This window comes from Haliotis rufescens, unplaced genomic scaffold (genome assembly GCF_023055435.1).
Source record: "Haliotis rufescens isolate VD_foot unplaced genomic scaffold, xgHalRufe1.0.p SCAF_5, whole genome shotgun sequence".
Lineage (NCBI taxonomy): Eukaryota > Metazoa > Mollusca > Gastropoda > Lepetellida > Haliotidae > Haliotis > Haliotis rufescens.
Genome location: NW_025964223.1, coordinates 21374483 through 21518661, shown reverse-complemented (window position 1 = coordinate 21518661; position 144179 = coordinate 21374483). Strand labels below are relative to the sequence as shown.

Sequence of the window (144179 nt, the reverse complement as noted above, 5' to 3'; positions counted from 1 at the left end):
ATGATATCTCAGTGTGCTAGCACTATAAATCGGCATCAGTCCGGACTAGTACAAGCAGCCACACACACACATACACGTGCATGCACGTCGCTATATAAGCGCAATAATCTTGGACGCGACGTTAAACCCAATTTCACCTCAAGACTCAATTATTCATAAGCCGCCATGATAGAGCTGGAATATTGTGGACACGGCCTGAAACAACATTCACTCACTTACACCACAGGAGTTCGTAACTAGACACAAAACATCAATGTTCATAACCCATGTATCCTACAAAGGCAATGGACCCGTGAAGATCTGGAGTAGAATAGGTCTTCAGCAACCCATGCTTGCAGTAAAAGGCAACTATGCTTGTCGTAAGAGGCGACTAATGGGATGGGTGGTCCGGCTCTCTGACTTGGTTGATGCATGTCATCGATCCCAATTGCGTGGATCGATGGTCATGATGTCAATCACTGGATTATCTAATCCAGACTCGATTATTTACAGACTGCTGTCATATAGCAGGAATATTGCTTAGTGCGGCGTTAAACAACAAACAAAACAAAAATACAAAGGCAACGAAAGGTCTCGCTCGCAAGAACATGCAGATACAGAAATATTCACGCACGCCCAATTACTCAACTTTCAACTGCGGTATCATATTCCAGTCACCCCTGACCTAGGGAATATCAATCCTGGAATAGGACAGACCTCTTGAACATCATACTTTCAGATGTCGTTGTTCTGACAAGTCAACATCACACAGGCGCTCATGTTTACTTGGCTTCGGTGTAACAACGTTACCCGACTCTCCGACTCTCAATTGGACCAGTAGGTTTGTCAACAGAACTCAGAATGTCGCGAATAACTCACATGAAATACCCCCACTAACAGCTGTTCGATAATTTGTTGTACATGACACCACGTGTTGGCCAAGACACAACGGGGACGAGTTGCAACACGAGTGTCAACAGTTTCACTGTTTAGACGACAAACCAGGCGCTAAATTCCATTTTCATAGTTGATCGCCGTTTTGTTAAAGTTAAGTACATGTAACATCTAAACATAGAATACTACCACTACCACTACCACTACCACTACTGCTACACCAGAGGCGCAACCAGGATTTTGAAAACAACGGTGTGTGTGTGCGTGTGTGCGTGTGTGCGTGTGTGCGTGTGTCCTTGTGTGTGCGTGTGTGCTTGTGTGTGCACGCGCACATAATACCCAAGTCGCCAGTTAACACGTGAAGTGTGCACGGATGCACACCTACTACTATTACTACTGCTCCTGCTACCACCAGTCGTCTGAGGCGCCACGATTCGCTGTGCAGAGTTCCGTCCCTTGGGCATGCCAGAAACCTATGATTGTGGGTTCGAATCCCGGTTCGCACCGATTATGTTTCTAGGTTTGCCAGCACCATACCCATGCTCATGGGTTTAACCGAAGTGGTAAATGTCTGAGACCTGCATCACTTCGGGCTTTCCTCCCACATTAAGCTCACACGTTTGTGGTATAACTGGAATAGGCCTACTGTTAAAGCGGGGTTAAACCCAACTCACTACTACTACTACTACTACTACTACTACTACTACTACTACTACTACTAGAAGTCATAATCGGAAATAGAATTGAATTGGTCTTCAGCACTCCATGCGACTAGCGGGACAAACGGGTTCCGGTATCCCAATTGCGTAGATCGATGCTCATGATGTCAACCACTGGATTGTCTGGTCTGGGCAACGTCCCATGCTGTCGGTAAACGATTACACGCAATCAACCCATGCCGTCGGTAAACGATTACACTCAATCAACCCACGCCGTCGGTAAACGATTACACGCAATCAACCCACGCCGTCGGTAAACGATTACACGCAATCAACCCATGCCGTCGGTAAACGATTACACGCAATCAACCAAGTCACCGAGTCTGACCACGATCCATTCTGTCTCCTCTCACTAGGGCTTCGAAGAGTACTCGAGTACTCTGGCACGGCCGAGTTTAGTTGTTGTTGTTGCATTAAGTGTTTAAGAGGTCGCCTTCTGCCTAGGCAATTTCGGCTGACCTGTCCCTCTTTGGGACTCCTGTGTGTGAGAAGGGTACACATATCTATTGTGAGTTCGGTGTTCACATAATTTCTGTTTTTGCATTGATATGATTTCTATCTTCTTATATTGATATGATTTCATTTTTATCCTTGGCTGCTCTGTTTATATACGTTCGAGCAGCTGTCCATCTCTCAGAAATAGAGTTAGTTTGGCCTTCGCTATTGCATCTCTTGGCTTTAGGAGATCTATGACAGATAGCGGATCTAACTGCAATTCTTGTTTTAACATAGCCCGGGCTGGGGCATGGTCTTGACATTCTAGTAACAGGTGGTCAATGGTTTCAGCCTGGTTGCAAGATGAACAAACCTTGTCATAGTGCTTTTTGTGACCAAGTCTGAGGCGTGAGCTAGCAGTTTCAATTTTCCTTTCATTTGAGTATGAGTTTGGCTTTTGTTGGACCTTGGGTTGAATTTTGTATAGCCATCTGCCGATCTTACTTGCGTCCCATTGGGCTTGCCATCTTTTTGCTATGGAGGCTTTGATTTTGCTTTTTATCTCTAGTTTACTAAAGGGAATAGGCTGTATATCCGCTTTGTCTAGAACTAGCTTCGCCAGGTGTTTAGTGGGACTCGAGTCCAATTTGAAGGACTCGAGTACTCGACCAAGGGAGATAACTCCAATTTGGTCGACTTGCAATAAGTTAATAAAAACGTGTCTTTATGTAACTTTCTTTTTCGTGAGTATTCAATTAAATCAAATAAAAGTGTCAATAGCTTTTCATTTAGTTATTTTTCGAAACAATACACTTATTTACAACCATTTCATAAGGATATTTCCTGGTTACTTTATTTCTGCTTTAAAAGGGATGTTTTACGAAACTATTAAACTGTCGCAAGCATGACCCTATTCATTCTGAATAAGCGTCGTAACGTTAATCATTATTTATTCAATATTTTATAGTAAGATATTTATAACTTGACATCACTTTATTGAATTTTAACATTGTGTTATTGTATCTCATTTTTATTATATCTTCAAATGTCTGGAAAACGTCTAATAAAAGTTAACTATAATTTACAAGCCTAGTAAACTTTCAATGTTTTGTTTTCAATTAAGAAAAAGGTAAATACTGACTTGTGAATTTGTGATCACATTGAAAATGTTGCTTTTAACTTATTATCTATATTTTGTCATATATTGACAATTTCCTTCGGCGCTGGCATCAAATGATCTTATTTATCATATAAGGTATACCTAAAAGCCAGCCCGCCAAAATCCAGCCAAGCACCAATGGCAACATACATCACATAACGATCACGTGTGCAATATTTTTTTCACCCTGAACATGGCGTGTGTTACCTTGAGTACGCGATCACATTGGTTTTCTTAGTAATCTACGATGTCATTGTGACTCTTTCATTTTGTATACGATAGGATAATTGCCAATTTCAATTGAACAGATGTATAATTGCGGGTACTCGAGCACGAGCGGAGTCTTACCTCGGGTACCCGAGTCCATATGTTTGGACCCGTTGAAGCCCTACCTCTCACGACCAGCACAGGTTGCTTGGGCCGTTTCCCCAACAAGCAAAGTCACTGAAGTACTGCTCCATACTTTGATATTGTATACCAACACTCCACAACTTCCTACAACGGCCATCGCACCATGGAAAATAGAGACAACACATGATGATCTAACCTCGTTAATGTCTCTGTGGGGGCGGTCGGGTAGCCTAGTGGTTAAAGCGTTCGCTCGTCACGCCGAAGACCCGGGTTCGATTCCCGACATGGGTACAATGTGTGAAGCCCATTTCTGGTGTCCCCCGCCGTGATATTGCTGGAATATTGCTAAAAGCTGCGTAAAACCATACTCACTCACTAATGTCTCTGTGAACGAAGAATGAGAATGTGCAGTCAAACACAAACAAAACAGACGCTTCAACTGTGATCTGATTTACTGAAGTGGTCGTAAAATCCCTTTTACTGCAAACAGGAAGAACGTCAGCGAGAGATGGTTGACATTTTGAAAAAGTATTTCAGTAATATCACGGGAGTCAGCGTGATGCGGGGGCAAGGCCCAAAGTGATGCACGTCTTTGACACCTACCGCTGTGCTGACATCCATTAGCATGGCTTATGTGCTGACAAACCAAGAATTCTTATCTGGAATTCGAATTCTGAATTTGCAGAACCTTAGACGCCTGGGTCACCTGTGCCCCTAATGAGTGAGTGAGTATTGTTTTACGCCGCTTTTAGCAATATTCCAGCAATATCACGGGGACACCAGAAATGGACTTCACACATTGTACCCATCGAACCCGGGTCTTCGGCGTGACGAGCGAACGCTTTAACCACTAGGCTACCCGACCGCCCCGTGAACGAACATAAGGCTATAATCAGTATATTTAATTTCTTATTTTCAACAAGACTTGTCTTGTATTTCAGCAATGTTCATGGAATCCTGAACGACACCAGATTGTTTATACCGCTGGGGCGCGGATGGCCCATTCGTGTTAGGCGCCCTGGAGCGTAGCTGCGTCTGGGCACAATAGGCCATGCCTACACTTACATTTTCTAACAAAAAATTAAAAATATGTTTATATTTTTAAAAATATGTTTCTGTGGCTGGAGATCAGTGTACTTGTGAGAATGATCGTATGTGTGTACTGTGAAATTCCGTTGAGCATTGAGAGAGTTTGGTTTAAAAAAGAAATGTCTTGACTTCATTTGAGATGAAGATAGACAATGGGGCATTGTCATATGTCATGAAATGATCTTGATCTGGGTCGCGACTGATGACACGCCAGGAACCTCTTCTAGCACACTGTCCTTCCACATCTTCCATGTACCCATATGATCAGGCACCACACTTACCTTGAGTATAATGAAAGTTATTCCTAATTCTAGAAAGTTTGTTTCTGAACACCTGCATTAACACAAATGAAAGAGATGCAGAAAACAGCTATTATGGTGCTGCTGTGATTGAACATTATTAAATTACATGTAAGCTAACTGCCAACTACAATAAATATACAGTAAACTACGGTTATAACGAACTCAAAGGGACCACTAACTTTAGTTTGTTATAACCGTAGTTCGTTATAAGCATAGCATATATACAGCATAACTATAGCAAATAGTCTGAACCAAAAATCGGTTCGTTATATCCGTCAGTTCGTTATAAGCGTGTTCGTTATAAACGTACTTTACTGTACAATGAAAAAATGAATTTTACAGCCGGTTCGTTTGGTTATATTTTTTACAAGATGTCTCAATAAATAGTAAATTGCATATCCTGCAATGTATAATTGCCCTAAAATTTCCTAAGGGTGGGATGGGGGAAGGGATTTTCCGAATATATTTTATGGAATGTCCGAACATTGATGCAGAAATATCATACAAATCGAACTTTTAGTTTCAATTTCAGTTTCATCCCAGCATCCATATCCCTGTGTTGTCCAATGGATATTATTTGCGTCCATTCATAATTGTTATGCGTACAGGGCGCAATATTTTTCCGCCTGGTAAAACCCTGGTGTCTGATCCGATTCTAAACATCGTTGCCATGTAAACCATACAGAACATGACATTATTTACTATTACTTCATTAAGATTTTTTATTACTTATTTTTTAATGCATCATCATGACCTCAGAGTTTTGACGGTTTCTCTGGAATGTGCATGTTGTTTTGCTGTATTGAAACTTCTGTTAATAGGTTTGGCATTTTCGTGGTAATATTGTTTAAAAATAGTTTTATTATTTTGAAAATATTCCAGAAACAACAGGTGAGCTACAGAACTTTGTGCATGTCGCAGTATATTTACATATATCATTATAAAACTGATTATTAATCCTATCTCCTTTCCATAACTCCAGCTGGTTTCCCCTTTTCGCCATATCTGTGAGTTTGGTTTTACGCCGCTTTTAAGCAATATTCAAGCAATATCACGGCACCCGACAGCAGAAATGGGATTCACACATTATATCCATGTGGGTTTGTTTGTTTGTTTGTTTGTTTGTTTGTTGTTTAACGCTGTACTCAGCAATATTCAGGTCGACTAACTGACAACATTATATATGTCAGTTAAGTGATGGAGTTGGTTTTAACGCCGCTTGAACAGTATTACGGTTATATCCCAGCGTGTCAGCTTAGTCTAAAATTTACCATTTATTATCACAAAATCATTTGCGAAATTTGGAACAAATTCCAAGCCATATTACGGAGAGGGGCGTCAAAATCGGCTCTACATGGTGTACCCATGGGGTGAATTGGTGTGGCGAGTCAACGCTTTAACCTCGCTGGACAAACCTCACCGCCAATGGCTTTGTCGGTTAAGATTATTTATACAAACAAATGTCAAATCAGGTTAAAAGTGTTGTATATTTCATGCAGGTGTTCACCAGAATAGTCACGTGATGTCATGGTTACGAGTTTAGCCAATCGGGAAACACTTCCGTCGCACGAGTTTTTCCTGCGCGTAATCCAGACTCTTTGGATCGAAGCAGACGACGCTTACTTTTATCAAATGCACCGGTGCATGTTAAATTAATTTCAACAAGCTGTTTAGAATTCATTTAAAATCGAGATTACAGTGGGCTTAGACCCCTCTTTCTCATGTTTATATTATTCACGCGCTACTTGGAACGCTACGTTTACAACTTTGGTATGTATTATGAAGACTTTTCACGAAGAAACATTTTTCAGCTTGATTTCCTGCCCTGCCGTATGTCTTCACTCTGGAGAGGACGTTGAACAAAACGACATGGTAAGTGCAGCAATATGCAATTAAATAATCTGTTGGTGAACATATAATTATGTAAACGAATAATCGCTGTGGCTGTAACGATTTGCAGATGATAGGATGTAATGTACGATACAAAACAGCACCAGGCCGGTAAAAACGTTTCTCTGTCACTCTGTTGATGTGTGCGATTGTGTGTGTGTGTGCGTGTGCGTGTGTGTGCGTGCGTGCGTGCGTGTGCGCGTGCGTGTGTGCGTGTGTGGAGGGGTGGGGGAAGAATGTCCCATGTCGTCAATGAATGAAGCATATTATTTAATGTACGAATACAGCATGTAGCTAAAACATATTGATTCTACATTCTGTTTATGTTCTTACACCTATGTCGTTGGTGTTTTCAACTTAACCAATTACACAATTATAATTATATTTCAACCGCATTATGACGGGAAGACCAAGGATGGGTTTTACAAATTTTACCCAATTTTGGTACAAGACCCGGGTTTTCGTCACAGGAGCGAACGTTTTAACATGGTTTCTCCATACAACACCAGTGATGTAAACAAGAGAAAACAGTTTCGTTGCCATCATAACGGCTTCCTCAACACAATTATGTAGTGTTAATATACCATTTCTAAACTCCACCCGTACGAACAAGTGGTGTATCATTTATCAGTTTTTTTAGATAATGAACGAATAAATGAATGAGTATGTTTTTTTCATCGCTTTTGGCAATATTCCAGCAATATCACGGCGGGGGACACAAGAAATAGGCTTCACACATTGTACCAATGTCGGAATCGAACCCGCGCGTGCACACTATTCGCACACCGAATTTTTTTTTTTCTTTCAATAAATGTTCATAAGGAGAGTTTTGTCCAACGCCTCCACACATTGGCCAACAACATATCCATACATACAGAGTATTTGCTGCGAAATGACCGTTTTAACCATTCATTGCATCTCTAGCTTGTCCAGCTCCGCTGTGAAAGGTGTAGTAACATCAATACATGCTGTTTTCTTTGTGACACCTGCAAACTGTTGGTTTAATATCAATAAAACTTAGTATTAATTGCAATAAAAACGAGTTTACTACCGTCGATTCTCGTCGAGGGTAGTTGTTTTAACTGCTGTATGTAACCGCAAACTTAGTACCAGTGTCTAAATAGGGAGTGGTGAGGTTAGATGTCACTTTTTCCTTCGGTATTTTTATCAACCAATCTTCACAAGGTGAGACTTTGCTAAACCCCTGCACCCATTGATCGACATCTACATGCATACAAAGATTTTTTTTTAAACGAATTTAGATTCAATATATATGGCAATTGGTTTGTTTCGAATTTTGTTTTGTCAAAGATTAATCTTAAATATTTGCTGTATATAATAATGAAATTTGAAATTGCCGAGAATACTGTCGATGCATTAAATGGTCTGAAGAGAAAAGCTAGATTGTTTTTATATTTTATTTTTTATATATATAGAGCTTTAACAGAAGTTTGTTACTGATCGTGATATAAAGATCAGTTGTCAAGGTCATCGGTTGTTTTGTAGTTTGTACATTGATCACTGTGGTGTTCAGTTGCAGAGTTTAGATCTGCAATGGCTCTGTGAATTCTTCAACTTATTTTTTCTAAATGGGTCGAGTAAGAAAATAATGTGCCATTTAGTAATACTTTTAGTGTGAAGGGATTTATGTCCATATAGATTAACAATTAAGAATATAAATTTTGAATTTTTGCAATTAGGTGCTATTTTATATTAATGTTTTGATCCTCTTGCTAAGTTAAAGAGTTTTAGATTTGGTTTGGTTTGGTTGTTCTTTAACGCCGCGCTCAGCAATATTCCAGCTATATGACGGAGGTCTGTAAATAATCGAGTCTGGACCAGACAATCCAGTGATTGATATCATGACCATCGATCCACCCAATTGAGATTGATAACATTCATCAACCAAGTCAGCGAGCCTGACCACCGGATGCCGTTAGTCGCCATGCGTTGCTGAAGACCTATTCTACCCCGGATCTTCACGGGGCTTAAGAGTTTTAGAGTTGGCGGGGGTAGATAATAGGTCAGATAATATAAGTAATGAGTTAAGGGAGGTTCCAGTTCTTGTCCTCAGGGCTATCTTTAAACATTACTTAAGAATGGACTTTCACTTTGTGTGAGTTCATTGAAGTATGAACCTTCATAGAGTGTGGTCCAAACTGAATGAACGTCGGGGCTCGACTGGTGCCAGCAATGGCGGCGGGTATGGTGGCTGCATGGGGTATGTTCCCGTGCTGTTTCAGGTGAACAATTAACTTGCCTTTACATGTGTTTGTGACGGGTGCCACCGGCGGTGCAGGATACGCTGACCTTTTCGCGAACACCTCGTATCATCACTATTCTCGAGTGATTCATAAACACATGCTCATGACATAGTCGGAATCGTACAATCGACTCTGCTTTTAGCAGAGATTTCTATTGAATGTGGTAAGAAGGGTATTGTCGCTTTTATTTATTTGAAGAGGAATGGGGCCAGGACTTTGTTGGATTGTGGTAGGGTCGGAGGCTTTAGATGGAGACTTTACAGGTGGAGGTTGGCGAGTCGGGCGTTGTGATGATGTTGATGCCGGGATGTTGCTGTCGCTGATAGTAGTTGCTACGGCCGATTATACCATGAAATAATGTGAATGAATGAACCATAATGAGTGCTTTGTATGTTTTGGCTCCAGCTCAGATGCGTGAAACCCTATCATGATCAGTTCGTCTCGTATGTTTTAGCTTCAGTTGTGACATCCCACTTCCTACAATAACGAGTTAGTCTTTTAATGTTTTAGCTCAAGTTGAGATCGATCTAGATCTCTTAGACGATGCAGATACAGACATTATCGTTTTCAATTTTATGGTTATTTATATGAATTGGTCTTATAATGTGTCAGTATCAGTTGAGGCGCCCCATTTTTTTTATTAAGATGGGTGTATCTTCTTTAGCTTCAGCTAAGACGCATTACTTCTTTAATAATGAGAGAGTTTTTTTGCGAAACCATCTTAGCCCTAAAATTATCGTAAAGTTATCGTAAGGAAATCGTAGGCTATCGTAGCCTATTTTCGAAATTATCGTAGCCCTAAGATATCGCAAGATTGTCATTAATCTAAGATAGCCCCATACCTGTCGTAAGTTTATGTTATCTTCATCCACGATGGCAGCATACTTTGCCATAGATATTTTTCGAACAAATAATCTGCTTTACGTTCAAAGATTGACATTTCATTTTGTTACACTGAGTGATTCAAATTGACACTTCGAAAAAACACGAAGATATCATGTTAGAAATGTTCTTAATCGCAACAGCGATCCACATAACTATGGAGTCGATAGCGTACAATATATTTCTATCCGAGTCCATGCTGAAGAACATTTGTCACCACTCGCCCCTTTCCGTCACGAATGTCTGAAGAAGTGTGTAACAACATTCAGTTTCGATAATTTGGGAAGGATTAAACCGGAAGGTGTCGGCAGGCTCTATATTAAAGACCGTGACCTAACTGATAACTCAAGGGCAGATTATCTTAATGATTTAACAAGGAAATACATGTGATCAAATATGCGTATAGTATATCTGTATAAAGAGTATATTTAATGTTTTCATAGCAAAAGTAATTGTGTTTGGTTTCATTTTCAAAACAACACGTAGGTTATCAATATTACTCAAAGACAAATATTTGACAAGTGATTAAATATTGTCTATTGACTAATTGCATTATTTAAAACAGGTGATTAACGACATAGATGTATTCCATTAAACATAGAAATTGATTGATATTTTGAGAGCAAAAGTTAAACACATATTACTTATCGTATATTCGAGAATGGCGATTTGAAAAATCAAGAAAAAATTGGTTCTCATGCTCATTTGGGTTTAAAATGTTGTCAAGAAGTAACATATTTTGAACATTGTCCAAACTTTACTTTCCAATATACTTTCGCAGAAAATGTTTATTGAATGAAATTTACTTATAAATATAAAATAGACATTTTCACCACAATATTCTTTGAATTTTGCATTCAATTGACCGATTTTAAAATAATAATTGATGTTGGTCGTTTTGAAATTTAAGTGTACATTTACCCGTTTTATATTCACAAAATATGGATACTTGAGACCATTCAAACAATTATATCATTGTAAAGGATAACGTCACCGGACAAATACTATAAATTGACCCTTAGCAATGCTGTCGGACAATCCAAGCGTCATCGAACTACTTTCTGGAATAGATTTTACACACTGACAATGTAGATATTTCGCTTCTCAGCCAGATTTAAATCAAATTACACAAATCAGTTTATTAGCTCTAATAAATTTAACGGGATAGAAAAGGACTACATTATATGTACGTATACGTTAACTTGTGACGGGTTCCGTGAGCCATGTACATAACTTGACAATTCCTAAATCATCTCCGATTGTGAACGAAAGTGTCACTTTCGAATTTTGATAAGAATTGTGGATCTAGATAGGTTTATAAAAATTACAAAATCTAAATACAAATAGCTTGATAGCTTTGTTTATTCGTGAAATATATTGGATATGTAAATAACAAAAGAAACTAACATTGTCATTGTAACTCGCTCGTGGGTGCGCTGCTTCCTGAATTTTTTTTGTTTTGAATGTTTCCAGGTATAATGTAAGATATTTCTCTATAAACTTGACTTTTGACATAAACACAAAAACAAGCAATATTGTGAAACTGACCCCGCATACATCACGTAACATCAGACCTGAATGCTGAACGCTGAACGCTGAACGCCTGCTATTCGATCATAGGTCTCGTCATTGTCATTTATAATAACGTCCCTTAATTACTTTCGCCCTTGACTTTGTACGCGATGTGTTTACATAAAGCTCTGCTCTTCTAAGGAGAGGATCATTAGAAGGGAAAATAGTGAAGTATCTTTTTGCACATTATTTCAGTTCTAATAACTATAATGTGGTAACACTACACTTATTGATTATAACATTTATTGGGTTAGCGTTCGCTCGTCAGGCCGAAGACCCGGGTTCGATTCCCGACACGGGTACAATGTGTGAAGCCCATTTCTGGTGTCCCCCCGCCGTGATATTGCTCGAATATTGCTAAAAGCGGCGTAAAACCATACTCACTCATTCACTTTGCATGGCACACGAATGCTATTTGTGTTCGGGTAGTCATGGTATCATTTATCATAAGAACAAAACGTCTACATATTGAAACAGTGTGACCAGACAATGTGATTATGAATTCCGTGCCACTTGTTGTTATTGTCAGCAGCTGGGACATACCCGTGACATCAATGGAAAACACCCCGCGTTTTAAATCTCTAACACAAATGAGTTCTCTGATAGGGATCGTAACTTTATACGATCTGCGACATATTTAAGATAGTTTCGAAAATGTATCTGATCTTAAACTTGAACTTATCTTTGAACGTAAGTTGTTAATGTTTCTAATGTGACGCGCCAATTCATATAATGAGATAGTTTCTAATGTTTCAGCTCCTGTTGTGACGCCTGACTTCATATAATGAGTTGGTCTCTAATGTTTCAGCCCCAGTTGTGACGCGCCAATTCATATAATGAGATAGTTTCTAATGTTTCAGCTCCTGTTGTGACGCCTGACTTCATATAATGAGTTGGTCTCTAACGTTTCAGCTCAAACAAACAAACAAACACTTCATATTATGAGTTGGTCTCAAATGTTTCAGGTCCGGCTGTGAGCACCACTTCATATAATGAGTTGGTCTCGAATGTTTCAGGTCCAGTTGTGAGCACCGCTTCATGTAATGAGTTGGTCTCCAATGTTTCATCTCCAGTTGTGAGCATCACTTTATATAATGAGTTGGTCTCTAATGTTTCAGGTCCAGTTGTGAGCACCACTTCATATTAGTTGGTCTCTAAATGTTTCAGGTCCAGTTGTGAGCACCACTTCATATTAGTTGGTCTCTAATGTTTCAGGTCCAGTTGTGAGCACCACTTCATATAATGAGTTGTTCTCATATGTTTCAGATCCAGTTGTGACGCGCCACCTCTTGCTGGTATGAGCTGTTTTTTATGATGTATGTCCAGTTGAGACGCATCACATAGACGAAGCAGATTATTTTTCCAGAAACAATCATTTTTTCAATATTATGGTGTAAACTAGGTGCTACTTTAACTCCAAATAGTTTCTATTTACTTGGTGACTTTGACTGAATGTAAACATGTCCTTCTACAATTGTACGTTATACCTAGACGACCAAGGTGCTTGGACATGGGTTACACATTGCAACTGTCCGTGGTCATGTGGGCTCCATTCTGAGAAAGCCATGCTATGCTGGACTTTCTCTGTGAAGAATGTGGTCAGTAGATATAGGGGTGTATTTTGCTGGTCCGAATGTTCCGAGTAGTAGGGAAAGTATAACCTTCCGCATTCATGGTGAAGTGTAAGAATGAGTTGCGGGTGCTGTCCACACCTAATGATACCCCAGTTACCGTAGAAAGGCAGTTGTAGTGTCAGCTGAGGTCGTCTGGAAGTCTTATCCCTAGAGCACATATACTGATAGATATTAAAAAGCTCTAAGCTTCAGGTTAAAATGAAGAGATACGCTGTCTCCATTTGACCATTAATTTAGCACAATAGTCAGCGCAAAGATTTGGAGCTATGGGCCTCTGTGGTGTGTACCCGTTCCGGCAAGTAACTTTTGTAGAGGTTTATAACGATTTGCGTATCACTACCAAAGGATCATTGTGAAAACCAAATCAAGACTCCATGGTCTATATTGAAATGTACAGCCTCCAGTAACGATGATTTAGTCATGTTTATGACTTTTAATGTTTTAAATCAGGTTCAGAGGTGCAAAATCCTATTTTAATGAGTTGGTCTTTCAGTGTTTCAGATCATTTTGAGAAGCGCCACTTCCTGGAAAATGAGTTGGTCTCTTATGTTTCAGCTCCAGTTGTGACACACCACTTCATATAATGACTTGTTCTCATATGTTTCATCTCCGGTTGTGACGTGCCACTTCATATAACGATTTGGTCTCAAGTGTTCAGCTGCAGATGTGCTGCACTAGTTCATTTAATTAGTTGCTCTCTAATGTTTCATCATCCAGTTGTGACGCACCACTTCATAACACCCGTGAAGATCCGAGGTAGAATAGGTCTTCAGCAACCCATACTTGCCATAAAAGGCGACTATTCTTGTCGTAAGAGGCGGCTAACGGGATCGACTGGTCAGGATCGCTGACTTGGTTGATAAATGTCATCGATCCCAATTGCGTGGATCGATGGTCATGATGTCAATCACTGGATTGTCTGGTACAGACTCAATTATTTACAGACCGCCGTCATATAGCTGGAATATTGCTGAGTGTGGCGTTAAACAAAAAACGAACAAACAAACAAACTATTCATATTATGAGTTGGTCTCCAATGTTTCAGGTCCAGTTGTGAGCACTCCTTCATATTAGTTTCTCTCTAATGTTTCAGGTCCAGTTGTAAGCACCACTTCATATTATGAGTTGTTCTCCAATGTTTCAGGTCCAGTTGTGAGCACTCCTTCATATTAGTTGGTCTCTAATGTTTCAGGTCAAGTTGTGAGCACCACTTCACATTATGAGTTGGTCTCCACTGTTTCAGGTCTAGTTGTGAGCACTCCTTTATATTAGTTGGTCTCTAATGTTTCAGCCCCAGCTGTCAGCACCACTTCATATTAGTTGGTCTCCAATGTTTCATCTCCAGTTGTGAGCACCAATTCATATTAGTTGCTCTCTAATGTTTCAGGTCTAGTTGTGAGCACTCCTTCATATTAATGGTCTCTAATGTTTCAGGTCCAGTTGTGAGCACCAATTCATATGAGTTGGTCTCCAATGTTTCATCTCCAGTTGTGAGCACCAATTCATATTAGTTGCTCTCTAATGTTTCAGGTCCAGTTGTGAGCAACAAATTCATATTAATAAGTCTCTAATGTTTCAGGTCCAGTTGTGAGCACCACTTCACATTATGAGTTGGTCTCCACTGTTTCAGGTCTAGTTGTGAGCACTCCTTTATATTAGTTGGTCTCTAATGTTTCAGCCCCAGCTGTCAGCACCACTTCATATTAGTTGGTCTCCGATGTTTCATCTCCAGTTGTGAGCACCAATTCATATGAGTTGTTCTCCAATGTTTCATCTCCAGTTGTGAGCACCAATTCATATTAGTTGCTCTCTAATGTTTCAGGTCTAGCTGTGAGCACTCCTTCATATTAGTTGGTCTCTAATGTTTCAGGTCCAGTTGTGAGCACCAATTCATATGAGTTGGTCTCCAATGTTTCATCTCCAGTTGTGAGCACCAATTCATATTAGTTGCTCTCTAATGTTTCAGGTCCAGTTGTGAGCAACAAATTCATATTAATAAGTCTCTAATGTTTCAGGTCCAGTTGTGAGCACCACTTCATATAATGAGTTGGCCTGTAATGTTTCATCTCCAGTTGTGAGCAACACTTCTAATAATGAGTTGGTCTCCAATGTTTCAGGCCCAGTTGTGAGCATCAATTCATATTAATTGGTCTCTAATGTTTCGTCTCCAGTTGTGAGCACCACTTCATGTAATGAGTTGGTCTCTAATGTTTCAGCTCCAGTAGTGAGCACCACTTCATGTAATGAGTTGGTCTCTAATATTTCAGCTCCAGTAGTGAGCACCACTTCATATAATTAGTTGTTCTCAGATCCAGTTGTGACTCGCCACCTCCTACTGGTATGAGCTGGTTTTTTTTTAATGATTTATGTCCAATTGATACGCATCACATAGACGAAGCAGATTATTTTTCCAGAAACAATCATTTTTTTAAAATATTATGGTGTAAACTAGGTGCTACTTTAACTGCAAATAGTTTCTGTTTACTCCATGTCTTTGACTGAATGTAAACATGTCCTTCTACAATTGTACGTTATACCTAGACGACCAAGGTGCTTGGACATGGGTTACACATTGCAACTGTCCGTGGTCATGTGGGCTCCATTCTGAGAAAGCCATGCTATGCTGGACTTTCTCTGTGAAGAATGTGGTCAGTAGATATAGGGGTGTATTTTGCTGGTCCGAATGTTCCGAGTAGTAGGGAAAGTATAACCTTCCGCATTCATGGTGAAGTGTAAGAATGAGTTGCGGGTGCTGTCCACACCCAATGATACCCCAGTTACCGTAGAAAGGCAGTTGCAGTGTCAGCTGAGGTCGTCTGGACGTCTGATCCCTAGAGCACATATACTGATAGATATTAAAAAGCTCTAAGCTTCAGGTTAAAATGAAGTGATACGCTGTCTCCTTTTGACCATTAATTTAGCACAATAGTCAGCGCAAAGATTTGGAGCTATGGGCCTCTGTGGTGTGTACCCGTTCCGGCAAGTAACTTGGATCATTGTGAAAACCAACTCAAGACTCCATAGTCTATATTGAAATGTACAACCTCCAGTAACGATGATTTAGTCATGTTTATGTCTTTTAATGTTTAAGATCAAGTTCAGACGCGCAAAATCCTATTTTAATGAGTTGGACTTTCAATGTTTCATCTCAATTTGAGAAGCGCCACTTCCTGGTAAAATGAGTTGATCTCTAATGTTTCTTCTCCAGTTGTGACGCACCACTTCATAACATCCGTGAAGATCCGGGGTAGAATAGGTGTTCAGCAACCCATACTTGCAATAAAAGGCGACTATGCTTGTCGTAAGAGGCGGCTAACGGCATCAACTGGTCAGGCTCGATGACCTGGTTGATGAATGTCATCGATCCCAATTGCGTGGATCGATAGTCATGATGTCAGTCACTGGATTGTCTGGTCCAGACTCGATTATTTACAGACCGCCGTCATATAGCTGGAATATTGCTGAGTTAAACAACAAACAAACAAACAAACACTTCATATTATGAGTTGGTCTCCAATGTTTCATCATCCAGTTGTAAGCACCAATTCATATAATAAGTTGGTCTCTAATGTTTCAGGTCCAGTTGTGAGCAACAAATTCATATTAATTAGTCTCTAATGTTTCAGGTCCAGTTGTGAGTACCACTTCTTATTATTTGGTCTCTAATGTTTCAGGTCCAGTTGTGAGCACCACTGCATATTAGTTGGTCTCTAATGTTTCAGGTCCAGTTGTGAGCACCACTTGATATAATGAGCTGGTCTCTAATGTTTCAGCTACAGTTGTGGCGCGCCACGTCATATAATGGGTTGGTTTCATGTTTCAGCTCCCGTTGTGGCGCGCCACTTCATATAATGAGTTGGTTTCATGTTTCAGTTCCTGTTGTGATGCGCCGCTTCATATAATGATTTGCTCTCTAATAAGGATAGAATTGCTATACATCCATGGGCTTATCATTCTGTACAGCCTTTATATTTAAGGGGGATATTCTCTACAACTTGGTACACCCAAGAAGTCCCAGTAAAAACAAAAGAAAGTGCCAGTCGGCGTGAACCCAGGGGGCAGATGGGTTACATAGACTGGCGGCAAGTCTCATATGGCTAGAAAACTGCTGAGTGCGGTGTTAAACAACAAACATATATTTATTATTGATCACCATTTGTCACCATGCATTTGGTGTCGTCGCTAGCTCGTCTAGCGTAAGGGCCAGCGCAGAACCACTAACTGGGATGCTGAGAACACCACAACCCATGTGCAAAAAGCTTTGAAATTCCTCCAACATTTGAGAGAATTACCCTGTCACATCCGCATCACGCTTTTAATGCAAGGGGCTTTTGACATTCAATGTGTACTATGTAGTACAGTGGAATATCTGCTTTGGACTACATTGCGTCATTGCTTTGACATCCAGGCGAAATATACGTTTTACTTGTTGTGGGGCCGAAAGTGAGTCTGAGTTTTACAGAGGCCTGTATTAGGAATAAAATAACAGAGGGTAACAAATGTAAATAGAAACAAGATTCAAAGAAGTATTATTGTGAATCATAGTATATTCGGCACAATTGATATCGCCTTGTATTACAAATGCTGATTAGTCAAAGTCCTGTCTCGACAGATTATTTTATGGTGACGGAAATATGTCCATAAAAGCAGTAAGGTAGCCAAGTGCACGTCACGCCGAAACGGTCAAGTTCGATTCCTTACATCTGGCTAATATTTCGTATGAAGCCCATTCCTACAGTCCTCCGCCGCGAAGCGTATAACACCATACCCATGCATTTAGAGCACACAGAGAACTCAAACTATGGGGTACATAATAACAAAAACATTTATTTGATAACAGAATAATAAACACATTATAATATATCCATTGTAATTAAAAAGGTGTTTTGGGTACACTTGCTTCAAGTAGCCACGGCACCAGCAAATATTAACACCGAGTCTGACCACCCAATACAAGTAAGTCGCCTCTTACGACAAGCACAGGTTACTGGAGGCAACGCCTAATTCGGACTCCCCATAGGGTGACATCAATATTTAAGGCCACTGAAACATTTTTGTTTGTTTTTCAACGCCCCACTCAGCAATATTCCAGCTTAATGACCACGGGTCTGTAAATAATCGAGTCTGCACCAGAAAATTCTGTGATTGACATCGTGAGCATCGATCACGTAAATGGGATACATTCAAATGACACTCATGAGTAAAAGAAATTCTGTGATGATGGTACTGATAAGAGAGTTAGAGAGATGTGGTGAGGAAGATCCTTGGAGCCATTATTTATTGTTTTTAAAATTTTGTGTGTTGTTTAACGCCGTACTCAGCAATATTCCAGCTATATGAAGATAGTCTGTAAATAATCGACTCTTGACGAGACAATCCAGTGATTTACATCATGAGCGTTGATCTACGCAATTTGGATACGATGACCTGCATCAACCAAGTCAGCGAACCATTTTAGGGGGCACGGGTGGCCCAGTAGTCTGAGGCTCGGCATCCCTTGGGCACGCCAGAAACCTATGTTTGTGGGTTTGAATCCCGGTTCGCCCCAATTATGTTTCTAGATTTGTCAGCACCATACCCGTGCTCGTGGGTTTCATCGAAGTGGTAAACGTTTGAGACCTGCATCATTTCGGGCTTTACTCCCACATTAAGCTGACACGCCGCAATATAACTGGAATACTGTTAAAAGCGGCGTTAAACACAACTCACTCACTCACTTTTAGGGGTCCCAGACACGAACCATTGTCCACTGACATACTTGACGTCAACAGTCGAGCAACATGTGTACAGTGGACTTCCAAGAGTTTCAATGTCTTAGCACGGCACAGGCTCTGAATCCCCAGACGTTGGGGTTTCTTTGTTTGAAGAAAATGTTGTATTTATATTAGCAGAGAAACGTCTGTTATGTGTAACATACATGTTATAATTGAATCAGTTTTATTGATTCTGAAGGTCATAGTTTGTTTTTTTTATCCTGAGGAACACAATGTGAATCTTTTTTGAGTTCATTGTAATCTTTACGAGCAAAGGATGCAATATTTTATATTAAAACTATGGAACAGAAATATGATCTCAGGGTACTGGAAATGCATGCTATGTAATATAATTGTTATGACTAATATCAAAGAAACAACTGTAACAATTTCTCTGGAAGGTTATCAAGGCGTTGGTGAAGTGAAATTATGTTTAATGTCACATTCAATATTTTTACCTGCATGTGTTTGTGTGTGTAGGCTGGACTAATGCCTCATTTACAGTGCTAACCCACAGACATATCATTAACAGGAATACCCCTGCCCAACCAGTTCTTGTTATATCACCTTATGCCAAGTGCCATGCAGGGTAACAACAAGTACCATCTTTTAACATGTTTATATATGATGCGGCCAGGGTTTGAACCACCAACCTTCCGCTCTCCAAGCAGATACTCTATCTACTAGGTCATGGAGGTGGTTTGGAAAGTCCTCAAATTTAAAAGATTCACAAAGCGTTTGTTATAGAAATATCACATTTCATTTCATCAAAAGTATTTTATATTTTGTCCTGCAAAGACATACATATTTATGCAATATTTCAGAATATCACGGTGGGTGACACCATAAATGGGCTTTATACACTCATTGTAACCACTAGGCTACCCCACCACCCCCTACTAAAAAGGAGAGTGCATAGTTGGAAAAAGACATGTAAGTGATTCAGAGATTGTGAAACCATTTATTGACAATGATACCAATGTGAATATTGTTGGTTTTCATACTGGAATACACCACATTTAGGACAGAATACTGAAATGTTAGTGCATTAAAAATCAGAGTCCCATGAAACTTACTGAACTTTTGATGCAAGTGCAACAAGCACATCAGTCACTATAAGCGTGCAAGAGGTCTCATGTTTTATCACATACTCAAGGTGCAGTGAACGTTGCAAGTCATGCCTGGACTTAATTGCTAAGGCTCAACAGAACATTGCCATTGGTCATTTGGAGGCTCTCAGTCAGCCATGGTGTGAACGTGAATGTTTCACAGAGCACCATAGGACGCCTTGGCACCATCACCCGGTACAAGGAACAACACGTAACCTGCCCCATTCTGGAACCAAGGGTGGGCACACCTTCCCAGGACCTGTCCACTTTGGTGACCTGCCAAACTGCTCCTCAGTCCAATCTGCCACTAAAGCAAGTCTGTGCAGAATGTCTGACCGCACCATCAGGTATTATTTGAGAGAAGGAGCTCACAGACCATTACATGTTGTTCTGGCATTTCACCGACGTCAACTTTTACTTCAGGATGGCCTCGACAGTGGAGGAGGACTGATGTTTTCAGTGATAAATCAAGATTTCTCCCATGACGTCCAGAGCATGGGTATACAGGCCACGTATGATTGTTTGGCGCCAAGCTGTGTTCAACAGGTGGACAGATTTGATGGTGACAGCGTCATGACGTGGGCCATCAGACATCCCCTGTCCACGTCCCAGGCAGTTAACAACTGTTTGTTACCGCAACAAGATCATTCAGCCATATGTCCTTCCATTCATGAACATCATGTTTCAACAGGACAAGGTTCGACCACTGTTGATTCACAACTGATTTCCTAGCACAGAACAACATTCCTGTTCCGTGGCCATGCAGATCACCAGGTCTGAACCCAAATGAACATGTGGCTGACAAAATTGATAGGCGTGTGTGATGACATAGCACTGAGCCTCAAACATTGTAGGTCAAACAAACATTGTTGGGCTTGCAACCAGAGTGGAATAACATCCCCAGACAACTCATGCGGACTCATGATTCCATGGGTTGGTGGTATCAGGCTGTCACTGATTCCAGCCGAGTTCATACACGATATGACCGCCTCCATGGTCTAGTGGTAGAGCGTGCATCCGGAGAGCGGTAGGTACAGGGTTCGATCCCCGGACACATCATACCAAAAGATGTTAAAAGATGGTACTTTTTACCCTGTCTGGCGCTCCACATTAAGGGGCTAAAACAAGGACTGGTAAGCTTGGAGTCAGTATACTGTGATTGAGTGGGATATTCATGTTAAACTGCGGCATGGTATCTCAGTGAGTTAGCACTATAAATTGGCATCAGTCTGGTCTAGTACAAGCAGCCACACAAACACACACACGTACATGCATGTTGCTATATAAGTGTAATTATCTTGGACGCGACGTTAAACCCCATTTCACCACCTGATACACGATATTGAAGTGCTGTGTCTTGACTGCTGTTACCCAGTGACACTGCACACTTTGTAATACTAAATGAAGTCTTCAAACAATGACAATCAACACATTGATACATCATTGTAACCAAATGAGTAGCTCTTTATATAAAACTATTGTTGAATTCAAATATGCTCTGTTTTTGAGTAGAATATATGACATGGTTGCTGTATATTAACATTGTATAAACTATTTACACAAGAACAATATTCGAATGGTGCTCATTCTTAACCAATAAAACCCCTTAATCATAAAAATGTAGATAGTATTAATAAATAAATCAGCACTCATTTCATTGCTGTGAACAATAATATAAATAACATGATACCACTAAATTTACAAATCCTACATAAACAAGACAATGAAAGAGATGACATTAATCAACACATGCAACCAGTGAGTATGTTTCTTCAGGAGGAGATCGAGCTTTTGATTCCACTTGTCAACTTGTTTTCCAACAAGGGACAAAATACCTTAATAGAAACATAATTTTCAAAGTTAATCTGTGTAGAGAAAACATTTGTAGCAGATGGTGTCCACGCACGTGATTCAGTCGGCATCGAAGCGAAACAATCTCAGATGGAGGGGGACTCCTGTGCAAGTCACATCGGAATTTTCTCAGTACCATTAGTTTTCTTGGAGGAATGTCTTCAATAAGGCCAGTCCTGCCTTTACTATGTATTGCACAAATACCTGTATGGGAGAAAGTGGGGAAGACATCTTTGCTTCTGTGACATTAGTTGACATCTGGGAGGAATTTTATTAGAAGATGGTACTGCTTCTGAGACAACAGCTGAGGTAAGGGAAGGAGGTTACAGGAGACTATGTTGCTATGACAACAGTTCTATGCTGATGTCAAGCAGGTAACAGGAGGAGACTATGTTGCTATGACGACACTTCTATGTTCATGTCAGACAGCAGGTCACAGGAGGAGATTATGTTGCTATGACGACAGTTCTATGCTGATGTCAGGCAGATAACAGGAGGAGACTGTTGCTATGACGACATTTCTATGTTGATGTCAGGCAGCAGGTCACAGGAGATTATGCTGCTATGATGACAGTTTCATGTTGATGTCAGGCAGGTAACAGGAGGATATTATGTTGCTATGACGACAGTTCTATGTTGATGTCAGGCAGCAGGTAACAGGAGGAAATTATGTTGCTATGACGACAGTTCTATGTTGATGTCAGGCAGCAGGTCACAGGAGGAAATTATGTTGCTATGACGACAGTTCTATGTTGATGTCAGGTAGAAGGTTACAGGAGGAGATAATGTTGATCTTGTCTTCCAAGCGGAACAGGTCATTGGTCATCAGCCTCATGTTGTGAGACACATCCTATACAGAAAAACAGACAACACAATACTCTGCATGATGTGGGGGACAATTAAAGCCAGTCTTGCATTACACTAAGTATGGTGAACTTTTCATAACTCTTCCTGGGAAGTCCACTGTGGTCTATGGCCTAGTGAAAGGGATTACAAGCATTGTCAAACTACTCAAAATGGTGTATCATTTGGTTTAAAATAAATTGTTTTGTATACATCAGAGACTCTTTGTAAAACATAACAAGTGTATTTTTTAAGTGAGTGAGTGAGTGAATATGGTTTTACGCCGCTTTTAGCAATATATCACAGCGGGGGACACCAGAAATGGGCTTCACACATTGTACCCATGTCGGGAATCAAACCCAGGTCTTCGGTGTGACGAGCGAACGCTTTAACCACTAGGCTACCCAACTGCCCCGTATTTTTTAAGATGCCTGTAATTCTAGCATTAATATTAGACATTTGGTTTCTATAATGAGAGGGTGACATCTTATGTGGCTAGAAGCCTGGCGCTAAGATCGGCGTACAAAGCAGAATCTAACACAATATCAGGTCAACTCAAGGGCCTAGCACACACTTGGCTGCAAATATTTTCATAGAATATATTTTGCATTTGAACACAATGCTTACCATAACAACAGATAACTTTAATTTTGATCCCATATGACTGCCTCACATCAAGTTTTTTTTTGTTACTATGGCAATAGTACTGCTCTAGTCAGATTAGGTGATAAACATGCGTTTTCAGATTTGTAGGTTTTAAACAGAGGTTTCAAATAGTTACATGTCCGGGCACCAAATACTCAATAAACTTGATAAACCCTCAAAACAGGACTGTGTGCTGCAATATGTTTGGTTGAAAAATGTTGTTGAATTGAATTAAAATCCTTGAATCGTTTGGACTTTTCTTGATAAATATATATATACATTCTTCTGTCCCAAATTTGAAAAACATGTCATTCGGCTTGGCATGGATTTCACGTTGCCCTGTGATTTAATTACAACTTTAATCAATATATATCAAAACAACGTTTTAGTTTTTTTCCCACAATCTGCATACCAGGCGTGGTCCGTTATCATCATCAATTGTAGCATGACATCATAGCATTCAAGTCATGTCTGCCTCACACAGAGAGCGAGTGCTTCAGAAAATGACTTTTGTTTTTTTCATGTCAATGACCATTATGTGTGTTCAATGTATTTTACAATATAAATTTCCATTTTCTGACATGATATCAACCAGGGTATGAAACTCCCCAAAATTTCAGCCAGACCACAGGACTGGCTAGCTGAAATGCTTGCCAGCCCTGACCAAAACCTGCTTGCCCACTATAATCATGTTTCTCAGGATAAGCTAACAGGGTTTCTTTTTGGTTACATTTTATCATTCATCTTTACATGTGAATTAATGCTTATCATCGGGAAATATTTAGAATATTTTCACATATGAAATATAACCTGACCGTCGGGCAGGGGGATTTGAAAATCTGGCAGCCCGAGTTGAAATCAACCCGTCTCGGACTGTCGGGCAGGCAGGTATTTCAAACACTGTATCAACTGAATGTGTCTGTCAAGTTCTGGATCCTGCAGATGGCTCTGATCATACCACAACATAAATTCAAAATCGTTTCCTATCAACCCTAGTCTCTTCAAACAAATTGTATTTGGAATCAAAATGTATAAAAAGTTCACAATATTTTGTTACTTCTATTGATAATGAAGGTTATGTTTCTTCTATCTAATAACCTTAAGGGCAACAGACTTCCACACCCCCCTCACCTGTATAGCAACATGGGACTTGAGCAGCTGCTGAGTGGTGTTGTTGATGTGCTTGGCGGCGGACAGGTAGGCGTGGCTCCCAAGACTCACCAGGTGGCCATGGAACTGAAGATTTCTCTCTCCTACAAACACCATGGAGTGAGTGAGTGTGAGTGAGTGAGTGAGTGAGTGAGCGAGTGAGTGCAGCATTAGAAATTGGCACTAGTCCTGTAGTCCTTACCAAACTGCCCAATAGTAAAGGTATCCTAAGGAATAGTACATATTGGCCCATTTTAAGGGTTTTGCTATATGTTATCATTATAAGGACTAGTGGACAAAAGCTGTAAGTTGCTAACCCTGGAGTGAGTGAGTGAGTGAGTGAGTGAGTGAGTGAGTGAGTGAGTGAATTTTATTGTAAATTTTCAACAGTGTTCTAGTTATATCACAGCGTGTCATCTTGATGTGGGAGGAAAGCCTGAAGTGATGCAAGTCTCAGATGTTTACCACGGGTGAAACCCATAGGCAAGGGTATGGTCCTGACAACCTAGAAACAAATTTTGGGCGAACCAGCATTCGAGCCCATGATCACAGGTTTCTGTTGTGTCCAAGGGATGCAACTCTGACAGTTAATAGACGAGTGGGCCACCATGCCCCAACATACTATACGGACCATGTTTATACCGTAAATTGCAATGAAAATGAAAGATTGTCTGTATTTCTTGTGTGTGTTCCTCATGATTGTAGTCTCATGCTAGTTGCTTCTAGTCCGGTTTGAATGACACAGCCCCCAAAATAATATTCCTTCATGATTGTAACAAGTTTCAATATCACAAATGCTTGACTCCCATCATTGTGTAAAGTCTGAAATACAACTGTCATTGTATGGTTTTGCCATCGTTTTCACAGACAGGATGGCCAAATACCTGGCACACTAACAAACTACTGTTGGCAGTGTCAAGTATTGTGCAATGGATGGAAATATGTATGTTTTCGGTTCTCATTTTCACTTGTAATTAGTGTTTGGTGTAACATTTATTAAAGAATACATTTAATTGAGTGAGTGAGTTGAGTTTAACGCCGCTTTTAACATTATTCCAGTTGTATCATGGCGTGTCAGCTTAATGTGGGAGGAAAGCCCGAAGTGATGCAGGTCTCAGACATTAACCACTTCGGTGAAACTCACGAGCACGGGTATGGTGCTGACAAACCTAGAAACATAATCGGGGCGAACCAGGATTCGAACCCACAATCATAGGTTTCTGGCGTGCCCAAGGGACGCAACTCTGCACAGCGAATCGCGGCGCCTTAGAAGACTGGGCCACCCGTGCCCCCGAATACATTTAAGGTTAGAATCGATACTTTTTACTTAGTGCGCGATTGTGATCGATACTTGTATTGAGAAGAAACATTCATGATCCACAGATGCATCAGTGTATTGTCACCCGACTTATAAACGACCGGGCTCAAAAATGTCCTAACGTCCAACTTACTGAGCTTCCTGTGCAGCAGCCTGAAACAACAACATAAATATCATGTCAACTAAATAAAGAAAACACCTCCATATCTGATCCACAAATACAACATAAAGGTTTGTTGGTTGGTTTGGTTTATTTTGCAGTGAGCAACATTCCAGCCATATCACCATGGCTTAAAAATAAATTGTATTTGGGCTTGGCAAACAATTGGCTAATTGATCAGTGTCCAATACAATCAGGGTACAATGACAGGTACGGTTCTGACAAACCTATAGACCTAGAAATTAATCAAGCATCCCCTGACAAAATAATGAACAGTGATATACCCGTTTAAAAAAACAAGTTTCATGATACTCATTCATAGAATGGCTGTTGATCTCGAGTATAGTCATGACAATAACTGACTGTGTCACCCAAACAAAAAGACATGTGAACGTGAAGCATGATACCCTTGAGTTTTGAGAAAAGCACTTTGATATTGATGCAAGTAAGGGTATATAAAGTGGCAATTAAATTGACTGCTTAGTCATCACATGTGACCATGGCACGCAGGAAGGCTGTCACAGGCACTCCGTTGGCAGATTGTTGGCATGAATGACACAGGTATGTCATACAGAGTCATTGGACGTCAACTTGGCAATAACCATACTGACATCAGCAGACTCGTAAGAAAACACCGACAGACACTAAAGTACAGGACTGTGACCAGGGCCACCCTGAAAGCCAACAGTACGGGAAGACAGGCCAGTGCTGTAGCCAGCAGGGGGGGGGCCTCTAGTGCGTCTTGTGGGGCAAAAACCCTTTGCTATGAGGAAAGCTCTGAAAGCACAATGGCTTCCCTGCAGGCATGTCAACCAGAACTGTCTGAAACCAGCTAAAATCATTTGGGTTGAAGTCACGAAGAGTCATCACACGTTCCTTGTTTAACTGCTCATATCAGAAACTTTGATTGGCTCGGTGTATGGCTCGACGTCATTGGAATCTGAGGACGTGTTGGATCCATTGGTCTGATGAAAGCAGATTCTTGCTGCACGTCACAAATGGGTGAATGCGGGTTTGGAGACACAGAAACACTGTGCATTGTACCAACAGTCCCGTATGGCGGAGGCTGTGTCATGGTGTAGAGAGCAATATCTCACGACCTTAAACTGGCCATGGTAACAGTACGAGGCAATCTCAAGGGCGATCGTTACATCCAGGACATCATCAATCCTGCTGCCACATTCTGACAATCATGCACTTGCCACTCGACCTGTGTTTATGGACAACAATGATAGACCCACTGTTTTCGTGCTGTGACTACATTTATGCAAGGACACGCTATTGACACTTTGCTTTGCCTTGGTCTGCTGTGAGTCCAGATTCGAATCCATTGTAACATGCTTGGGATATTCTTGGATGTCTGCTGCTGGCAATGGATCCACCAGTACAGAATGTGGCAGCCCTAGAGGCTGCTTTGCATTGAGAGGGCAGCAGGTACCTCTTGGCCATTTCAGAAGACCCAATCGAAGAATGAGGAGAAGGTTAGAATCTGTCATCCAAACACAGCGCTATTACACTCACTACTGATTTTCAATATTGTGATTATCTTTGTAAGAAAACAAAGGACATTTTTGGACAGTTATGGTCGCTCATACCTGATCATGGAACTTCCCAGATCCATTGTTTTCGTGGTTATCAATTATTCTCAGTAACAGTACTATCACAACTGTGTTCTTACTGCAAATGAAATATTGAACATTTGCATCATTCATTGTGTTTTCATTCATCAAAGGTCTCATTTTTTAAAATTGTCCACCACAGCTTAGATGTGACATGAATGATGCCTTGTTGTTGTACAGATATGGTCTCAAAACCAGGGTGTGTGTAATTAATTTCTAGGTGTATAGAAACATAATCGGAACCAACCTGGATTCAAACCCACAATCACAGGTTTCTAGCGTGTTCAAGGGATGCAACTCTGCACACAAAAATGTGCCTTAGACGACTGCGCTTATTCTGACCCGATATCCCCATGGGGCACTAAATACACAATTAACTAATAGCAGCTCAAGCAAGTCCATGTGTCTTACGTGTCATATTTTGGTTTGCTTGTCACCATGCGGGTTGTGGTGAGGATCGGAAGCTGGGTTGGGTCACTGCCTTGGAGGTCCTCCCCTCGATTTCTGTCAACTGATAAATGAAATCTGTTTCATAGTCTGGCTGGTAGTGGAACCACTTGTCACCTTGCAGACTTAAATTGAACATGTATGTAACCGTGGTTACCACTACCAAAACAAGAGTCATCAAGGAGATGACATATTCCCCGGATCTGGTGCATTTGGGAAATGGAGTGTGGCTACTTCAGTGAAGTGAAGTAAAAAATAATGTCGTTCGGGATTTTTCAGTATTATAAATCATCAAAAGGTACCATTAGACTGATCTGCATAGCAAGTTTCAGAAGAAATATTTAACTGTTTAGGAGCTCGTTGGGAGATAAAAAGGTACATGTACATACCGAAAGTTATTTCAAATAAATTAATTTGGACCAGCTAAACAACTGCCATTAACCATGAGAAACAATCCAAGTCATCAGAATAACACCCAATCAGCCAAGGCTGACCATGTGACCACCTTTTTAAGTTGGCTCCCCTGATAAATATGATTCAGGGCTGTGGATACTGTGGGCCTACAGTCTGACCTGGAATCCACACAGGGCATTGGATGGATGCTCTTATAACAAGCATGGGATACTGTGGGCCTACAGTCTCACCTGGAATCCACACAGGGTTGTGGACGGATGCTCTTATAGCAAGCATGGGATACTGTGGGCCTACAGTCTGACCTGGAATCCACACAGGGCAGTGGACGGATGCTCTTATAGCGAGCATGGGATACTGTGGACCTACAGTCTCACCTGGAATCCACACAGGGCAGTGGACGGATGCTCTTATAGCAAGCATGGGATACTGTGGGCCTACAGTCTCACCTGGAATCCACACAGGGTTGTGGACAGATGACCTTATAACAAGCATGGGATACTGTGGACCTAGTCTGACCTGGAATCCACACAGGGTTGTGGACGGATGCTCTTATAGCAAGCATGGGATACTGTGGACCTAGTCGGACCTGGAATCCACACAGGGCTGTGGACGGATGACCTTATAGCAAGCATGGGATACTGTGGACCTAGTCTGACCTGGAATCCGAAAAGGGCTGTGGACTGATGCTCTTATAGCAAGCATGGGATACTGTGGACCTAGTCGGACCTGGAATCCACACAGGGCTGTGGACGGATGACCTTATAGCAAGCATGGGATACTGTGGACCTAGTCTGACCTGGAATCCACACAGGGCTGTGGACGGATGACCTTATAGCAAGCATGGGATACTGTGGACCTAGTCTGACATGGAATCCACACAGGGCTGTGGACTGATGCTCTTATAGCAAGCATGGGATACTGTGGACCTAGTCTGACCTGGAATCCACACAGGGCTGTGGACTGATGCTCTTATAGCAAGCATGGGATACTGTGGACCTACATTTTGACCCTCATCAGGAAAAGGAAGTGTGTTTATACACAATAAATATGTTTCTGCTCCCATCAGTGGTTGAAATCCATATTGCAGCTTGTTTAGTGCACAACCCAGCTGCAGCCATAAACATTATGTGACCATCATTTTTATCATCATATGCTTTTTTTGTTGTTGTTGTATTTGATTAATGCTGCATTCAGCAATATTCCAACTATATGACCGCGGCCTGTAAATAATCAAGTCTGGACCAGACAATCCAGTGATTGAAATCATGAGCTTCGATCTACACAATTTGGATACGATGACATGCATCAACCAAGTCAGGGAGCCTGACCAGCCCGATCATGTTAGTCACCTCTTACAACAAGCATAGTTGCCTCTTACAGCAAGTATGGTTTGCTGGAGACCTACTCTAACCCGGATCTTCACAGCTCCTACCATATGCAACGGGACATGGCATTACATGGTTTACAGTGAATTCACAGTATATCACTTCCCCGTTGCTGCCCGAGCTCACAGTAACCACTTCGCTATTGCTGCGGGAGATATTATTTATCAGAATTAGCTGAGTGGACCAGAGTGCTACATTTCAAGGCAGGTAACTCCTGACTCACCTTTCAAGGCAGGTAACTCCTGACTCACCTTTCAAGGCAGGTAACTCCTGACTCCCCTGAAGACTGGTGTCCACCTCTTCCTCTGATTCTGATGCCTCCCCAGATATAACTGTTCCCTGGGGAATGGCATCTGGCATCTAGAACAAAACACCAGCAGGGGACACTGAGCAATAAACATGAAAACATAATAACATGCACACATAAAAGTCAGAACAAACGAGTGCATAGTCAAAAAGAAATGCGAACATTAGTAACTTGCACTGTAACCATGGACTTATAGTGAATTGTTGTCATTATACAATACATCACGTGAGGAACCAAGGGGCTGGGTTATCATGAGGGTACCCGGTTCCTATCTACTCAGTACCCACCTGACCCAAGTACCCAAGTTACCCATCCCAGCCCTATCGTGTACATAGCCAGGGGTACCTGTGCCAAGAACCTAAACACCAGGAATTTCACATGCAATGCTGATTCGGCCTACCTTTAGAATACAGTACCACAAACTTATCAAATATATGACAATACCCTATGACGTAATTTGTAGTATTTTGTTGCCAGTCACACCGCTGAAACAATGCCCTGTGATGTCAGGGAGTCATTGAGTGTGCATAAGCTTCTCCCAGTGATCTATCATCTCTATGTGCAATTTCATTGAATATGCCCAGCGATGTTGAGAGTTTTGAATATTTGTTTACTAAATATTGCTTGCTGCGGCGCATTTTATAGCAAGCGCTAGTTTACGAAAGCACTTTTTTTTCAATATATTTTTAATTTTGTTTTTTCGTCATTCAAGTGGCTAAAATGATGATAAATGGGAACTGATATACATATATTATTCTTAACAATTCATTAATTTTTATAATTATGCACAGGAATGCAGTTTATTAGGTAATATTATATTGGCTCTGAACACATCCAAATGTCACCAGTGTTAGGGAAGGTTACCCCAAACTCTATCCTTAGCCCTTGGATCCTCATTACGATCATTAGGGTTAGGTACCGGTTCAGAGGCTATTATTGATTCTATAGCTGCTCCTAATATTCTTCACACAAAACGTCGCGAAAAAAAAGGATGAAATGATTTAGTGTCGAATATATTGGCTACTGGAAACTGTCCTGGAGCATTCACACAAGCCACTTTTACACGCGACATTTATTCAGTACTGATTCAAAGCGAACTCACCCTTGTGTCGTCACTAGCCATGCTTATAATGCCCTTGTACCTTACAATTATCCATACAATCCTTACAGTGTTCCCTAACACGCTTTTCTGTCACAAAAATCACAGACGAATGATTAAATTCCATGTCATTCATGCGTACCCACGAGTTCGACATCTGTTCTCACCATATCGGTTCATTCCTACCATGCCTATTCAGGACCCACCCGACCCAAGTACCCGAGTTACCCATCTCAGCACTATCGCGTACATAGCCAGAGGTACCTCAAGGCTGTAGTTAACTTAATTTGACAGGGGGGCAAATATTTGAACAAGTATCTCTTGTCCCCAACTTGATTAAAATAAAACTGTTTTCCATAAAAAAAATCTAGGGGGGGGTGGGGGGGGGGAGTAGCTGGCTACGGCACTGTACCTGTACCAAGAACCTGAACACCCGGAATTTTCCAAGCGATGCTGATTCTAATTGCTGGATAAGATGTAAAGAGACAATTTAAAGGTATGAAGTATATATAAACATTCATTTCCTATGAAATGCGTGGATTGCGTGGATCAAAGCCTATGATGTCAATCACTGGATCGTCTTGTCCAGACTCGATTATTTACATACCGCCGTCATATTGCTGAGTGCGGCGTTAAACAACAAACAAACACACAAATAAACAAAACGTGAGTTTCCACTTTAGAAAGAATATCCTGTAACTATCAGGTAACTTCTCATCTGTCAAGTAATCATTGTTTGAATAAAGTACATTTCTAGCATATATTTAAGTACCATGTCTTCATCGTCAGACTCGGATGCCTCTCCCTGAACGACTGTTTTATAATGTCCCTTCTCCATCATGTGCTTAGATCTGTTCTGGTGCCCCGCCTCTTACACTGAGTTGTGTCCCTTTGTTTCATTCATAATTCGTTTTAGGTATTTTCAAATAATGGGGACTCGTGTAATATTTTCATACATATATGTATACGCGCAGGTTTATTTGGTGTTATGTTGTATATAGTAACGAGTAGACACAGTGCTGTTGAATACTTTCTAAAGTGGGAGAATTTTGAAATATTTTGAATCATATTTCGTTTTTTCTTAACATCCTTCCCCGATAGATGGCGTAGGAATGTCACATCCGGTTTCAAAACAAGTGCTTCAGAAATTTGCGATATTTAAACGTTTGGTGTGTCTCTTGTCATGTCTGATAGTTCATCTGAAGACGAAAGGGTTGAATATGAACGAAGAAAAAGAAAGAAACATAGGTCAAGATCGCAAAGTCCCCGTGAAAACCGAGTAAGACAATTAATTATGTCTTTACCATTTGTTTACTTGTATGAAACAATGTTGACACTAAAAATGTAAAATTAGGATCAATATTTGATTAAACTTAGTGAAATTGGCCAAAGGTTTTATGGGTATTAATTAGGGCTGGGACGAGGTACTAACGGATACTCGACACACTGTTAGTGTTACCTGACCCTACGCGGGTACCCGATGTAGATCTGTGTCAACATTGGGAGTTGTTTTACTTGATGTTTGTTTGTTGTTTACCCCGTAGTCAGCTATATTCCAGCTGTATGACGGCCATCTGTAAATAATATATCGAGTCTGGACCAGACAATTCAGTGATTGACATCATGAGCATAGATCTACACATTAAAAATACGATGACATACATCAATTAAGTCAGTGAGGCTTACGACCCGATCTTGTTAGTCACCTCTTAGGACAAACATAGTCACCTCATACAGCAAGCATGGTTTGCTGAACATGCTGAAGACCTATTCTAACCCAGATAGTCATCGGTCTGTTTTGCTGGACCCTTGCGAAAATTATGTTTAGATAAGTGTATAAAAAACAATATATCACATGATTAACCACGGGTCTACTTAGTCCTATGGCAACCTGTGCCCTATTCTGTACCCACCCAACCCATGTTACCTGTCCCAGCCCTAGTATTAATGTTATCAATATGGCTTTAATCTATTTCAATTTCTAAAAGATTTCAGGCCTCATGTAAAATGAACAAAAAATGATTAAGTTGTTCAAAGATCACTGTCAATAGTACAAAAGAATTAGACTTTGTGACATAATTTATTCCTGAAAAAATGCTTCAAGTAATAGTAGTGTAGGTCTATATCTGTGAAAAAGTGTATTTAGTTGTGGTTTTGATTGTGATAGCAGGAGTATGTTAGTCATCTGTTACAGCAGTAAACGAGCACTAGTTATTCCATATTTTGCCCATGGCAAGGTATTGGTTTATTAGATTAACTGATTAGCCTAGCTAAGCTTCAAGAAGGCAAAGCATGTTAGATCCTCTGCGTAACCCTAATTGATATCTGAAGTGTGCCTGGGGAATCCAGTTCTCCTGTTACAGCTACATATAGTAATATTTCATCTCAATGTCGACAAGCAGTGGAGACAGTGCAATATAAATCAATACTATCCTGTAATCTGATGTCATATATGTTATGCAGTCAACAGCTTGCATTGCACATGCCTTAACAAATATCTAATGTTGGAAATATTAAAGAGTCTGAGCCATGAATGCATGTGTCAAATATATTGTTAATAGGCCTATATATATTTGGATACCAGTGAAAATGTAGCAGGCCCAAAGTGGACCATCTGAATTGGTCAAAGCAGACAACTGTTAGTCTTTATGGACCTGGGAAATAGCCTATTGAAAACAAAGACTAAGAGTATATGGAAAGAACATGTCTGTTCATTCGTAGGTGACCCATGAAGATCCGGATAGAGAATATGTCTTCAGCAAACCATAGCTTTTGCTTGTCATAAGAGCGACAAACGGGTTTGGGTGGTCTGGCTCGGTGACTTGGTTGATGCGTATCATCGTTATCTAGCTGCGTGGATCGATGCTCAAGATGTCGGGTCCAGACTTGATTATTTACAGACCGCCATCATAAAGCTGGAATATTGGAGTGCAGCCTTAAACAAACAAACAAACATTTGTCAGAGCTTAGATCTCTTATGGACTTATCAACATGATCAAAACCTTTCAGGAAAAAAAATCATGATTATGGAGATTAAGCCTTTACTACTTTGATTATCGAAATGACTTTCAATTAATCGCTTCATATTAGCATGATAATTAGCAAGAATTATAGTTTTGGCCAAAAAGCAAAAGTGATAACCAGACACCCTAATTTATGTTGCTGACCATAATTCACCCTTTTCAGTCAGGGTCAAATGTTGAATATGTTGTTCAATGCAGTTGATTCATATTTATGTGTATGTTTCTTTCTGTTTCAGGGGAAACACAAGAAACACAAAAAGCACAAGCGTCATAGTGACAGTGATGAAGATGATAGGCGAGATGCAAGAAATGAACGTGACAGAAATGACCACAGAAGACACCGGCCTGATAAGTATGATCCACATAAGAAAATCAAACAGGAGCCAGATGATGACTTAAGAAATCAGAGACGAGAGCGCGAACGGAATGACGATCGCAGACGAAAAGCACGAAGACAACGGGAAAGAGAAAATAATGACGATGATCAGTTTCAGTTTGGACAAGGTCGCAATCTTGGACCAGAGCCACCTGTGAAGACGGAGCCCAAGGAAAAGGAGAAACCCAACTTTGAAGTGTCTGGAAAGTTGGCTGAAGATACAAACACATACAGGGGTGTTGTAATAAAATATAATGAACCACCCGAGGCCAGGAAGCCTCGTCGAAAATGGAGATTGTACCCCTTTAAAGGAGACCAAGCCCTTCCCATGTTGCATCTCCACAGACAAAGTGCTTTCCTACTAGGAAGAGACAGACGAGTGGCGGATATACCAGTCGACCACCCCTCATGTTCAAAACAACATGCAGCTCTTCAGTTCCGACTTGTTGAAGGTCGGCGTGACAACGGAGCCATGTGCAGACAGGTGAAGCCATATGTGATAGATCTGGGCTCTGCCAATGGTACTTTTGTCAACAATAAACAAATAGAGGCACAAAGATATGTAGAACTTTTGGAGAAGGATGTGCTGAAATTTGGTTTCAGCACAAGGGAGTATGTTCTCCTTCATGAGAAAGCCGATACCTCTGAGCTACATGATGAGGATGAGGAAGATAGTTCATAGAAACATGTGTCAGTGTTCGAAATTAACATGAACGTCAAGGGGTCCTTGTCATAACCATTGGGTCCCTAGATTCAAATACCACAGGGAAAGACCTCTAGGACCCCAGGACCTCACTTAATTTCAAACACTGCGTCATGATAGCCAGGCTATCTTGTATGCCTTCATTTCATTGGTATCAAAGTGTATAGTGTATATGATTTTCATTTCTCATGGAATCCATTAGTTTGGACAAATTATATATATATGTGGAGATGAATTGTTGATGCAGTGTACAATTGCCAGGTGTAGGGAAAGATAAATTCCTCGTCAGTTTTGTACATGAAATACATGGAATGGGAACAAATAAAACTGCAGTTGAGCAGATTCTAGTACCTGGATACCTGCAGTATATAAATGTATAAGCCTTGATAGTATTTGTAGGACAGAAACTACCAGTGTAACCATGGTAACCAATTGCCAGGTGTAGGGAAAGATAAATTCCTCGTCAGTTTTGTACATGGAATGGGAACAAATAAAACTGCAGTTGAGCAGATTCTAGTACCTGGATACCTGCAGTATATAAATGTATAAGCCTGGATAGTATTTGTAGGACAGAAACTACCAGTGTAACCATGGTTACTACTGTTAGCACCAGCCAGAACATACTTGCCTGGTGTTAACAGTTGGATCTAGTCCCCAGGACTATGATTTCCAGACTTTGGTGTGATGATTAGTGTCAAATGTTATTTTTCAGGCTAGTGCTCAGTATTAATAGACCTTCAAGGTTAATTCCTGTCTCCATTTCTGTAAGGGACGGTGAGGTAGCCTAGTGGTTATAGCGTTCCCTCGTCACACTGAAGACCCGGGTTTGATTCTTCACATGGGCACAGTGCGAAGCCCTTTTCTGAACCCCCGCTGCGATATTGCTGGAATATTGCTAAAAGCGGCTTAAAACCATACTCACTCTTTCCCTCCCTTTTCTGTATACAACAAATGACATGTTGCGATATAAAATGTTCTGGTTATGGTACTTTCTTAAAACGCATGCTGGTAATGAGTATTGTTCTGGTAACCATAGTGACAGTAACACTTGGCAACTGTATAAATCATTTAATGTTCAGGGTATGAGGAATTAGATTGTTACATTTTGAAAAGACAGTAAGTCAATGGCCCAGAGAATGGACAGATATCTGAAACCCTGTGGACGGAAGGGAAGAACTTAAATGAAAAAGATTCAGAGTTTTGTTTTTGTTCAAGAAGTTATCTGATGATATTGCATGCGTGCAGTGTTAGTTTAGCTTTTGTAACCATGGTAAACTATTTGTGTATGGTGAATGTTTTCATTCAGCAGGATAAGAATACATGTTCTGTGCTTTTTGGATTTCTTTAACCATTTCTTAATTTTAGGGTCAACACAGCAAACAATAACTTCTTGCCTTTCAGCAATTTTTCTTTGTTATACAAACTTGATTTTGAAGAAATTGTTTTCTTGTGGTCCAACATCAACGTGTCCGAGAAGGGTGCATACATGTTGGTCTCCTTTCTAGGCTATGTCAAGTTGGTATAAGACTTAAAAGGGTGATGTGGTTCCAATTACCCAACTGACCCTAATTTAAGGTACTGACTCTTTTTCAATGGTATTCCCTGTTTCCGATCAAACCAATCTCTTTAAAATCATATCTTTGTTCTCGCTACCGCATTACACGTCGTGTCAGAACGACCTTTTTCGAACTTGGACCAACCAATGATATGACTAACAAGTAGTCGACATACGCCAGTCAGAAAGCAGTTTTCTCAAGCTATATGGCAATCATTTCAAACTGGCGACTTCCACTCAAGACCACACTTTGAAAAATATATTGACAAAGTTCTCGATGAAACTGAACTATGGAACCTTCTGGAATGTCTAAGAGATCGCCTAGATTGTATGACAGTACTTCCATGGGCTATGCAACGTCTCTTCCGTTCAAATGTTTATCCCAGTTAGCAAGAGACAATGATTTTGACGGAATCAGTTGTACACACCGAAACTGTTGTTCGGAGTACCCATGTTAACCTTTTTGAAGTTGCCTGATCAGAAAACACATTCCGACTGTCACTTTCCTGAGCTGGTAAGCGACACTCTGACTGGTCGGACGAAAGGTAGTTCTGCATGACTTGTAATGGGATGATCTCTGATCTTAGCGAGTAGCGAGTAAGATCTTATATCAAACAACATGGTGAACAGAGAACACTCATGGAAATGTATTCCAAACACTGCTAAACTTTACAAAATGTAAGAAACAGAAGTGAAAAAAGCCTGCCTACCCTTTTTATAAATTTTGTGTAATCAGAATGGTATTTTTTATTAGACCTCAGATACAGGTTCTCCTGAACAGATGACCCGTGTGGAAAATGTTGTATATATAAGATCATCAGATATTTATCATACATTTTTCATGTTTTCATGCTTTGTATACATTATCCATGATCAAGCCTACTTTTGTCATCATGTATTTCATATTTATGTAACCATGTGTCTTGTTAAATGAAGATTAATATGTCCCTTCATATTATCGTTATAGAAGAAATATGCCAAAGATTTCAGGATTATGAAGAAGGCTGATATGTATTTTGATTAAGAACTTGAAGAATAAAACAACATTTTCTGAACTCTGTTCAAACCAGAAATTACTTATATTTGGGTAAAAAAGGAAATAATTTTTGGAGCTGTTCCAAACCTTTGTTTCAACATGCCAACACTTAATGTGATGTTGCTATGACCACAGGAGTTCCACCAATCTGGAGAGCCATGCTTCATGGTACTGGCGATATACCTGTGATTTTCTGTTATTGCACTTACTATGTACATTTCAAGGTTAGAAATTGCTGCTTGTCTGAAAATTATTCAGTTTTGTTATCCTATTTGGCATATTTTTATGTAGCTAGCCAAAGTGTGAATTTAATCATCGTGACTAATTTTGAATATTTTACATGTCCTGAAATGAGAATGCGTAATTCAGCTTCTACTCAAAATCAGAAAAGATTTTTTTGTGTGCTCATGTCCTTCTCTAAACACATCAAATGAGATTTGAACCCCTACAATGACATAGTTGTGTTTGCTTATCTCTACCTAAATATCCAGGACTAAATTTGATTTTTGTAGCCGTATTGCTAAATATTACAAAAAATCGAATATGCATTTTCAAAGTGCCTCAGTTTAGATAACAGCTTATCTGGAGCACCGACTCATAAGAAACATAACAGTAAAGTTTTCATCTCGTTATGCAATGACATGGGAGTTTTACGTTGCCAGTGGAGGCTGGTTAGCCCAATAATTTGAGGCGCCATGATTTTCTGTGCAGAGTTGCATCCCTTGGGCATACCAGAAACCTGTGATCATAGGTTCAAATCCCGGTTCACCCTGATAATTTTTCTAGGTTTCCCACTGCCATTCCCATTTTCATGGGTTTCACCAAAGTGGTAAAGGTCTGAGACCTGCATCGCTTCAGGCTTTCCTCCCACATTAAGCCGCCACACTGTGATATAACTGGAATACTGTTCAAAGCGGCATTAAACCTAACTTACTCAATCCCTGAAGTTTTCAGTCCTGAAATCTACAGAGAAATCTTTTATCTATCAGTAATCAGGATAATACCACATTCCTAAGTTAGAAGCTTGTGTCATGATTTTGTGGAGTATCTTGGTGGGTCTGGATACAATAAATTAGAGGATAATATGAACAATTTAGGATTTCTGTTTCATATGTTTGTGTCAGTGGTGGTGTACATACCGTTCCAAATAGGTCCACACACTCCCAGGGAAACCGCAACAACAAACCTCATATGGCTCTTGTACTGGTCATCATTTCAAACTACACAGCTTACAGCAGTAGCTCCTGGTCGTCCTGGGACAAAGGACTCGAATCCCAGTACTTCACGCTTGTTGTTACAGATGAGTAGACTGGGTGGTCAGACGGTTACTTAGTGCTACCTCAATGACATTGATCATTTGCTCACACTTTCAATCACTAGTTTGCCTGGTCCATATTGTTGATATTGTCATGTTGTTGTTATTTAGCTGTAATATTGACTGGCGATAAACAGCATTCACTCACTCACTCTTGTCTAATACCATGACCATCATTTTCAGGAGCTGCTGCACAATATCCATGACACAGCTAAGACTTGAGATTTATGTAGAAGAATATTGATGGAGTATTGTAGTACACTTTGTCATGACAGGGATGGGATAGGTACTCCCTTTATTTCAGCACGGGTGGCCCAGTCGTCTAAGGCGCCGCCATTCGCTGTGCAGAGTTGCATCCCTTGGACACGCCAGAAACCAATGATATTGGGTTTGAATCCCGGTTCGCCCCGATTATGTTTCTAGGTTTGTCAGCACCATACACGTGCTCGTGGGTTTCACCGAAGTGGTAAACGTCTGAGACCTGCATCACATCAGGCTTTCCTCCCACATTAAGCTGACATGCCGCAATATAACTGGAATACTGTTAAAAGCGGCGTTAAACCCAACTCGCCCACTCACTCACTCAGAAACCTGTGTCAACCAGTGTAGCCTAGTGGTTTAAGCATTTTCTCCTCACGCGGAAGGAGAAAGCCCAGGTTCAATTTCCCACATCGATACAAAGTGTGAAGTCCATTTCTAGTGTCCTGTGTGATATTGCTGTAATACAGTAATATTGCTAAAAGTGGTGTGAAACTCACCCACTCATAGCTGCAAATCAGGTCTGATATGATGGACCAAGCTTTGTTAAAGTTCACAAAGTGCATTAACATGATAAAGGACTTGTTTCTCGAGGATTATGATGTAATGATGAAACTGGATAGCCATTGTGCTAGTCACAAATCATGGGAAAATTATACATCCAATCAACAGAGCAGTTTGATCCAACATAAATGACTGTCATGTGTGATGTTCAGCTGTTGAAAGTTTGTGATTATTGTTTCATTTTGAGATGAACCTGTGACTTAATTTATAGAGTATTTTTATTCAGTAAATTTCGTGACAGTTGTGACTGTGCAGCATTGTCTCTGGTGAAATAAAGCAAGAGATGCTGATACAGATGTCTGTCTTCATCTTTGTAAGTTGAACTTTCATGTATATATGACCGCCTCCGTGGTCTAGTGGTAGAGCGGAAGGTCCAGGGTTCAATCCCCGGCCGCGTCATACCAAAAGACGTCAAAAGATGGTACTTGTTGTTACCCTGTCTGGCGTCGTCATTAAGGGGCTAAAACAAGGACTGGTCGGCTCGGAGTCAGTATACTGTGTCTGAGTGGGGTATTCATGTTAAACTGCGGCATGGTATATCAGTGAGCTAGCACTATAAATCGGCATCAGTCCGGACTAGTACAAGCAGCCACACAAACACACACACGTACATGCACGTCGCTATATCAGTGCAATAATCTTGGACGCAACGTTAAACCCCATTTCACCTCAACTTCATGTATATATGCAGGTCTTTGTTTAAAGAGAGGGTCAGCGGTGGCCCAGTCTAAAGTGGCGCGAGTTGCTGTGCAGAGTTGCATCCCTTGGGTGTGCCTGAAAACTGCCCGTGGGTTCGAATTACAGTACGCCCTGATAATGTTTCTTGGTTTTCAAACACCATGCCTATGCTCAGTTGTTTCACTAAAGTGGTAAAGGTCTGGGACCTGCATCACTTCTGGCTCTCCTCCCACATCAAGCCGACATCGATATGACTGAAATAATGTTCAAAGAACCATTAAACCTAACTAACCAATGGAGACTCTAACCCCAGGTCACTGAGAAAGTTTGATTTATGTTATTCAAAACACACTTTTGTCTGCTTTTAAGCTCAAATTGTATGATGTATGGCAATCTTGTCAATAGATTCTGATGGAAACTTAGTTTTAGACACAGTAAAATAATATGCTGTCATGGGTTCCCAGCCTTGTCTCAACATATAATTCTGACGTGTTTGAATGCTCGCTATTGACAGTAAAGCCTATTTCACGATAATTTTTGTCTATCCCTCATTCGTTTCCATCAGTATAATTCCATTTCACAGATTTGTTTACGGCAGACTGTTTTACATTCAAGTGTTGCCCCAGGAAGATGTAACCCATGTATTGACAGCTGTTTGGAGGATGAAGACGTTTTCCATATACAAACGGATACGACTGCTGACACTAATGTTGTTTGCTGTTTACGACTATTACTCCAAATATTGGTTTGGGTTATGAACACAGGGGTGTAATGAACAAACACCCAACTCAAAGTTCTCCGAAGATAAAACTTGTTTGTTTTTCATTCACTAATAGTTCATTTTGAAGTTAATTTTCTTTTCAACAATTTCGACGAACTGCATTGAATTTTGGACAAAACAGTTTGTACACCAAGTTATGGCGGTTACGTTGGACTGAAAGATGCCCTTTTTTGGCTGGTCTGATCTATCACTGCAACAACAATAAACATTGTCACTATTCTACAGATCTATAGGCATCAATGTCAAGTGATTTCACTATTTAGTGGTCATGGAAGGAGGAAGATGGTACGGGGTCTGGTCAAAAGGTTTTAAGCCTAATAAACAAAACCAACAATTATTTTTATTTTATTTTTCAACATAATTTCCCTGCTTTTCAATACACTAGTATAGTGAAGCTTTTCAATTCCAGTGAGAAAGTTTTCTGAAGCCACCCAGAAAAAAAAAATCACGGCAGCATTGAGGTCATCGGTGTCGTTATTGCGCTTTCCACGAAGATGTTCTTTCAGTTAGGAAACAGGTGGGGAAAAATCACTTGGTGCCAGGTCTGGCGAGTATGGAGGGTGAGGAAGCTCTTAGAACCCACAATGTCGCACAGCAAGTCGAGAGGTATGAGAAAAGGCATTGTGATTAAGTAGTAGAACTCAAGCAGTCAGCATTCCTCGCCACTTTTCTTTCTTAAGCGATGATGAAAATCAGCATATAGTTGGCACCGGTAATCGTCTTTGGACTTTCTAAGTAATCAACAAGGATCACACCCTTTGCATCCCAGAATACAGTAGCCAAAACTTTCTTCACTGATCTTGAAGACTTGAATTTCTTTTGTCCCGGGGAAGTGGAATGGTGCCATTCCAAGGATTGACGTTTTGACTCGGGGTCATAGTGGTAGACCAATGTTTCATCACCCATTATAATCTCTGTTTGAGTTTGACGAAATCCTCCTCAATTAGTTCTACATTTTCTCTGGCAATGTCACTTCTTGTTTCCGTAAGATCAGAATTTAGAAACTTTGGCACCAAATACACTTGAACTATGAACTACACAAACAAAGTACTGCATTGACTAGTTTACTTAGTAACCATAGTTGAAAGTTAGTCAGGCTTCGAACTTTTTGACCAGCCCTCGTAGTTGTTAGTGTGAGAGTATCTATAGTTGATATGGCCAGGGTCCGACACTCTTCAGTTTGGACTGAAAGAGCTCTACAACAAATGCAATAGTCCCACAAATGAAGTCTTTGATGTTCAATAAACGGCACTTCATCCAATATCTTTTTATTTCTTTGCGGATAACCACTTCTTTATTCTTTGCAATGACGTTTTCGTGCTGCTACTTGCTCTGCTCCTTCATTCACCAGTTGAAGAAACCCTGATATGACTGCAAGCTCTCTGTACTATCGCTGCTACCAGTTACAGCTCTCCACTGCTAGGCGCTTTAAATGGAGTTGAATTTGCAACCGACTGAACGTTATAACTTCTTTGAGAGGCATTTACATATTCACTAGCTTGATAGCAGTGTTAGAACCTACACCGAAACGTCTCTCCTAATTGTAATAAAGAAGTTGTTCAGCTATATATATCTTATCCTTAGTTTGACTGACCGTTATGTTACAAACAAGTAATTGAAATGGAGTGCGTTTGCTTTAATACTCCTTTGAACAGTATTTCAGTCATTTCACACGTCTCAACTTGGCATGAGAGGGAAGTGATGCAGGTCTTTGACGTTTTCCATTTAGGGGAACCCAGGAGCACGGGTATGGTGCTGACAAACCAATAGAAATAATCAGAACGAACCCACGATCATAGGTTTCTGGCACACCTCCAGGACGCAACTCGCGCAGATAATGGCAGATGAAATCACAGTACAGATTTGATTGTAATAAGAAGGGGTTGGAAAGGAAAGGGACAGACCCTTTTTGACATCACACTTGGGGACATCAACATCTAGCATTGTAGTAATGGCGGTTACCTGCGCACACATTACATGGCTTTCTTCGTAGACATTCTGTATAAAGATCAACAATTTTTTGTAATGTGAAGCGTTAATGTTACTTTCCTTTATCATACCAAAAGACGTCAAAGATGGTCCTCTTATTACTCTCTCTCGCACTCCACATCAAGGAGATAAAACATGGACTGGTCGGCTCAGAGTCAGAGTCAGCATACTGTGTGGGTGGGGTATACATGTAAAACTGAAGCATGGTTTTTGGGTGGGCTATCACAATGACGCAGGCATAAGTCCGGACTAGTACAAGAAGCCACAAACCCACGTGCATGGTCGTCGATTTAGAAGTCAACCATCTTGATCGCGACCCCATTGTACCTCACCTTTGACAGGGAAACAGAGAACAAAGAAAGAAAGGAAGAAACTCAAGAAGCCAGCTGTTAGGTTGCGATTCTGGAATGTTTGCACCCTAACGATCGGACTGTTGGTGGACGGTCCAGTTTTCAGTGATGTACGCAAGACCTCTGTCATCAACAATGAACTCGAAGACTGCAAGTGGACATCGTTGCAGGCAACGCGCCTGGTACTCTGTGTGAGAGAAACTACATGTTCTTGTAGCAGGGAAAGGTTACCGATAAAACCAGAGAGCATGCGTCGGCTTTAATGTCACTGCCCGGAATGATAGAGCTTGGCGAGGTGGAAGAGAGAATTTTTCACCCCTGACACTTCACATCCACAATGTGTATGCTCCCACCCTCTGCTCCACACTGCTTGGCGACGTCAATGCAAGAGTTGGTCCTGACTCCTGGCGCTGCTGTCTGGGACAATATGGAATTGCCAAGATGAACGAAATGGACGACTTCTCAAGGTGTGCACACACAACACATTTGCATCGACAGTTCCTTCTTCCAGACCAAGTCTCAGCACAAGGTGTCCTGGAGACGCCCCTGGACCAAACACTGGTACCAGGTGGACCTGATCATCACAAGACGTCACCAAGCGCGAAAAATGTTCATCACACGTCTTTGCAACAATGTTGACGGTGACACAGACCTTTCCTTGGTCTACTTCAGGATCAGACTCCAGCCAAAGACGGCGCATCAAGGCAGAGGGAAAGACTCGTATCGATGTCAGAGCTACCCCACATCCACAGAGAGTGGACTCCCTTACTCGTGCCCTGGACGCTGCTCTGGTTACAGAACCTCCCCAAGCCAAGCAATGATTGGGCCGTCTGAGAGACACTCTCCACGCCACTTCACTCCCATCCTTTGAGAAGAGGCAGGCAGAAACACCACCCCTGAGAGCTCATCCCTGTCACGGAGGAAGGATGCGCAGCGCTAGCAGAATACAAACGCTGCCAGTGATAGAGAACCCTTGGTGGAGTACCCGAGCAAAGACATCGCGAAGAAAGTCTTGCAGGAAAGCGCCTGAAAATGGATAGGATCCCTCCAGAGGCCTCCTGGGTAGAGGTTGACACGGTGCCTGCCAGTGTTGAGGTTTCAAGAGCAGACTTTAGGTGATCTCCGGTACCAGGTATGACTACATCAATTCACATTCTACCATGACATTGAAGAATGCTTGATTCTTATTGGTTTAAAGAGATATGCCTTTTTCCTACTGAAACCTCTTTAAAATATTAAGGCTTTTCACAGACTCAGTTTCGAGAGTTATTTGTCAACTTTTGTTTGGACAGCTATGTGTTTGGGACTAGTCGAGGCAAGGAGTATTTTAATCTTGAACGTAAGTAATATTTGTTACATTTATACTACATGTGACCCTCAGAGCACTCGGTTCCGAATTTAAATAAAAGGTGTCTACCCTACAGTGGGACTACATCAAATTTCAAAAGACAGTTGGTTTCGAGTGAGGGGATCTCTGGAGGAGGGGGTTCAAATAATGTGATTTTTTTAACTTTTAGGAGAGAGGGAAAATTATCTTGTTTTTTTAATTGTTTAGTTTTTGTTATTTGTTTCTTTGTTCATACAACTACAGCATCTCCTATGATCACTGAACATTCTTAAACCACATTTAATCACAAGACCTTTGGATGCTGTGATACTGGAACTCGGCAAGTTGCTGCACTAAAACTAAAATATACCTTATGTGCAAATGTATACCCTTCATCCCTGTGTTAATCACAATGATTAATGTAACATCTTACGGGAAATCTGACTCTAGTACAACTGAGTCCAAAGATGTCACGCTGTAAATTTGTTGTTGCACGTGGTCCTAGTTGTTGCTTACAGTATGAAGTACTGGTTTGGCTGGTCAAGTCTCGATCATGAACTCAAGTAAAGACATGTAGCTGAATACAAAATATATGTTGGAAATATAATACAACAGCATTTGTATAATTGATATTTCACAAATATATTGTTTGGGAATAAATTAGTCCCTTACAGGTTGAGTTGGGATACGCTCACCTATTCGCCAACATCTGGTATCATAACTATTTGATAGTGAATTGTTTGATAGGCATTGATAGGCATTACTTGAAGTTGACGGATGACAAGGTAGACACAATTTTATGGATAACAACTGTCTTGCTTGACAACGGTATAAGGATCTATACCGAAACGTCGCTTTTTACAGTATGAAAGAAGTTGTTATCCATAAAATTGTGTCTACCTTACTTGATAACGATTCATAAACACATGCTCATGATATAGTAGGAATCGTACAATCGACTCTGCTTTATGCAGAGATTTCTATTGGATATGGAAAGGGCTTTGTCGCTTTATTTACATCTCATACTAATTTTGATACCAGGAATCCATCCACACAATTCAACCCATTAATATGCTAATAGAGCCACAGTTGAGCATAACTGTTTAAACACTAGTTATAGAAAAGTGGATTGTCCCTAGTCCAAACAACAATCTACAAGTACTTGGCCACTGCACGTTTCTCAAGGCAGTCAATTTTCCAAAGGTCACTGACCCCTGCTTTTTTCACTGACCTGTAACAGCGAAACAGTTTGCTCAATTGCCTCAAGTTTGTTTATGGATATACCTCCATGTCATCTACTAATGTCCGCCACAAAAGAATCCTTCTAAATTCCTGCTATGTGAGGTTGTTAACTTCTCAATCAACAACCCATGGTTGATTTCATGGCCTTTTACCATGTTCTTAGAGGCAACATTTAAACCCACAAAGAAGACCAGAGCAGAAAAGCTTTGTTTTCACGCTACAAAATGAATATCCTACTTTCCGACCTCAAGAAAACCATTGTTGCCGAGTATGGATATTCTGCCTTTGTAGAGTGTTGAATTCTAACGTGGGCTTTTGAGATAGTAGATTTGAGTACTGAGCAAATGAGACTGAGTGGGTTTACTCATCTGTGGGTACTTATCCGAGCCCACCATCTTCCCAACGTACAATCATGACTTCATCGATAAAGTGAGTATAGTTTTACGCCGGTTTTAGCAAAATTCCAGCAATATCACGGCGGGGGACACCAGAAATGGGCTTCACACGTTGTACCCATGTCGGGAATCGAACCCTGGTCTTCGGCGTGACGAGCGAAAGGTTTAACCACAAGGCTACCCGGCCGCCCCTCCTCGATAAAGCGTATATGTGCGCGAACAATAAAAGTAATAATTCAGCATTCTTTTGGTATTTTCATTTGTGATACAAGTTGTGAGTTTCTACGTGAATGTCTTGAGTAGTATGTAAACGTATGATGTTGAGAATGGTGTAGAACCGCTTTGAAGAAGTAGACCTGGGATTGAGAGGGCTACCCCGTCAATGTCATTGTCCTATTACTGCATTCAATTAGAACAAAAGACACATTAATGCAACTGTTTGATTTTATTACGCCTTGGTGCGCATGTGCAGTTTCAGTTTTGTGTCATCTATCTGCGACAGACACAGACATCTTGGCTGTTACAGGAGCCTCCCCTGTATCCCTTCCACAGACAATGGGCTGCACAGGCGGCGCTACCAACGGAGTTGCCCATTATGTTCAGCTGAGCCAGAATGTCACATGTGACACGTTTCTCTGTAATAAAACATCAATGATCAAAAGAAGCGTTATTAGAGTTCATCGCTTGTTAATTTCATTCAAAAGAAGCATTATTAGCGTTGATCGGTTGTTAATTTCATTCAAAAGAAGCATTATTAGTTTAGGATTTCGTTGCCTTTTTCTAACAGAATTTTTGAGTGCCGATTCACATAATTATCAAATGCAATTTCTATACATGAAAGGTTACGAAACTATCGCTAACTTCTACCATATTGTAACCATTCTTAATAGCATGACGTTTTGTTTAAAATCCATGTGTAAGCGCTGTATGTTATTAATCCTAGCTTAAATTATATAGTACAACAATTTCTGGATAAACAAGTTAGAGTAGTCGCCACTCAACTACAACCTTATCTTACTATATTTCTTTACATCCTTACACTTCAGCGACCGCCTCCGTGGTCTAGTGGTAGAGCGTCCGCCCGGAAAGCGGAAGGTCCGGGGTTCGATCCCCGGCCGCGCCATACAAAAAGAGGTTTAAAATGGTACTTGTTGTTACCCTGTCTGGCGTTCGGTATTAAGGTGCTAAAACAAGGACTGGTCAGCTCGGAGTAAGTATGCTGTGTCTGAGTGGGGTATTCATGTTAAACTGCGGCATAGTATCTCAGTGGGCTACTCCGGACTAGTACAAGCAGCCACACACGTACATGCACGTCGCTATATAAGTGCAACAATCTTGGACGCGACTTTAAACCCAATTTCACCTGGTTAAGCTACAGCCTTCGTTTATGAATTAATGGATACCGTTTTTACAGGAAGTTTTAAAAGTTGAATATAGTCATAATTCTAAGGTTTCACTCAAAGAATTGTAATCCATGCAACCTGTCATTAATTAGCTAGTTTTGTTAAAACACATGCCTCTGAAATTATACGCAGATGAAAAATTAGCTTACTCAGGTATTTGATTATTGAAACTGAAGACGTATCGCTACCCCGTCCTTTGGTGACAACAAAAGGACTGCACAACAAGTGTTCAGAAGTTATACATGGAAGCGCAACTGTGGTCAACCGAAGTATGACGTAAATCCTTTAACATGTGCTAACATTGGTCAACGCGGGTTCACCAAGGTCGTCAAGTTTTCAAATAGAAGGCGAACACCTGTATAAAACATAATATTATAATTTCAATTAAACATTTCTTTAGTATACGGTACTTGAGGAGAGCACGTTCTAGATCGAGAGAATTAAATTATTTTTAATAACGTAGGCCGATGCTCATGGTATCAATCACTTGATTTTCTGGTCCAGACTCGATTACTTACAGACCGCCATCATATAGCTAGACTATTGCTACGTTAAACAACACACAAACAATAATTTGTTGGGGTCACAACGTCTCACCTATTCTGGCGGATTCAACTGAGCATGCGCCAAGAAGTAGCAGAACCACGGAGAGAGCGAAGATTTGCATCTGAAAACAATGTATGACGTCATTGAGTAAAAGGGAGACTACTCTTCACTGCATACGCTGTAGACTAGTCCCCTGCCTCTGTTGCGCACGCTGCACAAACTGTGTGCAGTTACTGGCGACAGGGTACCAGTCCACATGCGTGGATCCAGAGGGGACCCAGAGGGGATTTAGAGGGAATAGCTTCTAATGCATACACATATCGTTGACGTTTAAGAATACTTTGATTCGAGGCAGCAACACAGTGGCAGCAAATTATCATTTCTTTCTTAGAACAATCTCATTTAAATCAGATCTTAGTTCTCGCTACCGCTAAACAAAGATCTGAGGACATCCCATTACGGGTCACGTCAGACCGACCTTGCGAGAACTTTGACCGACCAAAGGAATGACCAATCAGAAGGCAGCTTTCTCGTGCTGTACAGCACAAATTTCAACTTGGCGACTACGCTTCGAAACATATTTTGACACATTCTCGATTACAAATTTGAAACCTGAGCAAAAAACATTCTGGAATGGCTAATATATTGTCTAGATTGTAAGGATTCAGTCGTTAAACCCGTAACTATCGTTCGGAATACCCCGTGTTAAAGTTTTCGAGATCGCATGATTAGAAATCACATTCCGACTGTCACTTTCATAATCTGGTAAGCGACGCACTGGTTGGTCCGATGAAAGGTCGTTCTGACGTGACCCCTAATGGGAAGTCTTCAGGTCTTTGTTTAGCGGTAGCGAGAACTAGGGTCTGACTTTAAAGAGATTGTTCTTAGAATGGCAAACATATCAAATTCCCATTAAAATAAAATTTCCCAAAATGTTTTATCAACACAGGAATGAGTGCAGTAGCCTTCTCAGGTCACATGATCGCCGCGCTAACACACGTTGGAAATGTCTCCCTCGCATGTGTGGCAACTTTCAAACAAAGGCCATGCATTTCAGGATTTAAATATAACTAAAACTGAAGAACTAACAACATAAGAAAGGATAAGAATGTATGGATGAACAACCTCTTTATTAGAATTAATTATCTAACTAGATCATACAAAGGAAACGTTGAAATTGTGTTTACTTACGATTGCCTTGTTCATTCGGGAGTTGCTTCACAGTGTCCAGTGATGGTAGAGGTCGAGTTTTTATGTATACAAAGTGTGAAGGAAATGACATATGTTTGACACAAGCTGTTGACACAATAACGGGATATATCAGGTCAGGATAATTGTATAACACAGAATCTCAAAACTATATGTAACACTAACAAGGAACTGCTGACAAGACTGATTGGATGACAGATGTGCAATGCAAGCAAGTTCTGACCTTTCAGTCTGTTGTGTAAGCAAACGATAAGATCAACAGCAGTAAACATTACTGGCAGATGAGAGCAGTGTTTTTGTCACGACCTCATTACCTGCATGGTTTTATTAATTGCTGGACTTCCTCGTAGATAACGCCTATGTTAGATTTGGGGACAGGGCATTTAGGCAAGAAGTAGGCATCCCCATGGGTGCCAACTGAACTCCCCTTCTTGCTGATCTGTTCCTTCGGATTTTTTGCTTGGATTGGCAATGACAAAGTTTATCGTTGACTACTGGAATCTTTCTTATTTTTCATTACAAATGTAAAACCTTGAAACGTAAATTCCCCCTACCTAACACGCAGTTACCTTTCACGTACACCATCCCTAGAACTAGAAATAAAAGAGACCCGTGAAACCGTCACATTTAGATCTATACAAAAACATTCTGAGCGACAGAGAGCAGTATTGTTATAAAGAAAAAAGGCATCCCCAAAACCTTCGAAAGTTATACCAAAGTCAAACTTTGATTTGATGGTTATAATATTAAACGATGGAGACAGACAGTCGGAGTGTCGGCGCAAACAAGCAGGAAATCAATAGGACAATGACAGCGGCATGACATCTCCTGTGGTGTTTCCGCCAATTAATCAATAGACATCTTTTAATCGGTCACCAGGTTCCGGTAATTTTCCGATCATGACACAAACACGAGCTCATGGTCAGATATTGTTTTTATTGTACGCACACACACACAGCTCCAGCCTTTGGTGTCTAACTTTCACAACGTTTGAGGTACAATCGTACGAAAGCCTAATGATGCCACGGTGGTATCATAAATTATTTTTTTCAAATCGAAATTTCTCGCTATTTCAATTATCTTCTCGTTACTTTGAGATTATTTGAAAAATTTAAATTTCGATTTTTTTTCTCCTTACTTCTATTATTTTCTCGTCATTTCAATTATTTTATCGAAATTTTGATTTTTTTAAAGGTTATTTCGATTATTTTTCTCGTTATTTCAAGTTTATTTCAAATTTCGATTAAAAAAGGTATGGTACCAAAGTGGCACCATTAGGCCTCCGTTCTACGGAGATTTCTGAGAGCATCATCCGACTCAACCCTCAAGGCCTTAGTAAAATGTTATTAAGTTTTATGGTAGTCATGTGGAGGATATTTCCAAATGTGACGCATCAGTGACCAAAATGATGTCCGATGCAATTCCCTATTTCCACTAGTACCATACGTTTCCGTGTCATTTCAGATGAACAATTGACTTGCCACCGGATACACTCATCTTTTCGCGAACACCTGGTCCTGGTATCACCCCTATTTGATTGTGATTCACAAACACATGCTTATGATAGTCGGAATCGTACAGTGGGCTCTGCTTTCAGAGGAGATTTCGTATGATTATGATGAGGTCTTGTGGCTTTGATTTTTTTACTCTTTTGCCTCTTCTTGCATAGTATTGATCTGCTTGGATTTGAACATATTTTATTGCGAAAATCAAATGGATTAGGCACAAGTGATACACGTACGAGGCCTTCTCCTACATACAATCTATTACATTGTAATATGTGAATAATGACATAATAATAGTGTAGAATAAATGTACAGTGCATAGAAATTATAAGTATATAAAACACGCGCATATATACAGTATGACACACTTACAAGTGTACACACACACACACACACACACATATACACACCAAACACACACACACATACACATACATGAAATAATTTTATATCTATTGTCATACAGTGGTACATGTAGATTGTAAGTGTTCAATTATTAAGAAAACCAGTCAACTATTTAATACATAATACTTGTCTTAAAGTATGAATGACATCTAAAGTTGTCACATAAGTGCAAATCTACCAGAACGTAGGATGAACATATGGACCGAATTCAAAGTATCTTAAGTGACACTTCATTCTCATAATGCACTGTATTCAAACTTTAAACCCTGCGTACGTTTAGATGTATGATCTTTAAGTCTGGACTCTGGAGAGAGAGAGAGAGAGAGAGAGAGAGAGAGAGAGAGAGAGAGAGAGAGAGAGAGAGAGAGAGAGAGAGAGAGAGAGAGAGAGAGAGAGAGAGAGAGAGAGAGAGAGAGAGAGAGAGAGAGAGAGAGAGAGAGAGAGAGAGAGAGAGTTTTTTTCCTGGGTTAAATACAGGTGTAACAGGTGTTATGAGATCACCCTGATCTGTTGCCGTGGATCACTGCTCGATAACATGGATTCGTTATAAAAAACACGACACTGGATTACCTTGTATTCAGGCAAAACAGAATGAGTGTAAGTACATACTAGTTTTGGTATTCAAATTATGCAAACCTGTATGTGAAAGGTAATATTTGATATTCCTTACTGGGCTGGAAATGATATAATTTTAAGTCTGAAATAATTAAACCAGGATAGCCAGTGTATAAAAACACACTGTGGTAGCCACAACGGGATTTATTAATAATGGTTGTTTTTTTGTTTGGTTTGTTGTTTTACGCCGCACTCGGCAATATTTCAGCTATATGACGGCGATCTGTAAATAATCGAGTCTGGACCAGACAATCCAATGATTAATATCATGAGCATCGATCAACGCTATTGGGATCGATGACATGCATGAACCAAGTCAGCGAGCCTGACCACCCGATCCCGTTAGTCGCCTCTTACGACAAGCATAGTTGCCTTTTACGTCAAGAATGGGTTGCTGAAGACCTACTCTACCCCGGATCTTCACGGGCCCCCTTACAGATTAAATAAGGCAGAATATGTATACGTCACCTATTTACATTGTTTAAAACCCCTAATATTTATTGCATTTATTTTCCATTAACACTTCTGTAAGTATTTAATGCTGATATGTAAACGACTGCTTCCTTTTTTGTACTGTATGTGAGAGCGAGAGTTTTCTGTTACAAATTTCAAAATAATTAATTGAATATCTTTGCGTGTGTGATTTTAGCTGTACCAACCGTCATATAGCTGTTTAACGAGGAATCAATATTTTTTTGTTTCAATCGTCTCTTGTTCATGGAATAGAGGTATGTGACACGGATCTGCTAAAACACAGAGGTGTGTGTGTATTTCTTACACACCTGTGGGTGAGAAACCCATTTGAGATAACTGGTATCAAACCACTCTCCTACCCAGAGTTCCATGCGGCCGGCAGCCAGCTAGCATAGTACCTCTGCCACAGGCCAGCGCCATGTGACGATTCGTCACATCTTTCACAGTCCATTCAAGATATTGCATATGCTTTTCATCCGTTTCATGTTTGACAAGTCTACACATTTTCATAAACAAATGTCAAAGAATGGTTAACTTTCATTGAGAAAGTATGCAAATACGTAAAAATCTACTTGTTTCTGCGTAGTTATCCTATGTTTACATTGGTTGTACGGATCCACGTGCTGTCATCGAAGCCCAACGGAGAGCTAGCGACACGGTCACTTTGATGCATAAATATATATTGTCATGCAACTCACTGTCGCAGTTGTAGTAGCATATCTATATAGTTATGCAAAACAATATGTAACGCGCCCCCAAATACTTGCATTAGTCTGTTCTATACTGATTTCTGAAAAAGCGCGTTTGTTTACAAACAAGAGAAAAGTCCGGTCACGTGATATGCAAATTAGCCTGTGGCAGTGGTGTTATGCTGAGTCACCACTGCGACGGAGTGTGACGTCAAAGATCACGGCCACGGTCAGACGTTGTTGACAGTCGGTCTGTCCTGTCATAACGTTAAGAAGTGTAGTCAGATGTACACACAGCGACGAAACCAAACAAGGTAACAATTCAATATATTTCGGCCCAATCCAACTATTTTAATTTGTGGAGAAGGTTCCAAGCCGCAGAGGTATGGCTACTGATCCCGCTTGGCTAGGCCTCGTGCCCTCGCAAAATCGTTTAGAGTAGCTTCCCTTTGACAAAGGGCAGTTACTCTAGCGGACAGACCGATGGATTGCCGCGAAAGGCAATTAAATACAATTGTTGTTTTGCGTATATGTTGCTTCGCCGCTGTATAAGAAACAGATTTCAGTTGGAACTATATTTGCTACTGTCACTGTCCGACTGACACATCACTTACCCTGTGACGTAATAAATATTAATGCGCGCATTCCAGGAAAACTCGCAATGGTTCGGTAATGTTTGTGAGAGAGGGAAAGCGATTTTGAAGCACATAATTAAAGAATGACATTACAGAGGCCTGTCCTCATTTCGCCTACACCCTTATCAAAACAAACTTACAGCTGACTGCACATAAGTCAAGTGGTGTGTTACCTCTAAAATAATGAACTGAGAGCTTGGATTAGTTAACAGCCTGAGATGGACAATGCCCATTCATATAATAGGGGTGAGGCAATTAAGCATTTGAAATATTGTAGGCGAAATGAGGTGTAGGCGAAATGAGGGCAAGCCCCTACAGAACCAGACAATTTTAATCCCCCAAATACATAATAGCATATAAATCCGTTTTAGGTATGCTTGGGGTAGGATACGGTCACCTTTTCGCCAACACCTGGTATCATAACTATTTGATAGTGAATTGTTTGATAGGCATTGATAGGCATTACTTGAAGTTGACGGATGACAAGGTAGACACAATTTTATGGATAACAACTCAGCCTTGCTTGACAACGGTATAAGGATCTATACCGAAACGTCGCTTTTTACAGTATGAAAGAAGTTGTTATCCATAAAATTGTGTCTACCTTATTTGATACCGATTCATAAACACATGCTCATGATATAGTAGGAATCGTACAATCGACTCTGCTTTATGCAGAGATTTCTATTGGATATGGAAAGGGCTTTGTCGCTTTTTTTAACATATCATACTAATTTTAATACCAAGAATCCATCCACACAATTCCACCCATTAATATGCTAAAAGAGCCACAGTTGAGCATAACTGTTTAAACACTAGTTATAGAAAAGTGGATTGTCCCTAGTTCAAACAACAATCTACAAGTACTTGACCACTGCACGTTTCTCAATTTTCCAAAGGTCACTGACCCCTGCTTATTTCACTGACCTGTAACAGCGAAGGCAACATTTAAACTCATTTAAACTCACAAAGAAGACCAGAGCAGAAAAGCTTTGTTTTCACGCTACGTATACCAAATGAATATCCTACTTTCCGACCTAAAGAAAACCATTGTTGCCGAGTATGGATATTCTGCCTTTGTAAAGTGTTGAATTCTAACGTGGGCTTTTGAGATAGTAGTATTGAGTACTGAGCAAATGAGACTGAGTTGGTTGACTCATCGGTGGGTACTTATCTGAGCCCACCAGCTTCCCAACATACAATCATGAGTTCATCGATAAAGCGAGTATAGTTTTACGCCGCTGTTAGCAATATTCCAGCAATATCACGGCGGGGGACACCAGAAATGGGCTTCACACGTTGTACCCATGTCGGGAATCGAACCCTGGTCTTCGGCGTGACGAGCGAACGGTTTAACCACTAGGCCGGTCGCCCCTCCTCGATAAAGCTTACATGTGCGCGAACAATAAAAGTGATGATGATAGGGGTGTAGAACCGCTTTGAAGAAGTAGACCTGGGATTGAGAGGGCTACCCCGTCAATGTCATTGTCCTATTACTGCATTCAATTAGAACAAAAGACAAGTTAATGCAACTTCTTGATTTTATTACGCCTTGGTGCGCATGTGCAGTTTCAGTTTTGTGTCATCTATCTGCGACAGACACAGACATCTTGGCTGTTACAGGAGCCTCCCCTGTATCCCTTCCACAGACAATGGGCTGCACAGGCGGCGCTACCAACGGAGTTGCCCATTATGTTCAGCTGAGCCAGAATGTCACATGTGACACGTTTCTCTGTAATAAAACATCAATGATCAAAAGAAGCGTTATTAGAGTTCATCGCTTGTTAATTTCATTCAAAAGAAGCATTATAAGCGTTGATCGGTTGTTAATTTCATTCAAAAGAAGCATTATTAGCGTTGATCGGTTGGTAATTTCATTCAAAAGAAGAGTTATTAGTTTAGGATTTCGTTGCCTTTTTCAAACAGAATTTTTGAGTGCCGATTCACTTAATTATCAAATGCAATTCCTATACATGAATGGTTACAAAACTATGGCTAACTTCTACCATATTGTAACCATTCTTAATAGCATGACGTTTTGTTTAGAATCCATGTGTAAGAGCTGTATGTTATTATTCCTAGCTAAAAATATATAGCACAACAATTTCTGGATAAACAAGTTAGAGCAGTCCCCACTCAACTACAACCTTATCTTACTATATTTCTTTACACCCTTACACTTTAGCGACCGCCTCCGTGGTCTAGTGGTAAAGCGTCCGCCCGGAGAGCGGAAGGGCCGGGGTTCGATCCCCGGCCGCGTCATACCAAAAGACGTTAGAAAATGGTACTTGTTGTTACCCGGCATTTAGTGGCTAAAACAAGGACTGGCCGGCTCAGAACCAGTATACTGTGTCTGAGTGGGGTATTCATGTTAAACTGCAGCATGGTATCTCAGTGGGCTAGTCCGGACTAGTACAAACAGACACACACGGGCATGCACGTCGCTATATAAGTGCAATAATCTTGGACGCGACGTTAAACCCAATTTCACCTCACCTCACCTCATTGGCATTAGCTTATGGTTAAGCTACAGCCTTCGTTTATGAATAAATGGATACTGTTTACCTCGTGGGAAAGTGTTCACCTCCATTACATGGTAGGCCGCTTCACGGGAAGTTTTAAAAATTGAATATAGTCATAATTCTAAGGTTTCACTCAATGAATTGCATTCCATGCATTTGTAAGCTAGTATTGTCAAAACATATGCCTCTGAAATTTTGCGCAGATGAAAAAATTAGCTTAATCAGGTATTTGATTATTGAAACTGAACACGTTTCGCTACCACGTCCTTTGGTGACATTGAAGTGAGTGAGTTGGTTTTAACGCCGCTTTTAACATAATTCCAATTATATCACGGCGTGTCAGCTTAATGTGGGAGGAAAGCCCGAAGTGATGCAGGTCTCAGACGTTTACCACTTTGGTGAAACCCACGAGTACGTGTGGTGCTGACAAACCTAGAAACATAACCGGGGGAAACCGGGATTCGAACCACAATCATAAGTTTCCTGCGTGCCCAAGGGACGAAGACTGGACCACCATCGCCCCAGTGACATTGTATAATAAACAATTCATATACCCATGTGTCAGAAAGGTATACATTTCCTTATATAATGCCAAATGACTAATTACATTTTAAAAATGAAGTTATTTAACATTGTGTTTTCTGTAAATAATATAATATTCCATGCATATATGTTTGTGTAGACCATATGGTATTTCGAAAGTCATTAAAATATGACCTTTGTCAGATCACATGCGCGATGAAATAAATATACATGTTGCTGGCGAAGGTCGATCTCCCCTCGATTGATAATGTGGGCTCAGGATTATCATCTTAAATTATGACATGTATGCAACAAGAAATTATTAACAAGCAATATAAACAGAAGAGTATTACGTTCCACGCTTAACCACTGCAGCTTCGTACCACGCCACTTAGTTGTGTGATTTTTGTTAGAGAAAAAGATATTCAGTCACAGCTCGAAAACACAAATATTTCGTCACACATTTTGTGCCAGATTTCTTTTCCAGTATTCTCTGGAACAAATAACGTTGTTCAAATGTTGATTCGATCTCTAACCGTTGACGGATCTGGTCTACTAAAACCATATTAATATCTTTTCAACCTTAACACACACGGGACCAAGATGTATGTAATATACTTTATGTATTCAGGCCTTCCAAAGAAAACCAACAGAGAGCTACCAAACTATGGAATATGTAAACAAATTTAACAGAAATAGCCAAATAACTTACAAACAAAGACACAATCCCAATAACGTTTGCATCGTAATAATAAGACACCGGCACAGTAAACCCCCCCGATTTAGCTACCCGAAATAAAACGCATAAAATGCAACCTGAAACACCAGGGGGAGAAACACAACATCTGTGTGTATTGCTATAACCCATATCAATAGAAGAGGGTAACACGATTTTTATTTCTTGACGAAGCTGCCATTATTTATGCCATTATTAATGCCTATAAAACGACAAGACAAAGCACCATTATTGACTTTGAAGCATTAAAATAAAAAACAACAACAGAAGGTTACATTTCCTTGACACATATCAGAATACTTTCATATGCCTAGTTATATTCATTAAAATGTCTTTATTCATGAGTGAAACTTATTAGCGTTAACGATGACGTCATTTGGAGGCTGCTAACAAAGGACTCCACAAGCGTTCAGAAGTTATACATGGAAGCGCAACTGTGGTCAACCGAAGTATGACGTAAATCCTTTAACATGTGCTAACATTGGTCAACGCGGGTTCACCAAGGTTGTCAAGTTTTCAAATCGTAGGCGAACACCTGTATAAAACATACTATTATAATTTCAATTAAACATTTCTTCAGTATACGGTACTTGAGGAGAGCACGTTCTAAATCGAGAGAACTAAATTATTTTTAATAACGTAGGTCGATTCTCATGGTATCAATCACTTAAAATTGATTGTCTGTTCCAGACTCGATTACTTACAGACCGCCATCATATAGCTAGACTATTGCTACGTTAAACAACAAACAAACAATAATTTGTTGTGGTCACAACGTCTCACCTATTCTGGCGGATTCAACTGAGCATGCGCCAAGAAGTAGCAGAACCACGGAGAGAGCGAAGAATTGCATCTGAAAACAATGTATGACGTCATTGAGTTAAAGGGAGACTACTCTACACTGCATACGCTGTAGACTAGTCCCCTGCCTCTGTTGCGCACGCTACACAAACTTTGTGCAGTTACTGGCGAGGGACAGGGTACCAGTCCACATGCGCGGATCCAGAGGGGACCCAGAGGGTATTTAGAGGGAATAGCTTCTAATGCATACACATTTCGTTGACGTTTTATAATACTTTGATTCGAGGCAGCAACATGGTGGCAGCAAATTATCATGTCTTTGTTAGAACAATCTCATATAAATCAGATCTTAGTTCTCGCTACCGCTAAACAATGATCTGAGGACATCCCATTACGGGTCACGTCAGACCGACCTTGCGAGAACGTTGACCGACCAAAGGAATGACCAATCAGAAGGCAGCTTTCTCGTGCTGTACAGCACAAATTTCAACTTGGCGACTACGCTTCGAAACATATTTTGACACATTCTCGATTACAAATTTGAAACCTGAACAAAAAACATTCTGGAATGGCTAATATATTTTCTAGATTGTAAGGATTCAGTCGTTAAACCCGTAACTATCGTTCGGAATACCCCGTGTTAAAGTTTTAGAGATCGCATGATTAGAAATCACATTCCGACTGTCACTTTCATAATCTGGTAAGCGACGGATGAAAGGTCGTTCTGACGTGACCCCTAATGGGAAGTCTTCAGGTCTTTGTTTAGCGTTAGCGAGTAACTAAGATCTGACTTTAATGAGATTGTTCTTAGAATGGCAAACATATTAAATTTCCAGTAAAATAAAATTTCCCAAAATGTTTTATCAACACAGGAATGAGTGCAGTAGCCTTCTCAGGTCACATGGTCGCCGCGCTAACACACGTTGGAAATGTCTCCCTCGCATGTGTGGCAACTTTCAAACAAAGGCCATGCATTTCAGGATTTAAATATAACTAAAACTGAACAACTAACAACAAAAGTAAGGATAAGAATTTATGGATGAACACTTTTCTAACTAGATCATACAAAGGAACGTTGAAATTGTGTTTACTTACGATTGCCCTGTTCAGTCGGGAGTTGCTTCAGAGTGCCCTGTGATGGTAGAGGTCGAGTTTTTATGTATACAAAGTGTGAAGGAAATGACATATGTTTGACACAAGCTGTTGACACAATAACGGGATATATCAGGTCAGGATAGGTGTGTAACACAGAATCTCAAAACTATATGTAACACTAACAAGGAACTGCTGACAAGACTGATTGGATGACATATGTGCAATGCAAGCAAGTTCTGACCTTTCAGTCTGTTTTGTAAGCAAACGATAAGATCAACAGCAGTAAACATTACTGGCAGATGAGAGCAGTGTTTTTGTCACGACCTCATTACCTGCATGGTTTTATTAATTGCTGGACTTCCTCGTAGATAACGCCTATGTTAGATTTGGGGACAGGGCATTTAGGCAAGAAGTAGGCATCCCAATGGGTGCCAACTGAACTCCCCTTCTTGCTGATCTGTTTCTTCGGATTTTTTGCTTGGATTGGCAATGTCAAAGTTTATCGTTGACTACTGGAATCTTTTTTTCTTTTCATTACAAATGTAAAACCTTGAAACGTAAATTCCCCCTACCTAACACGCAGTTACCTTTCACGTACACCATCCCTAGAACTAGAAATAAAAGAGACCCGTGAAACCGTCACATGTGTTTCACATTTAGATCTATACAAAAACATTCTGAGCGACAGAGAGCAGTATTGTTATAAAGTAAAAATGCATCCCCAAAACCTTCGAAAGTTATACCAAAGTCAAACTTTGATTTGATGGTTATAATATTAAACGATGGAGATAGACAGTCGGAGTGCCGGCGCAAACAAGCAGGAAATCAATAGGACGATGACAGCGGCATGACATCTCCTGTGGTGTTTCCACCAATTAATGAATAGACATCTTTTAATCGCTCACCAGGTTCCGGTAATTTTCCGATCACGACACAAACACGAGCTAATGGTCTGATATTGTTTTTATTGTACACACACACACACACACGCACGCACGCACGCACGCACGCACGCACGCACGCACGCACGCACGCACGCACGCAAACACATGTACACACATACATGAGATACATTGTACATCTATTGTCGTACAGTGGTACATATAGATGGTAAGGTGTCCAATTATTAAGACAAGCAAGTCAACTATTTAATACATAATACTTGTCTTAAAGTATGAATCAAATCTAAAGTTGTCACATCAGTGCAAATGCACTAATTAGATGTGTATTTGTTCTATCAAGCTATAATTAAACTACTTCGGCCAAACCATTCCTCCTTTCAACCGTCACTCGATGAGAGAAACATGATATTTGACTAGACACATGGAACATCCTATTTACTCTATACTTTTTGTGTAGTTGACTGCTGGAATCTTTCTTTTTATTCATTACAAATGTAAAACCTTGAAACGTGAATTCCCCCTACCTAACACGCATTTACCTTTCATGTACACCATTTCTAGAACTAGAAATAAAAGAGACCCGTGAAAACGTCACATTTAGATCTATACAAAAACATTCTCAGCGACAGAGAGCAGCATTTATAAGGTAAAAATGCATCCCAAAAACCTTCGAAAGTTATACCAAAGCCAAACTTTGATTTGATGGTTACAATATTAAACGATGGAGACAGACAGTCGAAGTGTCGGCGCAAACAAGCAGGAAATCAATAGGACAATGACAGCGGCATGACATCTCCTGTGGTGTTTCCGCCAATTAATCAATAGACATCTTTTAATCGGTCACCAGGTTCCGGTGATTTTCCGATCACGACACAAACACGAGCTCGTGGTCTGATATTGTTTTTATTGTACGCACACACACACAGCTCCAGCCTTTGGTGTCTAACTTTCACAACGTTTGAGGTACAATCGTACGAAAGCCTAATGATGCCACGGTGGTATCATAAATTTTTTTTTCAAATCGAAATTTCTCGCTATTTCAATAATCTTCTCGTTACTTCGAGATTATTTGAAAAAATTAAATTTCGATTTTTTTCTCCTTACTTCTATTATTTTCTCGTCATTTCAATTATTTTCTCGAAATTTTGATTTTTTTCTAGTTATTTCGATTATTTTTCTCGTTATTTCAAGTTTATTTCAAATTTCGATTAAAAAAGGTATGGTACCAAAGTGGCACCATTAGGCCTTCGTTCTACGGAGATTTCTGAGAGCATCATGCGACTCAACCCTTAAGGCCTTAGTAAACTTTTATTAAGTTTTATGGTAGTCATGTGGAGGATATTTCAAAATTTGACGCATCAGTGACCAAAATGATGTCCGATGCAATTCCCTATTTCCACTAGTACCATACGTTTCCGTGTCATTTCAGATGAACAATTGACTTGCCACCGGATACACTCATCTTTTCGCGAACACCTGGTCCTGGTATCACCCCTATTTGATTGTGATTCACAAACACATGCTTATGATAGTCGGAATCGTACAGTGGGCTCTGCTTTCAGAGGAGATTTCGTATGATTATGATGAGGTCTTGTGGCTTTGATTTTTTTACTCTTTTGCCTCTTCTTGCATAGTATTGATCTGATTGGATTTGAACATATTTTATTGCGAAAATCAAATGGATTAGGCACAAGTGATACACGTACGAGGCCTTCTCCTACATACAATCTATTACATTGTAATATGTGAATAATGACATAATAATAGTGTAGAATAAATGTACAGTGCATAGAAATTATAAGTATATAAAACACGCGCATATATACAGTATGACACACTTACAAGTGTACACACACACACACACACACACACACACACACACATATACACACCAAACACACACACATACATGAAATAATTTTATATCTATTGTCATACAGTGGTACATGTAGATTGTAAGTGTTCAATTATTAAGAAAACCAGTCAACTATTTAATACATAATACTTGTCTTAAAGTATGAATGACATCTAAAGTTGTCACATAAGTGCAAATCTACCAGAACGTAGGATGTACATATGGACCGAATTCAAAGTATCTTAAGACACTTTCATTCTCATAATGCACTGTATTCAAACTTTAAACCATGCGTACGTTTAGATGTATGATCTTTAAGTCTGGACGAGAGAGAGAGAGAGAGAGAGAGAGAGAGAGAGAGAGAGAGAGAGAGAGAGAGAGAGAGAGAGAGAGAGAGAGAGAGAGAGAGAGAGAGAGAGAGAGAGAGAGAGAGAGCTTTTTTCCTGGGTTAAATACAGGTGTAACAGGTGTTATGAGATCACCCTGAGCTGTTGCCGTGGATGCCTCACTTCTCGATAACATGGATTCGTTATAAAAAAACAAGACACTGGATTACCTTGTATTCAGGCAAAACAGAATGAGTGTAAGTACATACTAGTTTGTATTCAAATTATGCAAACCTGTATGTGAAAGGTAATATTTGATATTCCTTACTGGGCTGGAAATGATATAATGTTAAGTCTGAAATAATTAAACCAGGATAGCCAGTGTATAAAAACACACTGTGGTAGCCACAACGGGATTAATTAATAATGGTTGTTTTTTTTGTTTGGTTTGTTGTTTTACGCCGCACTCGGCAATATTTCAGCTATATGACGGCGGTCTGTAAATAATCGAGTCTGGACCAGACAATCCAATGATTAATATCATGAGCATCGATCCACGCAATTAGGATCGATGACATGCATGAACCAAGTCAGCGAGCCTGACCACCCGATCCCGTTAGTCGCCTCTTACGACAAGCATAGTTGCCTTTTACGTCAAGAATGGGTTGCTGAAGACCTACTCTACCCCGGATCTTCACGGGCCCCCTTACAGATTAAATAAGGCAGAATATGTATACGTCACCTATTTACATTGTTTAAAACCCCTAATATTTATTGCATTTATTTTCCATTAACACATCTGTAAGTATTTAATGCTGATATGTAAACGACTGCTTCCTTTTTTGTACTGTATGTGAGAGCGAGATTTTTCTGTTACAAATTTCAAAATAATTAATTGAATATCTTTGCGTGTGTGATTTTAGCTGTACCAACCGTCATATAGCTGTTTAACGAGGAATCAATATTTTTTTGTTTCAATCGTCTCTTGTTCATGGAATAGAGGTATGTGACACGGATCTGCTAAAACACAGAGGTGTGTGTGTATTTCTTACACACCTGTGGGTGAGAAACCCATTTGAGATAACTGGTATCAAACCACTCTCCTACCCAGAGTTCCATACGGCCGGCAGCCAGCTAGCATAGTACCTCTGCCACAGGCCAGCGCCATGTGACGATTCGTCACATCTTTCACAGTCCATTCAAGATATTGCATATGCTTTTCATCCGTTTCATGTTTGACAAGTCTACACATTTTCATAAACAAATGTCAAAGAATGGTTAACTTTCATTGAGAAAGTATGCAAATACGTAAAATTCTACTTGTTTCTGCGTAGTTATCCTATGTTTACATTGGTTGTACGGCTCCACGTGCTGTCATCGAAGCGCAAGGGAGAGCTAGCGACACGGTCACTTTGATGCATAAATATATATTGTCATGCAACTCACTGTCGCAGTTGTAGTAGCATATCTATATAGTTATGCAAAACAATATGTAACGCGCCCCCAAATACTTACATTAGTCTGTTCTATACTGATTTCTGAAAAAGCGCGTTTGTTTACAAACAAGAGAAAAGTCCGGTCACGTGATATGCAAATTAGCCTGTGGCAGTGGTGTTATGCTGAGTCACCACTGCGACGGAGTGTGACGTCAAAGATCACGGCCACGGACAGACGTTGTTGACAGTCGGTCTGTCCTGTCATAACGTTAAGAAGTGTAGTCAGATGTACACACAGCGACGAAACCAAACAAGGTAACAATTCAACATATTTCGGCCCAATCCAACTATTTTAATTTGTGGAGAAGGTTCCAAGCCGCAGAGGTATGGCTACTGATCCCGCTTGGCTAGGCCTCGTGCCCTCGCAAAATCGTTTAGAGTAGCTTCCCTTTGACAAAGGGCAGTTACTCTAGCGGACAGACCGATGGATTGCCGCGAAAGGCAATTAAATACAATTGTTCTTTTGCGTATATGTTGCTTCGCCGCTGTATAAGAAACAGATTTCAGTTGGAACTATATTTTCTACTGTCACTGTCCGACTGACACATCAATTACCCTGTGACGTAATAAATATTAATGCGCGCATTCCAGGAAAACTCGCAATGGTTCGGTAATGTTTGTGAGAGAGGGAAAGCGATTTTAAAGCACATAATTAAAGAATGACATTACAGAGGCCTGTCCTCATTTCGCCTACACCCTTATCAAAACAAATTTACAGCTGACTGCACATAAGTCAAGTGCTGTGTTACCTCTAAAATAATGAACTGAGAGCTTGGATTAGTTAACAGCCTGAGATGGACAATGCCCATTCATATAATAGGGGTGAGGCAATTAAGCATTTGAATTATTGTAGGCGAAATGAGGTGTAGGCGAAATGAGGGCAAGCCCCTACAGAACCAGACAATTTTAATCCCCCAAATACATAATAGCATATAAATCCGTTTTAGATATGCTTGGAGTAGGATACGGTCACCTTTTCGCCAACACCTGGTATCATAACTATTTGATAGTGAATTGTTTGATAGGCATTGATAGGCATTACTTGAAGTTGACGGATGACAAGGTAGACACAATTTTATGGATAACAACTCAGCCTTGCTTGACAACGGTATAAGGATCTATACCGAAACGTCGCTTTTTACAGTATGAAAGAAGTTGTTATCCATAAAATTGTGTCTACCTTACTTGATAACGATTCATAAACACATGCTCATGATATAGTAGGAATCGTACAATCGACTCTGCTTTATGCAGAGATTTCTATTGGATATGAAAAGGGCTTTGTCGCTTTTTTTTAACATATCATACTAATTTTAATACCAAGAATCCATCCAAACAATTCCACCCATTAATATGCTAACAGAGCCACAGTTGAGCATAACTGTTTAAACACTAGTTATAGAAAAGTGGATTGTCCCTAGTTCAAACAACAATCTACAAGTACTTGACCACTGCACGTTTCTCAATTTTCCAAAGGTCACTGACCCCTGCTTATTTCACTGACCTGTAACAGCAAAGGCAACATTTAAACTCACTTAAACTCACAAAGAAGACCAGAGCAGAAAAGCTTTGTTTTCACGCTACGTATACTAAATAAATATCCTACTTTCCGACCTAAAGAAAACCATTGTTGCCGAGTATGGATATTCTGCCTTTGTAAAGTGTTGAATTCTTTTGAGATAGTAGTATTGAGTACTGAGCAAATGAGACTGAGTCGGTTGACTCATCGGTGGGTACTTATCTGAGCCCACCAGCTTCCCAACATACAATCATGAGTTCATCGATAAAGCGAGTATAGTTTTACGCCGCTGTTAGCAATATTCCAGCAATATCACGGCGGGGGGCACCAGAAATGGGCTTCACACGTTGTACCCATGTCGGGAATCGAACCCTGGTCTTCGGCGTGACGAGCGAACGGTTTAACCACTAGGCCGGTCGCCCCTCCTCGATAAAGCTTACATGTTCGCGAACAATAAAAGTGATGATGATAGGGGTGTAGAACCGCTTTGAAGAAGTAGACCTGGGATTGAGAGGGCTACCCCGTCAATGTCATTGTCCTATTACTGCATTCAATTAGAACAAAAGACAAGTTAATGCAACTGCTTGATTTTATTACGCCTTGGTACGCATGTGCAGTTTCAGTTTTGTGTCATCTATCTGCGACAGACACAGACATCTTGGCTGTTACAGGAGCCTCCCCTGTATCCCTTCCACAGACAATGGGCTGCACAGGCGGCGCTACCAACGGAGTTGCCCATTATGTTCAGCTGAGCCAGAATGTCACATGTGACACGTTTCTCTGTAATAAAACATCAATGATCAAAAGAAGCGTTATTAGAGTTCATCGCTTGTTAATTTCTTGTAAAACTTGTTGTTACCCGGCATTTAGTGGCTAAAACAAGGACTGGCCGGCTCGGAACCAGTATACTGTGTCTGAGTGGGGTATTCATGTTAAACTGCAGCATGGTATCTCAGTGGGCTAGTCCGGACTAGTACAAGCAGACACACACGGGCATACACGTCGCTATATAAGTGCAATAATCTTGGACGCGACGTTAAACCCAATTTCACCTCACCTCACCTCATTGGCATTAGCTACAGCCTTCGTTTATGAATAAATGGATACTGTTTACCTTGTGGGAAAGTGTTCACCTCCATTACTTATAGGCCGCTTCACGGGAAGTTTTAAAAATTGAATATAGTCATAATTCTAAGGTTTCACTCAATGAATTGCATTCCATGCATTTATAAGCTAGTTTTGTCAAAACATATGCCTCTGAAATTTTGCGCAGATGAAAAAATGAGCTTACTCAGGTATTTGATTATTGAAACTGAACACGTTTCGCTACCAAGTCCTTTGGTGACATTGTAGTGAGTGAGTTGGTTTTAACGCCGCTTTTAACATAATTCCAATTATATCACGGCGTGTCAGCTTAATGTGGGAGGAAAGCCCGAAGTGATGCAGGTCTCAGACGTTTACCACTTTGGTGAAACCCACGAGTACGTGTGGTGCTGACAAACCTAGAAACATAACCGGGGGAAACCGGGATTCGAACCACAATCATAAGTTTCCTGCGTGCCCAAGGGACGAAGACTGGACCACCATCGCCCCAGTGACATTGTATGCTAAACAATTCATATACCCATGTGTCAGAAAGGTATACATTTCCTTATATAATGCGAAATGACTAATTACATTTAAAAAATGAAGTTATTTAACATTGTGTTTTCTGTAAATAATATAATATTCCATGCATATATGTTTGTGTAGACCATATGGTATTTCGAAAGTCATTAAAATATGACCTTTGTCAGATCACATGCGCGATGAAATAAATATACATGTTGCTGGCGAAGGTCGATCTCCCCTCGATTGATAATGTGGGCTCAGGATTATCATCTTAAATTATGACATGTATGCAACAAGAAATTATTAACAAGCAATATAAACAGAAGAGTATTACGTTCCACGCTTAACCACTGCAGCTTCGTACCACGCCACTTAATTGTGTGATTTTTGTTAGAGAAAAAGATATTCAGTCACAGCTCGAAAACACAAATATTTCGTCACACATTTTGTGCCAAATTTCTTTTCCAGTATTCTCTGGAACAAATAACGTTGTTCAAATGTTGATTCGATCTCTAACCGTTGACGGATCTGGTCTACTAAAACCATATTAATATCTTTTCAACCTTAACACACACGGGACCAAGATGTATGTAATATACTGTATGTATTCAGGCCTTCCAAAGAAAACCAACAGAGAGCTACCAAACTATGGAATATGTAAACAAATTTAACAGAAATAGCCAAATATCTTACAAACAAAGACACAATCCCAATAACGTTTGCATCGTAATAATAAGACACCGGCATATTTTCAATGGTACCAAACACAGTAAACCACCCCGATTTAGCTACCCGAAATAAAACGCATAAAATGCAACCTGAAACACCAGGGGGAGAAACACAACATCTATGTGTATTGCTATAACCCATATAAATAGAAGAGGGTAACACGATTTTTATTTCTTGACGAAGCTGCCATTATTTATGCCATTATTAATGCCTATAAAACGACAAGACAAAGCACCATTATTGACTTTGAAGCATTAAAATAAAAAACAACAACAGAAGGTTACATTTCCTTGACACATATCAGAATACTTTCATATGCCTAGTTATATTCATTAAAATGTCTTTATTCATGAGTGAAACTTATTAGCGTTAACGATGACGTCATTTGGAGGCTGCTAACAAAGGACTGCACCACAAGTGTTCAGAAGTTATACATGGAAGCGCAACTGTGGTCAACCGAAGTATGACGTAAATCCTTTAACATGTGCTAACATTGGTCAACGCGGGTTCACCAAGGTCGTCAAGTTTTCAAATAGAAGGCGAACACCTGTATAAAACATACTATTATAATTTCAATTAAACATTTCTTCAGTATACGGTACTTGAGGAGAGCACGTTCTAGATCGAGAGAACTAAATTATTTTTGATAACGTAGGTCGATTCTCATGGTATCAATCACTTAAAATTGATTGTCTGTTCCAGACTCGATTACTTACAGACCGCCATCATATAGCTAGACTATAGCTGCGTTAAACAACACACAAACAATAATTTGTTGGGGTCACAACGTCTCACCTATTCTGGCGGATTCAACTGAGCATGCGCCAAGAAGTAGCAGAACCACGGAGAGAGCGAAGAATTGCATCTGAAAAAAATGTATGACGTCATTGAGTTAAAGGGAGACTACTCTACACTGCATACGTTGTAGACTAGTCCCCTGCCTCTGTTGCGCACGCTACACAAACTTTGTGCAGTTACTGGCGAGGGACAGGGTACCAGTCCACATGCGCGGATCCAGAGGGGACCCAGAGGGTATTTAAAGGGAATACCCTCTAATGCATACACATATCGTTGACGTTTTAGAATACTTTGATTCGAGGCAGCAACATGGTGGCAGCAAATTATCATGTCTTTGTTAGAACAATCTCATTGAAATCAGATCTTAGTTCTCGCTACCGCTAAACAATGATCTGAGGACATCTCATTACGGGTCACGTCAGACCGACCTCGCGAGAACTTTGACCGACCAAAGGAATGACCAATCAGAAGGCAGCTTTCTCGTGCTGTACAGCACAAATTTCAACTTGGCGACTACGCTTCGAAACATATTTTGACACATTCTCGATTACAAATTTGAAACCTGAACAAAAAACATTCTGGAATGGCTAATATATTTTCTAGATTGTAAGGATTCAGTCGTTAAACCCGTAACTATCGTTCGGAATACCCCGTGTTAAAGTTTTAGAGATCGCATGATTAGAAATCACATTCCGACTGTCACTTTCATAATCTGGTAAGCGACGGATGAAAGGTCGTTCTGACGTGACCCCTAATGGGAAGTCTTCAGGTCTTTGTTTAGCGGTAGCGAGGAACTACGATCTGACTTTAATGAGATTGTTCTTAGAATGGCAAACATATCAAATTTCCAATAAAATAAAATTTCCCAAAATGTTTAATCAACACAGGAATGAGTGCAGTAGCCTTCTCAGGTCACATGGTCGCCGCGCTAACACACGTTGGAAATGTCTCCCTCGCATGTGTGGCAACTTTCAAACAAAGGCCATGCATTTCAGGATTTAAATATAACTAAAGCTGAACAACTAACAACATAAGTAAGGATAAGAATTTATGGATGAACAACTTCTTTATTAGAATTAATTATCTAACTAGATCATACAAAGGAACGTTGAAATTGTGTTTACTTACGATTGCCTTGTTCAGTCGCGAGTTGCTTCAGAGTGCCCAGTGAAGGTAGAGGTTGAGTTTTTATGTATACAAAGTGTGGAGGAAATGACATATGTTTGACACAAGCTGTTGACACAATAACGGGATATATCAGGTCAGGATAATTGTATAACACAGGCCCCCAAACCATATGTAACACTAACAAGGAACTGCTGACAAGACTGATTGGATGACAGATGTGCAATGCAAGCAAGTTCTGACCTTTCAGTCTGTTTTGTAAGCAAACGATAAGATCAACAGCAGTAAGCAGTACTGGCAGATGAGAGCAGTGTATTTGTCACGATCTCATTACCTGCATGGTTTTATTAATTGCTGGACTTCCTCGTAGATAACGCCTATGTTAGATTTGGGGACAGGGCATTTAGGCAAGAAGTAGGCATCCCCATGGGTGCCAACTGAACTCCCCTTCTTGCTGATCTGTTTCTTCGGATGTTTTGCTTGGATTGGCAATGTCAAAGTTTATCGATGATCTGGTATCTTTCAATAATAATAAAATAGCCAATTCCCTCATACTGATTTACAGACCAGAACAAGAAATAAAAGAGGCCAGTGAAACCGTCACATATGTTTCACATTTAGATCTATACAAAGACATTCTGAGCGACAGAGAGCAGTATTGTTATAAGGTAAAAATGCATCCCAAAAACCTTAGAAAATTATACCAAAGTCAAACTTTGATTTGATGGTTATAATATTAAACGATGGAGACAGACAGTCGGAGTGTCGGCCATACAAGAAATCAATAGGACGATGACAGCGGCATGACATCTCCTGTGGTGTTTCCGCCAATTAATCAATCGACATCTATTAATCGGTCACCAGGTTCCGGTAATTTTCCGATCACGACACAAACACTCACTTCTGGTCTGATATTGCTTTGAACCACAGTATCAACGAAACTGTGGATGACTTCAACTATCCCTGTATGACGAACAATATGCCAGTATCTCCAGCCGTTGGTGTCTACCTTTTACAACGTTTGCGGTACAATCGTACGAAAGCCTAATGATGCCACGGTGGTATCATAATATATTTTTTTTCAAATCGAAAATTCTCGTTATTTCAATTATTTTATCGTTACTTCGAGATTATTTGAAAATTTAATTCTTTTTTCTCGTTACTTCTGTTCTCGAAATATCGATTTTTTCCTGGTTATTTCGATTATTTTCTCGTTATTTCAAGTTTATTTCAAATTTCGATTAAGAAAAAGTATGTTACCAAAGTTGCACCATTAGGCCTTCGTTCAATCGGAGATTTCTGAGAGCGTCACACGACTCTTTGTCAAAGGATTTTGATCAAGGTTACAACCCTCAAGGCCTTAGTAAAGTTTTTATTAAGTTTTATGGTAGTCATGTGGAGGATATTTCCAAATTTGACGCATCAGTGACCAAAATGATGTCCGATGCAATTCCCTATTTCCACTAGTACCATACGTTTCCGTGTCGTTTCAGATGAACAATTGACTTGCCACCGGATACACTCATCTTTTCGCGAACACCTGGTCCTGGTATCACCCCTATTTGATTGTGATTCACAAACACATGCTTATGATAGTCGGAATCGTACAGTGGGCTCTGCTTTCAGAGGAGATTTCGTATGATTATGGTGAGGTCTTGTGTCTTTGATTTTTTTAACTCCTGTAGATGGTAAGGTGTTCAATTATTAAGAAAAGCAAGTCAACTATTTAATACATAAAACTTGTCTTAAAGTATGAATTAAATCTAAAGTTGTCACATAAGTGCAAATACACTAATTAGGTGTGTATTTGTTCTATCAAGCTGTAATGAAACTACTTCGGCCAAACCATTCCTACTCTCAACCGTCACTCGATGAGAGAAACATGATATTTGACTCGAGACATGGAACATCCTATTTATTCTATACTTTTTGTGTAGTTGACTACTGGAATCTTTCTTTTTTTTCATTACAAATGTAAAACCTTGAAACGTAAATTCCCCCTACCCAACACGCAGTTACCTTTCACGTACACCATCCCTAGAACTAGAAATAAAAGAGACCCGTGAAACCGTCACATTCTGAGCGACAGAGAGTAGTAGGCAAGAAGTACTCCCCTTCTTGCTGATCTGTTTCTTCGGATTGTTTGCTTGGATTGGCAATGACAAAGTTTATCGATGATCTGGTATCTTTCAATAATAATAAAATAGCCAATTCCCTCATACTGATTTACAAACAAGAACAAGAAATAAAAGAGGCCAGTGAAACCGTCACATGTGTTTCACATTTAGATATATACAAAGACATTCTGAGCGACAGAGAGCAGTATTGTTATAAGGTAAAAGTGCATCCCCAAAACCTTCGAAAATTATACCAAAGTCAAACTTTGATTTGATGGTTACAATATTAAACGATGGAGACAGACAGTCGGAGTGTCGGCGCAAACAAGCAGGAAATCAATAGGACAATGACAGCAGCGTGACATCTCCTGTGGTGTTTCCGCCAATTAATCAATAGACATCTTTTAATCGGTCACCAGGTTCCGGTAATTTTCCGATCACGACACAAACACGAGCTCGTGGTCTGATATTGTTTTTATTGTACACACACACGCGCACGCACACACACACACACACACACACACACACACACACACACACACACACACACACACACACACACACACACACACACACGCACGCACGCACGCACGCACGCACGCACGCACGCACGCGTGCACACACACACGCGCGCGCTCACGCACACACACACACACTCACGAACACGAGCTAATGGTCTGATATTGTTTTTATTGTACACACATACGCACACACACAAACACACACACACGTGCACGCACGCACACACACACACAATCACACACACACAGACACACACACATAGAAAGATAGATCTTCTTTATTTCCTCCATTTCATGAAGAGTACAAGGTATACAGTGAAAAGACAACATCTATAGTATAAATGTGCACACACACACACACACACACACACACACACACACACACACACACACACACACACACACACACACACACACACACACACACACATATGTATATTACATAATATGTCAGAGGTAGTTCATATACATATGTATCATATTGATTATTTGTGTTATTAGATGGACAATAAGCATGTGTTATTTACAAATGTACACTTGTTTACAATACATACATTGTTTATTCCTTTAAGGATAGTTTTCCCCACACATTACATCCATATAAGCCACAGGGTAATATCACTCGTTGCCAGATGCGCACGGCTGCTATAGGATTAAGTCCACCAAAGTACAGGCCAGAATCATGGTTTACATTTATCAATTTTCTCAGTTTTTAACATACTAACCTCGTTCTTTCTACCGAAGTTTTAGCAGTACTTATGTACACTCCCGCATAGACAATTGCCTTTTGAACAGGTAATTGTATCTTACGAATGTCAAGATGTTCAGGCGACACTGTTTTTGTACTACATCCAAAGGTTAGGACAGCACTTTTGTACACATTGTATTTTAACTGCCACTTGTTACCATAATTTTCTGCAATGTTCAGGAGCATTTGAAGACCTGTTGTGTTACAGCTGATCAAGGTCGTGTCGTCTGCTAACAGTATTCCTGGGCATCGTCCCCATTGGAGACATAGTCCACAACCGGAATTGCTTAGTTCATGAAGCAAATCGTTTATTTAAAGGTTAAAGAGCCATGCTGATATGACACGACCCTGACCTACACCCTGTTTAACAGGGAAAACATCAGAGTTGAAGCCTGCAAAGCTAACACATGAGTACATAGAAGTGTAAGATAAACGTAGAATTCTCCAATATTTACCATTGATACCAAATTTATGTAATTTGTAGAAGAAACCGTCAAGCCAAACACGATCGAAGGCTTTCTCGTTATCGAGAAGGGCACAATAAACTGGTGAGTTTCTTTCGTTAAAGTATGCGATACTTTCTAGAAGAGTGAGAGCCGCCGTTTCAGCACCAGCATTTTTCCTAAATCCAAACTGTAGTGGGTGAGGAAAGGCTACATCGTCGCTTGTCCATTTTTCAATTCTGTTGAGAAGCATTCTTTCGAAAAGCTTACTTAGGACTGAAGTTAGTGTTATGCCCCTGTAGTTAGATGGATCATTTTTACCTTTCCCTCGTCCCTGGTATGTACTGGTAAGATTTCACCAATATGATACATTTTGGGTAAATATTCATGTTTAATAATAGCATTGAATAATACCATAATATGCTTTAATAAAGATCTTCCCGCATACTTAATATGTTCGTTTGTGAGCCCATCAGGTCCTGGAGATTTATTGTTTTTCAGTCTTTTAACTGTACTTACTGCCTCTGTAATGGTGAATGGTCTCTTCAATGGATGGTAAGCAGTTACATCGTTATCAGCATCAGATGTTTCGTTGTTTTCAATATTTTTGACTGAGCATATTACTTCATCAGCAAAAGAGCAGTCAAAATGACTTTCCATGGTTGGGATTGACAAGTCTCGAAAGTATTTACCCAAAAATTCCGCGTTACTACTTTGATTACATTTATAAAGAAGTTTGTGTACTTGGCCCTTAGTTTTGTGATATCGTTTTGCAGTTGTAAAATATTCATGTACATCTATTTCAGCTGCCTCATAGAGTTCTTTCAGTCTGCTAGCTATGAGCGATTGTTTGGATCTACGATGATGTCTTCTAAAACTACGCTTTGCTTCTTTATATTTAACAAAGTGCTCATCGTTCTTAGCATGTGACCTGCCATTCTCTTGCCAATGTCGTATTTTACTGCGCATTTCTTCATGGAATAACTTCAGGTTGTCTATTTTCCAGTAGGGTTTAAACTTCGTTGATGGGATACTTACTGCAGTAGATGCATGGAGGGCTTCTGTAATGTACTTATTATACGTTTCAATATATTCATTATGGGATGGGAATTGGGACAACTTGCATATGTCTATACGAACGTATTTACACCATCTCTGGAACTAGAAATAAAAGAGACCCGTGAAACCGTCACATGTGTTTCACATTTAGATCTATACAAAAACATTCTGAGCGACAGAGAGCAGTATTGTTATAAGGTAAAAGTGCATCCCAAAAACCTTCGAAAATTATACCAAAGTCAAACTTTGATTTGATGGTTATAATATTAAACGATGGAGACAGACAGTCGGAGTGTCGGCGCAAACAAGCAAGAAATCAATAGGACAATGACAGGCATGACATCTCCTGTGCTGTTTCCACCAATTAATGAAAAGACATCTTTTAATCGGTCACCAGTTTCCGTTAATTTTCCGATCACGACACAAACACCAGCTAATGGTCTGATATTGTTTTTATTGTACACACACACACACTCGCTCGCACACACACACACACACACACACACACACACACACACACACACACACACACACACACACACACACACACACACACACACACACACACACACACACACACACACACACACACACACATGAGATACATTTTATATCTATTGTCATACAGTGGTACATGTAGATGGTAAGGTGTTCAATTATTAAGAAAAGCAAGTCAACTATTTAATACATAATACTTGTCTTAAAGTATGAATTAAATCTAAAGTTGTCACATAAGTGCAAATACACTAGTTAAGAGTGTGTTTGTTCTATCAAGCTATAATTAAACTTCTTCGGCCAAACCATTCCTCCTTTCCTCCGTCACTCGATGAGAGAAACATGATATTTGACTCGAGACACATGGAACATCCTATTTATTTATTACTTTTTGTGTAGTTGACTACTGGAATCTTTCTTTTTTTTCATTACAAATGTAAAACCTTGAAACGTAAATTCCCCCTACCTTACACGCAGTTACCTTTCACGTACACCATCCCTAAAACTAGAAATAAAAGAGACCCGTGAAACCGTCACATGTGTTTCACATTTAGATCCATACAAAAACATTCTGAGCGACAGAGAGCAGTATTGTTATAAGGTAAAAATGCATCCCAAAAACCTTCGAAAATTATACCAGTCAAACTTTGATTTGATGGTTATAATAGTATACGATGGAGACAGACAGCCCCCCTACCTAACACGCAGTAACCTTTTACGTACACCATCCCTTGTAAATGGAAAAAGTAGTTCCGAGTTTTCAAAATCGTAAAAAATATAAACAAGGGTAACATAAATTATTTGAGGTCACTAAAATTCTTTGTCATACATTTGATTGATTGTGTACAAAATCGACTTAAAAAATATTCTTGAAATCAGCGAGACCGCATGTTTTGTCATGTAACAAAAATGGCGCCCTGCTAAATGGACCGTCTCTATTGAGGAGTTAAATGATAAAGTTTAAGTTAATAACGAAACATTTTCAAGAAAATAACAAACGGAAAGTAGCGATATTAACTTCATACGTGACCATCTGTCATTATCATGCCTTGTCAATGTGGAACTAACGTAAAAAGGAAGTCAACAGTTGTACGGGCCAGACACCTCGATAAAGGGAGACAATTTGCAGGGAGGTAACTCTCGTGTGACAATAGTTCCGTCAAAGTGTTATGGTCACTGCAGTGAAATATCAAGTGTTATGTTCACTGCAGTGAAAATATCTCAACTTAAGAAAACTCAGTCTTTCACACTAAAGTGTATATTACAATAGTTTGTGAAATAATACGGTCGGTACTACAATAGGCCATTGATGCACTGGTTACAATCATGATTGTCCATAAGTTCACAGTCACTGAGTGCGGTATTGGCGCACATGATGAGAGCCACACCAGGACACCAGTGTACGATGATCTTTGTCCTGAATCTGATCAGACAGCCGTTGTTATTCCGTGACAAGCTGAATCACTCTTTCAGAATTACGTCATCGTCATCGTCAACATCGATGTATTCAATCGTACCTGAAGTCCCATGTGACAGCTTCAGTCGGATTCTTAGTTCAACGATTCAATGCTTTTGTCGAATTGAGACATTCTTGTGATCAATTTCACATTTTCATGGTTTCTTGACATAGATCAAACTGTCAGGGACCCACGTACCAGAAATACGAATTCTCCATCAAAGTCTTGTGTATATAATATTAATTTAACGCTTTCCATAAGTAAAATAATATGGAGATAATAAAGTTTGTTTTAAATTAAGCTTTAAAAAGTACTCTGTTTAACACACTGGTATATTCATTTTGTGAATTCCGCAGTTTCAATGACTTTTCAAACGCTCTTGTTCTGGCAAAAGGAAGTTACGTTTATTTCGTTACGTAGGTTATAATTTGAAGCAGTATTGTAGGGTAACAAATCATTTAGGTGTAAGGGACAATCGTTCATTATTATTTTGTGTAGAGCCGTAGGTTTGTAAAATCTTTCGTCTCTCTTTTAGTGGTAGCCAGGCCGTTTCGAAATACATGTAAACACTTACTCTTGTTGGAAATATGGCCAAACCTGTCAGAATTCTTGCAGCATCGAGCTGGATTAATTCAAGTTATTTATATTATAGGCAGAACAGTTGTCCCATACCTCAGATGAAGATTCCAGAATAGGTCCTATAAATGTCAGATAGATTTTTGAAAGATTGTATCTATAGGATTTTTTATTAAGTTTGTGCATGTCTGAAACCGTTTTAGCTGTTGACCTAGCAATAATTGAAATATGTGCAGTCCATTTCTTATGTTGAGATAAAGTGACTCCCAGGTGTTTGTGAGTTCTAAATTTTCAGAATCATCAAGGCGTGTCTCTTGTAAAACATAATATACCAGGGGCGGTCGGGTAGCCTAGTGGTTAAAACTTTCGTTCGTCACTCGGAAGAATCGGATTCGATTCCCAACATTGGTACAATTTGTGAAGCCCATTTCTGGTGGGCACATGGAATAACTTCGAGTTATCCCGGGTTCGAGACATAATTTGGATACTTGGGATTCCCAAATTAGTTCGAGACAACCGGGAATTCGACACATCCAAGTTCGACACATTGAGGCTTGAATGTATTTATATTTAATTTTAAAACATAACTTTATTTCGAGGTGTACTGGTTTAGCTCATTCATATCACATAAAGTTGATAAAGTTCGCGCAAGGTCAGCCTGACGTGACCCGTAATGGGATGTCCTCAGATCTTTGTTTAGCGGTAGCGAGAACTAAGAACTAAGAACTGATTTTAAAGAGTTGGCCATAATGTCGGATCTATGTCATTTTTACATTCGTGTCCTACCAGGAAGTATCACAACCAAACAGTTTTATAAGCGTTGGTCGCAAGTTAACTTCCCACAAGAGAAATCTCTTGACAAACGTTTTTTTCAAACATACTGACATCAATTCATCCATAGTGTCTGTGGGACAGGTGTATTTGCACCAAAACATGTAGGTCTACGAATACACAATGCCATTTAGAAAGTGGTCAAATGTAACAAATGTTATATTTGTGATAACCTCGTAGGTGCGTACACATTCAAGCACTTTACTCTTGTCAGAGGGGTACACAAATTACGTGATCTAGACTACCAGTTGTAGGGCTTTCATTTTTGTGGAAGCCTCGGTGGATGAGTGAGTTAGATCGCTGACTTTGTGTGCTGCCCATTAGGTGCCTCCCTCTGAGAGTGTGGGTTCGAGACCCGGATAAGACTCGACCCCCAAAAGCATTAGAATTTGTACTTTACTAAGTGTTATCCCAAATATAACAACTGTTACATGTAGGTCTACAGTGATATGCAGTGAAAAAAAACCCAAATACATGTTTGTAATAGATAAGAACACACATAAATAGCGAATTTTCACTTCTTCATTTTCATGTCCTGTCAAGACTCGATCCATGGCCAGTTACGAATCCATCATGGTTTGCAAATCAAGCAGGCGATAAGTTTTACAGAGTAGCCTCCCTTCTGTAAAAGGTGGCGCTCCCGCCCATTGACAACAGAGTTGGCGGCACATGGCAACGCAGACTCCGTGCACCTTGACTTATGATAACGGTGCTGGCAACGATCAAAATAATTTCATGGCACCGTGTTGGATTTACTGAAAAGAAACAGAGAGCAAGTAGCGTTTGATCAGGTAACTGTCCTGTGTCACACCACTGATAGTTTGAAGAAGTCACTGCTAAAAACCTCAAACTCACAGTAGCCAGTAGGCTTATATTTTAACATAACACTGACATTGACATTGTCACTAGCCTAGACCCTGCAGGCCTATAATACCTCAAGAACGGTGTTAGGCCTACTGTTTATTTTATGTATGTTTGACCAAAAAAACCACAATTTTTTCTGTTCAGTGTATTATTATTATTATCATTATTATTATCATCAATATTATTAATATTATTATTATTATTATTATTATTATTATTATTATTATTATTATTATCATTCCTGTGAAGATCCGGGGTAGAATAGGTCTTCAGAAACCCATGCTTGCTGTAAATGGCAGTTATGCTTGTAAGAGGTGACTAACGGGATCGGGTGGTCAGGCACACTGACTTGTTTGATGCATGTCATCGTATCCCAATTGCGTGGATCGATGCTCATGATGTCAGTCACTGGATTGTCTGGTCTAGACTTGATTATTTACAGGCCGCCGTCATATAGCTGGTATATTGCTGAGTGCAGTATTAAACAACAAACGAAACTTATTGTTATCATCATCATCATCATCATCATCATCAATATTATAGTATGACTCTATGTTATTGCGGTATCAGTAAATCTCGTAATTGAACCCCATGTCGACTGTTTACTTAGGCAGATCTAAGCATGATATTTGACTGCTTGATCCAATACAGGACTTGTTGCTGTATGTCACGGCTACTTGTAAGTATACACGTTAACTTTTTTTTGATAGTTTCTGGAATGATTTTGAAGCGGAATTACCCGTACCTCCATTTGAAATTGATTAGAAAAGAACACAATCATTCAGACAAAGTCACTTGACCCAACCTAGGTCGTATACATACTGAGTATGTATAAACCAAAACAAGAAGTGATGTAAACCACGTAATCCACACGCATCACACCCCAAAATAGCCACACTGCGATAATACGGAGTTGCCTGCCCTTGAGTCGCTAAAGACAGGTACTTTGTTTATCGAACCCGGTAAAGAAAATCAGCATCGATCAATCCTAATTAATGTGTCATAAAAATTGAACAAAAATATTGAATAGGTTTGTATTTGTGCACCATTACGATCAATTATAAATTAACTACAGATATAATATAGCGTACCATCCTATTATTATTATGGAACGTTTATAATTTATGGCTTGGGATGGTGGTGAAGATTTTTAGGGAGGTCATCAATTTTGGTCAGGGGGTATAGGTTGGGGGGTAACAATATTGTAGAAACCAACAAACTGCCATACAACTGTCAAGTAAACTTTGAGAACATTACGGCTTGCACATCGACCACTGCATATGTTGTGGTTTTAACAGTTTCACTATAAACTCACAAAATCCCCTAGATGAGGCCGCATGCCGTAGTTACGTGGTCCTGTGATTAGATACACCAGGATCCGAAGGTCTCGGGTTTGAATCCTGTGTTATCCCCAATTATGATTCTTGGTTTGTCAGCATCATTTCTGGGCTTGTGGATTCAGGGTACGATTTCCTTCTGTTTTACCTCCTGAACCAGGTGCAACCAAGTAAATTAATCAGGTTGCACCACCAAAATATTGGCTGCACCATTTCATTGTAAATTGAAACACTGTGTTTTCAGTTGTTTTGAATAAATTCAAAGGGAAAATAAACTTAAGAATGTGCTCCAGTATTTTATTTTGAGGAAATCTGTATACGGCTTTTCACATCTTGATATCCAGTAAACAACCTTAAACAGAAGTTTCAAAGTGTCTGTTTGTTGTGATTTTAACCGCATGAGTTACTGTTCTAGTGGTAATTTTGAAGAATTAGTTCTGAAAATTTGCTGCCTTCAGACCTGTGTTTTTCACTATTATAAGGAACTTCTGGATTCTAAAAGAATTGCAGCCAGTTCTAAAAGATTTAAGTTTTCCACTGTTATCAAATATAACTCCTGCCGTGCACTTGTGGTGGGAAATGTTACTTGTACTGGGTGCAATCTGGCAATAAAAGTTACCTGCACTTGCAATGTTTTACCTGCACTGGTGCAGTTCGGATTTAGCAGAATCAATCCCTTGGATTTCACAAAGATGGTGGCTGAGTCAATTTGCATAAACTGCTATATCAAGCTCTGAAAAATAATGTTCATTTTCAATATGTTAAGAAACTGCCTGGTCCGGATTTGATTCTTTACAGACTGCTGTGACAGCCAGAACATTGCTGACTGTGACATTCAGTCCCTCGCTTTAATGTGACATGTATCCCATGATTCCTTCCATACGGAAACATCTGTTGTGCATGTTTTGTGACTGATATTGTAATCAATAAGTAAGAAGATACTACATGACCAGTCACAAGATCTTATCTCATTGTGAAATAAACAAATATTAATTAATACCCATTTATCAAATCAAATGTTTGGTGATAATTTCTGATGACACCTGAAAAATCAATGATAAATTTTGATAACACATCTTAAATTAACAATTTGAATTAAAAAATGATGAAAAGAAAAGAAATTTGGCCTGGTAGATTAACCATTTTTTTAACAGACTGAGGTCTGTCTTCAAAATCATGGGTTAAAACCATCTTCTGGAGTATTTGAATCTTTAGGGATCTGCCAAATTTGTAACTTTTTACATTATAGGGACTCAAGGAGTCCTCTATTTTCAACTGTCATTAAATGCTGTCTATCAAGATTTCAAACTTGGCAGGCAAATAAGGAAAAAAAATCAATATTCTTTTCAAAACTGTCATTTTTTATTAAATATGGTTAAAGTTCTTATTTTCTTAAATTCCGAAATATAAAGTGTAAATATACTCTTCAGTGTGATGGGATTTTCATAATATCAACTGGTGTGCCTGGCCAAGTCTTGAGCGTGACATTAAAAAACAAACAAACAATATGAAATACAGTGCTTGGCACTCACCAAATTTTGTCAGTTGTCAAAAAAACAAACTGGTTCTGTTGGATGTCTACTGGACACATTGGTGCTTAGAGTTAAGACTTGATCTATCACTGATTTCAGAAGTTGTAAAAACTTAAATTATTTTGTTTGTCCCCAAAATAACACTAGACCACCATTTATTTAATTTTACTGGTCCTTAAGAAAATATGCTAGACTCAGACCAGCGGACAAGTATTAGTATCGAGCACTACAATACTTATGCTCTAGGGGTGATGAAAGGAACAGCCAACAGTGCACTAAATACATGTACCCCGGTTTATGAAATATGATACACATGTAAAACATATTGTCATAGAGTTAACACCAACAAACCTCTCTGCTTATACATGCACTAGGCAACATGTTCACAACAGTCAGATGGTATGTACACATACATGTTGTCAGTATGGCCACTGTAATGCAGACTGCCTACGACTTTTGGGTCTCTCAGCCAGAATATGGCTCTGAGCATCATTTTCAGTGGAGTTCAGTGTTATATTTGGCATATTTTTTATTGAACTGACAAGACCAAGCCGAATTTCACTAGACTTAGGCTTTGGACTACTGGCTAAAGACACGGACTGTATTGCTATATATTTGTTGTTAGTATGGCGAGTGTGATGATATATATTTGTCGTCAGTATCGTGAGTGTAATGATATATATTTGTTGTCAGTATGGCGAGTGTAATGATATATATTTGTCGTCAGTATGGCGAGTGTAATGATATATATTTGTTGTCAGTATGGTGAGTGTGATGATATATATTTGTTGTCAGTATGGCGAGTGTAATGATATATATGTGTTGTCAGTATGGCGAGTGTAATGATATATATTTGTTGTCAGTATGGTGAGTGTGATGATATATATTTGCTGTCAGTATGGCGAGTGTAATGATATATATTTGTTGTCAGTATGGTGAGTGTGATGATATATATTTGTTGTCAGTATGGCGAGTGTAATGATATATATTTGTTGTCAGTATGGCGAGTGTAATGATATATATTTGTTGTCAGTATGGCGAGTGTAATGATATATATTTGTTGTCAGTATGGCGAGTGTAATGATATAAATTTGTTGTCAGTATGGCGAGTGTAATGATCTATATTTGTTGTCAGTATGGCGAGTGTGATGATATATATTTGTCGTCAGTATCATGAGTGTAATGATATATATTTGTCGTCAGTATGGCGAGTGTGATGATATATATTTGTCGTCAGTATCATGAGTGTAATGATATATATTTGTTGTCAGTATCATGAGTGTAATGATATATATTTGTTGTCAGTATGGCGAGTGTAATGATATATATTTGTTGTCAGTATGGCGAGTGTAATGATATATATTTGTTGTCAGTATGGCGAGTGTGATGATATATATTTGTCGTCAGTATCATGAGTGTAATGATATATATTTGTTGTCAGTATGGTGAGTGTGATGATATATATTTGTTGTCAGTATGGCGAGTGTAATGATATATATTTGTCGTCAGTATGGCGAGTGTAATGATATATATTTGTTGTCAGTATGGTGAGTGTGATGATATATATTTGTTGTCAGTATGGCGAGTGTAATGATATATATGTGTTGTCAGTATGGCGAGTGTAATGATATATATTTGTTGTCAGTATGGTGAGTGTGATGATATATATTTGCTGTCAGTATGGCGAGTGTAATGATATATATTTGTTGTCAGTATGGTGAGTGTGATGATATATATTTGTTGTCAGTATGGCGAGTGTAATGATATATATTTGTTGTCAGTATGGCGAGTGTAATGATATATATTTGTTGTCAGTATGGCGAGTGTAATGATATATATTTGTTGTCAGTATGGCGAGTGTAATGATATAAATTTGTTGTCAGTATGGCGAGTGTAATGATCTATATTTGTTGTCAGTATGGCGAGTGTGATGATATATATTTGTCGTCAGTATCATGAGTGTAATGATATATATTTGTCGTCAGTATGGCGAGTGTGATGATATATATTTGTCGTCAGTATCATGAGTGTAATGATATATATTTGTTGTCAGTATCATGAGTGTAATGATATATATTTGTTGTCAGTATGGCGAGTGTAATGATATATATTTGTTGTCAGTATGGCGAGTGTAATGATATATATTTGTTGTCAGTATGGCGAGTGTGATGATATATATTTGTCGTCAGTATCATGAGTGTAATGATATATATTTGTCGTCAGTATGGCGAGTGTGATGATATATATTTGTCGTCAGTATCATGAGTGTAATGATATATATTTGTTGTCAGTATGGCGAGTGTGATGATATATATTTGTTGTCAGTATGGCGAGTGTAATGATATATATTTGTTGTCAGTATGGCGAGTGTGATGATATATATTTGTCGTCAGTATCATGAGTGTAATGATATATATTTGTTGTCAGTATGGCGAGTGTGATGATATATATTTGTTGTCAGTATGGTGAGTGTAATGATATATATTTGTTGTCAGTATGGCGAGTGTAATGATATATATTTGTCGTCAGTATCATGAGTGTAATGATATATATTTGTTGTCAGTATGGCGAGTGTGATGATATATATTTGTTGGCAGTATGGCGAGTGTAATGATATATATTTGTCGTCAGTATCATGAGTGTAATGATATATATTTGTTGTCAGTATGGCGAGTGTAATGATATATATTTGTTGGCAGTATCATGAGTGTGATGACATATATTTGTTGTCAGTATGGCGAGTGTGATGATATATATTTGTTGGCAGTATCATGAGTGTGATGACATATATTTGTTGGCAGTATGGCGAGTGTAATGATATATATTTGTTGTCAGTATGGCGAGTGTGATGATATATATTTGTTGGCAGTATGGCGAGTGTAATGATATATATTTGTCGTCAGTATCATGAGTGTAATGATATATATTTGTCGTCAGTATGGCGAGTGTAATGATATATATTTGTTGTCAGTATGGTGAGTGTAATGATATATATTTGTTGTCAGTATGGCGAGTGTAATGATATATATTTGTTGTCAGTATGGCGAGTGTAATGATATATATTTGTCGTCAGTATGGCGAGTGTGATGATATATATTTGTCGTCAGTATCATGAGTGTAATGATATATATTTGTCGTCAGTATGGCGAGTGATGATATATATTTGTCGTCAGTATCATGAGTGTAATGATATATATTTGTTGTCAGTATGGCGAGTGTGATGATATATATTTGTCGTCAGTATGGCGAGTGTGATGATATATATTTGTCGTCAGTATCATGAGTGTAATGATATATATTTGTTGTCAGTATGGCGAGTGTAATGATATATATTTGTTGTCAGTATGGCGAGTGTGATGATATATATTTGTCGTCAGTATGGCGAGTGTGATGACATATATTTGTCGTCAGTATCATGAGTGTAATGATATATATTTGTTGTCAGTATGGCGAGTGTGATGATATATATTTGTTGTCAGTATGGCGAGTGTGATGATATATATTTGTTGTCAGTATGGCGAGTGTGATGATATATATTTGTTGTCAGTATGGCGAGTGTAATGATATATATTTGTTGTCAGTATGGCGAGTGTAATGATATATATTTGTTGTCAGTATGGCGAGTGTGATGATATATATTTGTTGTCAGTATGGCGAGTGTAATGATATATATTTGTTGTCAGTATGGCGAGTGTAATGATATATATTTGTTGTTAGTATGGCGAGTGTGATGATATATATTTGTTGTCAGTATGGCGAGTGTAATGATATATATTTGTTGTCAGTATGGCGAGTGTGATGATATATATTTGTTGTCAGTATGGCGAGTGTAATGATATATATTTGTCGTCAGTATGGCGAGTGTGATGGCGGGCCTGCTACCAGAAACGCAGGGGGTGCAGTTCACGGCCAGACCAGCACTGAGGACACGGGAGAGTCTGGCACTGAGGGCACCATCACGCGCTGGACGCCCCGCAGCCATGGGTGAGTCTCAATGTAGCACTTGTGAGCCCTGTCCCTCTGCTATGATAAGCTGTGTATATGCTAAAATATGCAAAATATGCAAAATTAATCAGTACCGCCTCTCAGTATGTGAAAAAGTCTCGAAATATTGCTGGCGAAATGTGCCAGCTCCCTTTAAAAGTTACAAGCCAGTTCCAAATTCAAGGAGAATGAATATGAGATGTCCAATTCACTTTTTGTCCTTCGATGTTTGTTAGCTTCTGATTGGTTAAACTATAAATTTCAACCAATCAAAACATATTTGTTAGGCAGTGTGTTATATTGAGGACAGTCACTCAAACAAGATGAAGGGGGATAACTCTGATCTCGCAACCTTGATTTGTTTCAGATATTAATTTCATTTTCAGTAGCCAATCGGGGTGGGGACATTTTAGAAATTTTGCTCGCCTTGGGCTATTTCACACACTACCACCTATCATGAAACAAAATGGTTGAAATTAAACACAAAATGGTTGATCGCAACAACCTGTTGTTAGCTGTATGGAACATGGAGAAATTCATGAAAAAATGGTGGAAATTAAGTAACATGATAAGAAAAATATGGTCTCAGTTTTGGTGTATCAGTTGTCATTGTCATATTTTAAAAATGTTACTTCAAAAGTTTGTTGTTCAGTTCACAGAAAAAATTAGTGGAAAAGTTAATAACCTGGCACATGTAAAGAAGAATCAAATATCAATCTGAAAATTCCTGAATTATCAAAAAGTGTAATATATTTATATACAAAATGTATAATTTACAAGAACTAAAGTTTGATTTGTCTTATGTTTGGATGATCTGTAAGCGTCATGTTCTGTATGTTAGTGGTCAAGTACTGTCAATTAGGATGGGACGAGTCCAAATTTACTACCCAGGTACCCACACCCCTATTACCTGACCCTACCCGGGTACCCGCTGTTGGTGTCAAGAAATAGGTACAAAATATCCGATTGGGAATAGTTTGACAGTAGCCCTAGCAGAATGTATTTAGATACCCGTATAAAACGATGTGGTCATGCATACACTAAAGTTGACTGAAGTTTTTGCTTTGTTCAAACATATATAAGTCAGAAGGAACGTGTTCATAGTCATGAAGAAATGCGAGACTTAAAATTGTCATGGAACCATGTAGTTATATATATAGTGAATTTATGTCATGAAACAATATATAACATGACTAACCACGGGTATGGGTAGTTCTGTAGGTACCCGGGTCCTACTCAGTACCCACCCGACCCGAATACGTGAGTTACCCGTCCCAGCACTACTGTCAATCATGGAATTAATGCGGAAAATATGTGTCCCTTGCTTGCATTGATAAACTCAGACATGTGTATCTAGACATACTGTAGTTTATTGTGATAACGTAGAGTCGAACCTCGTTGTGTCAAACTTTGATGTGTCAACTCCTGGTTGTCTCAAACAACCTTCCTGTCACAGCGAATCCCTTCTATGTTTATCATCATTTGTACTCTGATCTGTCGAACTGGATGTGTTGAATTCATGGTTGTCTTGAACTCATTTGGGAGTCCAAAGTATCCAAATTAAGCATAAAATTCCCCTGATGACTCGAACAGTTCAAAATAAAATATGACGTCCACACGCCCACACACACCAAACTTCCAGCAGTTCAACTATGATGTGTACAATCCAGATGGCAACAGTCAGATCGATGCTACGCCTCAGTTGCCGCCCCCTTCACTACCAGCAGCCTGGACACTGAAATTTACTTATCATACCTTATTATACCCCGCCATGAGCAAAACAGGTTGCACGTGGATTTCTGACAGGCAGAAAAAATCCTTTATACCCCGCTTCAAACTCGATAAAAGTGGAAAAAATGCTCGGCAAGCCTCGGAATTTTTCCACTTTTATCAACTCGTGTTGATATATTTGATATCAAAAGACACTCGGCTGAGATTCTCTATATAATGGCATCTTTGTTCTTGGCCACCTTGTCAAGTATTCTGATCATTAAGAGTAAAGTGTTTCTCATCCACATGGTAACAAGAGTCTAGTACAGTAATGGCAGATTGGTGATGCTGAATGAATAGAGAACACTGCATATGTCTGTAAGTTTGCACTCACTTGTGTCACCATGGTAACATCACTTGGAATCTTTCCAATCTTCATCAGTTTACTAAGTTTGAGTCAAGAAAGAGGAGTTAAGTTTGTGAGAAAACTAAAACTAAATTAGGCCACATTTTTTTTTAATTCTTAGTTTATTGAACTGCCGACTCCCAAAAATTGAAATGTGAAAAAATGAAAAGGAGTATTTGTTTATTCTGCCGACTAAAAATATGTAAAATGTTAAAAAAACCTCATTTACTGTCACTTTCAATATAATTATATTATTTGAAATACAATGATTAAAAGCTGATGAATATTTATCTTGAAAACTTCAAAACACAACATATTATGACAAGTCTTGACATGTATGTATAACAAAAGGGAGGTTTCTTTCCATATTCCTACTGTTCCATCTTTTTTTCCCTACCTGCTTAATATTTTGAGGTAATAATTTTTTTTTAAAAATGACCTGAATTTTTTTGCCAAACATCTGTAAGCCCAAAAATAAAACAAAAGTCTGGTCTTATTCAGTCAAACTGCTAATCCCCCAAAATATATTATGTTTATCTAAGTCTGCATTCTTTCTGGTGTCACTGGCCAATTAATGACATATAGTTTTTTAATTTTAAAGACCATCGAAGGTAGGGCTACTTACAATATTAATAGCTGGGATCGGCATTCAAATTAATTTGGTGACGCAATAATTTCATGATTTACAGTATAAGTCATGAATTAGATGACCTTAGAGATAAAATTCTTAATCAGAACACTTGAATAACCAACTCCCTCTGAAATGGATCTTTATCAGAATCAGTTCACAAGGTGGCTGGTAAGGAACCTCTCTATTCATATAGCCAGATGTATACAAGGAGTGTGCATGAATGGATATGACTTGTCATACAATCCAGTGTCAAATATTCAATAGGGGAGCTGTAGCGTGATCAGAGGCTTCAATTGATGTAATCTCCTCACACACAGATACCATGTGTTGACACAGAGTTATTAACTATAGGCACTAAACAGGCTGTGTCACCAGAGAGAGAGAGGCTTTTTGCTGCTTAGTTACACAGGGGTTAAATATATGTGTTATTAAATCATTGCATGAAGTATCAAATGAGAGGTTTGAATGACTGTATGATTGACTTGATGACTGACTTAGGGCTTCACTGTAGTGTCGATGAATTATTCATGATGGATATTATAAGTTAATTGTCAATCGATCTTGAGGGGTATAGGATATATAGGCTCACACTGAGGGTACAGACCATATGCCCCTGGTGATCGGTTAACAAATTGATCTTACTGACATTCATTCATACAGGTCAAGAATATATGTCCGCAGTTTCACTGAGTTAGCAAAACTCGTAGCAGGTGATGAAAAAAACCCGAGTAGCTTCCCTTTACCCAATGCATTCGGATAAACATTGGTCCATTTCAGAAACTTAACGATACTTGTGCGAAATAAGTAAGTTTCCAGAGATGCGTTCCGATCCATTTCTCAGCGGGTTGCATGAAATTTGTACCCCGCCTTTCAGCGGGCAACATGAAAAATAACTGCCCGCACTTTAACCAATCAGAAGCTAGTATGTTAAAGTAAGGTTAGATAAGATTGTATATGTGTATCTACACATTGTACACGATATATATAGAGAGAATATCACTCTAATGGCTTTTGATATATAAGGGGCGGTCGGGTAGCCTAGTGGTTAAAGCATTCACTCGTCACGCCGAAGACCCGGGTTTGATTCCCGACATGGGTACAATGTGTGAAGCCCATTTCTGGTGTCCCCCCACCGTGATATTGCTGGAATATTGCTAAAAGCGGCGTAAAACCATACTCACTCACTCACTCACTCACTCAAATCTATAAAAAAAACATGAGTTGATAAAGGATTAAAAGAGGCTTACTGAAAAGTTTTAAATCAATGATTCTGAAGACACTTGTAGCATCATCAGTTACCATGACAACACTATTGACTAATCTCTCTGCCTCTGAAACTAGTTAGCTGTAATTTTTACCCTCAAGACACTGGTTATTACTGTTTACAAACTGATAAAGTTGGAAGAATTATTTTTGGATGATAAAGAGAATCTAACCCTTGTGTCTTTTTATTGCAAATATATCTGGACTCAACGCTAAGAGTTAAAATCTCTGCAGAGTTTTAAACGTTTATCAACCAGTGTGTATATATTTTATATCAAAAGACTCCAGTGAGATTCATACAACTGTCACACTACTGTAACTGGAAGAGTGTAAACTGTATCTTCTATGAAGATCTGGGTTGGAATAGCTCTTAAGCAACCCATGCTTGCCATAAAAGGGGACTATGCTTGTCGTAAGAGGCGACTAACGGGATCGGGTGGTCAGGCTCGCTGACTTGGTTGATGCATGTCATCGTATCCCAATTGCATGGGTCCATGCTCATGATGTCAATCGCTGAATTGTCTGGTCCAGACTCAAATATTTTTCAGACCGCCGTCACACAGCTGGAATATTGCTGAGTGCACCATTAAACAACAAACAAACAAACAAAACTTCAATAGACTTTAGGGCAGAGATATATTTATAACAAGGGTCAGACTTGTTCTTGTTGGTAGGTTAAGAGGAAAGTATTAAATAAGGCCCCTCCAATCTCATTAAAATCAGAACTAAGTTCTCACTACCGCTAAACAAAGATCTGAGAACATCCCATTACGGGTCACGTCAGAACGACCTTTTGTGAACTTTACCCGACCACTGAAATGGCTAACAAGAAGTTGACATCAGCCAATTAGAAAGCAGCTTTCTCAACTTTTACGGCACTTGTTTCAACCTGGCGACTTCCATCTCAGACTACACTTGAAAGATATGTTGACACAGTTCTCGATTAAAATTTTGAAAACGAACATTCTAGAGTGTCTTATATATATGGTTGAGAATGTATGGCCATGCTTCCCACGTACTGTTCAACGCCTCCTCCGTTCAAATGTTTATCTATCAGAAGCAAGAAATAGATGGTAATTTTGACGGAATCAGCCGTACGGGCCGTAACTGTCGTTCAGAATACCCCGGGTTAACATTTTCGAGGTTGCATGATTAGAAAACATGACCTAGTAAGCGACGCTTTGATTGGTCAGATGAAATGGCGTTCTGATGTGACCCGTAATGGGATGTCTTCAGATCTTTGTTCAGCGATAGCGAGAACTAAGATCTGATTTTAATGAGATTGAGGCCCCTCTAAAACACTTGTCTATTTCCTATTTCAACCCATCCCATAATAGGGTGGGCTGGTCATGATTGTTTTTCTTTGATTTGTTTGTTGTTTTAAACGTATCACTCATCAATATTGTAGCTATATGGTGAAAGTCTGTAAATAATCGATTCTGGACTAGACAATGCAGTGACTGATATTGATCTTATTGTGAACAACTATCATGTCGGGAAATGACAGCATGTCTCAAAGCCAGGCCACAGTCCATTTCGTTGCCTCTTCCAACCCGCATAGGTTGTGGGGGACCTATTCTATTTGGACCTGGAATCTCTTTTTGTCTTTGAAAAACCCCGTTCATTTGTAGTATGACAGTAAAAGCATGTTTTCAAATGAAGATAATGACCCATTCCCACCCAGGTTTTCCACAGGATTGGTTAAATAACTTCACACAGGGCTCTAATTAAACCAATCACATTATTGTAAAATAATTATCAAAAAGTTGAATGGCTTCCCCCAAATTATCAAAAAATATTCTCGCCCCACCCACTGAGCCTTGTTTTTTCATAAGACTCTCTCATAATTATCTCCCTTGGGTACTGTGCTACTCCTACCGGTCACACACAGTGATCATACTGCCTACTTCAGTTTCTGAACAGCAGTTGTTGTTTGAACAGCAGCTGTAATAATCAGTGAGTAAATTCACAGCAGTTGCGGGTTGTTGAGGAACACTCTTGCGTGTTAAGAGCAGAAACTGTTTACTCAAACTCTGTCTCATTGACATTTTTACACACCAAGAAACCATTCGGTCCTCATGTTTGATTTACTGTAGTATTGGACCAGTTGCCTGGAAAATAACATCTTATGTTTTGATTCTACCTTCCTGACAACATATAATCAGCGTGATCTTGAGTTTTAGGTTTATGTTGTCAAAGAGGATTAACTCTGGTGACTAATGAACATTTAATAACAGTGGGTGGTCAATAAACAGCACTGTAACCAATGTTTTGTTTGGTGTCATGTCGGAGAAATTAGCGATGATAAGTGAGTTTCTCAGTATTTAAAATTGGGTATGAATAATGGTCAAGTTGTTCTTGTGATAAAAGTTAAAATTAAAGGGTTACCAAGGTATGCAACTTAACCGGAGTTCTGCTAGCCAGATAGGTTTAGCATAAAAGAACACCTGCTGATAAGCCTCAAAGTGTACTAGCCCTTAGGATGCCTTTTACATGAGACAGACTGTTTGTTTGTTGTATAATGTCACACTCAGATACATTCCAGCTATATGTTGGCAGCCTGTATTAAATAATCCAGGGATCAATATTGTGAGCAACAATTCACGATGCTGGGTATAATATAATGACCCACAATCAACCAAGTCACGGAGGATGACCACCCAGTTCATTTAGTCATCAAAGGTTGCTGGGGGCCTGATCTAACCTGGAATACCTACAAACTAGGGCTGGGAAGAGTCCAAATTTACTACCCAGGTACCCATCCCCCTATTACCCGGCCCTACCCGGGTACCTGCTGTAGGTCTCAAGAGGAAGGTACAAACTGTCCGATTGGGAAAAGTTTGACCGCAGCGCTGGTAAAACGTGTTTAGATACATGTATGAAACGATCTGGTCATGCATGTACACTGAAGTTGACTGAAGTTTTATTTTTATTCAAACAAAAAAAAACAGAAGGAATGGGCGTAGAAGTCAGGTAGAATTTTTGTCATTAAACAATATATCATGTTACTAACCATTGGTCCGGGTAGTCCTGTGGGTACCTGGGTCCTACTCATCACCTGCCCGACCTGAGTACCAGCCCCGAGTACCAGCCCTACTACAAACTGACATTAGCAGCAAACCTCCAGGGTTCTCTTTAGTTCAGAACAATGATGTTATAATACCTACTGCATCAGACAAAGCTGATGAATGTAATGTTATACCAAGGTTCCGTCCGTCCGACCGAAAACTTTGTCTGTGCTATTTCTCTTAAACTATTCAGTGGATTCATCTCAAACATAGTACATAAAAAATGTGTCATATGGAGGGGTGCAGTCAAAAGAAAAAAAATGTTTTTATTAATTTTCCATTTTTTTTTGGAATTTTTCAAACCCTAATCCTATCCTAGCTATTTAATTTGAAACTACTGACACACTAGGCGTTTCGGGGGTATTAGTGAGCCACGCTCACTTTTGCCCTTGTTCCATTTTGTTTGATGATTAATGCCCATGTTGTCGTAGGAGGTCACTGACAGAATAAGGTGGTCATGCTTGGTGACTTGGTTGAAGCATGTCATCATATTCTAATTGTGTGTATCGATGCTCATGCTGTCAATCACTGGATTTTGGGTTTTTTACGATTGGTTTATCTTATGATATTAATATATCTATTATATGATGAAACATTATTACGGAACAATATTCTTATGTGAGAAAGAAACATGGGAACATTGTCTACTTCAGGGGCAGATCACCCTGTCACAGCCAGAGCAGGCAATGCGGCCATGTCCAGTATTGAGATTGAGGCGCAGCTCCGGGAGAAAGTCCGCCTCAAGTTCGACAGTCTGAAGCAGGTAGGAACTACTGTCTGCCACATGGTTGAACTAACGGGAATGGGACACATGGACCTTCATGTCTCATCAGTCTGGGACACACTGTGAATGTTTAGATCATGAAATAGCTACTGAAATCACCTCACCCTACAGGGTTCGACTGGATGGAAAATATAGCATCCTGTCCTGAAAGTACATTGAAATCCGCCCGTGAAGACGCCGGGGTAGAATAGGTCTTCAGCAACCCATGCTTGCCGTAAAAGGTGACTATGCTTGACAAACGAGATCGGGTGGTCGGGCTCACTGACTTGGTTGATGCATGTCATCGATCCCAATTGCATGGATCGATGCTCATGATATTAATCACTGGATTGTCTGGTCCAGACTCGATTATTTACTCGAATATTGCTGAGTGCGGCGTTAAAAAAACAACCAACCAAACAACATTGAAATCCTGGAGGACACACAATGTAAGGGGCACAGGTGCCCAAGTCGTCCAAGGCGCTGCAGTTTGCTGTGAACAGTTGCGTCCCATTGGCAGAACAGAAATCTATGATTATGGGTTCAAATCCCAATTCGCCCTGATTATGTTTCTTGGTTGTCAGCACCATACCCGTGCTTGTGGGTTTCACCAAATTGGTAAACGTCTAAGACATCACTTTGGGCTTTCCTCCCGCGTTAAGCTGACACGCTGTGATATAACTGGAATACTGTTAAAAGCGGTGTTAAACCCAACTCACTCACTAACTCACTCACTCACTCAATTGTATTATCAATGAGTGTGTGCCCTGTTCAGAAATTTGTTTATCTGTTTATTTTGTTGAATCTGATGTTGTTTATTGAGTGTTTGTTTACCAGATTGTTACATTGTTTCAGGCCTTCCAGACGTATGATGTGGACCAGAACTTGAGTATAACCAAGGGGGAGTTCCGGCGAGTTCTGGAGTCGTTCTGCTTCCCCCTCACATCAGAGCAGTATGAAGCCGTTCTAGTCAAGGTGTGTTTCCTCAATAATATAGAACACAGTGACATCAATCAGGGGTGTTAAATACCAAAATGTCCTACTTGCCCAAGGGCAAGTCAACTCTAAACTTTTCCTGGCCCAAACTGATTTTCAACTTGCCCTGCTAAATCAGAGAAAAGAAAAAAACATATATTTTGACCACGAAACTTTATCGAGTGAAGCAACAACTAATGGAAGATGTGCAGAATAGAAAAAATGACTTGTCAGTTACTTTATCTGCAGCTGACAAACACACAATGCAAAGTTAACACTGCCTATTTACATACTTTCCCAAATCTCTTGAAGATCTTGGTGAGAATAGGTCTCAGCAACCCATGCTTGCCGTAAAAGGTGACTATGCTTGTCGTAAGAGGCGACTCAAGGGATCAGGTGGTCAGGCTCATTCAATAATGAATAAAAAGGATACATCTTGCTTATTGTTAATCAGACAGGTTTATTATATAGTGAGTTAATGTGACATGTTACACACTTGGGCAGAACATAGACATACAAATAAGAAGTCACCTGAAACAGCAAATATTGTTTTTTATGATTCTACTCATGTTGTTAACATGCTCATTTGACCATCTTCCTGAGGCAAGAGAGTTAACTGACTTTAAAAGTCCAGTTTCCACCCTTGCTGAACTAGGCTGGAATACCTGGGCTCGATCGTAGCGCCACCAGTGGCTATTACGAGTTATGTCCCTTCTTTGCCTCTCCTGATGACCAATCAGATTCCACCTCTCATTTCACTTGCATTTGCTTCAATCAAAATGTCAAGCGATCTGATTGATAATCAATACCTATATTGTGATAAAACGAGCCTTACATCGCAAAGTGCATCAGATCACGTGAGCCCATTGATTAAAAACATGAAAAGATTTAGAAAATATCTGTTGACAATGTGTTGGCGGTGCACATGCTTTGCAAATCCTGCAATCGACCGAAATCTGCATGACAGTTTACGATTGTTATGAAATATAATCAAAAGGAGCCAAGAGATGTTTTCATTTTCAGATACTGCTGTATTCTAGACTTGCATGGGCTTTATTAGATATATTTGTTTCAGGGTCTGTATGAGATACTATGTTGCATTATGAAAGTTGAATGAGCAAACTGACAACTTGTGTTTGAAAAAATTGAATCACAACTGCAGGGTTGCCAATAACCTAGAGCCGAGAGTCCCTTTAAGAGGTGTGGCACCAGTGATGTGGTTAAAATGTTAACGTTGGATTCTTGACTTTACATAAGCTTCATGCTTTTGATCCACTGTTGCTGCAACCCAAAACCTCTTTCATCGTGAACAGGTGGAGCGTAACCCCAATGGAACTGTGCGTTATCAGGACTTCCTGGAGAAGTTCCATGGGAAAGGCAGCACCGGCAGCCGTGAGAAGTGGATGAGTGGCCAGCAACGGTATGGGATCTTTACGATAGTCATTTTCCTGTCATATCCCTATTATCTTTGATAAACATGGCATCAAATCATGCTCGCTCGCTCCCTCACTCACACCCTCAATCACACCCTCACGCATGCCCTCACGCACGCCCTACGGACGCACACACCCACTCCCCAACCCAATATGTTTTCACCAAACTTGGTACATAGATAGGTCTAGAGGTAAACTGGTGCCTTTGATAGTTTGGGATTTTTCTATGGAAACGAGTTTGACTTAGACTAAAAATGGAGGTAGTGCTTGTTTCCGGAGGGCTAATGCCTTGCACACAACCCGGACATATTGGCGGGAGATGTGAGTATTTCATGCTTGTTGAATTAACAATGACACAGTAGAAATAGAGTACACACATGTACAGTGCTGATGTATGGGGATATGTGCAATGTGCTCGAAAGTGATTATAATGCACATCTCATGCTTATGATGAATATAATTCAGTTAAGTGTTTGAATATTTGACAGTATTGATTAATTTCATTGATATGCTAATTGCAGATGTTATTTTGCTATAAGTATTTTCTATTTTATGTACAGACAGGAATATTTTTGTATTCAATTGAACCTTTAGGTTTAGGCCACCAGGTGTGTAACTGTTTGTTCTCCAAGATTAACAATATACGTAAACATTGAATGATTAGGTAATAAATAGAATCTGAAAGTGTTTGAGAATTTGTTCTGTTGATGCAGGTACGCTCACCAGCCTCCCACTAAGGAGATCAACATGGATGTTGTGGAGAGGATGGTCAGAGAGAAGGTGAGAGTTATCTCCTCTTGGAAGGTTGGACTTATTCCCCTTAGTTCAGACCAGCTAGTTTTCCTGTTTTACAGATTTCTAGCCCATATGATTGAGGTGAGTTATAAATATATATTAGACAAATATCAACATAATATCTGATATTAAGAACATGGACGTCAGGATAATTGTACTGGTAAATATATTCAAATTTGTGTATATTGAAAGAGTGCTTTCTATTTTTGTATATTTTAAGGAGATTTATGAGGAAAGCAAGAGCATAATATAGGGTAGCCTTTGTGCCATATCGAATGTATGAATTCATGCAACATTGCTTTTGAGAGAATGTATTTATTGATGAAAGACAACATGGAGATCGATAAGTCACCGACCATTTGATCATCGTGGGGTGGGCCTGGGATTCGTTCGACATTAGATATTTTGTAACAAGATTATATATTTTTTCAGAGACAGCTTCAAAACTAGGTATTTTTTTATTAACAACTTTGAACCTGATATTGTGCAAGAAAAACATGTTGCAACAATGTTATTATTGTGGCAGGTAATTTGTTTTGTTTTCAACAGTCTGAAGCATAATTAATTTTTTCAATAATTCTCGGGAAGAATTTATTTTTTTAGATTAAAAAAACAACCTCAGTGAGAATGCAGAATGTAAGGAATGTATTAATTTTTACCCAGTATGCTAAACCACATAGCTGTAGGAGCTGTTTTGGAGAAGTGATGCATTTGAAACTTGAAAACGTTTATTGTTGTAGAAAAACTACACATAAGGTCACATTTTTCTTTTTTAGGCTTACAGAATAATCAGAATGGGCCAGTCTTGACATGCTGAAAATATTGAACAAAAGCCCATCTATCCTTGTTCTACCTTAGCAGTGGGCCAGTTAAAAAATAAAATTTATCTGATAATAATTTGAAGTGACATTTCATGTGAGTGTCACAGATTTCCATATTTATTTTCAGTTTATCAGAATATCGAGTGTTAGCTTTTGTCTTTCATTTATACACCAGTTTATTCTTTCTTTCATATCTGTAAGACACAAGGATAGGTCAGGTGATTAAAAAATAGACTTTCTATGTCACAAATATTTTCCAGGCGTCATTTGTTTTGTCATGTTTTGACCCGAAACCAGAAAATTAAATGCTGTTGTTTCCTGGGTACAGCTGAGCGGCAACTTGAAGGCGGTGATCAAGGCCATGCAGCTGTTTGACTACAACATGGACGGCAAGATTCAGCGGCATGAGCTACGCCGGGTGCTGGAAAACTACTGCTTCAAGTTCACAGACCAGCAGTTTGACAAGTGAGGCATACTTCTTGTCTTCCCAAGATTATCAAGGATCCATCACATGTTCTTTAGTTGCTGAAGATACTGAGATTAACTCTAGCATCGTGTCTCTAGACAGGCTGGTTGATGTGATGGCATAAAGGACCATCCATGTGTCATCATCCTAAACTGGCTTCCACCTCAGTCACCACATCTTCCCGAGGCAAGAGAGTTAACTGACTATAAAAGTCCAGTTTCCACCCTTGCCGAACTAGGCTGGTATTACGGAGTCACATTTTGGCTGGACTAACGAGTCTATGCATAGTCCTATCAAAATTGCGCACCGAAATCGAAATCCGGTTCGTAAACTGTCGCGCAGATTTCTGTCGATTGCAGGATTTTCAAAGCATGTGCACCGCCAACTCGTTGTCAGCAGATATTTTCTAAATCTTTTCATGTTTTTAATCAAGGTACTCACAGGATTTGATGCATTTCGCAATGTAAGACCCGTTTTATCCCAATATAGATCCTGATTATCGATCAGAACGTCCTGACAGGGCGCCACCATTTTGTGTGAAGCAAACGCAAGTGATACGTGAGATGGAATCTGATTGGTCCAAAGGAGACGCTTAGAAGGGACATAACTGATAATAGCCACTGGTGGCGCTAAGATCGAGCCCAGTAATTCCAGCTTGGTTCGGCAAGGGTGGAAACTGGACTTTTTTAAGTCAGTTAACTCTCTTGCCTCGGGAAGATGCAGTTACCATGACATCTCAATCAAATGGCATCACCAACCTCTCTGCCACTGAGGCTAGTTAGCTATACTTTGTACACTTAAGTCATTGGTTATAACTGTTTCCAAACTTATAAAGTTGGACGGATGATTTTGGTTGATAAATGGAATTTCTACTGTCTTTTGACATCAAATATGTCAACACTTGTTGAAAAAAGTTTAAATCTCCTCGACAGCCCTCGATATGTAGATATATTTGATATCAAAAGACATTCGAATGAGATTCTCTCTTCTGGTGAGAGGGACTGGGATATGTGTTAGAGACAGGACATCTTTTAGGTCACCACTTAAAAAAATACTTCTTTTGGGGGGTGGGGTCGGGGGGGGGGGGGGACATCCAAACATCTTGAGAACAAAAATATTGATTTGTAAGATATGATGCAAAAAGATTGTTTTTCGATTATTGATTAATCCCAATTCCTCCTTCCAACTGCCCCCCCCAAATTTCATGTTTGGACTGTGAGACAACTTACTAATTTTGGGGGATGTTTAGCTGTATTGTATTTGTATTTATCATCCAAAACTCGCTCCCACAGGAGATATGGCTTGGGTCAGATCAAGTGATATCTACATTGTAGATATCACTGCAATGAAATTGCATCAAATGACATCACTAATGGCTTTGCTACTGAAGCTGTAAGCACTGCTGATTACTGTCTACAAACTGAAAAAGTTGTAAGAATGATGTTGGATGATAAATAAAATCTCATCCTTGTGTCTTTTGATATCAAACATATCAACATTCGTTGATAAAAGTTGACAAACTCCTCGGCAAGCCTCAGAGTTTTCCACTTTTCCCAACTCGTGTTGATATATTTGATATCAAGAGACGCTCGGGTGAGATTCTCTATTTAGTCTGTACTTGGTTGAGAGATAACCTTGCTTCATGCAGTGGTGGTATTTGGCGTCAGTTGCCATGTGAGTAACTGTACATTTCACAATCCATATTGTTCCAAGAGACTTTCTGGATCATTAGTTTTATCGACAGCACAGGTTTCCTGTAACGTAAACAGATCTTCTGTTGGTTGCCGTGGTGACACGCTTGATTAACTCCTTTGTGGTTTTTCTGTTGTTTGTCAGGATTGCTTTCTATGTGACCTTTACCTTCACCCCCAAACCGTGAATAGATATATACATTGTATTAACCTCTGCAACACCGATCTTTGTGATATGGCTTTTAGACTGTTGACAGGACAATAGCATGCGTTTTCTTTATTTAGTGCCCTGAGAGTCAGTTTCTATTCTTTTGTGTGTAGTAGTCTATAGAAATGCTCTGTGCTTTTGAGGTAGAGTGTTCGTCTACTTAGACCACACATTTTATGTTTTAGGTTTCGATATTTTCAAAGCATATTTCCAGTATTGGTCAGAACTTAATATTGTTTTTAAAAATCTACTTTTATTTCTTTTTAAAAATTATGCTTAGAAAGCTTCACGGTTGGTCATTGGGGATTAAAGTTGGAGCCATTGAAATTTGTTTGAAAATTTCTCAGCATTTGTTTTACCAACCCCCCCCCCCCCAAAAAAGAAAGAAAATTGACACTCAACACAAATGTAATTTTTGATATCCCAGTGTTTTTTAGCTACAGCATAAACCTTAACATGATGTCTTTATATTTTATTGTTTTTAAGTAAACATACTCTGAAACAATTCAAACTTTTGTATTCCCAGTGTCATCAGATTACATCGTATCATGATTATCATTATACTATCATTATACTTCTATGCAAAGAGGACATTTGTACACTGGGCTCACATGTACAGAGGCTGTAGTTACTCCTATACTTTAACATAGAGACTAGTTGTAGCACCAAGATCACTGCGATGGTCCGAGAGTGTAGGTCTCTGAGATCACTTTGTGCAAGACGGCCCAAGTGTAGCACTAAGATTATTTTGTGCAAAACGGTCAAGGTGTAGCTCTCTGAGATCACTTTGTGCAAGACGGCCCAAGTGTAGCACTAAGATTATTTTGTGCAAAACGGTCCAAGTGTAGCACTAAGATATCTTTGTGCAAGATGGTCCAAGTGTAGCACTAAGATTATTTTGTGCAAAACGGTCAAGGTATAGCTCTCTGAGATCACTTTGTGCAAGACGGCCCAAGTGTAGCACTAAGATTATTTTGTGCAAAACGGTCCAAGTGTAGCACTAAGATCTCTTTGTGCAAGATGGTCCAAGTGTAGCACTAAGATTATTTTGTGCAAAACGGTCCAAGTGTAGCTCTCTGAGATCACTTTGTGCAAGATGGCCCAAGTGTAGCACTAAGATTATTTTGTGCAAAACGGTCCAAGTGTAGCACTAAGATCTCTTTGTGCAAGACGGTCCAAGTGTAGCACTAAGATTATTTTGTGCAAAACGGTCCAAGTGTAGCTCTCTGAGATCACTTAGTGCAAGATGGCCCAAGTGTAGCACTAAGATTATTTTGTGCAAAACGGTCCAAGTGTAGCACTAAGATCACTTTGTGCAAGATGGTCCAAGTGTAGCACTAAGATTATTTTGTGCAAAACGGTCCAAGTGTAGCTCTCTGAGATCACTTTGTGCAAGATGGCCCAAGTGTAGCACTAAGATTATTTTGTGCAAAACGGTCAAAGTGTAGCTCTCTGAGATCACTTTGTGCAAGATGGTCCAAGTGTAGCACTGAGATCACTTTGTACAAGATGGTCCAAGTGTAGCACTAAGATTATTTTGTGCAAAACGGTCAAAGTGTAGCTCTCTGAGATCACTTTGTGCAAAATGGTCCAAGTGTAGCACTAAGATCACTTTGTGTAAGATGGTCCAAGTGTAGCACTAAGATCACTTTGTACAAGATGGCCCAAGTGTAGCACTAAGATTATTTTGTGCAAAATGGTCCAAGTGTAGCACTAAGATCACATTGTACAAGATGGCCCAAGTGTAGCACAGAGATTATTTTGTACAAAACGGTCCAAGTGTAGCACTGAGATCACTTTGTACAAGATGGTCCAAGTGTAGCACAGAGATTATTTTGTGCAAAACGGTCAAAGTGTAGCACTAAGATCACTTTGTGCAAGATGGCCCAAGTGTAGCACAGAGATCACTGTGTGCAAGATGGCCCAAGTGTAGCACTAAGATCACTTTGTGTAAGATGGTCCAAGTGTAGCACTAAGATCACTTTGTACAAGATGGTCCAAGTGTAGCACTAAGATCACTTTGTGCAAAATAGTCCAAATGTAGCACAGAGATCACTTTGTACAAGATGGACCAAGTGTAGCACTAAGATCACTTTGTGCAAGATGGTCCAAGTGTAGCACTAAGATCACTTTGTGCAAGATGGTCCAAGTGTAGCACTGAGATCACTTTGTGCAAGATGGTCCAAGTGTAGCACTAAGATTATTTTGTGCAAAACGGTCCAAGTGTAGCACTAAGATATCTTTGTGCAAGATGGTCCAAGTGTAGCACTGAGATCACTTTGTGCAAGATGGTCCAAGTGTAGCACTAAGATCACTTTGTGCAAGATTGTCCAAGTGTAGCACTAAGATCACTTTGTGTAAGATGGTCAATGTGTAGCACTGACGTTAATTTGTGTAAGATGGTCCATGTCATTGGATAAAAAGGAATCCTCTCCCTGGGGAGAATACAAATGCTGAAGTATGCAGAGTGCTGAGAACTGTCAGTCACTAGATATCTTCCTCCTGTCTGGTACCTGGTTTACACAGATGCACCTTCAAACAATTGCCTTCACTCACACCAACCCATTGCCGTATCATGAACAATGATGACAAGGCTGTTGTTGACATATGATCTTAATTACAAAAGGAGCAGTTCCTTACTTCAAATGATATATTCTGAAATAAATGTTTGTTTCCTTATTGAGTGACACAGGGGCGGTCGGGTAGCCTTGTGGTTAAAGCGTTCGCTCATCATGTCGAAGACCCGGGCTCGATTCCCGACATCGGTACAATGTGTGAAGCCCATTTCTGATGTCCCCCGCTGCGATATTGCTGGAATATTGCTAAAAGCGGCGTAAAACCGTACTCACTCACTATTGAGTGACATTGATAGCAATATAGTCATATGAGAAGAATAAAAAATACTATGAGGTATTTAACGCTTATGACACATCCATGTTGACTGAAGCCGTCAAACCCCCTTTCTTGTAGACTGTGGCAGAGGTATGACTTCCACCACACAGGGACGGTGAACTATAAGGAGTTCCTGCAGCGGATGGGGGTCACGCCACAGAGGCCCAACAGCAAGCCTGCCCCAGGGGTACCAGGAGGTACGTGCAGCAGTAGCTGTTTCTTTCTGTGTTGTTTAATGCTGCGCATGGCAATTTTATGATGGCAGCCTGAAAATATGTGAGTGTGGACTTGACAATCCAGTGCAGGGGTCCGGAAACGGTCATATGCGCCAGACATGTCCGATTGGGAATCTCAAATGTCCTGTTTGAAATATTGAAAATGTTTCTGTCCGGACATTTTAAGAAACAAATGGGGTCCAAATAATTGATGAGCGTTATCAGATTTATTGACTGGTATTTCCGGTATTACGTGATAGTGGTGATCAGCTGATAATGTTTTCTGAGATTGGGGAAAACATTGTGTCATTGGAAAACTTGAGTTAGTTAAAAACATTAGTAAATTTTAGGAGCCATGCTTTACCACGCTCTATGACCGAGTTAGCGCTATATTGAAGCGTGCAATAACGAGGGAATACTGAAAGTAACAACTTGTAATATGTGTGAGAAGTCGTACTAAAATACGCTATTTGAAGGGTGTGTGGCCTAAATGCAAATGTCCGATTGGGATTTTAAATTTTCCAGACCCCTGATCCAGTGATTGATATTGTGAGTAACGATCCACACCGTCAGGGGACAACAACACGCAATCAACCAAGTCACCAGTTGATCCATTTGGTCACCTTTTATGACCTACATAGGTTGCTGGGGACTCACAATCAAACAAATTAACACAGGGTTATACACTAACTTAATTTTCAATCGTTTGCTATATCCTTGTAATGTTAAAAGTGGTGTCCCACAATGTCCCTTTTCCTTCCTGAATTTTACAAATCTCGTACTTGTGGACATGTGTTAATTTCAATCCCTGCACCAATCCATGATGTCACCTCTTAAAACAAGCATAGGTTGCGGAAATCCAGGACTCCTCATGGGGACTGTATGGCCTGAGTCACAGTTGACTCAGGGTTCCAGGGGCAGAATTGGTCCACATTATCTCATGCTTGTTGCAGGAGCCGACTAATTACGGAAAAAACAGGACATATTTATTGAGTCTGCACAAGCCAAGACCAGTGGTTGATAGCATAAGCAATAATCCTACATTTCGGTCATGTATTAGTGGTAACAGCAGAAAACAAATTATGTACCTACCATTTTAAGTAATTGTTATGGTGGTCATTTGGTATGGAACTATTCAGCTATTCAGTCAACTCATGGAGAGGTAGCCTGCTTCAGTGCTCTGGAACCCCATCCATGTCATTCTACTCCCTCGTCTTAGTGACCCAGGAACATCCGGAGTAGAATAGGTCTTCAGCAACCCATGCTTGTCCTAAGAGGGGACTATACTCGTCCTAAGAGGCAACTAACGGGATCAGGTGGTCAGGCCTGCTGACTTGATTGATGCATGTCATCGTATCCCAATTGGGTGGATCAATGCTCATGTTTCTTAACAAAGTTATGAACAGATTGTAGCACTATCTGGTGACAGTGAATGTAACCACGGCTTCACACTCTGTTTCCACAGCACTGACCTGGCCAGCCATGACTAACCATGACAAGCAGCAGGTGGGAGGTCTGTCCGACTTCCGCATCCGCAACCAGCAGCAGCGAGACCAGCAGATGCTCAACCAGATGACCTTCACTCAGATTGAGATGGAGTTCAGGAACAGGGTCAGGGTCTATTCTATCCTACATTCTGTTTGATCTCCAACTGTGTCTGTCTAATTGTCCTCCAACTGAGTTGTCCAATTGTCCTGCAACTGTGTCTATGCACTTGTCCTCCAACTGAGTTTGTCCAATTGTCCTCCAACTGAGTTTGCCCAATTGTCCTGCAACTGTGTCTATGCACTTGTCCTCCAACTGAGTTTGTCCAATTGTCCTCCAACTGAGTTTGCCCAATTGTCCTCCAACTGAGTCTGTCCAATTGTCCTCCAACTGAGTCTGTCCAATTGTCTTCCAACTGAGTCTGTCCAATTGTCCTCCAGCTGAGTTTGTCCTATTGTCCTCCAACTGAGTCTGTCCAATTGTCCTCCAACTGAGTTTGTCCAATTGTCCTCCAACTGAGTTTGCCCAGTTGTCCTCCAACTGAGTCTGTCCGATTGTCCTCCAACTGAGTTTGTCCAATTGTCCTCCAACTGAGTCTGTCCAATTGTCCTCCAACTGAATTTGTCCAATTGTCCTCCAACTGAGTTTGCCCAGTTGTCCTCCAACTGAGTCTGTCCGATTGTCCTCCAACTGAGTCTGTCCAATTGTCCTCCGTCTGAGTTTGTTCAATTGCCTCCAACTGAGTCTGTCCAATTGTCCTCCAACTGAGTCTGTCCAATTGTCCTCCGTCTGAGTTTGTTCAATTGCCTCCAACTGAGTCTGTCCAATTGTCCTCCAACTGAGTCTGTCCAATTGTCCTCCAACTGAATTTGTCCAATTACCTCAAACTAAGTCTGTCCAATTGTCCTCCAACTGAATTTGTCCAATTGCCTCCAACTGAGTCTGTCCAATTGTCCTCCAACTGAATTTGTCCAATTGCCTCCAACTGAGTCTGTCCAATTGTCTTCCAACTGAGATGTCCAGGGGTATCCTGGTGGGGTAGCCTAGTGGTTAAAGCGTCTTGCCGAAGACCAAGGTTCGATTCCCTACATGGGTACAATGTGTGAAGCCCATTTCTGGTGTCCCCCGCCATGATATTGCTGAAATATTGCTAAAAGCGACATAAAACCACACTCACTCAACTGACCTCCAACTGAGTTTGTCCTATTGTTGAAAATAATGACAGATCTCGATCCATCACTGTATTTTGTCATCTGTATGATTATGTTGGTGTGGTCAATGTATTTAATGTGTATGATCTCCTCTCTTGTGGGCCACAGATGAAGACCAACTACGTTAACCTGAAGAAAGCCTTCATGTCGTTTGACAAGCATCTGGATGGGTTCATCTCCCTGGACGACCTGAAGGCCATCCTCACCAACTTCACCATCCCCATGTCCGACCAGCTATTCAGTCAACTCATGGAGAGGTAGGCTGCTTCAGTGCTCTGGAACCCCCATCCATGTTATTCTACTCCTTCATCTTAGTGACCCGTGAAGATCCGGGGAAGAAAAGGTCTTCAGCAACCAATGCTTGCCATAAAAAGTGACTATGCTTGTCGTAACAGGCGACAAATGGATCAGGTAGTCAGGCTCGCTGACTTGGTTTGTGCATGTCATCGTATCCCAAGTGCGTGGATCAATGCCCACGATGTCAATCACTGGATTGTCTGGTCCAGATTCATTTGTTTATCAGACCGCCGCATATAGCTAAAATATTGCTGAGTGCAGCGTTAAACAACAACAAAAACAAAAAAAATGCTTTGTCTTAGTGCCTAGCATGAACCTGCATAATTCATAAATATCAGTTCTTTTTAGGATTTGATTTCTTTTTTCTTTACAAGATCTGACAAAGCCTACACAGAAGAGAACTTGACTGCCCAATCAATATGAGGAATATGAGCTTTCGGCTTTCTAAATTGTTTCGGCTTCATTGTCAAACGGACTGCCTTGAGCTATTATGGGCAATTTTATTAATATTTTTGTGCAGGAAAACTAAAACCACGGGCTGAAAGAAATTGTTATGTTGTTGATTAAAAGACCTAACTGTAACAATGGGTTGTAGTACGGTTTAGATTGAGTATTTAAATGTCTGCGGACATTATTATTCACCATTCAAAACAGCTCGTTTAAGTTCGTTTTCGAGACACAGAAGTCAGATCTGCTGCGCCTAAATATTTCGCCTCTTATACCAAGAATTTAGAGGTCTGATTGGATGATTAGAAACTTCACTTGATGAGACCTCCTATTGGTGGGTGATCTGAGAGGGGTATCTATCAAATCAGAGTGAAAGATCATCTTCTATAAACAGGGGTCATTAGGAAAGCTGATGCTTCATTCACTCATTCTCCAGTTACTCAACCACAAGAAAAAAAACTATTTCTCCAGGGGTACAATGTCTTTTCTAGGTAAAAAAGATATATAGTTGCTACCTCTCTGACACCCAATGTTCTAAATCTCCAGGTGTGGTGTGAAGGGAAGCCACAAGATATCCTGGGAAATCTTCTTGGAAAAGTTCCAGAATCCATGGATGGTCGGAAATGGACAAACACTGCCCATCAAACCTAATCACAAGTGAGTTTGATTGCAATTATTATACTGGATAAGTGACAGTATAATAAACAAAGATTGGTTGGTGACTGGTTTATTTACCTGTCCGATAACAAGAAAAGACTATTGTTTTGTTACTTTCTTCTGATTTTACTTTTTAAAGAGACCCCGGAATGTCATTTTAACTCAGAAGTAATGGAAGACTGCTGGAGTGAAACAAACCTTCCTGAAGAGACTCTCCCTTATTCCATTATTGAAGTCACAAACACCAGGACCTATCATGCCGTGCCCTTCAATATAGCGCTAACTCGGTTATAGCAAGCAGTAACGCATAGCTCCCAAAATTTATTTACATTTTTAATAAACTCAAATTTCACACCGGCACAATGATTTTCCCCTTTCACAGAAAAAACATTACCAGCTGATGAACGCGAGCACGTAACACTGTAAATACCAATCAGCATATCCAAACTGAACTCTGCAATTTAATCCTATTATCACACTTTCTGGTTCTAAAAACGTGTTCGTTGTATATCTGGACTTATGTTTGTAACCTATTTTATGAATTTTATTAAAAATTTCTTTCAATATGGTTTACATTAATTTGGCAAAATTGTGTGTGATGGGATCGGTAGATCACGCAACTCATCGTTTTTAACAGCTAGGATGGTGAAATTCCAGCTTTTGATGCCTGGAAAGGAATTTTATTTGACAGAGAATGGATACACGTATCATAATGCCAGACTTTGACTCATTAAAAGTCATAGCAACCTGTTTGGTCTTTAATGAGCACTGATGGATCCAAAGGGTGCTGCAGGACTTTGGATTATGTGCATCCCCCTTTTTCAAAATCCCGGATTCGCCTCTGATGAGCATTGAGAACATTTCACTATTTGACAACTGTTGGCTGTGGGTTGGCTGTGGGTTGGCTGTAGGTTGGCTGTGGGTTGGCTGGCTGTAGGTTGGCTGTGGGTTGGCTGTGGGCAGGCTGTAGGTTGGCTGTGGGTTGGCTTTAGGTTGGCTGTGGGTTGGCTGTGGGTTGGCTGTGGGCAGGCTGTAGGTTGGCTGTGGGTTGGCTGTGGGTTGGCTGTGGGCAGGCTGTAGGTTGGCTGTGGGTTGGCTGTGGGCAGGCTGTAGGTTGGCTGTGGGTTGGCTGTAGGTTGGCTGTGGGTTGGCTGTGGGTTGGGGGTTGGCTGTAGGTTGGCTGTGGGTTGGCTGTGGGTTGGCTGTGGGTTGGCTGTAGGTTGGCTGTGGGTTGGCTGTGGGTTGGCTGTAGGTAGTCAGACGTGTGTTGTGTGTTTAGGTTCTTCCCCATCATGGAGACGCAGAAGATGATGGAGGCTGATGACATCTGGTACCAGCTGTACCGCCACGTCCAGTCTAACTACTCCTCCTTCAAGAGTGCCTTCCTTGAGTTTGATGGGGTAAGTTTACGACTGTACAATAGAATTTGTACTGCAAACAAATATTTGACAATCGACATTCTTTATGTTCTAATATAAGGACAGGGCTGGTGTAAGGCTACAGTTGGTTGGTTGGTTGGTTTGTTTTTTAACGCCGCACTCAGCAATATTCCAGCTATATGACGGCGGTCTGTAAATAAACGAGTCTACCAGACAATCCAGTGATTAATGTCATGAGCATCGATCCACGCAATTGGGATCGATGACATGCATCAACCAAGTCAGCGAGCCTGACCACCTGATCCCGTTAGTCGCCTTTTACGACAAGCATAGTCACCTTTTACGGCAAGTATGGGTTGCTGAAGACCTAGTCTACCCCGGAATCTTCACGGGTCTGTAAGGCTACAGCATATCACTGATACCATAAGGGACGTTTGTAGAAGCTGTGTTACATTCTAAATTATGGATATTTGTTTGGATTTAGAAGTGGTGCCTAAATTTTCAAAGGAACCTTGGGCAGATGCAGGGTTTTGAAACTGATTCCTGTCACTGTAGGTTGTCATTCGTGACCAACTCGTGTTATTCCGGGACAAGCCAAATAGCGACTCGTGCCCATCTCATGGCCATTTTTGCAACCGGGTTCCGTCTTAGCGCAAACGGGCATACCTAAAACAATTGTCAACTCATTGCGTAATGGTTCACATATATTTCCCCATATTTCAGATGCAATTTAAAGCACATCGGGACATGCAGAATTATACAGTATGATTGAACACATTTAACTGTGTCTTGGGTATATTTTTAGATGCAAGACACATGTAAAATCAAAAATTATTTCTGAGGGATTCTGTGACGAAGAACTTGAAATCTTACGCGCATTCTGATTGGTTTGTCGTATTTTCGCACATAACATTCATCGATAGGGGGACGAGTCTTCTTGCAGGTTACGGAAAGGGGCGAGTGGTGACGAATGTGTAGGTTGTATTGACTTGGGGAAAAAATGTGTAGAAATCTGTTCACTGTACATTTGAAATTGTTTGTGTACAGAATCGGAATGGGCGGATCACAAGAAAAGAGCTGCGTCGTATCATCGAGAAATTTGCGTTCCGCCTGGATGAGGAACAGTTCAGGAAAATGATGGTGACGTTAGATCCTCACCACAGCAACAGCATCTCCTACCACAAGTTCCTCGACTTCTTTGAGGAGAAGGAAACCAAGGTAACCATTTCTATATGAAGCAGTTCTAAATGGATTGACTTGTAACTTAGTTCCCTCAACCTTTGCTGTTTGTAAGAGGCAACTTGTCTGGTGGCCAGACTTTGTACTTGGCAGAGAGCATGTCGTCACACCCCGACTGAAACCAGAGTACTGTATTCGACGTAATAAGCGCCCAGAGCGCTCTCAAAATTAGAAATAGGGGGCTCTTATTAGAATATTATTTTGGTGAAAAAGACACAGTTGAAAGATAAAATTTGTGGTTTATGCTGGCAGCCTGAAATGTTTATGTGCAACAGATATATTTTTCCAGAATTTAATTGCCCATAATTCAGGGTGCATATAACACGCGAGTGCGTATTATATGAGAATAAATAAGTCTTGTGTACATTGATCAATCGGAAGGGGTGCTAAATGGGATTGTTCACTAGCCAATATATTAGCAAATATCCCCGTGGGGTCTTATTAGAGTGGGGCGCTTTATTACGTCGAATGTGGTAACTATTTCCGTGAGGAAAATTTGAAATTATTTGACTGATAACTTTGTTACCTCATCCTAAGAGGAAACATAGTCTTGTGGTCAGACAGTGAAATCTTGACATGTAGGGCTGGGATGGGTAACTCGGGTACTCGGGTTCGGTGGGTACTGAGTCGGACCAAGTACCCACAGGACTACCCGGACCCGTAGTAAGTCACGTAATATATATTTTAATGACAAAAAATATCTAAAACTCTATGGTTACACTACAAGCCACTAATATTCGCATTTCTTTCTGACTATGCACCCATTCCTTCTGACCTTTATAGGTTTGAATAAAGATATAACTTCAGTCAACTTCAGTGTTTGCATGACCAGATCGTTTTATGCGTGTATCTAAATACATTTTACCAGGGCTACGGTCAAACTATTCCCAATCGGACATTTTACACCCAAGTCTTGAGACATATAGTGGGTTTCCGTGTATAGTCGGGTAATAGCATGGTGGGTACCCGGGTAGTAAATTTGGACTCATCCCAGCCCTTATTACATGACACCCCTACAAGGGACTCTGATCATATTGCCGATCACTGGATTGGCTGGTTGGGGCTATGCTTGGTAGTGGGAGAAAAAATATTCTGTTACTAAGGGAGCATCCATTGGATTTGTATGGGTCAGAGGATTTAATTAGTATTAGTATTAATGTTTGGGAATATTTGTTAATCGAAACATCTCCCCACAGAAAACAATAGATGCTCCCTAACTAAAATCCAAGCCCCTCTGAGAAATCTGCCTCTAGGCCATACTAAATATACGTGTCAAGGATACATTTTAATCTTGACCAGGACCAGTTACTGATGAGTGATTGAGTGAGTATGGTTTTACGCTGCTTTTAGCAATATTCCAGCAATATCACGGGACACCAGACATGGGCTTCACACATGGGCTTCACACATTGTACCCATGTCGGGAATCGAACCCGAGTCTTCGGCATGACGAGCTAACGCTTTAACCACTAGGCTACCGACCGCCCCCAGTTACTGATGAAGATAATGATGTATTCTGCAGTTCAGGAATGTGTTACTGTTTTCAGGAAGGACACAAGTGGTTAAACTCTTGTCACAGAGTTAACGAGCACCAGCAGCCTGCAATATTAGCATGGGAAACTGTAAGTTGGTTTTATATGTATGTGTGAATCTGTTGTCTGACAGAGTGTTGTCTGTGTGGCACAATCACATTTCATCACATTTCATCACATTCCTGTGTTTGTTGTAAAGTCACAAACGTCACATCTGCTATTTTGATGATATTTTCACCAGCCGTTTCTGCTGTGATTATTCCTATCAAAAAACGTCTTAAGTTTTGTTATGTAAAATTATAAAAAGTATTCATTCTGAATTAATTTACTACAAGATGCCATGTGGATGTTAGGATTTACTTACAGACCCAGTGATGAAAAATGTTACAAAATTAAGCACAAATTGAAGTCCTATTTTCACTGTTAATTTCTTTGTGTTTTTTTCCGTCATTTCACCCAACCAACTTCCAAGAAATAAATTTTAATTTTGAGATTTAATATTCATATTAATGCGACCACCAACCCTGTCATTTTGAATGAATAAAACAGTAGACCAAGTGATAATTTGAAGGGCTTTATGTAATAAATTTGTTTGGAATTTAATTAACTATGACACTAAAAAGGGATGTCATGATAAATTGAAATATCGATATACATGTATTGCTCTTGGTAAGCACTTAAAAGTCAATAAATCGATAGTTAAATCAGTTTCCGATCAATAGTATGGATTTAAATTAGGAATATCGATAGTTTCGATTGTCGAACAATATCAATTATATACACGCAATGCGGTTCAAATTTGTTTTTCTTTTGATCATGAGTGGTAGTAATTTAAACATGGTAATGTGGAGGTTTCTTTTTCTTAAATTATTAGGGTAAAGAAAAAACACATCAGTCATATCTCAAACTTTACTTTTTATTTGTTGTTATGGTTATCACATTCAAAGGAAACTTCAGTTCCAAGGTTCAATTCAACTCTAAAATCCATCTAAAATGATACACTGAAAACTATTGATATTTATCGCAATAGTTGCTTGCAATATTAGTTATCGCAATAGTTTCTTTCAATATCAATAGTTATCACAATAGTGATTTCCAGACCAATAGTCACCCCTACTAAATAAGTAATGTAATATTATCACCTGAGAAAATGACCACTGCATGACTTTGTATGAATTTCTGTTCAAACTGACGAAGTTATCTTTCACTGCAGTTGTTTTGGTTAACACTTTATGTTGCATGAGCACTGTGCATGTTTATTACAGGTAGAAGATTTATTACGGGCAAAGATCTCTGAGCACTGGAAGACTGTAGCCGAGGCAATAATATGTTATGACCACAGAGCTGAGGGAGTTATCTCCCCTGTCAACTTGAAACGTGTAATTGATGATTATGTTTTACCTGTGTCTGAGGAACACTTTCAACAGTGAGTGCTTGTCTGGATTTTTTGTGGTGCTTTTTGTCTTGCACGTTTACAAACTAAGCATGATGATTGATTTTGTAAATTTTTTAATCCCATGTTTTGTCTTGTAAGAGGAGACGTTCCTGTTCTTTTACAGGTTCCTTTGTATGTAAAATTGAATATATTTTACCAATTTTGTTGCAACATGCAATGAAACGTTTTGTTAAAGACACTAAATTTTTAGTGAACCTAAAATCTGCTACCGTATTTGACGTAATAAGCGCCCAGGGTGCTCTCAAAATTAGAAATTGGGGCCTCTTATGAGAAAAATATTTTTGTTGGAAAAAAAACAGAGTTGAAAGATAAATTTCGTGGTTTATGCTGACGGTCTGAACTGTTTATATACGACAGATATATTTTTCCAGAATTTAATTGCCTATAATTAAGGGTGCATATGACACATGAGTGCGTATTATACACAAATGAATAAATCTTGTGTACATTGATCAATCAGAAGGGATGCTAATTGGGATTGTTCACTTGCCAATATATTATTAGAGCGGGACGCTTATTACGTCGAATACGGTAGTTGTATTCCTGTGTAAGTTTAAGAAAAATATAACACAAGCATTGGTCCATTGGTCTATGTGACATAATCACATATACATTTGCAAAAGCCCTGTGAAGATTCGGGGTTAGAATTGTGGCTTCAGCAAACCATGCTTGTCATAAGAGGCAACCAAATGGATGGGGTGGTAAGGCTCAGTGACTTGGTTGATTGTATGCTGTCACATCCCGATTGGGTGGGCAGATTCGCAGACTTGGATGATGCATGTCATCATATCCCAATTGCATAGATTGATGCTCATGATGTCAATCACTGGATCGTCTGGTCCAGACTTGATCATTTACAGACCGGGGAAGGTCTGGTAGCCTAGTGGTAAAAGAGTTTGCTCGTCACGCGGAAGACCCGGGTTTGATTCCCGACATGGGTACAATGTGTGAAGCCCATCTCTGGTGTCCCCCACCGTGATATTGCTGGGATATTGCTAAAAGCGGTGTAAAACCATACACACTCCCTCACTACAGACCTCTGTCATATAGCTGGAATATTGCTGAGTGCGATGTTAAACAAACAAACAAAACATTTGTGAAAATGTGGAGAACACAGGCAAATTTTAAACCTGAGAGTGAGATGAAAAAATGTAAAAGGAAATAATTGTTTCTTTGAAATGTCAGAAACTAAAGCAGTCCTCAATGAATCATCTTCGGGGCAAGGGAGTTAATCTGCTGAACCAGGCTGGAATTTCCAGGCTCGAACATAGCGCCACCAGGGGCTATTACGAGTTATGTCCCGTCTATGTCCCTCCTATTGACCCATCAGATTCCACTTCTAATATCACTTGCATTTGCTTCAAACAAAATGGCGGCACCCAGCCAAGACGATCTGATCAATAATCAAAATCTATATTGTGTTAAAACGGGTCGTACTTAACGAAGTGCATCAAATCACGTGAGCACCTTGATTATAAACATGCAAAGATTTGGAAAATATCTGTTGACGACGAGATGGCAAGTATGCATGTCAGTTAACGAAGCAGATGTTGATTTTGTTATGCGGTTTTGATTGGACTATGCATTGTCCAGCCAAAACATAACTCCATAATTCCAGCCTAGTTTGGCAAGAGTGTATACTGGACTTTTAATAGTTGGCTAACTCTCTTGCCTCGGGAAGATGTCAGTGAATTATTGACCTTTTATATACATTGTTATGTACAGTAGTCAAGCTAAGATTCATACTTTTTTTTAAAGAAACCCCATTAATGCCCTAAAATGAACTAGAAAAAAAAATGTCCTGAGTTGGAATTTGATATTGACCACTCTGCTGTGCAGTCTGCTGCGTCGCTGCACGGGTCGGTCAGATGGAATGGTCAGCTATGTGGAGTTCCTGCAGGGATTGGACATCGACATCATCCCCGGCGACATCAACGGCCTCAGCACACAGATCAACGACAGTAGTGAATTCACAGAGCTACAGCGCCAGGAGGGCCAGAGAGCAAGGTGAGGTGTCTTCAGCAACTGAAGCAGAGATGTGGCTGTGTAGGACATGGCTGAATTGATTGATAGGCTTTTCTTATAGCTAAAACGGATAGAATTATCATTAAACAGCCCGCATGTTATCAGAGATGAGCAGGCCACTGTAACTTGATAATGCCCTCATATTGCTTGACGATGGGCCAGTATCACGCCCGTTGTTATGTGGCGTCATAGGGATAGGGAAAGATGACGTCACGTTCAATAATAACGTCATCTGGTTTGTTCTATGACGTTTCAATATTTGTAAAAGTGGGTCAGTGAAATTCGTGTTGATTGCAGTAAATGTTTCAAAACTCATATAGTTGTTTATTTTTATTTGATAACAAATTCCATCCATTTTAGTTAAATAACGGTAACGCTATTTTTCAGGGCATTATCATTTATAAAGGGCATTATCATTTGATCTCTGTTGGTAGAAGGCTTGTGGCACTGGATCTGGACTGCTTCTGCTAGTTTTTATTTAGTCATGGAGGTTGTTGGAGAGGATTTGGATGTTTTCCCAGTTGATGTTGTGACTGGGTCAGTTGCTGACATGGTCCGAGATGGCTGATTTACTGTCTGATTTTATGGTTGAAGTTTTGTGCTCCTTGATTCTGGTGTTGATGGGGCAGGGTGTTTCACCAACATAGGATTGTCCCCAGTTACTGCCAATTTTATAAACTACACCTTAAGGTTCTTGAGGTTTCAAGATGTTTCTGCCTTTGGCTCTTAGAAGCGTATTGAGGAGGTGAAGCTGGAACAAAGGCCGCTCAGCATCAAGTTTCTGGTATGGTATGTACATGGGTGGTGTACATTCTGTAAACAGTTGCTGACAGTGTTTCACACAGTCATAGGGCCTGACTACCATGTTTAAGATCTTGTTTTGTTGCTGGTGTTTGATGAATGATGAATGATGCATGATGAATGATGCATTTGTTGCAGACAACACATGGCTGATGTTCACGCCTTCAACAGAACGGGAACAATGTCAGCAGAGGAAGTGATAGCAAGGCTCAAGGACAGACTCAGTCAGCACCATGCTGGCGTCAGGAAAGCATTCCGCAACTTTGACAAGAGAGGCAGGGGAAAAATATCGAAGAAGGTTTTCAGACAGGTACACAATATTCTTACATCACTCTCAGCAGAGAGACTCTTGTAAACACTGCATTCATTTGACTGTTGGCCCTAGTTCAATGTCGGCTAGATCAGCTTCCTTTGTGTTGATAATTGAATGAAAACAATATATTTTCCCAAAACTCAAATCAATATCCATGGATTAAAATAGTCCTGAAAACAAGAAACTCAAGTTGTCCAAGTGTTTGGAGGTAAATAATGAAGAGAAACATCATTGGTACTAAATAATGTTGATATTATTTTGAAAATGTATGTTCATTATAAATGTTAGTTTCAAGTATTTTGCTAAAAATTCCAACAAATAAATAAAGACTGCAATAAGCATAATACCTATATCATTTTTTCTATTTTTAATAATTCTGCTATTGCAATATTCATCGCTGTTAAAACAAGAAAAATTAACATGATTTTTTTATATCATTTTTTATTTATTGCAATAGGCATATATAAGGAATGTAGACACAGGATATAAAAACAAGCCACGAGTGGCTTTGTGTCCCTGCATTGGTTTTAACTGTGCTGGTTATTTTCTTTCAAACTTTGCAATACTATCATTTTTAATTGTAATACATTTTTCAACTGTCATTATATCATCGATTATTTTTAGAAACGTTTCCAAAGACAAATTCCTTGTTTACTCGAGATATAGGTTCACGTCTTAGCAGCTAAAACCACATGGTGAATAAAGTCATGCTTCAAGTTAAGTCACAACAGCATTGCAAAGTGTGAAAGAATTTACGCCATAAGTGTATTCAAGTGGTGCTTAAGTAGTCTTAATGCAATGAATAATTCTAATCATGCACGGATGACAATTCTTTCAGGTGTTAATAACCTTTGGAATAGTGATGACCGATGAGCAGTTCAATGTCCTTGTGTCCAAGCTGGACTTCCACGGCGGCTTCATGAACTACTCCGACTTCCTGGCCAGTTTCGATGACCCCCGCCCAGGCGGTGCTGGGCAGGACATGATGCGGACAGACAATCACCACGTCAACCCCATCAGAGGGGACGAATACGGCATGAGTGCACTCGAAGTTGAGTCCAAACTCAGGGCGAAGCTTAGAGAAAACTTTGCTGTAAGTATTTGTGTGTTGTGTAAAGGCTGATCACTGTAGGGCTGCAACAAATACACTATGAGGCGAATCAATACGTATCATGAATATAGGGCAATGAATACAAATATTTATTCACGAATACAATAACAAGTCAGCAGTTGACATCAGTAAAAATCTAAGAATTTTGGATACAATGACATGCATCAACCAAGTCTGCGAGTCTGAATGCCTGATCCTGTTAGTAACCTCTTACAACAAGCATATCGCCTCTTATGACAAGCATAGTTGCCTCTTATGACAAGCATAGTCACCTCTTTATGACAAGCATGGTCGCCTCTTATGACAAGCATAGTCACCTCTTATGACAAGCATAGTCATCTCTTATGACAAGCATAGTCACCTCTTATGACAAGCATAGTCGCCTCTTATGACATAGTCACCTCTTATGACAAACATAGTCACATCTTATGACAAGCACAGTCGCCTCTTATGACAAACATAGTCACCTCTTATGACAAACATAGTCACATCTTATGACAAGCACAGTCGCCTCTTATGACAAGCATCATCGCCTCTTATGACAAGCATGGTCGCCTCTTATGACAAGCATAGTCACCTCTTATGATAAGCATAGTCACCTCTTATGACAAGCATAGTCACCTCTTATGACAAGCATGGTCACCTCTTATGACAAGCATGGTCGCCTCTTATGACAAGCATAGTCACCTCTTATGATAAGCATAGTCACCTCTTATGACAAACATAGTTGCCTCTTATGACAAGCACAGTCGCCTCTTATGACAAGCATCATCGCCTCTTATGACAAGCATGGTCGCCTCTTATGACAAGCATAGTCACCTCTTATGATAAGCATAGTCACCTCTTATGACAAGCATAGTCGCCTCTTATGACAAGCATAGTCACCTCTTATGATAAGCATAGTCACCTCTTATGACAAACATAGTTGCCTCTTATGACAAGCATAGTTACCACTTATGATAAGCATAGTCACCTCTTATGACAAGCATCGTCGCCTCTTATGATAAGCATAGTCACCTCTTATGACAAGCAAAGTCACCTCTTATGATAAGCATAGTCACCTCTTATGACAAACATAGTCGCCTCTTATGACAAACATAGTCGCCTCTTATGACAAGCATAGTCGCCTCTTATGGCAAACAGTCACCTCTTATGACAAACAGTCGCCTCTTATGACAAGCATAGTTACCTCTTATGACAAACAGTCGCCTCTTATGACAAACATAGTCGCCTCTTATGACAAACAGTCGCCTCTTATGACAAGCATAGTTACCTCTTATGACAAACAGTCACCTCTTATGACAAACAGTCGCCTCTTATGACAAACATAGTCGCCTCTTATGACAAACATAGTCGCCTCTTATGACAAGCATAGTCGCCTCTTATGACAAGCATGGGTTGAGTAATTAAGTAATGAAAGAAGGGAACACTTAGTGATTTTCTTTGTCTGAAGGGACAATAAAATTTTGTGAGGCAGGGTGTGAGGCCGAAAATGTAATAACTTTATTATGTCCAAATAGTCAATGTTAAACTATGTTAAACTATGTAATAATGTCTACCATGTGCAGGACTTGAGGGGAGCCTTCTACAAGTTTGATGATAATCACACTGGCAGTCTGAGGAAGAACAACTTCCGTCGCATGCTGGACGCATTCATGTTGGTCATGACGGACGAGGAGTTTGAGAAGCTGTGTAACAGGATGGGCATCTCAAAGGACAGCCGCATCACCTACCAGGAATTTCTGGACCGGTTTGAGGTCCGGGACACAGAAGACGGACACCAGTGGCTTAACTCTGTACACATGTAAGTGCTTCATTCACAAACTCCTCACACTTAGGGTGGGGCGGCCGAGTAGCCTAGTGATTAAAGCATTCGTTCGTCGCGCAGAAGACCCAGGTTCGATTCCCGACATGGGTACAATGTGTGAAGCTCATTTCTGATGTCCCCCGCCATGATATTGCTGGAATATTGCTGAAAGTGGCGTAAAACCATACTCACACTTGGGGACTGAAATTTGATATCCTATGAAGGGGGCCTGTGATTTTATTAACAAAAAGAAAATGTCCCCAAAAAATTCTTGAAAAAAATAATGATGCTTCAGACTGTTGAAAAATAAAGAAATTTACTTACATTGTTGCAAGGTGATTTTCTTACAATACAAATTAGGCTGATAGTGTTAAATGAATATCTAATCTCGATACAATATCCCAGGGTCCTCCTCTCTCCGCGAATATCAATTAGTCGGTCCCTTAACCGTACCCAACGAAGGTGTAAGCACTCGCTTTTTGTACTGCGTAGTATCAATGCTATCAAACACATATAGTTGTATGACAAACGCTGCATACAGTTTTACTGAAAGACTTTGTGTGAGCTTAAAGTGGAGTGGTCCCTTGTTACAGGTACAATAATGTCCAGCCAGCCAAGCCCTTCACAGCGGAGGAGGCCCATGAGATGCTGAAGGTTAAAGTCCACCGGCAATGGAGTGATCTTGCTGATGTAAGCTGTTTTTCTTGAACCTCTGTTGTGTAATCAGCACGACATACAAATATGTCCAGTGTAGAATCTTAGTAGTGAGTGAGTGAGTGAGTGAGTGAGTTGGGTTTGACACCGCCTTAAACAGTATTTCAGTTATATCACGGCGTGTCAGCTTCATGTGGGAGGAAAGCCCGAAGTGATGCAGGTCTCAGACGTTTACCACTTCGGTGAAACCCACAAGCATGGATGTGGTGCTGACAAACCTGGAAACATAATTGGGGCAAACCAAGGATTCAAACCCACGATCATAGGTTTCTGGCATGCCCAAGGGATGCAACTCTGCACAGTGAATTGCACTGACTTTAACAACTTGTCAGCATGCTGATGAGGTTAACCCTATGGTCATGTGGACAAGGCGTCCAACATTTGATCAGAATGGTTCAAATCCCTTCATGGGACTCAAAAATCTTATGGCCGCTACATTGGCGCCCAACGTGGGGCTGAGCACATCCATATCATATTTGATCAAAAGAAGTCTCCTATGTTCCTTCTGTTGAAAGAGGAGTATGTACAAGGGCGTGGAGTCATCCCACAGATGACATCCTTACCTTGTTAGCTTGCTGACAGGGTTAACCTTCTTGGTGATCTGGACAAGGCGTCTGACCTCGGAGCAGAAGGTCTGTGGTTCAAATCCCATCACAGGACTCTGGCTGCTACAAAAGCATCATGTTCTACAGACAGGAACCATGTCAATGATGGAACAAATAGAAGCGTATGTGTTTGGAAAGTGGCTTCTTCAACCTCGTTGCAGTAACTTGTTCCAGTGATTTTCAACCATGAGTTAGTAATATGTCCCGAAATAAATACCATACTTCTACTTATGTAGGTGGGTGTTCTTTAAAACTGACCAAGAGATTCCCAAGTTATACTTTCTAAAAAGTATAATTTTCTTGCTGCTAAGTAGATCTTGGGGAAGAGAAAGGTAACCATTAAATTTTGACATTAAATAATGTTTTCTTTCTTCTTTATATCACTGAACTGCAAAACTTTTTAAGATCACTTGTAAAATACATGTTTTTAAGATTATATTTTTGTGTCCATTTCAACCACCATGGGTTTTGGGGAAAAATATGTTAATAGTTAAAATTACAGACCATCTTAAAAAATAAAATATGTCAGCCTTCAAGAAGGGGAGGTGGGTATAGCTTTGTGGCTTAAGCGTTGGCTCGTCTCACAGAAGGCATGGGTTTAGTTCCCCCAAAGAGTACAAAATGTGAAGCCCAATGTTGATGTCTCACACCATGATATGGCTGCTATATTGCTAAAAGTTGTCTAAAACTGAACTCACTCACCCTACCATCAAAAGTGGACAATGTTTCTTCAGAGTACTTCCGGGGGGCACGGGTGGCCCAGTCGTCTAAGGCGCCACGATATAACTGGAATAATGTTAAAAGCGGCGTTAAACCCAACTCACTCCACTCAGAGTACTTCCTGTCTTTGGTTTCTTGAATTTGAGGTATGTTACATGTTATTGACCAGTTTGAATTAAGTATTGTCCAAAGTTGTAGGACCGGCTTTGTGGTCTGTTGGATAGAGCGTCTGCCCGGAGAGTGGAAGGTTGGTGTCGTTTTTCGATCCCTGGGCGCCATTGTAGTTACCCTGTCTGGCACAGTCTTGGCAGCATGTATATCTGTGTTTCTCCTCCTCAGGCGTTCCTCAAGATGGACAAGAAAACAGGGAAGGGGTTGATCCGGCGCCAGCATCTCCGGGAAGTCCTCTACAAGTTTGTCCTGCCCATGACTAGAGAGGAGTTCAAGAAACTCTGGGCAAGGTGGGTTGGGAAGGGGTGTCACTCAACCAGACTTAGTTTGTTTTGTTAGATGTTTAATGCTCTGTAAATGACTGATCCTGGACCAGAAAATCCAGTGACTGACATATTGAGCATCAATATACGCAATTGAAATACAATGGCATGCAATCAACCAAGTCACTGAACCTTACCACCAGATCCATTTAGTCACATTGAGTCACCTTTTGCAACAAGCATAGGTTGCTGGGGACCTACCGTATTCAAAGTAATACGTGCGCCGCTCTAATAAGTGCCCACAGCGACATTTGCTAATATATTGACTAGTGAACAATCCCAATTAGCACCCCATCCGATTGATCAATGTACACAAGACTTATGTATTTATTTGTTTGTTTGTTTGTTTGTTTATTTTTCACCAAAATAATATTCTAATAATTCTAATTGAGAGTGCCCTGGGAGCTTATTACGTCGAATACGGTGTATTCTAACCTGGATCCCCACAGGCCTGGTGGTGAATATGGAGATAACTATTATAGTGGTCGAAATTAGGCATAAAATTCAAGGGGACTTTGTCATAACCCTAAGTTATGGATTTAGGCGTCCTTAGATGACAACAAATAGAAGACCTCAAGAAACCCCCTTAAATTTGACCATTGTCAGTTTGTGTTTTAAGATTCTTGGATGTTGAGAATTTTATCCCTGGACATGTCATTTGGAACTGGCGATATAGCCGGAGGATTTAAACGTCAACATTGTATGGCCTGCTTTATCGAAAAAGTTATTGGTAATATTGGGTAGAACTCTCTTCCACATGTACTGTAAGTAGTTGTGAGACAGATATGATGTCACTTTAGACTGCTATTATGTCATATGTAACCATAGTTACGGATGAGCAGTTGCAGAGACACATTAACAAAAATGAAACTTTTCTTATTGATCAAACTCAAAATGTTATGAATTCCATGTTTGTTATGAATTCCATAGAAATAAATGAAATAGAAAAGGGCCTGCACATTATTTTTCAGATTGCGGAACATTTTCACATTCATTTTACAATATACCATATTCAATAAGTGCCCCCAGCGATATTTGCTAATATATTGGCTAGTGAACAATCCCAATTAGCACCCCTTCTGATTGATCAATGTACACAAGACTTATTTATTCGAGTATAATACGTGTGTTATATGCACCCTTAATTATGGGCAATTAAATTCTGGAAAAATATACCCCTTGTATATAAACATATATTTCAGCTCTGGGTTTTTTTTCGCCAAAATAATATTGTAATTAGAGCCCCCTAAGAGTGTCCTGAGGCTGTAGTATCAATGAAGACAGAGGTACCTTGTGGATTTTAACTTCTCTATTCTTCCAATGCAGTACATGTGCTCATGGGTTTCACCAAAGTGGTAACCGTCTGAGATCTGCATCACTTCGGGCTTTCCTCCCACATTAAGCTGACATGCCGCAATATAACTGTTGAAAGTGACTTTAAAACCAAATCACTCTCTTTCAATGCAATCTCATTAAAATCAGATCTTAGTTTTCGTTACTGCTAAACAAGGATCTGAGGACATCCCATTAGTGGTCACGTCAGAACGACCTTTCATCCGACTGATCAGAGCGTCGCTTACCAGATCATGAAAGTGACAGTCAAAATGTGATTTCTAATCTTGCAACCTTGAAAACTTTAACACGGGGTATTCCGAATGATAGTTAGGGGCTTGACGACTGAATCCATACAATCTAGACCATCTATTAGCCATTCCAAAATGTTTTTTTGTTAAGGTTTCAAACTTTTTATCGAGAATTTGTCAAAATATGTTCCGAAGCATAGTCGTCAATTTGAAATTAGTGCCGCAAAGCACCAGAAAGCTGTCTTCTGATTGGCTAGTGCCGACTTCTTGTCAGTCATTTCATTGATCGGTCAAAGTTCGCGCAAGGTCGGTCTGACGTGACCTGTAATGGGATGTCCTCAGATCTTTGTTTAGCGGTAGCGAGAACTAAGATCTGATTTTAATGAGATTGCTTTCAATGCAACGTTTTTGTATCACTTTCTTGATAAAGATCCTAGCATCTGTACTGAAAATTTGCATTGAACAAATAAGAAGTTGAAGTCCATCAACACTGTCTTCATAGAAAGGATTGATACAACGCAAATATGTGTATCAATAATTGGATCTCCCAAATACCAATGGTGAAATTTGACCGATTTTAACATGTGAGATTAGCTTTGGATTTCGACCAAGACTATGGTAATTCTTTGTGTAGGTATGACGAGGAAGGGAAAGGGTACATATCTCACCAGGACTTCCTCAGGAAGTTGGGGGCGGAGAAGTTCGGGCCAATGGACGAGGGGTTGAGCATGACAATCATCGATGAGAGCAGACGTCATCTGGAGGAGCACAACAGAGCCCAGCAGATGAAGCATGAGGACATCACCCAGAAACAGGCCAGTCTCGGCAGCGGCATGACGGCAGAGTGGGTCGAGAGGCAGCTGAGGTCAGTACCAACAGAGCCACTAGGCTGTGCACAGGTCATCCCTGAGTCAGACCAAAATGTATCTCTTTCCTCCCACACTATGGAGACATCCCATGATATATCAGAAATACTCACTTACACGTCCTTATATGAATAGCTGGTTTTGACATAGGGGTCAATGTTAAAATGTATAAAATTGATATTTATTTATCATGTTTATAAGAATCTACAATATTTGATAGACATACTGTTTTGAGACAATGTTTTTCAGAACAAAAGTGTACAATAATTATTTTGCCTCCATGAAATCTTTCCTTTAAGCTTTGCCACATGAAGCTTAATTTTTCTTTTTTTAAGAAGACGGTGAATATCCCAATATGACTTTTGTGATATGATACTACCCCACTTTGGTCCACAAAACAAATGCAATGCTACAACCATGAATATCCTACTTGAATTTTGAATTAGCACAGTCAAAACACAGTGAATGCTGATCAGTGAACAATGTCGACTACCCACGTGGGTTCTGTGTGTGGAACCATTTCTAGATGTCCACTACCAGGATATGCAGAGAAATTGCCAACATTAGGATTTGGGCAGAATCCTTATGATGTTTTGAACCAAATTTTGTCAACAGGATCAAGTGAAATATTTTACAAATTTTGACCAAAAGAAAGATTGACAGATTTTAAGTAGTTTAGGTGATAAATTACATGTGATGATATATTTTCAGCGAAATAATACAGTCATCACAACAGATTACAGATATTTATCCAAAGTTGCTGTTTAGACCCCTAATATCCAAGTTATTCCTAACTGCCTCAATGTGGAATAGGCATCTCTGGGTGTTGTCAGGTTAAGGCTGAAGTCAGTGTAGAGACCATACTGGATAAACTGTAGACAAACTATTAGCCTGTGGGAATGTGTTCTGTGCAGGGACCGGATCAGGGACCACTACTCCGACTTCCACTCGGCATTCCGCAAGTACGACACCAGGAAGAGGGGTTGGCTGTCACCGACAGAGATACAGAAGGTGCTGGTCGACCTCAACTTCTTCATCAGTGATGACGAGTTTGACAGGCTGCTGGAGAGGTAGGACCACATCATAATTAAATTCAATGCGGACATGTTGTCTCAATAATTCAGCCCAGGGGATTCCAGGTTTTTTATTGATGACTTTTTAAAGTGTATGACTTGGTCAAGGTCATTCTCACTGTTATTGATGACTTTATAAACTGTATACATTAGTGGAGGCCATTCTCATTGTTATCGATGACTTTTAAAGTGCATGTATTAGTGAAGGCCATTTTCACTGTCATTGATGACTTTATAACATGTATACATTAGTGAAGGCCATTCTCCCTGTTATTGATGACTTTATAACATGTATACATTAGTCAAGGCCATTCTCCCTGTTATTGATGACTTTATAACATGTATACATTAGTCAAGGCCATTCTCCCTGTTATTGATGACTTTATAACATGTATACATTAGTCAAGGCCATTCTCCCTGTTATTGATGACTTTATAACATGTATACATTAGTCAAGGCCATTCTCCCTGTTATTGATGACTTTATAACATGTATACATTAGTCAAGGCCATTCTCCCTGTTATTGATGACTTTATAACATGTATACATTAGTCAAGGCCATTCTCCCTGTTATTGATGACTTTATAACATGTATACATTAGTCAAGTCCATTCTCACTGTCATGTGAGACTTTAAACAACAAACAGACAAACTTTGCAAAATCATTTAGACAAATGTCCAGTCTGTCTGCAGCCTAAAGATTCCTTATTGATAACCTTGACCTCCAATTCTGTCAGGCTTGGACTACACAACGACAGGAGCCGATTGGACTACGGCATGTTCCTCAAGGCATTCCAAGATGGCCGCAAGTCCTCTTATGGCAAGAGGCAGCAAGATGTCACTTTTGAGGAACATCAAGGTTTGAGTCCACACGATGCAGAGACCAAGCTACACAATAAGATGAGGACACATGGAGACGCTATTGGAAGGGTAGGTACAGGGAAATACCAAAATTCTATTATCGCACAACATGCCCAACTGTGGATGCTCATGCCTATAAGAACAACATGACATGAGCGTGGATCAAATGGCCGAGTGGGCTAGTGTGTAACTCAGCTGTTACTTCATTACATGAAAAGCTACCGTTTACCAGCTACCACTGCTGGCCTAAGGCAACTTAGTAACCCCTGCTCTGCCCTGGAAGTATACTTGATCACAAGAAACGCTACCATTGCTTGGCAACTACCGTGCTGCCAAGAGCAACTAGCAGCTACTGCTGCTGACCCAAGGCAACTACAGCTGCCCAGCCCAGATATCATAGGTGGCAACTACTATTGCCGCCCAAAGGCAACTACAGCTTCCTGGCCAAATTAGTGAAACCATCGTGGCAGCTAATGCTGCTGGCCTGAATGACAACTACTGCTGACATGAAGACTACCACTATGTGGCAATTGTATGCCCAACATCAGCTATTTTACGATTCCATGGCTGAAAAGTTGTGAAAGACCAGGTTCCTACTAAGAAGCACGTAACTTCAGAAAGGTACCCGCTAAAAAGCAGGTCACCTTAAACACGAGTATTAATGTGGAAGCAAGTATGGCAATGCATCATCGATTATGTATGGCCTGATGAGGGTTTTTTGAGATGATTAAATCTACTCCAAGTTCATACTTTTATCTATACTACTCAACATTTGCTAAGGATCACACATTTGACTGAAGTGGTATCTTCTTCTTTTTTAAACCGTCTATGACCTACCAATTTCCCCACAGGCATTTGCAGCATTTGACAAGCAGGAGAAGGGTAAGATCTCGGTGCCAGACTTCCGCCGTGTTGTGGACCTGTTCTGCTTCAAGCTGTCTGAGCCTCAGTGGAAACACCTCAAGTCGAGGCTGAGGGTGGTGGACGACATGGTGGACTACACATCATTCCTCAGCCAGTACGGCACAACAGAGCAAGAGGTACAGCTGAAACACTTGTCCACAACCAAGAATTATTTCAAACATGAATTAAGTTTGTATGTCCCAAGAATTTGTCTCGCCATTTGTTGTTTGAAGTTGTTTCATTGCAAAATGAGTTAAATATGTCAATAGTAGTATGGGCAGAATCTTTAATATACGACTTTTGTGCTTTGACCTTTGTGTCTCGACCTTTGTTCCTAGACCTTTTTGTCATGACCTTTGTTCCTTGACCTTCAAACCTTGACTTTTGTACTTTGACCTTTGTGCCTTGACCTTAGTGTCTTGACCTTTGTTTTATGACCTTCATACCCTGACTTTTGTACATTGACCTTTTTGGTTGATCAGGATCAGGATCGTTGGTTGGACATTCTGCAGCAGACCATGAAGGGCCGACAGGGCACCCAGCTGATGGCCGTGGACGAGGTGCAAGAAAGGCTCCAGGAGGCTGTCACAGCTCACTACTACAACCTTGATCGAGACTTTGCAGACATCGACTATGCTAGGATCGGGGTTGTGCCTAAAGCTGACTTCCGGGAAGTGTTACAGAAGCATGTCTTCAGGCTCACGGATGAACAGGTGGGTTGAGGGGAGTAAGAAATACACTCAGTGTAACCATGGTAACTACAGAAGCATGACTTCAGGCTCACGGATGAACAGGTGGGTTGAGGGGAGTAAGAAATACACTCAGTGTAACCATGGTAACTACAGAAGCATGTCTTCAGGCTCACGGATGAACAGGTTGGTTGAGGGGGTGGTAGAAATACACTCAGTCAGAACAACATTGCTTTAGATGAAGCAGGGGGAATTTTTCTAAGATTAGAAGTTTTTTAGCAATTGTAGACTAGTGGACTTGTACATTTGGCACCAAAGTTGACATTGGGCTCGTATTGAGAGAACATCAATTGAAGTGGACTTGAATATACTTAAGATTATTAATATTCATCTTGATAACATTATTGGTTATTAGATGATAGGGGCATAAAACAACCAGTATGTTACTGGCAGATTGCAATTATATCTGAATTAAAGAAGACATATACTCACAATAATAGATTAGGATCATGACGATCTTATTGGTTGTCATAACTTGAAATCTCCATGTTGATAGATATATTGCAATTCCTAACGTGTGTCCACTTCATATATTGTTTCATCAAACTTAACTACCGATGGAACTTATCTTCATTTTATAATTCACATTTCTTAAGGTATGGATCTCTTAAATTATTATAATGGATAGACAACATTAAGTTCCTTTTATTATAAAATAAAATTTTATACACTACTCACAAAATCAATTCTTATTTTGTATCTACAAATATCTGACATTTATGACCATTGTATTAAAAATGTTTGATGTCATCAATTTACTTTCCAATTTGTTATACTTGTAGTTTGAGAAGCTATGGATTTCTCTGCCTGTCAATGAGTTCGGCAATATTGATTACAAGGAATTCATGCAGCAGTTCTCAGGCAGTGGTGATGCTCCACCCATGTCTCAGCCTGCCAATCAGATGGTACCGCCTCCAGAAGCAAACCCATCACAAGCCATATTTGGAAACCGACCACAAACGACGGCATCAGCAAGGGCACCATCCAGGGTGGGTGTTTAGAGGAGTAGTGAGTGAGTGAGTGAGTTGGGTTTAATGCCGCTTTTAACAGTATTCCAGTTACATCACGGCGTGTCAGGTTAATGTGGGAGGAAAGCCTGAAGTGATGCAGGTCTCAGACGTTTACCACTTCGGTGAAACCCACGAGCACGGGTGTGGTGCTGACAAACCTAGAAATATAATCAGGGCGAACCAGGATTCGAACCCACAATCATAGATTTCTGGCATGCCCAAGGGACGCAACTCTGCACAGTGAATCACGGCACAAGAGATGACTGGGCCACCCGTGTGCCCCGTTTAGAGGAATAAACTTGATGACTAAGTTCTGACACAATGGCAAACCTGATAAACACTGGGAGTGACATAGTTTATTCGTACCGTTCCATGGTGCCGAGATCCTTGTGCGAGTGTGTCAGTATCATGGTTACATTTGTAATGGCATGGTTAAAGTGAGTGCCTTGTGCTTGTTCGAAATGGATGAGATATTGCTGCTCTGTGACTTCTTCAATTGCTTTTCATGTCCCACATGTGTTGAGGGATGTTCATGATATCAATCACTGGATTGCTGGTCTGGTCTTGATTAGTTACAGACCAGTGTCATATAGCTAATATTGCTGAAGTGTTAAACATCAACCATCAAACTGCAGAATTAGATAAAATTAGATTAGAATTAGAAAAAAAGTAGTTCTGTCATAATGTTTTATCCATGCAGTGAAATAAGGTGTGATTTCTTTGACGTCTTCAGTCATATTATTTTGATGATGTGCAAATATACTTTGTGGTTGTCAAATTAAATTATTTTATTAAATGTATGTTCATAATCAAGAACTTCGTCAACGGAAACTGCATTAGTACTCATCTAATGGATGTATATATTTCGCAACAGCTAGAACAGCAACGTCCCGCCACCATGCAGTCGCGTGCCATGTCGCGTATGTCCACACCTCTTGTCAACGCTGACATGGCGGAGAGGCGCCTCAAGGAGGTCATCTACCGCAACTGGAAGGAGATCCAGCGCCAGTGTCGCCATTATGATCCAACCAATACTGGCACCATCAACATCTATGACTTCAGAGGTGAGGAGGGGATGGGCTGTAACAAACACGGAATGTGTATTGGGTGTTATTATTGTTGGCGGGGGATATAGAAACGGGCTTCGTCCGTCCGTCCGTCACGTTTCGTTTCCGGAGCATAACCCAGAAACAGTTCAATATTTTTTCATGAAACTTTGCAGGGTTGTCAGGTACATGCTGAACTGGTGCCTTTTGCTATTTAGAAATTTGAGAAATTTTTAATTTTTAAGTTTCCATGGCAACAAGATGGACTTAGGTTCCAAGCTCTTCTTTTTGTACAATTTTCATGACAAGTTCCGACTCGGTTAAAAAAGGTTAGGGTTTGTTTACATTTATTTATGTCATAAATTCTGCAACAGGGTTGGGGGATATAGCCACGTTAGTGGCAAACTCTTGTTAAGTTTGTTTGTTATTTAACTCCGCACTCAATAATTGATAATTCAGTTATCGATATAGTGAGTAACCATCCACACGTTGTGCGTGCAATAACGCACAATGAACCAATTCACCTAGTCTGACGACCAATCTATTTAGTCACCTCTTATGGCCAGCATTCGTTGTTGAGGTCCTGATCCGACCCAGAATCTCCACAGGGTGGTTTTATTATCCCTAACCACAAAGTGGATGGGGGATATAGGAATGGGTGCTGTCCGTCTGTCCTCACATCCATCATGTTTCGTTTCCGGAGCAGAACTCAAAAGCTATGAGGAATAGTTTAACCAAACTTGGCACATAGAAAGGTCTAGTGGTGAACTTTTGATAGATTTGGATTTTTAAAAACAAATTTTTTCGAGTTTCCATGGCAACGACTTTGACTTAGACTGAAAATGGCGGTAGTGCTCCTTTCCGGAGCAGATCATGAAAACTGTACAATATTTTTTCACCAAACTTGGCACATAGATACGTCTAGTGGTTAACTGGTCCATTTGGGAGTTTCCATAGCTTCTCAAAATCTAGGTGTTAAACATGTTAAACGTAACTCACTCTCACATATACCAGATCACATAACACAACCTGATGAGCACCTGTATGTACAACACTACCTTGTATTTCCAGACATCATGAGTGCTTTCAGTATACAAATGCCACCGGAGGACTTCCGCAGGATCGTCACCAAGTTTGACCTTCAAGAAAACGGCACATTCTCTTACGCAGAGTTTCTCCGGCACTTCCTTTTGAATCTCAAGCAGAGGGAAAACTCCAGTCTTCTGTCACGGCAGAAGATTCATCAACCAAAGATGACAGTATGTAGCTCGCATGGACCTGATTAGGAGCAATGTTGTTTTGCTTAAATCAGTGGGGCAGTCCAGTGGTTAAAGCATTCCCTGGGTTAAACTTCCATTTCAGGTGTCAGCCCTGCAGGGGTTCCATAATTTGGAATAATGAGTATTGTGGGGTCCCAGTGTGTGAACTGTAGGTCCACCAGCCCTGCTGGGGTTCCATAATTTGGACTTATGAGTATAAGGGGGTCCCAGTGTGTGAACTGTAGGTCCAACAGCCCTGCTGGGGTTCCATAATTTGGACTAATGAGTATTGGGGGTCCCAGTGTGTGAACTGTAGGTCCAACAGCCCTGAGGGGTTCCATAATTCAGGCTAATGAGTATTGGGGGTCCCAGTGTGTGAACTGTAGGTCCAACAGCCCTGCAGGGGTTCCATAATTCGGACTAATGAGTATTGGGGGTCCCAGTGTGTGAACTGTAGGTCCAACAGCCCTGCAGGGGTTCCATAATTCGGACTAATGAGTATTGGGGGTCCCAGTGTGTGAACTGTAGGTCCAACAGCCCTGCTGGGGTTCCATAATTTGGACTAATGAGTATTGGGGGTCCCAGTGTGTGAACTGTAGGTCCACCAGCCCTGCTGGGGTTCCATAATTCGGACTAATGAGTATTGGGGGTCCCAGTGTGTGAACTGTAGGTCCAACAGCCCTGAGGGGGTTCCATAATTCGGACTAATGAGTATTGGGGGTCCCAGTGTGTGAACTGTAGGTCCAACAGCCCTGCAGGGGTTCCATAATTCGGACTAATGAGTATTGGGGGTCCCAGTGTGTGAACTGTAGGTCCAACAGTCCTGCTGGGGTTCCATAATTTGGAGTAATGAGTATTGGGGGTCCCAGTGTGTGAACTGTAGGTCCACCAGCCCTGCTGGGGTTCCATAATTTGGAGTAATGAGTATTGGGGGTCCCAGTGTGTGAACTGTAGGTCCAACAGTCCTGCTGGGGTTCCATAATTTGGAGTAATGAGTATTGGGGGTCCCAGTGTGTGAACTGTAGGTCCAACAGCCCTGAGGGGGTTCCATAATTTGGAATAATGAGTATTGGGGGGTCCCAGTGTGTGAACTGTAGGTCCAACATGTAGGAGATGAGACAGAAACTTGGATGGTCACAATGTCAGAGACCCTTGAAGATCCAGGGTAGAATAGGTCTTCAGCAACCCATGCTTGCCATAAAAGGTGACTCTGCTTGTCATAAAAGGCGACTAACGGGATCGGGTGGTCAGGCTCGCTGACTTGGTTGATGCATGTCATCGATCCCAATGGCGTGGATCGATGCTCATGAAATCAATCACTGGATTGTCTGGTCCAGACTTGATTATTTACAGACCGCCATCATATAGCTGGAATATTGCGGAGTGCGGCGTTGAACAACAAACCAACCAACAATGTCAGACCTGGATGAGTATGTGTACCCAAATGTTTGGATCATTGCTCACATCAACTGTTGGGTTTGCCAGAATATTCATAGCCTGCTGATATAGCTGGAACACTGCTGTCAGCTGCATAAAACAACATTCACTCATTGACAAAGCTGCCGATTTGACAGTCAGTTTTTTCCAGAGTCATGGTAGAATTAGGAAACTTTCTTTTCAATGTAGAGCTGTGTTAAGCACACTTAATTGAATTTGTAAGCATCCCATGAGGTTTTAATTATTAAACTTACTGCAGTGCAACCTCTTATTTACCAATCAGAATAAAATATTTTCCACAATAATGGCAGAATTTTTAAATGGTTAATTGAAAGACTGCTCCTTACTTCCTCCTAAAGGAAGTACCTTGAGTGAAACCGTGTTGACTCCAACTTCAATATTTCAACAATCTCATTAAAATCTGATCTTAGTTCTCGCTATGAGGACATCCCATTAAGGGTCACGTCAGAACGACCTTTCATCCAACCAATCAGAGCGTCGCTTACCAGATGATGAAAGTGACAGTCGGAATGTGTTTTCTAATCATGCAACCACGAAATATTTAAGACGGGGTATTCCGAACGACAGTTACGGGTTTCATTATTATATCCATACAATCTAGGTCATATATAAGCCGTCCAAGAATGCTCTTCTTATCAGTTTTAATCTTTTTAATCGAGAATACGTCAAAATATGTTTCGAAGCATAGTTGCCAGTTTGAAACTTGTGTCGTGAAGCTCGAGAAAGCTGCCTTCTGATTGGCTAATGTCAATTTCTTGTCAGTCATGTCATTGGTCGCTCAAAATTCGCGAAAGGTCGTTCTGACGTGACCCGTAATGGAATGTCCTCAGATCTTTGTTTAGCGGTAGCGAAAACTAAGATCTGATTTTAATAAGATTGATATTTCAATATATCGTTTGATATATGAAGTGACTTTCAGGTACTGACAGAATCTTTCCACCATTTTCCCAGATCCAGCCAGGTGTTGCAAGTGACAGGTTCTATGATGCAATGATGCGGCTGCGCAGTTGCGTAACAGACAACTGGAAGGAGATGAGGCGGACGTTCAGGAAGCTGGATGAGGGAGCAACGGGAGTGGTTGATGCTGTAGACTTCAGGCGGGTCCTCCGCCAGTTTAACGTCAATTTGTCGGAGGATGAGTTCTTCCATTTGATGTCCTACTATGACAAGAACGTCGGCGGCTGCATCAGCTACAACGACTTCCTGAGAGCCTACCTCATGTCCTAGGACAACACGCACATCAAGCACCAGCAATACTAGATCGGTGGAAGTTAATCAAAAGCAAAAGTAACATGATCATGATAACATGATAACTAAAAAAACCTTTCTCCGTAGAACTAAAATGTACTGGAATTCAATTGACAGACTCATCCCATAGCCTTCCTAAAGATTAAACAACATTAAACTAATTCAGAATTTCAAATTCAAATTAAGTGTATAATTTTTTTTGTTTTTAAAAAAAAAAAAAATTTTTTGGGGGGGGGGGGGGGGTGGATATTCCCCATATACAACAGTTTGAAAGAGTTAACAAATTGAGGGTGACTTTCTGTTTGAATAAAAGTTTGTCTTGACTAGTGGCTTAGTGTGCACACAATCAATTTGTAAAGCCATATATATGTTAGGTCTTTGAAGTGATACACATAAGGAAGATAATGTATGGATGTCAGCTTCTTTATGATGAGGAACACAACGTTTTGGAGTATTTTTACTCCTTCATCAGGTGAGTGAATGCCAAGAGGCAGAGTGCATATATATGTACATGTAAGGACAACAAAATCAATAAGATAACAAAAGGTGGAAAATAACAAAGGGTAGAAAACCATCAAGAGCTGATATCAACTGTTCCTTCACCTGATGAAGGAGTAAGCATATACTCCGAAACTGTGTTCCTCATAATAAACAAGTGGACATCCATAAATTCTCTTCCTTGTATATGTTATAATTATACTAATTATTCATTGTCAATAAATTTATATCATCACAGTTACTTTTGCTTTTGCGTAATGTCAGCTATTTTAATGTGTGCTACATTCTCACTGCATTGTTAAAGTACTATACTGAAAGTGAATTACATTTATTGGAAGCAATAACATGCTCTAAAATAATTATGTAAATGTATACTGTATATTTTCTAATGTATGCTGACTCCATGAAATATTGATACTCTTGTTACTACAGGGTTACTATAACATGCTACTGTTTCATCGGTGTAAATAAATGTTTGTATATTTGAGTAACATAAAGGGTAACAAGTATTAATACTTTTGAAATAACTTCGAAAGAAGTTTAATAAAGATTTGAGAAATTGAATTTTTTTTACAGAATTTTTCTATTTTAAGTTGTTTCAGGTTTTAAATAATTTATAGAGATATAATTTTATTCATTTATTTGAGAAGAGTTTTTTAAGGTTGACCAATATGTCATCATTTGTTATCCAATACTAGATATCATTTGTCGTAGTGACATAAATTCATGATTCAAATCAAAATCTTTGTTGAGATATAATGTTAGTTATTGCATGTTTTTTTTAATAGTAGACAATATTCTTGATATTTGTTGAACCAGTTCAGTGTCGGTGTCTATATAGGACATTGTAACCGTACAGTACTCTTGATGCATAGTATTCAATCTACACTAACAGTATTACTAGTTTTGTTCTATTTGTACAGTTTAACAAAATATGTATTGTATAAATTGTGAATTTACTGGTTGGTCTTTACTGAAAAGTAAGATCTTGAACAAGCAACTGAGGGTTTGATGCTGAAGGTTGTTTTTTGTATTCAAGTCAAAGAATAATGATCACAAATAGTTAATAAAAAGTGTTTTTTCAAGGACTATAAAACAAAATATGGTGACAAACTATGGTATCCTGACAGATGGACGAAGATCGAGGTAGAATAAGAGCCCTGTTTGGCCTACAGGATCGGCAAAATTGAAGAAATGAAAATTATAATAATTATGAGTTATCAGATATGTTTATGTGAATGAGAACATACCAGAAGTAAAAAACTTTCATGTTTAAGAATGAAAAGAGGCCAGCTGTCAACCATTTAAAAATTATTACAAAGTTTTCTGTAAGAGTTGACACTTCCTGTATGTCGCCGTATTCCTGTCGCCTTTGATGAAGACCTGTTTGGTACTTTTTGCAAAAATGTTTTCATTATTATTGGGTGTATTATTGTTTAGACTTGTATTTCAAGGCCACCAACGAGGACTAGAAGAAGAACATTGCACAGGTGTGGCATAAGAGCAGATAACTCTTTTCAGAATGATTCTTAGGAGACATCTCAGAATCACATCTGAAAACTATTTTTGTACGTGTTACTGTGGAACGTTGTAGTCTGGTTGTGATGTTGTTTCTGTTTTATGTTGAAATCATGCCCCAAATATAGACATCTTGCATGAATAGACCTTGGAAGAGCTAAGCACTGCTTGATATTTCTATAAAATAAGTTTTTAAGAACGGATCATGTATGAATTTTGGTTCTCGGATATGTATGAATTTTGGTTCACAAAATGACAAAACCGTATTGAAATACACAAACTGAAATTGATTATGTAATGCCGTAATTTGAGAGTGTTCCAAGAAAATAGTTCTTGACTACACTATCGATTGCTTCATCTGCTTCTTCGTATCATAGGGGCGGTGGGGTAGCCCAATGGTTAAAACATGTGCAGTCACACCGAAATCCAGTGTTCGAATCAGGGGCACGGGTGGCCCAGTCGTCTAAGGCGCCGAGATTCACTGTGCAGAGTTGCATCCCTTGGGCACGCCAGAAACCTATGATTGTGGGTTCGAATCCCAGTTCGCCCCGATTATGTTTCTCGGTTTGTCAGCACTATACCCGTGCTCGTGGGTTTCACTGAAGTGGTAAACGTCTGAGACATGCATCACTTTGGGCTTTCCTCCCACATTAAGCTGACACGCCGCGATATAACTGGAATACTGTTAAAAGCGGCGTTAAACCCAACTCAATCTCTCACTCAGAGTCCGATTCCCCATGGGTACGATGTGTGAAGCCTATTTCTGGTGTCCCCCTTTGTGAAATTGGTGGAATATAACTAAAAGCGGGTTAAGACGATACTCACTATTAGACTCAGTGTTTGTGGCCACCTTGTGACATGTACAGTGTCCTTGTTCCTCTTTTCACCAGGTATTGGTGGTATCTCAGACACTTAGCAACATCAGTATCACATGTTTGTTTGTTGTTTAATGCCGCTCTCAGCAATATTCCAGCTATATGACAGCGGCCTGTAAATAATCGAGTCTGGACCAGACAATTCAGCGATTGACATCATGAGCATTGATCTACGCAATTGGGATACGATGATATGCATCAACCAAGTCAGCGAGCTTGACCAACCAATTCCGTTAGTCGCCTGTTACGAGTGAGTGAATATGGTTTTACGCCGCTTTTAGCAATATTCCAGCAATATCACGGCGGGGACACCAGAAATAGGCTTCACACATTGTACCCATGTCAGGAATTGAACCCGGGTCTTTGGTGTGACAAGCGAACGCTTTAACCATCAGGCTACCTCATTGCCCCTCGCCTGTTACGACAAGGTGTCACAAGTCGATATGCCCAATCTACATTGAAGTTCAGGATATAATAATGCAGGGTGGTGCTTAACTTATTTCCAGGGGCATAGTTGTCCAGGCAGACACTGCACATAGGCCAGCTCTTTCTCAGATCACGCTGAAGACCTGGGTTCGATTCCTGACATGGGTACAATGTGTAAAGCCCATTTCTGGTGTCCCCCACAGTGATATTGCTAAAAGCAGCGTAAAACCATACTTATTCACTCACTTTCTTTCTGTGATCTGTTGAAGTGTCGTGTATTTTGATGCAATCCTTCACTTGTGTAACGATCAAAACAACACAGTATCAATCATCAGTATTCCTCGACCAGTCCATATAGGCTGTGCTATTGTATGTTATAAGCATTAAAAATGTTCCTATTTAATTGTATTGGCTGTGATTCTGTGTTTTTCTACAAATGTATTTATCTAGTTTTTATAGATATGTTGCCAGTGTGATTCCTATCGATGTACCCTTGGCCAAATATTGAATATGCATTTTCTTTTGATGCATGTAGAGAGCTTTCAATAAACCTATAATAAATATTTCCTTTGTTGTGTTCGTGTGTTCTTATGGACAATATCTCAGACATTTCAGCTCCGGCAAACTGTTTGGCATACTCAAGATAGTGGTCAACATCGTTGTTATTATCCCCCACCCAACGAAGTTGGCGGGGGATATAGAAACAGGCTCCGTCCGTCCGTACGGTCGTCCGTCACGTTTCGTTTCCAGAGCATAACTCATAAACCGTTCAATATTTTTTCATCAAACTTTGCAGGTCTGTCAGGTACATGCTGAACTGGTGCCTTTTGCTATTTAGAAATTTTAGAAATATTAATTTTTTACGTTTCCATAGTAACAAGATGGACTGAGGTTCTAAACTCATCTTTTTTTGCAATTTCCATGACAAGTTCCACCTCGGTTAAAAAAGGTTAGGGTTTGTTTAGATTTAATTATGTCATAAATTCTGCAACAGGGGCGGGGGATATAGCCACGTTAGTGGCAAACTCTTGTTATCATTGATGGGTAAGGTAAAGTGTATGCATGGGTCAAGGTCATTGATGACTTAAGTTTGTTTGTTTGTTGTTTAACGCCACACTCAGCAATATTCAAGTTATATGACGATGGTCTGTAAATAATGGAGTCTGGACCAGACAATCCAGTGATTGACATCCTGAGTATCGATCCACGCAATTGGGATACGGTCAGCAAGTCTGACCACCAGATCCTGTCTGTCATCTTTTATGACATGCATAGTGACCTCTTATGGTAAGCATGGGTTGCTGAAGACCTGTTCTCTACCTGTTTCTTGACAGGTCGATGACTTAAGTTATGTGTAGGCACGGGTCAAGGTCATTGTCATGATCACTGATGACTTAGGTTATGAGTGAGTGAGTTGGGTTTAACGCCGCTTTTAACAGTATTCCAGTTAAGCGTGTCAGCTTAATGTTGGAGGAAAGCCCGAAGTGATGCAGGTCTCAGACGTTACCACTATGGTGAAACCCACGAGCACGGGTATGGTGCTGACAAACCTAGAAACATGATCAGGGCGAACTGGGATTCGAACCCACAATCATAGGTTTCTGGCGTGCCCAAGGGACGCAACTCTGCACTCTGCAAGGGTCAAGGTCATGAGCATTGATGACTTCAGTTGGGTGTATGCAAGGGTTATCTATATGTCATCTCCTGCTACCAACGCTTGTCATACAAGGCAACAAAATGGATTGCTTGGTCAGGCTTTGTGACTTGGTTGATGGCATTGACATGGGGCGTTTGGTTATAAAATTACTGGCTGTCATCATACAGCAGGAATATTGCGGACTCTGATGTTAAACAAAAATATCTAATGGTTATCCCCTCAAGATAAGGACAACTATTCAGTGCTGGTGAATGAGTCTTCGGTGCTTAAGATCTTAGACCCAATTTTGGTGAAACCCACAGGCATGGGTGTGGTGCTGACAAACCTAGAAACATAATGAGTGCGAATCTGTGATTTGAACCCATGATCAAAACCTTCGGGCACACCAAAAGGAAGCAGCTTTCCGCAGCAAATCGCAGCATCTCCGACAACTGGGCCACATGCGCCCCTTTTCGGCAAAGTGATGTAAACATGACAAGACAATATTACATGTACAAATGTAGATTTATATCATGATTGCAGCTGTGACATTATTTACAAATTCATTCAGGTGTTTCAGTGACATATCACATGCTGTACATTAAATCTTACAACCAACCAGCATGTCCAACATTCTCATTTCAACTTAAGGCAAAGTGGACAGTAAGAAATTCACACAGACACCATACCCTTCTATATACACAAACAATCTAATACCACGAGGATCAAACATGCCGTAAGCAGAGATAGGAACCCAACATGGGGTTCAGGGTGGATGTAAAACCTAAATGCTGAACAATTAATTGGTCTGGTAGAATATAACTATTTTCAGATCTTTACGCTACTTCGCAAGTAATCTCGACTAATGGGTCCGTACAAGCTACAAAAATATAAATACTGAATGATCTTAGATGACGTAGTTTGCACTCACACTTTCAACATTCACACCGAGACCATTCCTGACCTGACACCTGGCGTCATGTATCATAATAATATCCAAGTTAAGGGGCAATCCAATTTCTTTCGACAAACTGAGTGTTGGTTGTCAATTTCTTAATCCAGCGGTAACATCAATTGATAATGTAAAATGAAATTTCAAATAATACAAATCATTCAAAATTAAATCTAAACTTTAAAGATTGAACATATAATCTATTCCTTCACACATATTGAACATTTTAAACCCCACAAAGCACTAACATGAAAATCATGGTGAAAGATACAAAAGAGAAAAGACTAAGAAAAGCATATAAATATGTACAGCTTGTTACTCAGCTATACACACTTCTAATCCACTAGTTGACATAAATAAACTAACATCCTCATCAATATGTGAGCAGTATCCGAAGCCTCGATACAGAGCAACCGACATCTTAACACCAGCAAGCAAACAACTGCCAAAATCATGTAGTTTCCATGATCTTGATCAAAGATATTATCGTTGACATACAATATATAACACATTATATCTTCCCCTAGTACAACGCATGGCAATCCATTCTGTTAGAAATTAAGTGGGGTCCTTGCAGTGTGCTGCCATGTTATTTGAATCCGAAGAACTCCATTATTATTCATTTTTAATAGTTGGGTCATGACAAGGACTGACTGACTGACTTTCATACCAAAAATTCAAACACAGGCCCTGACAACTAGATTTCTAATGAGGCTGCACCTTATCATCAGGCTGAAACAACACCACCTTTCTTACGACATGCATCTGGAACATCGACATGATCCACACACTACAGGTAACATGGTAGAGATCACCTTCCCGAGGCAAGAGAGTTAACTGACTTTAAAAGTCCAGTTTCCACCCTTGCCAAACTAGGCTGGAATTCCTGGGCTTGATCGTCGCGCCACCAGTGGTTATTATGAGTTATGTCACTTCTAAGCCTCTCCTATGGACCAATCCGGTTCCATCACTTGCACTTGCTTCAAACAAAATGGCAGCGCCCAGTCAAGACGATCTGATCGTTACACAAGATCTATCATTGTGATAAAACGGGTCTTACATTGCGAAGTGCATCAAATCACGCGAGCAACTTGATTAAAAACATGAAAAGGTTTGGAAAATATCTGTTGATGAGTTGGCGGTGCACATGCTTTGCAAATCCTGCAATTGACCGTAATCTGCACGACAGTTTACGAACCGGATTTCGATTTCGTTGCGAGATTTTGATTGGACTATGCATAGACTCGTCAGTCCAGCCAAAATGTAACTCTATAATACCAGTCTAGTTCGGCAAGGGTGGAAACTGGACTTTTATAGTCAGTTAACTCGCTTGCCTCGGGAAGATGGGTAGAGATGTCGACACCTGCCTCATGGCCCCTGTGAAAAAGTGTCATGGTTTAAAAATGTTCAGGGGTAAGAGTGACACAGTCACCTGTAATGGTACAGTGCATGTGGCTGTCTGATACGTAGATTGTGCCTGCATACAACCATATCCTAAACCACATATTGGAATCATCTCTAGAATGAGTGACGCCCACTTTTGACAGATGAGTGTCGATATATCTTCAACAGCAAGTGTCAGATGTTATAAAGCTGATTGTGAATGACTAGTCAAAGAGGCATTTAGCAGCATTATACTTCATAATGTAAGGCTAAAAAAACCCACAATAGACTTGGTTCTCATGCACTGCCGCATCATCATAAAGTTCGCCGCACATTTCGTTTTTATTTTCATTTTTTATATATAAAAAAAATCCTTAAATATTCCAGGTCCAACAGTAGTCAAATACTGTATTCAAGTAGTTTAATCATCAAGGAATATATTTATGTAGGGAGGCCCTTTCCCTGGTTAATTGTACAGAATTGTTTATTTGGCTACACAAATGTGTATTTGTTTACTTCCCCAGTTTGAACAAACAAAGAAAAAAAAGAAAAAAAAGGAACCGCCCACCCACACTATATTTTCAAAAACCATTGCCTGAGAACCATTTTTTTCATTTTTTTAAGCCTAAGAAAACATCATTTAGGATGAACCTTAAAATCATCTGGCCCATGGCCTCAAATCGACAGTACTGCTTTTATTCTTCAACATGGACTAACAATAGTTGTAAAATCTAGATAATCAAATAAGAAAACACTCACATGCGAGACATTCTGTGAGAAGTTACTATTAAGGGAGGAAGATGGAAGTCCCTTCCCAAGTGAGTGAGTGAGTGAGTATGGTTTTATGCCGCTTTTAGCAATATTCCAGCAATATCACGGCAGGGGACACCAGAAATGGGCTTCACACATTGTAACCAAATCGGAAATCGAACCCAGGTCTTCGCGTGACGAGCGAACACTTTAACCACTAGGCTAACCGACCGCCCCCTTCCCAAGTGATAGGGTCCTGGGTATTCATCATGATAATGTACACATAATACACTGGATAACTTAGGATGAGATGGTTTTTGAATTCTTATGAAGAAATGTGTTGTCTGGTTAGACATATTTAAAATGTTTCAAAACAAGTGTTAAGTTGTGAAATGACATCATAATAGTCAAATTCACCCTGAGTAGAAAATAATGCCACGCCATATCTCCTTGCAAATACTGTTTTGACTATTGTGTGGTTGAAATATGTTTTTACTTGCACACATCACATATTTGAAGGCAAGGTCAAAGCGGTTTCTTGCTAAGGCAAAAAAACAAAAGGAAATGTGTTTCCGGTTTCCAGACCCACTCTCCTACCCAGAGTTCCATGCGGCCGGCAGCCAGCCAGCATAGTACCTCTGCCACAGGCCAGCGCCATGTGACGATTCGTCACATCTTTCACAGTCCATTCAAGTTAGTGCATATGCTTTTCATCCGTTTCATGTTTGACAAATCTACGCATTTTCATAAACAAATGTCAAAGAATGGTTACGGTTCATTGAGAAAGTATCCTAAAACGTGAAAATCTACTTGTTTCTGCGTAGTTATCCTTTGGTTACATTGGTTGTACGGTTCCACGTGCTGTCATCGGACCCAACGGAGAGCTGGCGATACTGTCACTTTGATGTATAAATATATGTTGTCATGCAACTCACTGTCGCAGTTGTAGTAGCATATCTATATAATTAAGCAAAACAATATGTAAAGCGCCCCCAAAGACTTGCATTAGTCCGTTCTATATTGATTTCTGAAAAAGCGCGTTTGTATACAAACAAGAGAAAAGTCTGGTCACGTGATATGCAAATTAGCCTGTGGCAGTGGTGTTATGCTGAGTCACCACTGCATCGGAGTGTGTTCCGGACCCTGATTCTAGTTTTACTTGAGCTGCACCAAGTACTGTCTAGTGCAAGTTTGTTGTGCTTCACTATACACTAAAGATTAGCAGTCATATATTCATTTTAAAGTAGGCTTTTACTTATAAACTATAAATTAACCTGTTTCAATATGTTCGAATAATCCCCCCCCCCGAAAACAAACCAAACAACCCCTGATCTAACTCCCCTAATTGTGAATGGGCTGAAACAGAATACACACATCTTTTTTTTGGCCTTAAGCATGTTAAGGCATAGTTACTGATGAGTGAGACAAAGCCATTACATGTGTGGGCCATCTTCCCGAGGCAAGAGAGTTAACGGACTTTAAAAGTCCAGTTTCCGCCCTTGCCGAACTTGGCTGGAATTCCTGGGCTCGATCGTAGCGCCACCAGTGGTCATTACGAGTTATGTCCCTTTAAAGCCTCTCCTATGGACCAATCCGATTCCATCACTTGCATTTGTTTCAAACAAAACGGTGGCGCCCAGTCAAGACGATCTGATTGTTAATCAAGAAATATGTTGTGATAAAACGGGTCTCACATCGCGAAGTGCATCAAATCACGCGGGCACCTTGATTAAAAACATGATAAGGTTTGGAAAATATCTGCTGACAACGAGTTGGTGGTGCACATTCTTTGCAAATCCTGCCATCGACCGAAATCTGCGCGGCAGTTTACGAACTGGATTTTGATTTCGTTGTGCGATTTTGATTGGACTATGCATAGACTCGTTAGTCCAGTCAAAATGTAACTTCATAATACCAGCCTAGTTCGACAAGGGTGGAAACTGGACTTTTATAGTCTCGGGAAGATGTGTGTGGGCTCACTGCCCGAAGTTATCATCCTTTCAATCATTTTTCATAACAAGCATTAACATGTTCAACTTCTGCAACTTCAAATCATTCTTTTGACTGTGAAAACAAAAATATTATTCAGGAAAAATCTACTCTACTCTAAAA

The 144179-nt window shown here is 40.0% G+C and overlaps 4 protein-coding genes and 2 long non-coding RNA genes across 7 annotated transcripts; 2 read left to right on the top strand and 4 right to left on the bottom strand.

Moving 5' to 3' along the window:
• Positions 1–19868: 19868 nt before the first annotated feature.
• LOC124112079 (biogenesis of lysosome-related organelles complex 1 subunit 3-like) lies at positions 19869–32150 on the bottom strand. Its single transcript, XM_046472021.2, has 6 exons — positions 32042–32150; positions 30115–30223; positions 28029–28128; positions 25972–25991; positions 24503–24624; positions 19869–22733 (listed from the first exon to the last, which is right to left on the bottom strand). The coding sequence occupies exons 1-6, from the start codon at positions 32108–32110 to the stop codon at positions 22617–22619; spliced, it is 537 nt and encodes a 178-aa protein (XP_046327977.1). The 5' UTR covers positions 32111–32150; the 3' UTR covers positions 19869–22616.
• Positions 32151–32381: 231 nt separating this feature from the next.
• LOC124112088 (smad nuclear interacting protein 1-like) lies at positions 32382–37992 on the top strand. Its single transcript, XM_046472032.2, has 2 exons — positions 32382–32548; positions 34529–37992. Exons 1-2 carry the CDS (start codon positions 32453–32455, stop codon positions 35348–35350), a joined length of 918 nt encoding a protein of 305 aa, XP_046327988.1. The 5' UTR covers positions 32382–32452; the 3' UTR covers positions 35351–37992.
• Positions 37993–47287: 9295 nt separating this feature from the next.
• On the bottom strand, positions 47288–50128 carry LOC124113057 (defensin, isoforms B and C-like). The gene is made up of 3 exons (XM_046473306.2): positions 50002–50128; positions 48862–48931; positions 47288–47496 (listed from the first exon to the last, which is right to left on the bottom strand). The coding sequence occupies exons 1-3, from the start codon at positions 50014–50016 to the stop codon at positions 47351–47353; spliced, it is 231 nt and encodes a 76-aa protein (XP_046329262.1). The 5' UTR covers positions 50017–50128; the 3' UTR covers positions 47288–47350.
• A 5737-nt stretch (positions 50129–55865) lies between these two features.
• On the bottom strand, positions 55866–60120 carry LOC124113068. Its single transcript, XR_006857719.2, has 3 exons — positions 60019–60120; positions 58906–58975; positions 55866–56074 (listed from the first exon to the last, which is right to left on the bottom strand). It is a non-coding gene; the product is annotated as an uncharacterized LOC124113068 (long non-coding RNA).
• Positions 60121–66687: 6567 nt separating this feature from the next.
• LOC124113074 lies at positions 66688–70488 on the bottom strand. The gene is made up of 3 exons (XR_006857720.2): positions 70383–70488; positions 69252–69321; positions 66688–66896 (listed from the first exon to the last, which is right to left on the bottom strand). It is a non-coding gene; the product is annotated as an uncharacterized LOC124113074 (long non-coding RNA).
• An 8785-nt stretch (positions 70489–79273) lies between these two features.
• On the top strand, positions 79274–134250 carry LOC124112095 (EF-hand calcium-binding domain-containing protein 6-like). 2 transcript variants are annotated; one of them, XM_048384094.1, is made up of 30 exons: positions 79274–79417; positions 86213–86343; positions 94081–94184; positions 95040–95159; positions 96473–96579; positions 97306–97372; positions 98537–98673; positions 103544–103662; positions 105146–105291; positions 106485–106633; positions 107667–107777; positions 109057–109177; positions 110204–110374; positions 111943–112017; positions 113193–113353; positions 115223–115390; positions 116348–116519; positions 117361–117615; positions 119202–119437; positions 120034–120130; positions 121819–121940; positions 124191–124421; positions 125337–125492; positions 126233–126425; positions 127208–127396; positions 127742–127972; positions 128791–128997; positions 129893–130082; positions 131136–131323; positions 133733–134250. In XM_048384094.1, exons 2-30 carry the CDS (start codon positions 86214–86216, stop codon positions 134006–134008), a joined length of 4629 nt encoding a protein of 1542 aa, XP_048240051.1. In that variant the 5' UTR covers positions 79274–79417; position 86213; the 3' UTR covers positions 134009–134250. The 2 variants fall into 2 exon arrangements, with proteins under 2 accessions (XP_048240051.1, XP_048240050.1); XM_048384093.1 differs by having other exon boundaries at positions 94075–94184.
• Positions 134251–144179: the final 9929 nt, after the last annotated feature.

Excerpts from the sequence above, each read along its gene's own strand:
- LOC124112079 (XM_046472021.2), bottom strand. The coding sequence starts at position 32,110 with ATGATGGAGAAGGGACATTATAAAACAGTCGTTCAGGGAGAGGCATCC. Across the intron at positions 25,992-28,028 it reads AGCAAACCAAAATATGACAC|GCTGCTGCACAGGAAGCTCA; the intron begins GTAAGACACATG and ends TTGTTGTTTCAG. Across the intron at positions 24,625-25,971 it reads GCTGCTGCACAGGAAGCTCA|GAGAGAGAAATCTTCAGTTC; the intron begins GTAAGTTGGACG and ends TGGTGTTTGTAG.
- LOC124112088 (XM_046472032.2), top strand. The coding sequence starts at position 32,453 with ATGTCTGATAGTTCATCTGAAGACGAAAGGGTTGAATATGAACGAAGA. Across the intron at positions 32,549-34,528 it reads AAAGTCCCCGTGAAAACCGA|GGGAAACACAAGAAACACAA; the intron begins GTAAGACAATTA and ends TTTCTGTTTCAG.
- LOC124113057 (XM_046473306.2), bottom strand. Across the intron at positions 47,497-48,861 it reads AGTTGAATCCGCCAGAATAG|AGAAACGTGTCACATGTGAC; the intron begins GTGAGACGTTGT and ends GTTTTATTACAG.
- LOC124112095 (XM_048384093.1), top strand. The coding sequence starts at position 86,214 with ATGGCGAGTGTGATGGCGGGCCTGCTACCAGAAACGCAGGGGGTGCAG. Across the intron at positions 95,160-96,472 it reads ATGAAGCCGTTCTAGTCAAG|GTGGAGCGTAACCCCAATGG; the intron begins GTGTGTTTCCTC and ends CATCGTGAACAG. Across the intron at positions 124,422-125,336 it reads TGGGTCGAGAGGCAGCTGAG|GGACCGGATCAGGGACCACT; the intron begins GTCAGTACCAAC and ends TGTTCTGTGCAG.